At 38.6% G+C, this 106464-nt stretch overlaps 1 protein-coding gene across 10 annotated transcripts; it reads right to left on the bottom strand.

Moving 5' to 3' along the window:
- Nucleotides 1-1482: 1482 nt before the first annotated feature.
- On the bottom strand, nt 1483-97158 carry LOC118797302 (myomegalin-like). 10 transcript variants are annotated; one of them, XM_036556623.1, is made up of 49 exons: nt 97051-97158; nt 89055-89110; nt 87151-87218; nt 80143-80253; nt 67775-67851; nt 63180-63303; nt 62234-62385; nt 59659-59812; nt 56902-56955; nt 40315-40452; nt 39793-39912; nt 39446-39538; nt 38596-38817; nt 38061-38219; nt 37700-37804; nt 37083-37220; nt 36762-36941; nt 35855-36049; nt 34827-35027; nt 34683-34743; nt 34216-34301; nt 34037-34105; nt 33841-33947; nt 32922-33064; nt 26606-26736; nt 25506-25669; nt 23912-24266; nt 22243-22483; nt 21056-21172; nt 20405-20655; nt 20052-20263; nt 18923-19158; nt 18249-18303; nt 16684-16922; nt 15540-15617; nt 15275-15442; nt 14472-14693; nt 14025-14156; nt 13088-13204; nt 12485-12674; nt 12019-12143; nt 10434-10682; nt 8975-9076; nt 7929-8134; nt 6846-6989; nt 5723-5861; nt 4239-4285; nt 3987-4041; nt 1483-1762 (listed from the first exon to the last, which is right to left on the bottom strand). In XM_036556623.1, exons 1-49 carry the CDS (start codon nt 97098-97100, stop codon nt 1632-1634), a joined length of 6969 nt encoding a protein of 2322 aa, XP_036412516.1. In that variant the 5' UTR covers nt 97101-97158; the 3' UTR covers nt 1483-1631. The 10 variants fall into 10 exon arrangements, with proteins under 10 accessions (XP_036412516.1, XP_036412517.1, XP_036412507.1 ...); XM_036556624.1 differs by lacking the exons at nt 87151-87218; nt 89055-89110; nt 97051-97158 and adding an exon at nt 80471-80598; XM_036556614.1 differs by lacking the exons at nt 56902-56955; nt 59659-59812; nt 62234-62385; ... (4 more) ...; nt 89055-89110; nt 97051-97158 and adding an exon at nt 45012-47440.
- Nucleotides 97159-106464: the final 9306 nt, after the last annotated feature.

Here is a 106464-nt window from a genome sequence, read left to right as displayed (position 1 = left end):
TCTCTGAGACTTTCCTAAAATGTCATGGCTGCTTAAGAGTTCCAACCAAGATGTTTAAATGGCACTATTTGAGGATTCATGCTGACCATTTTAGACAAAAATCAGATCTCCTCAATCAATGGCACGGATAAGGTAAAACCGAAAAGGGAAACTAGGAGTTCAAACTTTGGCAAGTATTGGTGAACCTCACCTTACAACACAACACAAAAGGTGCTATTTTTCCTTTTCTTTACCTCCACCATGCAAAATACTGTCCGAGAATATCATCAGTAGTATTAAAGAATGATAATAGTAATTAATACTAGTCGTAATATTGCACTGACGGTCTTCTAGCTTTATAGAACACATACTCAGTTCCAGTGTGGGTGAAAGCTGGCGCAACTGCATTCAGTGACCAATGTCTTTATTGCACATGCTCGTGTGAAGCTCTCCAAAAGACGCTCCGGTCAACAACTGCTCCCGCTGGCACTCAGACAATACTAAGTCAATACTAAATTCAATAAACTGTAACACCTTTTCTCGTCCACCATGCTCTTTGTTAGTAAACTCGGAGCTAGCCGTGGCATGCTTTCGTCTATTGGCGTATCCGTGCTCCGCCCACAAATGCATTGTTTTGTAGCAACTTTTGCTAGACTGGACAGGAAAATCCCATTCAGCATAATGAAAACAGTTCAGTTTTGTCAAAATATGGACATTTCGAGAGCGTCAATGATGTTAATCAAGATCAGAGTATTTTTTGTTGTATAGTTTGACTAACTATACCATGGTGGCAAATTCATTGTTGTTTCCAACCTGCCTGGATGCTTAGCTATGACAGCACAGTCCACCTTGGTAGCACAACAAACACAACAGTATATAGCAAATCAAACTAAACTAAACTCTTTCAGCCGAGTGGCATTTCTGGTAATGTTCTGTAAAGCTTTTAAAGAACACATTTGTGGGCGGAGCACGGACACGTCAATTGATGATTGAGCTTTTAACGTAGGCATCGATTAGTTCAGTGCTTAAGGAGCCAGAAGGCTCTCAAATAAGGTGTGGCTTTGTAGTGTTTCTTTGCCTAAAATCCCTGAGTTTCTCAAGGGGATTCGCCGGCAGTATGTTCAGCTGCATAAATGAAATCTTCAACAGTAACAGCCACCTCCAATTTCTCTCCTCTGGCAGCAGTTGTTTTTTTTTTTTTTAAAGAAGACATCGGTTCTGTATGTGTCGTGTGTATTAGTAACATGTCTCACAAACGCTGAACTAACATGCAACTACACTTCTGAACCGCCCGCAGGCTGCCATGGCGAGGAACACATTCTATGGCAACCAGGACGCACACTGCAACATCCGTTCAGAGGCTTCTTCTGTTCCACAAGGCAAAAGTACAGTTTGATACGAGTCTTTTTTTTAATCAAAGGAAAGGAAAGCAGACGGAAGAGGAGGTAGGAGAAGAGAAGAGAAGAGAAGAGAAGAGAACAGAAGAGAAGAGAAGAGAGAGAACGGAAGAGGAAAAGTAAAGAGAGAAGATGAGAGGAAATGACAGGAGAAGAGAAGAAAGGAAAGGAAGAGAACAGTAGAGAGCAGAAAAGAATAAAGAGGATATTAGGATAAGGCAGGGTGTTGGAGAGGTGTTGTTTGTCTTGGCTGGTTCAGACCGCTTGCAGAAGGCACTCCCTGCCCCGCTTTTTAGGGAGCCGCGGACTGGCTGTTTCCATGGCGATCTCAGGGGTCACACCACCCCAATCAGAAGACCCTGGGTAGGCACCTTTGAGGACTTTACCTGGACAGGAAGCAACCAGAGAGAGAAAAGAAATGCTCAAACGACAGTGTTGAAGAAAGGCTAAAGTTCTAAGGTTAGCCCGGTAAAGACTGTCACCTGTTAAAAGAAACTGCATCATCTTTTGTTACGTTTTAAGTTTGTTAATACACATTAGATTTGATCTTCACACAGTCATAACATGGTGTGCGTTTGAGCTGATGAGCTACTATTTAGCTTTCATTTCTATGAAGAAATTAGTGTAGAATGTAATCACCCATCTGTTAGTCTGTTAACAGAAATGATCAGCTTTGTGTTTATGAATGCACCTGGCGTTAGAAATGAATGCAGTAGAAAGCAGCAATGAATGGGAGATGGACTATTTAAAATGGTTTTAGAAAACAATGCATTTCGAACGCATGTCAGATTTTTAGGGGTGAACGGTCTTGTATTGTTTGCAATGAGCAAGTGATATCTACAGTAATATGCAAAGGTTTGGGTGCCCCTGGTCAAATTACGAATTTTGTTGATTTGAAAATACGTACACATCCTCTGCAGAGAACACATTTCTGCACATTTTAATACACGATTACTGTTTATTTGCTCAATTTAACAGTAATGTTTTTAAAAAATACATGAAACATAAAATGTGGCATGTGCAAAGATTATGGCATATTTTTTTTTATTTTTACCCAATTTTCTCAGTTTAGTTGTTTCCAATTCCACCCGCTAGTTAGGACTCCCCCAGTTACATGATACTACCAACGCTACGCTAGGATACTACTAACACAGGCTTCCCCCGAGACCTGTGAAGCCAGCCACCGCTACTTTTCGAACTGCCGCTGACGCAACGTCACTGGACAGCTGAACGCACCAACCGCCAGATCTGTTATGTCAGCTAACAGACGCCTGTGCTGACAAGCATCGCGTTGTGTGATGGGGAGAAGGGGGGCCATCCTACCCACCCCGAGATCTCTCTTGCTCTCTTGGACTCCCAGCCACGGATGGCTGTAGCATCACCAGGGATCGAACTCACGATGTCCTGATGATAGGGTCAGCACTTAGACGGTTGCGTAAGATTTTTTTCGTTAAAATTACAAGAGGTAGCATTACTGAGCCCTTTAAAGCCTGAAATAATAATTTAAGAGTCCAAGGCATCAAGAAAGATTTTACTTTGGGTTTTTTGGACCACGACATACGCTGCATTAACATCACACACCCAGACTAAGAAAAAGAAGGCCAAGCTTGATGTTTCAGTTTCATGTGCAAAATTAACATCATACTGGTGAAGATACAATGACAATAGCAGATAATTCAGATAATTCACCAAGTTTTGCCTGAGTTCTCTTTTAATATTCTTTCAATGTGCTCATAAACACCAGATTCATCCACTTGAGGAAAGGGTCAGAAGCACAACCAACATTACAAAATATTCTTAGGCATGTTGCAAGCAATTACGAATTTCCACCACAGAGGAGGAAATCTCCAAATGTTACATAGTGCAGCTTTATGTTTGTTCTCTGTAGAAGATGTGTACACTTACTTTCTCTAAGAAAATCAACAAAACATGTAATTTGACCAGCTGTTTGCGTATGACTGCAAGTGCTACATTTTCCAGCATTCTAGGTTCATATTTCTTAGTGACGCCTGTATAGCACTACTTAGCACTAGAGGCCACATTATGCGCATCTTTAGGACCCTGCTCCTTCAGAGTGTTATGACACACATATGAATATTCATTTTTGTGGAGGCGACACAGCACAAGCAGTGAATCGAGTACAATAGCTTTTATGCTATAATTATATTTATGATATCACATAATGACATAAACTGAAGTGGTTTCCAAGCAAATACATCAATAAATAAATGTTTAAAAGCAAAATAAATTAAAGTTCTCCTTTCTGTATCAAAAAGGTACCATGATGCCAAACCCAAAATATGTAATATATCATGAAAACTGCGTATCATTACACTTCTGCTACTCCGGCTCTGTCCCAGGTTCATTTACATCATGAACTGTCCTCCCCTTTTCCTCAGTCATGTAATAAATGTTCATGTCATAACCTGACCAGGTTCTTTTTGACCATGGATCAGGCCAAACAGCCAGCTGACTTCAGTTACTTAATAGTATGAGACAGAGTTGACAGGAAGAGTAAGTGATGTCATGGGGAAGCAGTGAGGTCAAACAGAGCACGAGCACAGGCAGAAGGATGCACACGGCACAGCACGGCGCAGACCAGACCGTTACCATGGCAAAGGGAGGAAGAGGAGGAGCTTAAAGAGGAAATCCTGAGCTCGTTCTTCTGGTTTCATTCAGTGGAGAGAGAGGGAGAGAAAGAGAGAGAGCGCAACAAAGAAAGGAGGAGCAAGAGACACACAAAGTGAGGACAGGGACAAAGGACAGCAGGGCCTCTTTCATGCATACAGGGATCTAAACACGTAACACTGATACAGAACAGAAGTGAATCTATGGGCTGAATTAAATAGGTTACATCCTCACCTCCAGATTGGCTCTGGCTTTTTTCAGCACGTCTCGAGTTCTGGACACTGATGTGGGAAAAAAGGCATGATTAGTCACTGCACTGTGCACTCTAAGCAATATGTTTGTGTGCCAAAATAGTTTCAGTGGCGATTTTGCTCAGTAGGGGTGTAAAAGTCTATTTATTCAACTACGGATGCACAATAATTTGCCAGAATCATATCGGAATTGGCAAATAACTGCTTTAAAAAATATTGATATAAGACAGATGTTGAGATTTGACCAATATTTCAAACCAATATTTGACCACACTCTCAGAAATAAAGGTGGTAAACTGTCACTGGGGTAGTACCCCTCTTGTCACAGGGGTGGGACCCTCAAGGGTACATCTCAGTACCTTTGGTCAGGGAACATAATTGAACCATAATCCATTGAAATCATATTTCTAAGTTGTATTGACTCCACACAGCCTGTCTCGTCTCCAGGCTTTTTATTTTATTGTTCTGTTTTAAAACATTAGGTTATGAAAAGATACAAATATGTATTTTTCACCTGGGAAAACATATTTAAGGTACATAATTGGACCTTAAAACCACTGTTGTACCTTTGAGGGAACATTTACATTGTTTGTACCTTGATAAGCGAAAAATGTGCCTGAACAGAACCTTTATTTCTAACAGTGAACATATTCATTGTTCTCTAGGACTTGGTCGCACTTTTTTTGCATAAGTTTGTACTTATATTCGTGCATAAAGTCTTTATTAAGTCCACAGTCAACACTAGTTAGTCTTGGTTGCACCACAAATCCTTAACTCATGTCTTAACTAGCAACTAATATGTGTGTAATTTTTACATGACGATAAATCGCTCAGAAACAATTTATAAACCCACTGCAATGGAAAGTAACTTTTATGACTTTTTGCATTTTAAAAATCAGTATTAAAGAGAATGACTAACAAGTTTACAGGTTTGTTTTTACAACTGAACGGAATAGAGGTGAATAGGTATCGATTTTTTTAAACAAAGGTTTCTGACCAATTGACAGCACAACAGTAGCATCAGTTTATAAGTTTCCACAGCTGCTCAGTCTCACTGAACTGGAGCCATTGATAGTTTCATGTTAAAACCTGGGGAATGATTAGAGCTGTAAGATCCCAGCACAGAGCCTTAAGAGCTTTTAGACTCTTAAGAAATATCACGTCATGTTTATGATCTTCTTTGTGCTGTCTGTAGTTTCTGCTGCTTTCCGCAACACACCTACTTAGGGGGAGGTGTAAATATTTAGCAGATACTAAGCTCAACTGGTTTGTGTGATGCAACCCATTTAGATTTAGTAATGAGTAAACCTGAATTTAGTAAACGTGTAGTATAACTGAATTCAAACAAATTGTGATGGAATCTGAAATTTCATTATACATTTAATCTCCTAAAGAACAGTAACTGAATCAAATCGCTTTAAAGAGATTTACACCCCTGCTGCTGAGTGCGGTGCAGTGGTGACTGACGCTGGTTGACGATGAAAGTCTCCATGCTCTCTTTAGTGCGGCTGGTGCTCCTCAGCCTCTGAATGGTGTTCTGCAGAACCTCCTCCTGTTCCGCTATCCTCAATCGCAGAGACTGGATCTCCTCCTTCATAGTTTGCTCCTGCTCACACAAACGTGCACTGTCAGTCATAGGGGTTAAAAGTCTGCTTGTGTCTTTTATGTCTTAAGCCAGGGGTCAGCAACCCAAATGTTAAGAAGAGCCATTTTGTCCTTGAAACAAAAATAAAAAAACCTGGGAGCCACAACATTTTATGTCCATTTTACCATCTTGGCTGTAAATATGTCTAAGTATGTGCTAATGTACTAGTACAGGCTAAAAATGTACTATAAATGAAAGCGCAGACTTACTTTGCTCTGCTTTAAGCTTTAGCTCAGCTATAGCTGCTTTTCTTGCTTCTCCAGCAGGAAACTTTTCAGAAAACGTGGAACAGTTTCTTGTAAAATGCCTCTTAACATTTGATTTTTAACGAGGCTGAAGTCAGCTTCTCATTCGTCAGCTTCATGTTCAAATTTTCCTGTTCCACCTTAAATGGTGCCTGAGGCGCCAGGATGTAACTGCTGAAGCTGGCGAATGAGAAGCTGACTTCAGCTTCACAACTTTTTAGTGTTTGACAGTTTCTCATTGCAGATTAAACCAGCTGGAGTAATTATAAACACAAGTAAGTCTGTTTGCTTCCAAATTATCGATGTTCATCTTAAATCTTTCTCTTTGCCCTTTCGTTAGCTACTAGCTAGACTGTTGTCTGTGTTGCAGACCAGCAGTCTGCGCACCAATCTTCAGTGTTAAAGGGTGAACTAGCAGTTATACATTAACTCCAGCATTTAAGACCATTTATTGTTTAAACTGTGTTGAACGATCAGGAGAGCTTTATTTTACTGCAAAGGAGGATTATTTTATGTTCACGTAAAAATCTAATTCTGCTGCGGAGCCGCAACAGGGCAGTAAAAGAGTCACATGCGGCTTCAAAGCCACATGTTACTGACCCCTGTCTTAAGGAATACAACCATATAACCAATTCAGTTATCATATTCAGTAGACCAGGTTCTTCATCCACGTGCTGGAAGGCAGGAAAGAAGCACTGACCTTCTGGAGGAGGTGGGCAGGGCCATCAGTGCTGGGCAACGCTGCCCTCCAGAACATTTTCAGCAGAGAGGCTGCCTCCTCTAGAATCTGCCTCAGAGTCTTTGTGTTAGCTAACAGAGTCCTAACGCTGGCATAATCTAGGGCCTAGGAGCAGAGAGAGAGATGAAGGAGGAGAGAAGAAGTCTGTGATGAGTGAGCAGTGCAGTTAGACAAAATACTGCATAGTGCATAGTGTCTAGTGGTGCAACAATTAATTCATTTTCTTGCTGTATCAATTATAAAAGAGATCTCTTTGGCACACACACATCTTGTTTATATCGTAAGTATAGTCTGTGTCCAGGCTATTTAGCCTATTTAGAGCATGTTGATCAATGATCGATTGATCATTGTTACAATAAACATTCCGAGTAATTTGACTGATTTTGACAGTTTTTGTCTGAGAAATACTAGAAAATCATTCAGGGACTTTTAATGCATCATAATATTTCTTAAAGCAGCTTGAGAACCAAATCAGATTCAAATTTTGAGTCGATTCAAAAATAAATGAATCATGAATCAAACTGATTCGCTGTCAGCTCACAGATTCACACTTGAGCAACAAGTGTCCAACAAAAAGTGGAAGCTTAAACAACACCAGTTAGCAAACTACACGCTTAAATCATCACATTTGCCTTGAAAGACATTTGACAAAGTAAAACAGTTTGTAAATAAACAGTATAAAAGTATACATAATAAACTGCGTCCATGTAAAACTTAAATAAATGTACAAATCAAACTACAACTACCCTACAATTGCTTCTTTAACCTGTAGCTGTAGCAAACCCTAAAAGTCACATCTCCTACCTCAGTCTGTTAACGTGGAGCGATACTAAACATGCTAAGAGGAAAAAAACCTTGATTGACTGACTACGGCTCGTTAAGGCATAAGAGGAAAACTGTGTATATCTGAACTCCTGCCTTCTTAAGTGAAATATTGTAAGAAGCTTCCACAACATCTGATTTGAACTTGTGTTGAGTTTTAGAAAATGGTAACAATGACTAGTGGTCCCTGAGGACAGGATAGGCAATCCCTGCCAAGTTGACCTTTCCAGCGTTGACCTCCAGTAGTGCACTGTTGAGGCAGGTTTGCAGTGTGGCCTCCATCCTCTGCACCAGACCCCTGCCCTCCAAAACCTGCTGCTGCAGAGCACTGAAGTCATCCACATGACCGATCGCATGACGACCGTTACGGTTAGCAAACGAGCCGTCCGGAGCCTCACCCTCCAGCTCTGCATGAGGCTCCAGAGAGTCTGAACGAGAGAGCGTGAGAGAGAGAGAGAGAGAGAGAGAGAGAGAGAGAGAGAGAATCATTATTTACAATGAAAAAACTAATTACATAATGTCCACATGACTAGAATCTATTACACCAACACATTTTACTCACTTGTGGCAATAACTGTAGATGTCATATATTTTATTATTGTACTACTGTAAGTAAGAAGTAAATTCAAAGCATTTAATGCAATACTTTTTTAACGGAGAGAGATGCAGCCTATTATACTATATCATATGCAAATGCTGAGGACATTTCTAAAGAGTATACAGTATACAGTAATGTGCAAAAGTTTGGACATCCTGGTCAAATGTTTTGTTGATTTTCTGAGTGAGAATAAGTTACACATTCTCTACAGAGAGCACACTTCTGCACATTTAAATACATAATTACTGATTATGTGCAAATTTTCATAAAGTGCATAATGGTTGGCAGGTCTGAAACATAAAATGTGGCCTTTGAAGAAGTTGGAATATTTAATATTTTATGTTTTATTTTTTTCCAAGGTGCAAATATTTTTCCAAAAGGCAAAAAATATTTTCCAATTTATTCCAATTGTGCACTACAATGTGCCATATTTAAGCTTGTTTTCTGCAGAGGACGCACTAGCTTATTTTCACATGTAACTTGACTAGGGTGTTCAAACTTTTGCATATAACCTTATTTTGTAGGAAATTTAAGTATGTTTTATAAATGAGACCTCAGTAGTACACAAACAGTTCTTACAAAACATCATTGTGCTTAGCTCGTGCATTCAGAGTCACTTCTGATCACTAAGAGAAGCTGAATGCTGTTAGCAGTTAGCATGCACACACACCGTTGGCTGTGAGAGAGCTCTCCTCAAGCTCGGAGTAAGGAGAGTACGGGGGGCCGGCGGGGAACGGACCAACATCCCTCACTGGAGGAGAGGGAGAAGGGTCTGCAGAGCACACACACCGCACGCAGGTTAACACACCATGCAAACTGACACACACTGACTGCAGCCCCGCTATCACACACGTGTACTGTGTGTAGACACTCACAGTGTCACGCTGTAAGAGATGCTGTAGGAGAGAGAAGCTGCTGTGTGCAGCATACAGTCAGCACAATATTCATATTAACCCCTTAAAATCTCAGGCTTATTACATACTAAGGCTTATTATTCAGCAACTACAGGGACTTCAATGCAAACTAAGTGAGCTTTTCTTAGGTTACAGAAGTGTGTAACAGAACTTTCTTGGTAAGGGGTTAAACTGCACTCACTCAAACATCCACTACACACAACACAAATCACACATGCTGTTATTGTACAGTTCATTTCAAACCATCACAATCTATGAAGATTAACTGTAAACACTGTACACTGTACTTGCCAGTGATAGCAAAAGCATGGTGTAACTGCATAATACATAATACATAAGAGAAATTCTCTTGAAAGTGAAAATTCTAGACTTTCAATCGATCATACATTTGTGTTTGAAAGTAGAAGAAAGGAGGTTTTATCATGATCGGAATGAAGCATGATGAAAACGTTTTGTTTCGTAGACGGAAAAAACATATTTCATTTCTTGGCACTGAATCAAAAGGAAAAAAGCCAGAAGTACCGACCTAAAGCTGGAGATACAAAATGTAATTTGAGTACAAATGTAAGTTTTTATGTAACTAGCTTTGTAATAGGGCTGGGTACTTTTTCGATACTGATCATATATCAACACTGATACTGACTTAAAAAAAAAAAAAGTGTATATATATATATATATATATATATATGAAATAAGTAACACATCATCTACAGAGAAATACAATTACAATGTTTATGTACAATGAAATGTACAATTACTGTTTATTTGCTGAATTTAACATACTGGGGAAAAGTAAAACAACATGTGCCTGTGCAAAAGTTATGGCTCATTTCACATTTTGTGTTTTTTCCCCCATTATGTTAAACTCAGCAATAAATAGAACTTGCGCACTCAAATTTGCAGAAAATGGCATATTTAAGTGTGTTCTCTGTAGAGGCTGTGGTAACTCAATTAGAAAAGAGAAAGAGAAAATTATACGACACATACAGTAACTTGAGAGGGAAAGCCTCTCACGTTACAAATTATTTTTAATACATCTTTTATACACTAACAAATTATTAATAATGATCAAATGATCAGGTTAGTTGATTGGTTACTGAGCAACGTGTAATGTTTTGATATTACGTTATATACTGTAGTGCAGCAAAATGACAGTAATAACCCGGCTCTTCAATGGATTAAATTAGTTATCCTGAACGTCTGAGAGTGTCTCACCATGCAGTAGCTGCCGTCTGTAGAAAGCATCCCGTAGTGGGCTGGCCGGGATGAGGGATGAAGGCCTGGTCTCCAGAGTGGCTGAGGACAGCTGCTGCTCCAGCTGTTTCTGCAGCTGTGCTCTCAGTGCACTGTTCTCCTGCACACTGCGCTCCATCTGCCCCCTTAGAGCCCGCACCTCCACCAACAACTCTGCCAACTCCCCCCCAGCAGGAGCAGAGGGGTACGACATCTCAGAGAGATAACCTGCTGAGAGAAATGGGACCAAAGAGAGGCCGAGAAAAAAAGAGAGGCAGAGATAAAAGAGAAGCAAGGTGAGATTGCAGAGGGCAGATTATTCTTTAAGAACATAAATGTAAATATACAGCAAAATGCAGAAACTACTACCACTATTTATCAAAATCTAATACAAATTTTTACTCAATTTATACTTATTTATATTATTTAGAAATGCATTCATTAAAACTGAAACAAACGTTTTTCATCCTTTTCAGACTAAAAAAAGTCTAATTACTATGACGTTTCAACAGACTTTCAGGGTAGTAAAAAATATCTGGAACAATGTGGACTTTTCTAGTTCTAGAATCAAGTATAAGCTGTTTAACCCCTTAAACAGGCTTATTACATCCGAACAAACGTTCTACCATAACTACATGGAAAACGTGCAAACAAGTTACATTACTCTTAAGTTATAGTAGTTTTTAATAGAAGTTTGAAACCCCTGGCAGGTACTGACTATTTATTTTACTGTTGTAATCTGGTTTGAGTTTGACAAAAGTATGAGTTTTTCATAACTGATGAAATAAAACAGCTGTCGGTGGCAGACTCATACATTCAGACAATTGTGAATCAATCGAAAGTAGGGAGGCACCAAAATTTTGGCCACAGAAATATTTCACGCATGTTAAATATTTTCAAAAATGGTCAAAAGCTTTTTTGTTTTTAGCCAAATATAGCGAAACAAAGAGTGAAAATTTTTTGCTGAAGACAACAAAGATTCAACAGGACAACAATGAAGTGTCAAAATAAATAAAGAATACAAGCTACAGTGATTCAAAACACTGTTTTTTCCTTCTCTCTCCTACATGCGGCAGCACAGACGCATTCAAACAGTTTGAGTGGCTACAGATCAACAGTGGGTTGCAAAATACAGCAAAAAAGAAGCAAAAAGGCAAGTTTTTGACAGCACAACGTATCTGTACCTGTAGGTTTTTAAACAACATTCACAAAAGCAATATTTTGCAAAAGTGCAAAATATGACTAAAAATTAATGGAACAACAGAATACATTGCTTTGGATGACCAGCTGTTCTATGTTGTTGAGGATGCTTGATTTCATGGCACATTCAACACTGTAATCATTTTAGTAAGCTAATTTTATGCAAACTGTTTTATTTATCATCAGATCAGTATTGTTATCCTGAAATGTTTATGTTAAGAATGTTTAATCAAGAACATAAATAAACTAGCAAGTTAAAAAAAAACAGTTTTGGTTTATAACCAGGAATTTTTATTTCAGTGCATCACTAAGCAAGAGTGATAATTTCTGCATCTATACTTGTTCACATTTGTAAAATGTGCCTCACCTGCTGGGCTGCTCTTGTTCCCAGCACACACTCGATCATACAGCTGGAGCTCACACTGCAGTGAGTGCAACAGCTGCCTGCTCTCTGACAGCTGCTGCTGGAGAAGACTCACCTCATGTTGCAACCTGCGCAGAGACACACACTAATTACACACATATAAACATACATGCATGCACACACAAAAGTCAAAATTGACCTTTTTTTACCTTTTTAGTTCAGATCCCTGATCATATTAAATAAAATTCATCACAACATACCATTCAAGAGACAAAATTCTTGATTCAATTCTTTGATTGAACTGTAATGACTTGCCAGCCTTCTGAGTCTCGATTATGTCACTGTGCTCCAGTAGGAGGAGAAAAAGCAGCATGTTTCACTTCCCCCTCCCACCACCCCTGCTGACCATCATGCGAATCACTTAGCTAGCTTGGTTCATTAATGTATAAGCTAATAACAGCAGTGTTACCTGTTGCTGTGCTCTTGGTTGGTTTGTCTCTCCTGCCGAAGTTGTTGAATCTGCTGACTCTGCTCACAGCCGTGTGCCTGCAGCCTCCTCAGCTCCTCCTTCCACTGTTCCGCCTCTAATTCCGCCTGCTTCAGTCGGGCACGCCCAGACAGCACCGCCTCCCGCAACTGCTCCACCTCCTCGCTGCTGTCTGCAGGTCAAGCAGAGTGCATTACATTAATAATGCAAGAGCAATATTATTATATATTACAGTAACATTAACCCTTAGAAATTGCAGTTATCTCAGGCGATATCAAAGCATGAATTCATTTAAATGAATTATTTCTCACTTCAACCTTACTGAAATGAGCGAACAAACTCTGTTGAAATTATGGAATCGAAACATTTCAATTGATACCCCATTTGTGTTTGTAAGCAGAAGACAATTAAGATTATAAGATTATATTAATTAAGTTATAATTATTGAATTTACAGTTTCTTGCTAGCTATCTAAAACTATCAAGGGGCCAGTAGACAGAAGCATCATAAGTGGCCTAATTTGTGACCAGCAAATTGATTAAAAAAGGCCCCATGTATGGGGAGAGACTCAGCCAGTGGACTCACCTCTGCTGGCCTGCAGTCTGGACTGCAGACTCATATTTTCCTCCTTTAACACTCGAATCTCATTGGACAGCTGTGTGACTGTGTCCAGGCCTTGGATGTAGATGTTAGTGGGTGCTACTGTGGGACACAAAATCATATTCATGTAATATCTTCAGTAAACCCACATTTTAACAGAGCTGCTACATTTGTGGAGCAACATCATATGTGGTAGAATCAAAGCATAGTGGCTCCAAGCATAGAGGTTCCCATAGTAGATGACTAAGCAACATCATTTACTCGATTCAAACACAGTTTGATATGGTTAATAATTTATATAGGTGTTGATTTTGATCTCCAGTTTCATGACAGACTTGTTTTCTTGGTGAATGTACAGTGTAAATAATGTTTGTAATAATAATGTTTGCAGACACCTGCTTGTCCAACACTTCTTCTGAAATCAATGGTATTAATGCACAGTTTGTCCTCTTTTGCTGCAGTAAAAGCCTCTACTCTTCGGTGAAGACTTACATTAGATGTTGGAACATTGCTATGAGGATTTGACCGCATTTAGCCAAATCAGGGCGTTACTGAGGTCAGGTACTGATGTTGGGTGATTAGTTCTCCACTGAATCTCCAGATTTACCCTACAGCACTAGGCATGGTGACCTTCGGTTCATGTGCAGCTGCTCTAGAGCATCCCATTCTACTGACAATGCTTTTCTATGGAGATTATACAAGCTGAATGTGCACAATTGACCACCTGTCAATTATGGGTGCACCTTAAAGTAGCTGAATTCTGTGGGTTGAGACTATCTGTCTTTCTGACATACAATAAAAGGAATAAAAAAAAAATCCTGTCCTGCTATCAGGTTGACATTTCTTGCTGGAAGGCCCAGATGTTTCATAGTGTCCTTTGCTTCTGCAGCCACTGCACTGCGTGAGTGGTGTGTGATCTCACCTGTATCTCTGGCGGTTGTGGCCAGACGGCCCTCCAGCTGCTGTCTCAGCCTTTCGTTGGTCCTGATTGAGTCCTCTAGACGCTGACGCAGAGTGCGGATCTCGCACAGGTGCTCCTCTATCAGGTCCACACCTGACAACACAAACAAAGCTTCAATTCATGCAGACAAATCTAAAGATTATACTGGTTTTACTGGATTAATATCTCAAACTGTAGGCTTGTTATTCAGATATTAAAAGTAAGTACGTATTATTCTAACCATTCCGACTTATACAGTAACTAATAAGAAACTAAATTACATAGTTATGAAAGTGACAAATTGAAGTGTGGATTAACATACAGGTCCCTGAAAGTTTAATAATACTTTTCATCAGTTAAACTTGTGTGGGGTCATGTATTGATCAAGTTAGTGTGCACGTTAGGCAATTCTAAAAGAAACTTACGTACCTGATTGACTGCTTCCTGAAGGGTAGCCAGGGACTCCAGGGAAGCCTCTGATTGGCTGAACCATGTTTTCCGTGCCCCACAGTGCACTGCTTCCCACTAGGCTGCTGTCGGTTTTCTGAGGCTGGTGAAGGGAATGATGAGATAGCTGGGTGTAGCTGGAGGAATCAAGTGCTGTGGGGCCCATCAGCGGGTAGCTGCTCAGTGAATGAGGTAAACTAAAACCTGTTCAAACCACAGAGAGAGAAAAAAAACAGGTTTCAGAATATACAAATATTGACATTTACTGATTTGCCTTGCAATACAGTATTAGGTCTTTTAGGTCTGTTAGCTCCTTAGCTTATCCGAAAAGGCAGCTTTCATTACTCATCCAATGTGCTAACTTTGGTTGGTTATCTTTTAATAAAAAAAAAATTCTGCATGCTGCTATATTTTTTGTGCAAAAAAACAGTGCTGTTACCATTTTTTGGGGGTGTTGTGTTTCCTTAACTGCAGTTAACTATACATCTGTTAATAAACTCTTATGGATACTTAAATATTAAAATTTGTTGGAATGCACATCCCCAAACAGTACCGGGCCGATATCATTAGAAAATGCTGGATTCGATATCAGAGGGAAAATAAAGAATCAATCTGATGTATTCCTGTAACAAATCTGTCCTGAAATAGCACTCACCCACACTGTGAGATGTTATCAGCTGTGTATTTCTTCTTGTGGGGTTAGCAGAGTGTTTAAGTAGTTTCAGCATGACTATTATATTAAACACAGTACAAAACACACACACATGCACAAGCTGTGTGCTCACTTCGGACTGGGGGCCTGTGCAGGCCCTGCTGATGCCGTGCCTGGGACATCAGCCTGGGGTCAGAGCCAGGGAAGGGCAGTGGGTCAAAAGCTAAGTTATTTGAGGAGTTGGACCAGTGGTGGGTCTGAGTCAGGGGCAACGAGCTGGACAAAGGTCCAGAATAAACACCTAGGGATGAGTGGAGGAGAGTGAGATGTGTAGTTCTTAAACAGGATGCTATTGCTGAATGCATACAGGCATGACACTGAATGCTAAGTGACCCTACCTGTCTTACTCTCCTCATGCCTGTAGGAGGCAAAAGGGGACTGAATACAACGAGGGGAAGTGATGAATGAAGGGCAGGCTGCAAGAAAATGCAAGGAATTTATACATGGACCTAATGCGGGTTGTGGTGGATCTCAGCGTGCATGTGCATGTACACAGTCATACATAAATCCATAATCATGTGAATACAGTAACATCTTATACAGTGTAGATGTAAATGATAAACTAGACACCAAAAAGTATTTTTAGATAATGTATTAAAACAAAGAATTACAGAAAGTTATTAAATGATAAATTATGTTCTGTAATTATCTATGCACAATAACTTCTGAATAACTTATGAAATATAGGGCATTCTGGGTGTTAATTTTATTATAACTTCATTCTTGATGATATTCAGCTTTCTTTGTCATTTTATAGTCATCTACAGCTCCATTCATCATTCTGGATTCATTTAAAATGTGTTTTTTTGTTTTTAAAGCTTCCTACTAATTATTTGATGTCTGTGAAGTTGTACGGGACTATTTTTATGATGTACAGTATTGTGCAAAAGTCAGAGACAACCCTTTATTTATTTAATTTTTAATTCAAAGAGGCCTTTAAGTACAAGTTATTCATTCAAAGTACGAAACACATATTAAACAGAAATTGGTACAGAAGCAACTAAATCTACACTTTTTTTTCAGTATTCAGTGTGTCCACCCTGTGCCTTTATCACAGCTTTCATTCTTTTCAGGAGATTTACTTTCAGTTTTTCAAAGAAATCAGAAGAAACATTTTTCCACACCTCTAATATTACATAATAATATTCCCAAACTGAGATGTTGAGGTCTGGCAAGTCCATTGTTCTAAGAACATCAGTTTTGGTGGTCTACAGGGTCTTGCTTGGTTGCCAGGATTCACATTTTCTCTGTATCTTTTAATCTCTTTCTCTTTGTCATTTATTTTTCTTTGACCCTCCCCTTCCTTATACTTTTTATGTCTAATCTCCTCTGAAATATCTGCTGAAAAATGAACAACTTGTACTTGGCCATTGGTTTCATTTTATTGAAAACACTGGTTCCAAACTGTTGTATAGTGCTGTATATGCATGTTCATGTGTGAAGGTTCATGTGTATTCTATATGTTTATTGCACTGTACATGCCTGCATCGTTAGATGTGGGAGCTGTTTCCTGGGCATATTCGCTGACAGCATCCACATCAGAACATAGCTCCAGATCCTCATTGGTCGAGCCCCTCTCATCTGACACAAAGGACGTGCGGTCCGATTGGTCTGTTGTCTCTGAGGGGGCATGGCTGCTGGAGGGTGTTTCAGGGCGCTGCTGCAGTTTTGTGTGGAGAGACTCGATGATCTTGTCTTTCTGCTGGAGCTCCTTACTTAACCTATTCACACATAACCACAAACAAAAATGATGCAACTATTTGCCATGTTCACTGATGTTTTAAATTAAATCCGCATTTAATCCCATAGGTAATGACCTCCAAAGGATTTCACGAGTTATAAACTGTAGCTTCTTCCCACAGTGATAATCTCAGAATTTGAAACAAGTCAAAGCATGTTTTTTTGATTTTCAAAGTGAAACACCCTCTACAGAAAACACACTTCTGTACAATTTAATGCACAATTACTGTTTATTTGCTGAACATAATGGGGGAAAAACATATTAATCATTACTTATTAAAAAGTTATCATACATTCTTTATTTTTTCTGTTTTATTTTTTCCCAGTATGTTAAACTCTGCAAATAAATAGATATTTTGCACTTGGAGAAATTTGCAGAAATATGCCATGTTTAAGTCTGTTCCTTGTAGAGGATGTGTTAACTTATTTTCACTTAGTCAACAAAGTGTAATTTTGAGGCGTGTTCAAACTTTTGCATATGTCTGTGTGTCTCTTAACAAAATGAAGCATTCTGATAATCTGGCCTTGCGTCAATTAAATTAGCCACAAAGGAGATCTGAAACAACAGTTTAACCCTCCAACAATCAATGTTCACAATCTGCTGCTGTACCACTTGCTCTAATTTATGCTTACATTATAGCATTACATTCTAGTTTCTGTACCCATCAGAAGCTGTTTTGAGCAGACTGAGTCTCTAACACACTCGCAAGTTGTCAAGTATTTGTTGTTTAAATCGAACCACAAATTCTTATAAAATAAGAAAATAATCCTTAACCACCACAAACACCACTACTAAAAAAATACAAAAAAATATTATTTTGAATAAGTCACATATTTTCCAAGTTCATTTTTTATTTGTTGTGCTTTTGTGTTTTTTTTCAATCAGGTGGGCCAATTTAGCAATTTAGTTTTGGGAAATCCACATATGAGAGAAAGTTTGATACTTCAGAGCCTCCACAACACAACATTTGTAAGCTCACACTAAGCGGCATGTCTGAAGTGGAGCTTTCTTTTTTTTTTTTAAATAACTTTTGTGGGATTTCTTAGACCTTTCCCTGCCCCATCGACCTGGTGGATCCATCACTATGCAGTGTTCCGGGACCTCATCATGTACAAATTAAGCCCTGAGTAGATCACATGGATATTAAATCACAGAAACTCTTGTCAAAGCCATACTAAAGCCTGGTGCTTTAGTACAATGCATAACCATGTTATGTTTAAAGTGTTTAAAGTTTTAGATTGAGACATCAGAACACAACTGAAAAATGGACTTCGCAGAAACATAACAACTGGAAAAAGAAAATCACCTTAAAGCTAACAGCTCATGGCCCATTTTGTCATCCTGCAGCTCTGACCGATCTCCTGCAAATTAAAACAAAGGTAGAGACACTGGTCAAGTAATGAAACATGTTAGTACTGAAATCTGGCGTCCAGTAATACCTAGAAACATTAGATGTAATGAAAGAATAAGAAAATTTAAGGGCAATCACTGAAAATATATATATATATATATATATATATATATATATATATATATATATATATATATATATATACACACTGTCTTTGCATTTGAAAACAAAAAGAAAATGATCTAATAAAGTCAAGAACTACCATTTTGATCAATGCCTAGGAATATACAGTATATACACATGCTTTACTTTAACGAACATAAGGCCCTTTGTGTTATAATCATTGGCTGTGGTGGTTTAATAATACAGAGAGTTTCTGTCAAATTGTAGACACCGGCGTCTACATCTCTATGGGGCATCCATAAATGGGGTACAGTAATATTTTACCTGTGTTGTCTTGTACCAAATTCAAATTGAGAGTAAAGAAGATTGGTTGGGACTAAGCTCAACCTTTAACTTTGCATCCATCCTATAACAAGCATTTATAGTTAAGATGTGCATATTTGTATGTGTGTGTGTGTGTGTGTGTGTGTGTGTGTGTGTGTATGTGTGTGTGTGTGTGTACTCACGGCCGCTGATCTTAATGCTGATCCTCTGTGCGAGAGAGGAGTTCTGAGAGAGCTGTTCTCTGAAACTCTGTCCCATGTAATAATCAATGTCATTGGCACGAAGCAGCTCCTCGAAGGCTTTGGTGGTGTCACCCAGGTGCTGCGTGAGGATGTGGCAGATGCCCCGACCCTCACGCATCCTCTGCCGCAGATGAGACAGCTCCCGAGCCTGAGCCTGGATCAGTGTGTTGTACTTCCTGGGTAGACAAGAAAAAGAGGAGTCAATTGTAGAGCTTAAGTGATTCACATGAAAAGTGCTCAAAGAAAACAGACAATACAAAAACAATGCATTGACTGGGCAGACTGATATAAATTGACAGATATTCCATTTTTATTTCATGTCCAGATGTTTTTCATATTACTTTTCAACCAGATTTATGTGTATAACTGTTAGAACAATCATTTATTGGAGCACAGAACCTGTAAATCTTCTTAAGCACCACGTTACTCTCCAAACACCACGACTCCTGCTCTAAACATTTCTGTTCCTCTGTTCTCAGTTGAGCTGGCTGCTGATCATGCTGCCATAATTACACTTAAAAGAACTCGGCGTATGTCTGTCTAACACTCAGCACTACTAAAGTCTTGTTTAGAGTCCAATCACAGTCAGGGGGAGGTCTCAGAACAAATCACACAGTGATTAGGACCATTCACAGTTAAGGGAAGGTCTCAGTGCAGTAAATAGGGGGAGGTCTCAGAAAAAACTGATAATGTGATCAGTATTCCTGTTTAGTAGCTGGTGTTCATCTTGAAGTGCTTCTATTAAAAACAAATTAATTTGGAGAGTAGTAGTTTTTAAAGAAAAAATACTGGATTGCTATCAGACTTTCTTAATACTGGTATCGGTATTAAAAAAAATCTTGTTATTCATCTGAAGATCAGTTTGACACTAAATGTGCAGTTAAATGAAGCTGAGCCTGTTTCTAAACCAATATTGTTTTATTTATAAGTGCAAAGTTGAAACGTGAGTGGAAAAGTTTGGACCCCATGCATTTAGACCAGTTAAAGATCAGACAGGTATCAGACATGAAAATCTGAGCATCCAATTTGACTGCATCATTCTCCAAAATAAACAATTTTCTTTCATCACCCAGGCCACGTGGCATTCTTTCCATCCTCTGCTCCTCCTTTCCCCTCCAGACTGCTGCTGCGGATTTGGTTCTCTAGCGAGGCCACGCGTGACACCAACTCCTGTAGCTCCTTTCTTGACCGCAAAGGGCCCATCACCGGCCCATCCGACTGCCAGCCTTCATCCTCCTCCACCGCACTGTGAGCTGGGGATGCCTGGAACGCCCAGTTCACCTAACAAAAAATAAATAGAAATCCCTTGTATTTGCCTTTACAGGATTACCAGTGATGTTACGATATGAGTATGCCTATGTTTGGATTACTGGTGTTTTTAAAGGAAATGCTGGTCACAGCCCTAGTGTGATGGGTCAGTACCTTGCGTGGCGTGCGTTCGAGGCTGGAAGCGTAGTCAGAAGTTGCAGAGAGCGAGCGGACGCGCAGCTGCAGTCCACGGATCACTTTGTGGCAGCGAGACAGCTGCGCACGCAAGTCCTGCACCAGACAGTGCAGAGAAGATGGGTCATCCAACTGGGGACCACTGCTGTCACCATGCCAACCCCATGACTTCCCGCCACTGCCGTAGGGCTGCCGGGAGAGGGAGGTGCACATCTCCAGATCATCAAACTCTGAAGGGGAGACACACAAGACACAAATGGCTTGATATGACATGTAAAACAGGTAACAGTTGTCAAGTCATATGATTTGGTAACTGAGATATTTTCTTCAATAAATAAAGTTTATAATTTTATTGTACATAATTCTAAATAAAATGATAAAGCCTTGAGGTGCACAACAAATTATGCAGATAAGCATTTCAGATACATTATCTGGAAGCATGGCTGAAAAGATGTAGTTTGGAAAGTGTAGTTTGGTACTGGAAAAAATTGGACCTCATTTGAATAGTGTAGTTTGGAAAGTGTAGTTAGAAAAGTGAAAATATTTGGACTCTGTTTGGAAGGTGTAGTTTATAAAGTGTAGTTTGGAAATGGAAATGTAAGAGTTTGGACCTCATGCATTTAGACGTACCAGGGCTGCTAGTGTCCTCTCTCTCAGCTTCGTTTTCACTGCGTCCACTGGTCTCATAGCCCAGATCCTGCAGATCCACCTGCACCTGCTTACTGTCCTGCTGCACAGCACTCTCAGCTGAGGCCAAGGCATAAAGAAAAGACATATGAATATACTGTATTAATCCCTACTGGGTAATTTAAGTGTTACAAAAGCACCATACATACAATACAAGATGACATAAGCACAGAATACAAAAAAATATATAAAAAAAAAAAACAGTAGCATTGAGACAACTTTGTAAAGAGAGCTGAGTTTGAGGTACATTTCACACAAGTGAAAAATTCCTTGATAAATTCACAACCCAAATGAATCATTTCTCACTTACCACACAAGATGAATTCTTTGAAATTGTAAAGCACTTGTGTAAAAATAATGTCTGCTTTGTTACAATATGATTACGATATGATCTGATTTTTGCACCAAAGAGTAAATATAATATATGATACATATAATGATAAAGATAATGACAATAATAGCTTTTATTTTAAGAATAAATTGATAGTCCTAAAGAGATTTGGGCATGTGTATTCATTTATTTATGTCTGAAAAATGTTTCTAAAAGTAAAAATTTGATCGGGACAGTATAAATTCTGTTTGGGACAGTAAACCTTCAGTCCACTTTGGGGAATTAGTAAATGCTGCATGTGTAATGGCCTGAGGATTCTGCACCCTAAGTCATGTTTTTCAGTTTTTATATTTTTACACTATTTGACAATAAGCTTGTCAGAGGCCACAAGCTTGTGTTTGATGGTGAATATACCAATAAAAATGATCCAAAATTACAACCAAAAAAAACATTCTCCAATTCTTCTATAAAGTTTCCACTTCAGAGATACAATGTTATGTTACAACACTTGCAATATCTTGTTGTAAACATATATACCAATATTGAAACAGGTGAGGATGACAAATAACTGTTATTGGTACTGTTTTGCTATTATTAGCCGTGTATATTTATTCCATAACTGTTTATGCATTCTGTAACTGTTACCATGCTGTACTTGCTATGTGAGTAATCTGAGAAAATCTAAACTGCAATTGAACTGATTGTGTGTGCAAAACGCCCAAGAGAAGTTCATGCATATATACAGCAGACTTATACACGCTATGACTCTTCAGTCGGTTCTTTGTTGATGTGCACTCACTCAGTAGTTCCCTGTAGTCCTTCAGTTGTTCAGCCTGTGCGTGTACAGTAGCCTCAGACACCATCAGTCTCTCCCGTAGCTCTCTGCTCTCCTGTCGGCTGAGCGCCAGGTCGCTACGGAGACGCTCTGCCTGCTCACGAAGTCCCGCTTCCACATGCTGCCAGAACCCTGCAGAACCTCCACCGCCTGCGGAACTGGAACCTCCACTCTCCCCCTCTACCTCCCGCTCCATGGCTGGGTCCTGGGACACCAAACAAGCATGCACAAATACGTGATTATTGTACAGCTCTACTCTAATGTTTTCACAGTAAAACACAGAAACAAATTAAAATCTAAAGTTGCTTTGCCCCTTGTTCTTCGGATACATATGACAACATAATTTATTTTGAATGTCAGTCCGGCAAAACATTGTATTAATATTGGACAAACTGCATAGCTATATCGTCCTGTGACAGTTCCTTATTAAAATGGACAAAGATGGACAAATTTCAGGCTTCAAGATGGCTGCATTACTGTTTTTAGCAATAGACCTCTAAAGTCGCGCATCATTCTCTAGTCAGTATCATGTCCATATTAGGAACTCTGAGTCTGAGCTGTTTTCTTCTATGGGAAAAACAAATGGAATTCTGCAAAATCTGCACTATTGCGCCCTGTAAAAAACAAAAATGTTCAAAAGCGGATACATTTTGTGCTGTGTACAGTTTTTCCCTGAGTGTCACTGGTTCCTCTGAACTATGAGGTCATTAAGTAGTTGGAATATGAACCCTAGCTGCAAGCTAGTACTCCTGAGGACTGAAATGACATTTCATAAAACTAAGTATCCTATTAAACTTCAACTGTGTTGTACAACAACATCAACTACTCAGACTGCGCTCTACTATTGCCAAAGCAACTTAGCTATCACATATTCTAAAGCTTGCTGGTTTGCGTGGGGAATTCTGGTGAGGTTGCCAGTCTTATGGTGTTCAGTTCAAAGCGCAATAGTGTTAGCTTGCATGTAGCAACATTTGTATTTTGACTTATTAATGGCTTCGTAATTCAGAGGTTCAATCGAAATTTGGAGGAAACGTTTCAGGTTTGGAACATTTTTGTTTACCACAGAGTACGATATAGGAGATTTTAAAATCAAATTTGTTTTTCTCATAGACAAAACCAGCTTAGACCAGGAGTTCCTTATATGTTCAGGATGGCAACTACAGAATGAGGACATGTCAGAGGTCCACATGGCATGCTCTTGTCCAGTTTTAAAATAACAGTATGTCGTATAGTGTTAGAAACCACAGGAGCAAGACTATTTGTGATGACTTAACAGCTTAACACAGTTTGAGATGTGTGCTGATTTAGGTATGCAGTTTGTATAATGTTAACAGATGGCATAAAGCCTCCATTACTTGTTACATTGGTCTTGTAGCTCCAATGCAAATCTAAAGAAGCAAATTTTGATCACCAAACATGTTTTGAATCATTGACAAAGTTTACACTGAGGAAAAAAGTGTTTAAATGTGTTTTTTTGTCAAACTAGTGCTTTAACATTGGGGATTTTTAATTTAAATCCCAAATTCAGTCTATTCAGATGTCTCATGCTGGACCTATTTTGTTTGATAGACACAGGCTATTCAATACAGAGATGGTCCCTGACCTGTGTAATGGCCTGCAGAGAAGTAGTCACCTGTGGTCTATTGTGGGCTAGCAGTGCTCCGAGGTCCAGAGAGTGCGGTCTCGTACACTTCCTTTTCCTCAGTCCTTCTCTCAGGGTCACAGCCGGGGGTCCACGCTTTCTCTGAGGGGCCCGCACATCCTCTTCGTTTCCCTCATCATCCTCATCCTCGTACTCATACTCATCCTCCTCTTCCTCTCCAAGTGTGTGGGCCTGGCCGTGAAGTTTCAGTCTGTCTGTGTCACTTTGCTCCCACCTTCTGCACCTCCTGCATTCCTCTCTCTCAGTTCTCAGACCGGATCCGGATTCCAGTCCGGATCCTGATCCAATCCCACTCTGCTGTAGCTCACCGATTGTCTCCTGCAGGCTAGACAGAGCACTCGTGTATATATTTCATGATAAAATCATAAACAGAAACAGTAAAACAACATCAACAGCCGGCTGTTAAACTGCAGTGCCAATGGTAATTTGTCATTAAAAACGCATTTTAGTCCAGACTTATTCCTAATCTGGGTCTAGGAAACCGGCTTTAAACGTTTTAGTTTTGATGATAATTATTGATCATTATTATACTCCTGATAACTATTAGTTAACTCATCTTTCAAGTGTATATATGGTAAAAAAAGTGTCAGTAAGAGTAGCTTGTGATGTTAAGTGATGAGTGGTGGTGTTTTTTTTTACTACTATTTTGCTACTTTCTATGTCTGCTTTTGCTTGTTTTTATACTGCCCATCAAAACTATGGGTTCAAAACTTAGTGTCCTTCTAAAATTCTAAAGGTAATATTTGATTTCCAACTATATTTTAATTTAGATAAGAAAACCTGTAGATCATTAGTTAACATAATACAGATATTTGTTAATACTTCAGGTATTTTAGCTTTGAGTCTATTAAAGTGTCTTCCTCTGTATGAAGAGTTGGTTTAGTCTAAATAATGATTTGAATGCTTTCTTTTCCAATTTATTGTTAAACACTGAACTGAATATCCTTTTGGGCCCAAAGGTGGTTTAAACAGGTGAAATGTTTGAGTGCTGATGAGTGCTGACATCACAACAATGAGTTAAATGTGTTGGGTTTATTCCCCAAGTTGCACTTCTGGCAGTTGCTCCATTTTGCAAAGAAAAATGTAAATTGCTTTCTATTTAAAGCTTTACTTTGTAAGCTGTTTCTGTTAAAATTGACAGAAGTAGCATTACTCCAGAGTCCAGAGGGAAAAACAGGCTAAAATACGGTGTCTGTGCACTGCTGTGAGTCACCCTGTAAAGCTTAAAATAATCATTTTAAAGTCAGAGGCGCCAAGTCAGTTATACTGGGCTATATTATATTCATTTGTCTTGAGGTGTTTAAGTCTCAAATATGAAAAATCAACAACACACCTTGGCAACGTTAAGGCACTCATGTTTCTGAGGTTTATTTTAATTTATATATACTTCCTTGCAAATATGAGCAAACTCTACGCATTTTACAGTCTTGCTAAAAAATAAAACTGCAGTTTCAGAGAACTGCTGGCCTGTATAGTATTCGAATACTGGCACCTTGAAGGTTAAACAAGCACTTGAGTACTCATGCACATCCCTAGCTTCTATGTGTGCATGTATGTGTGGTACCTGTTCTGACAGAGTGTGGTGGAGCCAGCCTGGCTGAGCTGGCTTTTCCCCTTTCCCATCTCTCTGTCTCCTTTCTTCTTTGGTTCCATCTCATTCTCCCATCCTCCGACCATGGCCCCCTGGGACAGACCCCTGCTCACTGGACTTCCAGACATCGCAGCATTCTAAAAGGACGAGGTGGAGACATTATATGTCCAAAGACACCCTTTCTCATTAGTGAACTCAGCTACTTTAAAGTATTAAACTGCGCATACACAGCTTGTATGAAGCACTGCCAATAGAATGGGGCGCACTGGAGCAGGTGCACATGGGCCTAAAGTCACCATGCGCCAATGCCATGTGTCAGTTAAAGGGGTATAAAGCCCCCCAGCATTGCACTGTGGAGCAGTGGAACTATGTTCACTGGAGTGGTGGAGCTCCATCAGAAACATCTGAGATGAGCTGGGATGGAGTTTGTGATCCAGAACTGATCATTCAACATCAGTAACTGATGTCACTAATGCTCTTGTGGCTGAATGCAATCAAATTCTCATAATAATGTTCCAACATCAAGTGTAAAGAGTTGAGGCTGTTACTGCAGCAAAGAGGGACAAGCTCCCTTTTAATGCTCTTGATTTCAGAACAAACATTGGATGAGCAGGTGTCCACAAACTTTTGGACATATAGTTTAGCTTTCAAATATTTACAAGTATATAAAATCAATCTAGTTGCACATACATGTTAAAGATCATTCCAAAATGCTAGTCCTGTGCTTCTTAACAGGTTCTATTCATTTGTAGCTTGTCAAAAGTGGTCTTAAAGTAGGTAATTTGACAAAAATATATGGTATACAGATAATTACAGTATATTTATCATATCATTTAACTTTAATATCTTGTTTTCTGACTACTTTAAATGTTAAATAAAACATTTAAAAATAACCTTTGGTGTCTACTTTATATTATTTGAATCTAAACTGCATTATTATTGTACACATTGTAAAAGCACTGACATCACAAGTAAGCGCAGTCTTCTCGATGATCATTTATGCGTAATCCACTACAGAGAGTATATTCTCTGAATCTTTTGTGAAGTTGTTGGAGCAGCAGGGGTCAGTTTACCTGTGTTTTAGCCAGACTCTGAGCAGTCAGTTTCACATCGTCGTCCTCTATGCTGTCTGTGAATTCCTCACTGCTACTGCCAGCGTCTTCATCATCGTCATCGTCGTCCTCAGTCTCATCCGTGGTGTAGTCTAGAAGGAAAAACACAGTGTGGAGTTGAAGAAACTCATTTTCTGTCTTCTTTCCACATCTCCTTGTCTTTCTCTTTTTTACTGGCCCTCAGCGTTCCTGCTTTTATGTAATTCCTTCACCATCTTGTTGATTTTAATGTGTTTTCCATTCTTTCTCGACTTCTCCTGACAGCGGGCACATATCCAGGCTCAGTCATGGGATTAAAGTGGAAAAGTTTGTCAGAAGCCTCTGAGCCAGCTCTGCTAAAGTGAAGCCCTGCCCATGCTTTCCTCTCTCTCTCTCTCTCTCTCTCTCTCTCTCTTCCTCCCTCCCTTTTCCTCTCTCTCACACAAAAACACATACATACAAGGCAAACAAAAGCTCGCAGACTCTTTAGCTCTTATTAAGTACAACTCTCCCTAATTTATTTCCAATGACTGTAACAAGAACATGTTTTCATAAAAACCTATAAAACAATTTGGGAAAAATATGTATGTATTATTAAAATTCTATATATAGAAACAAAACTATAGCTTTATATAGAGAAATTTCCAAATACGAGTCACAGAAGTCGCTGTTGAGTGTCTCATTCCACAAGCGCACATGGTGAGTATAAAACTCCTGGACAGTGAAGTGCTCTAAAAAGGTTACATAAGCTGAGATACCATAACAGGCCTGAAGATTTGGCAGAGAGAGAGCGAGAGCGAGAGAGAGCACGAAAGAGAGAGAGAGAGAAGGCTGAGAGAGATAAAGTGGAGGGGGGGAAAAGACAGAGAGAGAGAGAGAGAGAGAGAGAGAGAGAGAGAGAGAGAGAGGCTGAGAAGGAAAGGAAAAACATAAGAGAAAGAGGGAGAAAAAGAAACAACGCGGAAGGAAGAATAAGAAAAAGACATGGTGGAAAAATGAGACATAAAGACAGAAGCAACATAAAGAGAGTGGAAAGAGAGATAGAGAGGAAGAGTAAGAAAAGAGTGAGAGAAAGAATGAAAGAGAAAAAAAAATATATATATATATATATATATAGAGAGAGAGAGAGAGAGAGACAGAGAAAGTGAAAGAAAGAAAGAAAAAAAATAAGGAGAAAGAGTATGAGAGAAAATAAGAGAGTGAGCAGAGAAGGAAGAAAGAGAGAAAATGAGAGTGAGAAAAAGAAAGGAAAGAATGAGGGAGAAAGAGAAAAAGCGAGAACATGAAAGAGAGAGCAGGCTGAGAGAGATACAGCGGGAGGGAAAGAAACAGAGAGGGGGGTTGAGAAGGAAAGAGACAGCAAGAAGAAAGAGACAGGAGAGAAAGAATAAGAAAAGCACAGAGAGAGAAAATGAGAGAGAGAAGCAACAGAGAGTGGAAGAGAGATAGAGGGGGAGAAAAAGAAAAGAGAGAAAGAATGAAAGGAGAGTGAGAGAGAGAGAGAGACAGAGAGTGAGAGCGATCAGGCCTAATGTGGCTCAGCCTCACAGATCATCAGTATTGTGCTTCACTTCAAAACAAGCCCCAAACCAGCCCTGTGTCCATTCTCTGAGCTCTGAGCTGTGGGCTCATGTAGTAGCTAACAGACAGGTGATATCTAATGGGCTAATGGATCTGGTGGAAGTGGCTTATTCTCACACATCTCGGTGCTTCTACTTGTTTAGTGCAGTAGTACACTGAAGAAATGATGCGCTGAATTTACCTTATTTAAGAAGCATCTGCCCCCTTTTTCACATTAATAAAATCTATTACATCAAAGCAGTTGTCTTTCAGTTTACTCACTTGTGTAAATGATGTTTGCATTTGAACCACGTATGTTCAGCGCATTATTTTTTTCACTGTAAGAACATTAGGAGGATTAGTGAGTACAAACTGATGTAAGAATGGGGCATTATGCTCATTCTTGACAGTAACAGCTGTCTGGCACAATGTGGTCCTTTGGACAGAGCACTAAATGCTCAAACATGATGATTAGACTGGAGTTCTGCAGTTTCTGCAGTTTATGCTAACTAGTTTTAGGGTCAATGATGTTACACAGTCATTTTATACATTCGCATATACGAGAGTATCAAGCTGTAAAAAGCTGTATCACTTAAATAAAATGTGTAAATAAACTGTGGTCCCAGTTAGTTGATCATTACTAGGCCTTCATATTATACTAGGCCTTAGATATTGCAGACAAAGAGGTTAATTATTAGAGGCAAGTGTCTAATGTTTAAATAGTGGAAACAGATTTGTTATGATTTACCTCATTTGAGTAAACAGACCAAAAAAGGATAAACGACCGATATTCTAGCGCGATACAAGACACCACACAGTTCATTAAGTGAAAATCAGACTTAATATAAATGGCCCATACCATGGAAAAGCAGAATTTTCGTCACATATTGTGAAATGAAGGGGTTAAAAGTAATGTATGTAAACACTGTTCATGCTATGTACCTATCACTCCTCAGTCCATACAGTCTACATACATATATATAATTCAAAACAGGCTAGTTTTGCATCTTAGTTCTACATATAGCTTAGTTATATATATATATATATATATCCATTTTTGTCATTTTTCAGTTTCGACATAATTTAAAAATACCTTCATTTCATGGTGAACGGACCAGAAGAAGCGACCAAAAATGACTTGGGAAAAAAGTCTGGTTGAACTGACTTACATTAAAAGTAAAGTATGTTTTTTCCTTCTCCTATGAAGTTATCATTTTGGAGAGGTGCTCTGACAACAGCGACATATATATATATATACACACACACACAGACACAGATATATATATGTGTGTGTGTGTGTGTGTATATATTTAGTCTACAGCAATTTACTGCTGCCCATTCTCCCATACTTAAGTTATAGGGAGTGTTTTGGCTCTGAGTGCTTTTTGAATGAGGCTCAATACCACATAATCAGAAGAGAGGTCATTCATCTTAAATGAGTCTTAAAGGCACAAACAAAAACAGCCTGTTTAATTCTAAGCAATAAAGAGAGAGTAGGAAACTGTCATGTACAAACCAACTATGACTGGTTTTGGTACATAAAACCACATAAATGTTCTGAGTGGACCTCAAGGGAATAAAATGGGTCCATTAAAACCCATTGAGATCATTGAGATATGTTGGGAAATGTGTGGAAAAGAAACCACTGCAACAGATCTGTGGACAGCAGTGAAGGATTTGTGGGAAATCCTTTAATTTAGAAAAGTATGATAAAGTAGTGTGAGGTTGTCTTCAAGACCAAATGAGCTACACATGCTGATACACACTTTGAACTGTTAGCGTTTATTTCCTATTTTGCTTCTATTTTTTGGTGTGTCATCACAATTATCATTACAAAAAAGACTTTACCTGAACTCTGCTACATAACACTGACATAAATACGCCCGTAAACATGTGATAGCAGATGCCATATGCTGTCATGAGTTGTTATGGCAGATTTTGTTACACACAATGTCATAATGGATGATTCAGACCAAAGTCTGCTGAGCATACTCTAGCTGACTGTCATATCATCAAACATAATGACATTTATTATGACAATTACCGATAATGGTAACATGACACCATAATATTACCGGACATAATCTGTTACGACAGCACATGACAGCATATGACATCTTCCATGACATGTTTATGGCATGGTTATGTCACTATTATGTAGCGGAGTTCAAGAAAAGTGTTACTAAACAACCTTTGAGCTCCTCTAGTCTTGAAGGTAACATCACATTTCTTGATCATATTTCTTTTTTAATAATAAAGGAACCGCTCCCCTCCAGTTATTCACTACTCATCAACAGTGGTTAAATTTATCTTTTCCACACATTTCCCGACATTGAGATCTCAATACCTTGACATTGAGATCTCGATACGTTTTCGTGCATTAAACCGTGTGGCATCTTGTATTGTCTTGTTGGAATGTTTGACATTTGTTGTGTTTTTGTGAATAAGCAGGATTTGCTAAACCTGAATGTGTGAAATATGTGCTTGTGAGCAATTCGTTTCACTGACAGTACATACTGCTACAGGTCAATGATATGTGTGTGAGACTTAGGGTGGTATCTCAGTGGAACATTTGCCATGATACAACATTGACCATGACGGTCGTAAATGTTTAAACACCCCCGGTTAAATTACACGCTTTATAGATTTCCTAATTAAAAATAAGTTGACACATTCTCTACACAGAACAAACCTAAATATGGCATTTCTATGCAAACTTTAGTGCACAATTCATATTTATTTGAAGAGTTTTACATATTAAAACAAAAATAAAACACAAAATATAAAATGCAATGTTTTATTTTTTCCCCCAACATGATAAATTCAGCAAATAAATAGTAATTGTGCGCTAAAACGAGCAGAAGTGTGTTCTAAACAGAGGATGTGTTAACTTAGTTTTACTTAAAAAATGTAAAAAACATGTACTTTGGCATACATACTTTGGCCAAACTTTTGCATATGACTGTATATATACTGAGCATAGAAGCATAAAAAGCATGCAATGCCCTCTAGGAAATGCATGCAATGTGCTAAATGTGTTTTGCCTATTTATTTGTCAGCGGTATAGCGGATTATGTTTATGTCACTTAGTCCACTGCGGGAAAAACTCATCAAAAGGAGCGAATGGAATCTTTTAGTATTACAGTGAATGAACATCCATGGAAGCTTTAGAACAAATGTCATGGTTTTCCAGAACTATGAATATCTGTATCACCCCACCATGATGTAGAAGGCATGCAAACACAGAGTGCATGCACAGCTAGCATGCATGTGTCCACTGAACAGGATTTACAGCTCAGCTCAGCATATATTAAATACACTACCAAATCAAACTCATGTTTATGGACCTTTTCAATGACTGAGGGCAAATGAATTACCTTAAATAATAAATACTGATAATGGAACACATATGAGGAAATGTGTTTCATGTAGTACGATACGTTTTTTATTTACTTACCTTGTGCGCGTTTGATATTAAATCAGTGTTTTATGCTCCAAAAGAGAAATGTGTGTTCCTGATCACGTCTGGTATATTAAGGTGACCATACATCCTTTATTTTAGGATGATTATAATAGGACATGTCCTATTTTAGGGACTTAAAAAATGTGTCAAGCTGGAATTTCTAAATTGCCTAAAATGTCCAAGATTTGGCTTTTGCTTTCATATTGACATTTGCATTCTACAGTCCCCAGTGTCCTCTTTTTTGAAAACCAAAATACAGCCACCCTACGGAAATAAAAGAGCTTATATCATAGACAAGTTTAATCATGTGGCTGTCAAAATTACAATTTTGACCGGTGTACTACATAAAAAAAAGAAGAAAATGCAAAAAAACAGTTCTGACCATGAAAGCTGGTGTAAATTTATTTCGGTTCGTTTTGAAGTACATAAAAATGACCAGCGTTTTTCTTCTGTGAAATATCGGTGGAGAAACCTGACTTTTGCAAAAACTGCTTTACAAAAGTCCAAAAGCTCATTTGGCACTGTGTTTCTGACCATCCAGTACAGAGATTTGAAAGAGTAGGGATGACAAAGGCTTCTTAACTTTGCAGATAAAGGAAAATATAGCTATTGTACCATGCACAGCATGCAGAATGTCATAACTAACAGCTAATCTAAGCCACTAACTAAACACCAGCTACTGCATCTGACATTTGCATATATTATTTAGAAATACTGCAGGGAGAAAGTTGGAAAAAGCACACTATTACTAAAGCTTTAAACTAGCTCTGACCCGTTTTCGGATAATAAGCAAGAGTGATTTAGCAAATAAAGCCTAAGGCGATGCTTCCATATAAGTGAAATATAATGTTAGGCATATTTGGGCTTTTATGTGTGTAAACGACAATGGTTCAACTGAAAGAAAATGAATGAGTCAGACCATACAAATACCAGCACTTTACAGAGAAATGCTGTAACGAGCAACACAAGAAACACAATACACTGAAATGGCAAAACAGACAAGAACACTTGCACCTCCCAAAAAAGCATAAACACACAGAATAAATACACAAAATAAATTAAAACGTCATATTTGTTTGCTTTGCCACTTCATGAGTCTACAATAAAATCACTCACACCTTCAAGTTGTTAGTACACTTGTTTGTTCTGTTAGTTGAAGTGCTTTGCTGAAGGACTCGTATCACACACTCATTTATGCAGCATTAGGAATAGCACCCCCTGCTTGCATGGCGGCCTTTTTTTATAACGTGCAGCCCAAACTCTGCTGTGGCCCACCTCCATACTCGGCTTGGGCCTTAGCTGCCCTGTCCAGTGCCAGAGCTGTGTCTCGGGTCCTGCTCAGGACCTCTTCCAGCTGACCTCGAAGAGCTTGTACCGTGTCCAGTTCCGTGTGTAAGGCCCGTGTCTTGTCTGCGCTGCTGGAGCAACGACACAATACCACTTACATGGTAAGATCACTCTTCAATAACTACACTACTATTCAAAAGTTTGGAATCATATGTCATATGAATAATTTTTGCTGTTCTATATAAAATAACTTGTACAGTGCAGATTAAAAAATATACTTGATATCTAAAGTTATTATTAGATGTTCTATTCAAATTAAATTTGCAATATAAATTTGGTCACGTTATCTGCCTTCGGATATGATCACCATGTCTGAAATATGAGGCTTTCTATTAATTTAATTAAAACTTTATTCTTTTGTTTTTACAGATTCCTACTAATTTGAAACCTGTGAATTTGCACAAGATTGAAAACATGGATTCCAGACTTTTGAATGTTCATGTACATCAGCTTAGTGTTTCTCAAATTGGACACCAATGCTCTAGGGGCTGTTTTTTGCATCTAAGTCACACTGAGTCTAGTCTATTTGTAGAGGTCTGAGTTTAGAAATTAGGACAGTGAAAGCCCAAGATAGCTGCTGGTGCTTGTTGCTCAAGATGTGGTTATTTTTTTTACCATTGTTTACACATTTTCATGCTATCTGGCTGAACTGAGATGAATTACTTCTTAAGAAGATTCAGAGAAGCACTAGAAGGCAAGTATATATGATCAAATAAGTCTACTGTAGTATAGTGTTTGCTAGATGAACATTCATCTTCTCTGAATAAGAATGTTTATCAACAGGTTATGAACAGGCATAATCTGTTCCAAGATATGTTATAACTATAGGTCCTGCTTGGTTTCTGACCTGTCTCCTCTAGACTGGATTTGGCTCAGGTTCTGGTACACTTTCTTCTCAGCTCTCAGAGCCTGGTTCAGCTGCTGGTACTCCAAAACCAGCTGCTCCAGAGCATTCTGTAGGGAAAGAGCCACGTTACTGACACAGAGCTGACTTACACTTGATTTGGATTGAAGATCATTGCTTTACAAGTTTTAGAGGATACCTCATGGTCCAAGCTAGTGCGGTCTTCATGATGTTTGGCCAGAGCAGACCTCAACTCTGAAAGCTCCCGCTGTCATTGAAGAGATGAAGTGAGAGAACAGAGTAAAATATAAACAAAAATTAAGGAAAACTGGTCATGTTTGAGAGGAATTGTGTGTAGGAGAATGTGTGTGTTTGTACCTCTGCATCTCTCTGCTTCCTCAGAGCAATCTGAAGCTCCTCTGTAAGAGCTTGTATCTCCAACTCTGAGCTGCTATCACCCACTCCTGCTCACAATACATACACACATATGATCACTGATCTTTAAGCAGGGTCCAATGCATCTTGGAAATACATGGTGATACAATAACTTAACCTCTTTCTGCAGGCCCCCCAGTGGCTGTTCCCTCAGCAGAATTAAAAAACTGACTCTAGTATTTTTATTAGCTATAGTCAAATTATATAACTTAACATCAGTTAATATCAGATTAACTAGGACACTGCAGGCTCTCTGCATGTGAAATACTAAGACGATGTGTGGAGCTGCTAGCAAGCTATGAGGGGTGAAAGGCGGAAGGGTAAGAACCCCCTGCTTTGAGGTTTCTTGAAGATCAGTATCCGAGATATCTGGTCAGTGCATTCACATGTATTCTGAGGGTTGAACATACCCTGCACAGCCCCCGCTGGTCCAGAGGTCGCCATAGCCTCTTCCTGACCTTGCATCAGATCCTAGAATACAAGTGCATCATATTAATCTTGATATTCATATGAACTGTGGAACATTTCTTCTTGGTATATATGCGTGCATGTACCTGTATAAGACTCTCTTTCTCTCTCAGTAAACTCTGCAGTCTCTCCATCTCTGTGGCCAGTGGTGCTCCCCTCTCTCTCTCCCTCTCCCTCTCTCGTGATAGCTCACTCAGTTCTCGTTCTTGCGAGGACAGCTGCCTGCGCAACTCCTGCAGCTGACAGGTCCGCTCAGCTATCACCTGCCTCAACCTCTCACCACTCTCCTAAGAAAGAGAGAGCAGAAGAGAGAGAGAGAGAGAGCGAGAGAGAGGGAGAGAGAGAGAGAGAGAGAGAGAGAGAGATAAAGCTTGAATTCACTTTAATCATACATTATTTATTATTCATTCATTATAAATGTCACACAGAGAAAAATCTGCAAAATAAATTGCACAATTTGTGCCTTGAAGTTAATCAGTCAAGACTCATGTTTTTTTTTGTTTTTTTTTGTGCAAATGTGCAATGGAGCTACGAGGCTAATGCAGCTAAAAAGAAATGGAAACTTACACCACTCCAAAAATGGATTTACAAAAATGGACAAAGCTATTTAAAAAATGGACAAATCTATAAAGATAGACCAAACTACAGATAAAATTCAGGCTCCAAGATGGCTGCTTCTATTATTTTTAGCTGTGCCACATACTTTTGTCCATCAAATGTGTCTCAGTTATCAACTACATTTTGAAGAAGGTGGAGAAATGCATAAAATTGACCTCTTACTGTCATTTTAAATCACATACAGTCACAACATAGAGGAAAACACAGGGCTACAGAGAGAAAAAACAGAATGTGAGAGGGAGGGAGAAAGGTGAGATAAATTCAAAAGGGACAATTACAATGTTTGAGACATTGAGGAGAAGACTCACGTGGAAAGTGAAAGTGGTTAGACTCGGTAGTGGGTAGAGTGATAGAAAAGGACAGGATGTATAGAGAAACAATGAGAGACAGAAACAGGAAAGACAAGTAAAACTGCAACTGTAACGTCGTATTCGGTGCAGAGCCGCCTTGTGGCCACTGTGTTGAAGTGCAAGTGTGGGTCAGTGTTTAATTTTACCTTGATGTACTGGTCTCTGGAGCTGATGGTGTTTAGCAGGCCCTGCACCTGTGTGTGGTGCTCCTGTGTCTGCCTGCTACGGTCAGACAGCAGCTCCTGGAACAGCCGTTCCTTCAAAGCCAGACGTGACCTCAGCTCCTCCACCACTTCATTAGGACCCGGGAAGACTTTAGCCATCAATGCTGCAGTCAGGTCCTTTAATTAAACAACAAGCCAATATTCAACATGAGATATATAATAAGTAATGTACATTTTATATCCTCTCCCTGCAACCTATTTACATAGGTCTGAAATCAAGGGTATTAACAAGGAGTTTACTTCCTTTGTTGCAGTAACAGCCTCTACTCTTCTGGAGAGGCTTTATACTAGATGTTGCTGTGGGGATTTGATTGCATACAGCCACAAGAGCATTAGATAGATCAGGTACTGATGTTGGATGACTCATCTCAAAGGTACTGGATGGTGCTCCATCACTCCAGAGCACTACTCTATGGAGCTGTACTGTATATGTGCAATTGAATACCTTAAAGCAGAGTTTACTCATCAGAAGAGGTTTCTGGACATTTTTGGACATGTAGTGTATCTTAATCCCTGCTTGAGCTGGATTAGTTTTACTTGAGGAGATCCAGTAATGTAACTGATGTCAATGTCAGGGTTATGACGTTTCAATCTGGGTTAGCTGGGGTAATTTGGGAAGATTACACAGATACTTCATCCTGTATGAACTGGAAAGTCAAACCCCTTACAAATTACATTATTCAACCTCCTCTGGTAAAACTAATCCAGCTCGAATAAGTTTCTGGTTAGGCAGAACGACAGCAGTAACTCAGGTTTTTCAGGTCTAACTGGAAAATAGACCACTTTCAGAATGACATGATGAAAAAGCCAGGTGTGTGTGGGTGTTTACCTCTGTCTCTTTGCTGCGCGTGTGAAGCGTACTGTGTAGCTGTGTGATGATGTTGTCTCTCTCACGGAGAGCGGCTGTGTGTTTTTCGTCACACTGCTGTTTGAGCCACTGCAGCTTCCGACACGCCTCCTGAGTCTGCTCCAGCTCCAGCTCCTTACCACGTACCAAGGCATCCAGACTCTACTCACAACACAACACAAATACATGCAAACTACTTACTAAAAACACCAACGTCTCAAACAAAAAAGTGCTTATTGTTCTGTAGATTGTGATTTAATTCTGAACAACAAACTTCATACCGACACACACACAAATCCATACCGTTAGAGTCTCTTCGTTGTTCGACAGAATGCAGCGCAGTCTCTCCAGGTCCCTCTCTTTCTCCCGAAGTGCTAACTGCAGTCTGCGCACCTCACTCTCTTTTTCTTCCAGACAGTGGAACTTCTCATCTATAGCACGCTGATAAAATGCAAAATACACATTTACACACAACACTTATGATATTAGTACTACAGTGTACTGAGAAGTGGGAACTGGGTTTTACATTTCCGTTGCATTATGTGTAGTCTGTGTGGCAGAGACAGGTTTATAATGTTGTGTGATTTAAGTCAATTTTATAGTTTTGTACTTTTGCCATACAGCGTGTGAGTATTTGCAGTACTCTGAATTTTTTAATATTTGAATAGCCATTAAACATTAAAAAACATCAATTAACCGTAGACAGACTACTGCAGCTGGCTATGGTATCAAGTTCATTTTACACTTTACACTTTATAGATTAAATGTTTAGCATTTGTCTATTTATCTTAAAGGACTTTAGAATGATGCCTTTTTGGGAGCAATTTATTCAAATATTTATTCAAATATTTGCTTTATAAAGCCTTATAAATTCAAATATCAAATTTGACTGAAATGCCGAGTAGTGTAGTGGGCAGTACCTCCAAAGCTTTGTCCCGGTCGCGTATGCGGCGCTTTAGTTTGTCCAGCAGGACATCCTGGGGTCGGCTAGTATCAGCTGGCTGATCCAGCAGCTCAGAATACTCCTGACACACATACATGCATACAAGAGATGAATCAGGCAGAGCGACTATCAAGATTAAACATTAAACCTTCAAATTTCTAGGACATGGGTTAATCTAGCCTTGGTCTATACTACAATGCCAGCTGTCTTTCAGTATTAAAACTTTAATTTAGTCTAGGCTTAGGATTGATCTGGGTCTGTGAAACCAGCTGCAAGAGTCGATTAGTTGATTACCTGAACTGAACGTGTATGTGAGTGTGCATGTGTTTGTGTCTTACCTGCAGTAGTTTCTCCTTCTCTCTCAGTGAAAGCTGGAGTTGTGAGATGGTTTTATCGCGAGCTGCAACCTCAGAGTGCTTATCGCACTCACTTTCCTTCAGTTGAGCCTCCTTCACCTGCAGCTCTGAACGCAACTGCTGCACTGTGCTACGCAGATCCTGTATCGCAAGAACACAGTGCTTCTTTCACAAACTTTGGATAAGTGTCATCAGCCAGGGGTCTACATTTTTAGAGACGAATGTGATGCAAGTGACGTAAAAGATGATATGCTGCTTATATGCTGGTTGATGTATAGCTCAACTGGAACTCAAACCCAGTCCTAGTGTTAATACTTACCTCACACTCTCTTTCCCTTTTCCCAAATCTAGTCGATCAGCTAAGAGACCTGATAGCACTGTACAAACTGCATGCTACATCATCACACTGTGTCAAGGTGTCCAGCAATCTCAACTTGCTTATATGCCTTCTGGCACTGTATGAGAGTACTGTGATCCACAAAAATAGACAGAAGAACATATAATTTGTCTGTTGTACCTGGTTGTGTTTTTCAGTGGTCTCTCTGTGCTGCAGCGCTGCCTCCAGGTCACTGCACAGGCGGTGGCGGGCGTGTTCCAAGTCCTCTGCCACTCTCTGGCTCTGCCTATGAGCACGTTGGCTGGCCTCTAGCTGCAGCTGAGAGCAGAACAGAGAACTCTGCAGCCCCACTATATCCCCTTGCAGCTGGGCTACAGAGCCTGCTTCAGCCCCATCTATGGTCTACAGAAACGGAGAAAGAAGAACACAAACACAAGTGTACTAAACTTTAAGGATGCAGCAAAATTTCACTGAAAATTTCTGTCCAAAAAAGGTCAAAAATAGTATACCCAGCTTTTGTTCGAAAGACAAAAATGGCTGAAAATCCCCACAATTTTAAAAAAATAATTTTAATGATAACTAAAATGGAAACATTAAAACACTGTTTGAACTGTTTTTCTTTGGTCTCCTAGGTGGTATCCTAAGTGCAGATGTGTTCAAACATTTTGAGAAGCAGCAGATCAACAGTGAAAATATCAGCCATGTGGAACTATTTCATGGTTTCTATGAGGGATATTAAATTAAAAGATTTATAATCTCTGTTCATGTCAAACATCAAGAGGAGGTGTGAAACCCAAGAACATACAGCATGACAAAACATGACATGTAGAATACAGCAAAACAACAGAACCAGATACACTATTTTTGGTTTTCCATTTTGTTTCTTTTTTGTGGCCCAGTGTGTCTTGAATTTTGACCAAGGATTTTCATTTCGTTGCATCACTACTATACCTCAGTAATTTTAGCTGTGGCTTATGTGTAAAATACAAAGAAAAAAGAGAGAAAGAGACAGAGAGAGAGACAGACTCACCTGTGTGTGCTGGAGCTGATTGCGATGGGCCATCTCTCTGAGCTTACACATAGTGGTGTTCTGTCCTTCTATAACTTGATATAGCTCTTGCGCCTGCACACACACATACACATAGCATATATGATTTATAGACAATATTTTGCCTGTACATGCCTACTGATTCGAACCCTGAAGGCACTAATCACATCTGCTCTAACAAGCTTGGTTTGACCTTGATTAATGTAATATACTCTCAAATGGCTTTGCAGTATATTAAAGAAAATAAAATAAACTCAAAACATTCTTGTCTTGGTGTATATGTATGTATTTGTATGCATGTAGAAATCTGTCTCAGTGTATGTGTGTACCTCTGTCTCTTTAGTAGTGAGGCTTTCAGTGAGGCTCTGGATGGCCCTCTCCTGACTCTGAGCTGCTTGTCTGATGGAACGCAGCTCAGTCTCCATTTCACTCAGCCTCTCCTGCAGCTTCTGAAACACCCACACAAAGACACAGAAATCAATAACAGCTCTGCATGTGTATTTGTTTAAATAAACAAAGAAAACCTGTTTGGAAAATTAATCATTCATCACAGGACCCATTGTGTTTAGAGCCATTTGTTTATGGTATTTTTTCCACAGAATTGGCTAATTTTTTATTATTGCATATTCAGAGTGAGCTGTAATGTGAATGTGGCATATTGCTTTGTCCTGAATGACTGAGCTGCTTTTGAGCACTTGGCAGCGTCACAAAGCTCCTGGTTTGAAACATACTAGGAATCACACCAGAGGTAGTTTTAATTACTCAGGTTCTCCATTTAAATGTGCAATTTCCACTGAGGAATATTCAAATTTTACACTGAAGTAAAACAATGTAATCAGTAGTTCTGGTACCTTGTTGCTGGCTTCGCTCTCCTGGATCTTATTCTGGAGAGACTGCACCTGCAGCTGAGCCTTTTGCAGTTCACTCACACACTGTCCTGCAGCAGATTCATACTGATTCAGCTGGGACTGCTGCTCTTCTATCAGACTCTGCAATACAGCGGGAGAGACATATACACGTCAGAAATACAAGCACGCATATACGAATCCCCTGCAGCACATGCATACTGGTTTAACTAAGACTGCTGCTTCCCTCTAAGAGAGATGTAGACACATTACACTCACACCGAGCCCCGCCCTTCTATACAATAGTCTGGTTTAATCCCACTAATAACAGGTAACGCTACACTCCTCCATGCAAAATACTCTCTGGTAGTTCTCTTAATACTGGGTAGAGATGTGAGAGTTACTGTGCTACACCACACACTATACTTTGTGCTGTCACTTTAGGGGACATAATATGGCAGTAATATAACACTGTGATACCTGAAAGCATTTTCACAATACATGCTTTTCTGAGACTTGTGAACAAGCTGTAATGGACAAAATGCACTGGCAAAACAGCGGCACCACATCTAAAAGGCCATAAAAACATCACAAGAACCAAAGAATTTTAGGGCTGGTCTGAGCAGTAGTTACAGGATTCGAATATTCATTGATGTTTCCCAACAAGTACTAGAAGATGTATTCTCAAGACTACCCTTAAAACAGCAATATTTACAGGTCATAATTTACCGTATTTTAAATATATTTCTTTTTCAGTCAAAATATTGAAGTTTCCAGTTACATTCGTATATCCATTATGATGGACACCAAGAGACAGATGTGTCAGACAAGGAGACAGATGAGTCTGACTGGATTTTTGCTTATCTAGATAGCAGTGACGATATCTAGATACCCGAGACCTAAGATCAAGACAAAAAACTAAAAAATCTTGTGTTTTCATAGTCAGTTTAGCTGGTTACTGGATGGTTATTCCGCTGACAAGTTAGTGGTCCAAGTTCAATTCCACCTTAGGTAAAATAACTTCAATAAAACCTAAATCTCCTACCGAATTAAGCACTCCGCAAGTTATTTCAATGTTCTATGCTAAATTTGTATACATGTACACACACTCATAACCTTTAGGGATCAGCTGGCCTGCTATCTAGCTTCTTCACCTGAATGCCATTCAATAGTCAAAACCATATCCTACAAATGAATGTGTATTTGGCTGCTGCTCTTTGTTTAATGCCTTTCACTAACTTATCTTGCTTCAGGCTTTCACAAAGAAAAGGGGTGACACTGTGATATTGTTGGAGAGGAGTGTGTCTGTGTTCAGATTACTAAGTATGACTTCATTTGTTACAGACTAATATCATGTCCATCATCATTTAATTGCCATTTTCTCCTGGTTTTATGCTTCTAATTCTGCATCCAGGAAAATGCTCTGGAATTCTGTTGGGGTCTAAAGCATTAACAAAAGATGAAGTTTCCAAAAACTAGTTGCTGTTTACAGGCTCTTCATTTCAATTGGTCTAAATTTGTTTATTATATGATACATGCAGATGTTCCACGTTACTTGAAGTCTAGATAATGTCCACAAAAAGAGCAGTGTGATGAGATTTATCATCATGATGATAATATTTCATTGTATTGCCTAGCCCTACTATCACAACGGCCTGCGCTAAAATGCCTTTACTCCCTTAATACTCCCTTTATAATGCCCTTAAGTACAGCCCCGGTTCTGTCTGTTACTGTAACAAGCATGTGCGTTTGTTATGTGTGTGTGTGCGTCTGAGTAAGCGTGTGTGTGTTTCGCCTCCAGCAGTCTGTGAGACAACTAGGCCAGCAGTGGTGCCACTTTCTCCACATTAACCTACTTAAATGAGAGAGGCTGTATCCTCGGCTTTGGGTTGACATGGCAGGACAGGGACAAACTCAACAGAGTAAGAATGGGGGATGAGCGAGAGAGAGTTAGAGAGAGAACAGAGAGATAGGAAATAAGAGCAATTACTGGGGAAAGAGTGATAGAAAGATCCCAAAAGCCACAGACAGCACAGAAAGACCATTATGTATTATGTAAGTGTTTATAGTTTGGTGTGGACTACGCTAAAATCATTTGGGGGAAAAAATCTTTTTGCAATGTTTCTGGCTGTTATTACGACAAATGCTATTTCCATTAATTATGCTCCAAGCCTGTATTCTTTTGAAGAATAAGAATAAGAGTACATCCACTTTTTCTGGCTTGAGGCTTGACTGCTGAATGTACTGTGCCAAACTGCCAGTTCACAAGCTCAGTATTATTAGGTTAAATTTCCCCAAAAATAAGATGACACTGAATACAAATACGATATTATTAGCTCAAATTCAATTTCAACTTGTAACTAGTAATTTAAAAAGTAATCTCTATTGCTGTCTACAGTACACACACACACACACACACACACATCATCTAAACTGTTTATCCTTCTGGGCTGCGGGTGGTGCTGGAGCCTATCCCAGCTGTCATTGGGCAGAAGGCTGATGACATATTTTGATTGTCTAAGTGAAAATAAGTTAATACACCCTCCACAGAGATCACACCTCTGCAGTTTAATGCACATTTACTGTGCTAAATTTAACATACTGGAAAAAATGAAATGTAAAATCAGGTCTGTACAAAAGTTATGGCACATTTTAGAGGTTTTATTTTTTCCAATATGTTAAACTCAGCAAATAAACAGAAATTGTGCCCTAAAAATTGCAGAAAATGCCATATTTACATTTGTTTCCCGTAGGGGATATGTTAACATATTTTCACTCTTAGAAAAAATATACTTTTCTTAGGAAAGGCTACTGTATAAAATGTCCAATTAATAAGTCTGTAAGCCTGGAAATTCTGACCAGTTTACATAATTCAAACAGTTTGCTAATGTCAACCCTCAGACGTCTAGAGTTACTGATGTTTCACTATGCTGAGAATAAAATTACACAATGATTAACATAGTTATGTTTTTTTGCATTTTTCTGAGTCTATACTGACTTCTTCCACTGTTTCAATGTCAAACAATGACCCAAATATGGAATAAATGTAAAGGATGTTCTTTCTTGCTGCAAAAACTCAAACCATTACAATACCTCCTACTTATTAACAAAAACGTTGTATCCATTGAAATAATCTGCATTTGTGACAGTTTTTCTTTTTGTTTAAATTAACTCAGAATGAGAAATTACATGTAAAATTACATGCTTTCATCACTTACAGTATCTATTTCTAAAGATTAAACACTGGGATATTAGACTGTACACACAGAGTAAATCTATTAAACTACCAAAGCTGACCATAAAACTGATCAGCGCCTAGAACTGTAACTTCAATGCCCTGCACAATTTTCTCATTTCCTTGCTCTTAATACACTGAACTCATCATCAGCTTTCGAAGAAGGCAAATGGGTCCCTAAAACTGCAGTCATTAGCCACTATCTTAAAATGATAGTCCATAAAAAGGCCCTTCTTTCTCTCTGCAGTCCCTCCTTCCTTTGTACAATGAGCAGCAGCTCTAATGGGCAGGTAGCTCTACACTCATGGCAGTCTGATTGATGGAAGTATTGACGCACGCATCCCTCAGGGGAGCAAAAGGCTGCTCTTAATGACAGGCAAATGGATCTAAACACTGCTCACGCAACACACACACTCTTTAACTTCCCTGTACCGGACGCATCCTACTGTCCTTAGGCCCAACAAACAGGCAGCCAGTGTTAAAAAGGAAATTAATGACAGCTTGATAGCTGTCTCTTGGCTTGAGAATAGAGATGCTCTTTAGATCTTTTTTGTAAGTAAAGGATACTGTAAAATGGGTTAGAGAAGATATTTTGAGAAAATACTCTTCACTAAAGGTCTTCACAATTCATTAAATAAGGTTTCAACTACATGAAGGAAAGCTAAACATACTGTAATGTGTATTTACTTTTTCCACATTAATCAAACACATTACATCAACACAATTTTGTCTTTCAACTTACTTATTTCTGGCAATAATTGTGTTAATGTAATACACAACAAAAGGTTGAACATCCCTAGTCAAATGACGTTTTATTGATTTTCTAAAATCAGTTCATACATCATCTACAGTGAACCAACATAAATATGGCATTTTAATGCACAATTTTAATGCACAATTTCTAACACTCTGTAAAAAAAATAAAACATAAAATACAAAATGTGTCATAACTTTAGCACAGGCAACATTTTAAGTTTTATTTTTGTTACATTCAGCAAATAAACAGTAACTGTGCATTAAAATGTGCAGAAGCATGTTCTCTGCAGAGAATGTGTAACTTACTCAACAAAACATACTTTGACCAGGGGCGCCAAAACTTTTGCATACGAATGTATATTATTAACATGGAAATGCAGTACACAGTTGAATCAAGTGTATTCAGTGCATTATCTTTCTCAGTACACAGTCAGGACCAAATTATTCTACACACAATATGACTTTGGCTGCCAAATCAACACCAAACGCAATAAACCTTTAAAGGATGAAGACCAGTAGATCTGTATATAGCAAACTGAAGCCATATATGGCCTAAAACATCATCTACCCTAAATTATTACATGATCTCCCTCTAAATTACACTTATTATTTCAGACCATTGGTCAAGTTCTCTGTGGCTGGCTCCAGCTCAAGTTGTTATAGCTGAACACCCAGACAGAGGACCATCTCATGTTTTGAGCTGCCACTTCACCTCCTTTGGAACCTTCTGGAGGCGGAAGGGCATGTACTCCACATACGCGTCGTCCCACAACTCCTCCAGCTCGGCCAGCTCCAGCCCCGGGTCCAGCTGGATCCTTGGGAGCTCTGGTGCTTCTAGCTCACAGTATGCTCCATCAAAGGTGTTCCTCAGGGCCTGCTCTGGGCTGGCCAGCTTAGCTCCTGCATCCAGAGACCCAGGCCTGACCAGAACAGGAAGTTTACTGCCATGAGGAATTTGTACTGGTTTGTAAGTGAAGTTCTGAACCAAGCAGAGCGCTAGAGCTAGTTTACCAGCAGGGCCTGTGGTGCCAGGGTGAGGGCCAGAGCGTTCCTCTGAAAGAGTGTCCGAATTCTGCTCTTCTTTGCCATCTTTCTCCATTTCTCCAGCTGCATCCAGGGTCATGGTTAGAGACTCAACTGAATTGCTGGAGCTTGCCTTCCCTCCTACCGTCCTGTCGCTGTCCGAAGAAGCCCTGGGCTGACTGTCCGGCACTAGGGTGGCTGATGTGGTGGTCGTTGTGGCAACGGTAGTAGTTGTGGTTTGCTCCTCTCCACACACACTGCCACCTACACTAGCCGAATAGCGAGTGGATGGGCCACAGGAAATGCTCCTTGCCAACTTTCTAGGCACCTTGCACACAGCCTCGTAGTCTGAATCGGCCACTCGCAGCGCACTGCAGCCCCTGCACCTTCTCCTGGCCTCTAAACCCTGGCACTGGGGGCTGTGGCCGCACTCTAGTGTCTGCTCTTCATCCTCTGCCCATGACTCGTACATCGAATACATCAGGTCTTCCTGGAGTAGGGCACAGTATTTGGCATAATGAAGGCCTGACATGTCCACTGTACAGTCTTTCTCCAGTCCCGCAGAAGCCGCCTCTTCATTGTGCTTCCGGTACATTCCGCCAATGCACTGCCGCAGCCGCTCTTTCTCCAGCAGCAGCCTCTGCAGGCGCTCCACGGACAGGGCCTCCACACGGGCGATGACTGTGTCGAAGCGGTACATGCGCTCCAGCATGAAGGCGCACTTGCCGCAGGCGAACTCGCCGCGCCCGTCCCGCTGCAGCTCCCGCCCCAATGCATGGGACAGCAGCACCTGCAGCTTGGTGGCCGGGTGGAAGAGCCAGCGGCGCTGGTTGCCGCACAGCTCGCGGCTGCAGATCCGACACAGGTCCTTCATCCTGGGATTGTTCCGAAGTTAATGATGACTTAAACTCAGACCAGGCCTACGGACATACTGTGTCTCTGTTAAAAGCTCCTTATGAGGAAAAACAAAACTTTGCTTATGTGCTCATTTTCACCACCAAAGCCCACCTGTTGGTCGTAAAATGTAACAAAATAAGAACTATTACCAAAGCAGAATGATGAATGGCAAATTCAAACCAGGCCTATGACCACATCCAGTATTGCTCAGTCTCTGTTAAAGCCTTCTCCTAAGTAAAAAAATACTTTGCTTCCTTGTTCATTTTCTCCATCAAAGATTCATTGCTGCTCATCAAATAACTGTGATAAAAAAGTCAGTATCCTTGGACCAGGCTTTAGAAGCTCCAAAGCTGAATGAAGAATGGTGTATTCAGACCAGGCCTAAGCAGCAGCCTGTGGCCATTTATCCATTGGTTCTCAGTTTCTGTCAAAATGCTATTAAAAATACTTAGCTTCTGGGTTCATTTTCACCATCAGCACTTAATCGTCTCTCATCAGATGGAATAAGCTTAGAATTAAACATTTATGATAGAAAAATAATTCAGTATACATAAATAGAATATATATGCTAAATATAGCTATGTATTGCTTTCTCTTCATGGACGGTGACATCTCCACAGAGAACGACTTTGGGGGGCGAGCTGAGGGTAGCAGCAGGCGGAGGGGGGAGTTTTCTATGAGAAATAAATCCCCCTTGTATTAGCCAGACAGACACAGGCACCACGAAGAGTCTTCAGCCTTTACCATGCAGAAAATGAAGAAAAGAAAGGCTGCCTCAGTCAGACGGCACAGTTTCGTAAGGCAGCAAGCGAGAGGCTTCGTGGCGGAAAAGCGTGAAGAGGCTGTTTCGGTTTCCTAATGAAAATCCTGATGCGAGCTGAATGAAAATGAAGTCGTTTTGGTCGCTCCGGTTCCCGTTTTCGTGCTAAAAACCCCCGTCTTTTCCGCCTCCTCACCTCCATGCAAGGTTGCTTCATCCTCCGACATGCGATAGACGGACTGCCCTGTCAGGTTCATGGCAGGTACTAACGTTAGTCCTTCGGCTGAACGGAGGAGAAAAGGACACGGTTTACACTCCCAGAGCTCGGCTTTCTCTTCCGTTGACCCCTCCACACCATACAAAGCGATTTAAAAGCAGCCGCCAGGGTTTCGCGTCAGTTTTAAGCACTAACGCCAAATAAAGACCCACATTGCTGTATGATAGCAATGATGTTGCCCGTGGTCGTCGAAGCTGCCAACGAGGGGAAAGTACCACTTCAGAAAAGTGGGGGGCGCCGTCTAACAAAAAGCGCTCTTGTTGCACCGTTTGCATTCGAGACTTGAGTCCATTGAGAAATTACAACTACTCTACTTGTACTGTTTCTTAGAAAAGCTTCTTAGATATGTTAGATAATGCTTGGAAAGCGGAGGCAAACGTGTATGCAGACAGACCGAGCGGCTCCCCCCTGTGGTTTCGTTTGGAATCTTCCACACAGCCTGTTCTAAGCCTCGCTGTGTTCAGTTCAGCGAGCAGGTGAAATGTGGCTGCATTAGGAACAGCAGCATCGCATCGTTCTGCCGGTGGACTAAGACTGCAGTGTAAAACGACCATTAACTATCAGCACGGATGAGGATTTGAGGATGAAACGTACTCATACCATCTCAACTGACAGACCGCACAAGTGGCTTAATGCATTAATAAGCTTATATATCATGGGCTGGGTTCAGGTATTGTGGGGCATTAATAAGAGACTTTAAGAAACTCTTGTTTATTTATTAAACCATATGATACCATTTTAAACTATTATACCATATCCTAAAGTTTTGTTGCATTCAGTCATAATTCATTTGTACGTTACCATTTTCCAACCTGGCTTTGTCCTCCACAATTAAACAGGCTGTTTTTGCTACTGTGCCTTTAAGACTGAAGTATGTAAATGAGCTCTGTTCCTATTGGCCGCCCTGCACTTTGCCTCATGCAAAAAGCAGCCTGGGCTGAAGCACTGGTTATAACTTCAGCAAGAATGGTCGGTGCTACACGGCTAAGCAGATGTAAGCATATGTAAATGTGTTGGTTTTTGTGACATCACATTTACAATGAATTCAAAACAGGATCGTTTTTTTGCAGGATAGTTTCCACATACGGACTGTTTGGACTGAGGAGTGAACTGTTTGTTCTGAAACTTTAACAATGTTTATATACTACATTAAACTATTTACAAATGTAGTTTTCCATGGTATGGGCCCTTTAAGCTGAATCTTGCTATTATTCTTTCTAAATGAGATAAAGGAAATGATGTCAATATGCTCATTAAATAAAAAAAAAAGTAATTTTATCAGAAAATTAATGTCCCATAATGTCTGAATCCATATTCTTTAAACAACTATAAACGTTTTTGGAACAGGCATCTAATATAATTAAATGAAAAATCCAATGCACTATTACATATAATCATAATTACACATAATTATACTTAATTGTATGCAACAAATCAATGCAAACTGCAGTATAACCAACAAGTACAGGACCAGCATGCTGATTCCCTGTTGGTAGTGTCTTAGGTTTAAAAACTAAGGCAATAAAAAAATGGGCTGATGTCTAATCAACTTCTTGTAGCTATGCAGCTCATGCAGTTACTACTCTGGTGGTTTTTGTTTAGGCTTCCCTGTAACTGACCATACAAAATAATGACTGATGCTTCTCAGCCAATCACAACCTACCCTCTGAGCACTACTTCCTCCATTATGCAAAAGAATATCTCAGACAAAACTCTTCAGAACAAACCTGCAGTGAGAACGACGGTGGCAGTAAATCAGATTTATTAGGCTAAGAAATTGATAGAACATGTTACTCGGGAGTGTATGATTCAAACGCACCCTATCCTGATCATCTGGAGGGTGGTGCTGTTTTTAAAAATCACGCTCAAAATGTTTTGGATTAAACTATACAACACTCACAGCTCAATGTCGCTAGAACAAGCAGTTCACAGATAAGCTAAACTTCATCTAGGTTACTGTATTTGCATTACAGACCATGACTACGTGGCACGCCCCCTGCTGGTACATGAGCATGTTTACCTTTTTGCTAACTAGTTTATTGGTAGTGAGCTGTTTTAACATCTCCTTAATCTAGCTTTTTGGTTATACTTATTTTCACATATCCATTATTTTATCGCTCTGTAGACATTAGCTGGCATTATAAGACAGATACAAAGAAATTCTTCCAAAAATAATTTACATGCTTTATTCAGCTTGGACTCCTACATTGTTGTGTGTTTGGTGTTCTCAAACAATTATGGACACATCCTCAAATTTCACGTGTTAGGGATCTCCGTTTCTTGCAAATAGGGCCTATTAGTCTAAAGGCCTTTAGATGTGCTGTGTTGCGCAGCATATAAAAATTGAAAATCATTGTTTTTCATGAAGGTATGCACACCGGCGCTGACATACAGCATAGATGCGTTCAACTCATCATTTTGCTATTACTTTGTCAAGCTAAAGCCACATTGAGACCACAGAAAACCACAGCAGACAATATACAGCTTGAAATTTACACAGAGAAAGGCAGTCATTCTTTTAGATGAACAGAGAGATAATGATGTGAAGTTACCTCAGGTAACCTTACTAGCCTCATCTTTTTTTACCTTGAGTTTGTGAAGAGGCCAAGAGGCCAAGCATGATAAATGATGTTCAAAGTTTTATTTCATTAAATTTATATGAGTAGAGTCTAAAAATGAACTGGAGTTTGACATTTATCGGTGCTCTCACATTCTATGTAGCACGGCAGCGCTTTGTACAGTATCTACAATGTGATGCTACAGGTCTCACCAGTGTGCGGCGGCCTTAAATCTGTTGTTTTACTGACAAATGCAGTTATTCAGGGTACTAGATGTACTGATGATACTCATGATTTACTTAGAAAAGCACACTGTGATGCTATTTACCACAATGATGACATCATTGCACTGCCCACCCTTACCTCAGACTAAACAGTACAGGCTAGATAAATCCTTTTCACAGGACAAAGCAATGAAGTGCATTCTTGAGCAGTGCACGGTCAGACGGCTTCCAGTGGGTTCTGAAGGCCTGAGGGCTTGAACTAATTTCCGCTTGACAGGGCTGGATATGTGACCTTGCTCTTGCATTCTCTGCTGTTGCTGTTTATGCAAACAACGTCCGTGCTCAAAAATAGACTGTTTTGTTCTGTAGTCAACCGCATCATATGACAAATTCACAGGCATGCACATACACACCTCCTTCTAGCCTGCTTCTTTCCTCTGCTCAACTATGGATCTATTTCTTAGACAGCACTAAATATGAACTTTCACATATACAAGCATGAGAGTTGATGTCTCATGAAATCTGAATGTGGTTATGTAAAGGCGGTGATGGCACCCAGCAGTAAAAGCTCTCTCCACTGAGTTGTGTAATTAACACTGTATCAGCAGGTCTGATTCTTATCTCTCTCATGCTGGTGAACACAGGAGAGTCATCTGTCTCCTGAAAGGTCATGTGTATTGCTGAGGGAAATGACCAGTGTATGTAGATCACAAACAAACAATCAAGCTCCTGTATAAAACTCTGAACAAGCCTCAGGCCAAACATACATTTAGAACAGAAAAGACTGAAAAGAACAGTGGTGATAGGAACCAGAGGTCACAATGACAGCCATGCAAATGTAGCCATTGTATTTACTATTCAAAACAAGGAAACCTACACGCGTCTTGAGAACTTGTATTTGTAATGCTGATAATAGTAACTATTTTGCCTTATAACATCCACCTCTGTCATTAACAGATTTTTACAAATACATTTTAGGCCAAAATCGTATCTCAAAACTATCATAAAACAACATTTTAGGTGCAATTCAGTGCATTCATAACCATTTCATGTAATAACTTTCTGTGATGTAGCTTTAAACTCTTCAGGCATCTGATCACCACCACTGTGAACAACTCAGACTCTGCAGGTTTTCTAAGTTTCTCTAGAACCATTTATGCATTTTATATCAAAAACTCTGAATGACTTTTATTTACATCTTAATGTCTAAATTTAGCAAAAGAAATTTAAATCAGTGGAAGGACACAGAATGTAGTGTACAGTGTAAGAATTGCTATTATTATAAATTATAATACAAAATTACAAAAATGTAAATATTTAAAGTTCCAGCTTTAGGCATCATAAGTTATTAAAATCACCTTATCTGACATCTTAGTGGGACATGAAAACATATTTGTATCTTTATAAGGTCACTGATCTCTAATCAAAGTTTGCAGTCCAACTAAGGGCACTGTTTTCATATTAGCACAAATGCATTTATTCCCATTTGCTGTGTTGGTGGTCAGAAATGATGTAGGATAGTGGGGTAACAGCAGGTGTAACATTCAAAATCTTCAGAATCTGCCTGTGCAAAGCTGTTTTCAAACCCATTTTGGTCCCAAAAACACATTTGCACTACCACCTCCTCAGACTTACTCTTGCTGAATACACACATGCAAAACTGTATTTTCCCCAATCCAACTACAGATGTAAAGACATACCGGCACAATTATTTTGAAAGAATACCATTTATACAATCCACTTAAATACAAATGACTTTTATTCAGTATTTCACACACTGCACTGCACGAAATCCAGCTAAACAGACCTAAATATGCTCTCGTAAGTGTTTAGTGTTCTAGAAGTACTGACAATATCCATGAGCTTAATGTTTATCACGCATTCTATGTGGTGTAGCTGCACTTTGTACTATCTGCTATGTGATACTATGCAGCACGTCTGGTACGTGGTGGCCTTTAGAATATGTATCTCTTACACAGGAAGAACACTGGTGTTCATGTGATTAAGCTTTCACCAACAGAACTGAACATGATGGTGTGTTGATGTCAGAATGACTGTGTGCTTGTACACTTTGGCCCTTTGGCACTTCAGCTCACAAGACTAAAAAAAGAACACAGGAACAGACGCCGCCAGTGAGAATAAGATTTCTAGCCCATTCTACAAGACTGTGCAAATCTGATGAAGACACAGGCATGAATTAGGCTGGGGGCCTAAATCTCTTCTAAAAGAGAGAACAACTAAAAATCTGTCTAAAACAGAGAAGTGTTGGTCATTCCACACTGTTATAATGACGTGATAAAATTACCACCTACAACAGGGCTGTCATTAAAAACCTGATTCTCACTGATTATTTAAGCTTTCTACTTTTTACCCAACCTTCTCACAGCAGTTTTCAAAACAAAGATACGCCCACTAATGAAGACCTTGCATGCAAGCTGATTATTATTATTAATAATAACATTAAGTGCCGTCAAGTCATTTCTGACTCCAAGCGACCATATGGATAGTGTTTCTTCAGAATATCCTGTCTTCTGTTTGGATCTTCAGGCTTCTAAATGGCCGGTTCATTTGATTGCATCCATCCATCTTGTAGCTGGTTGTCCTCTTTCAACCCTTCGAGTCATAATGGTCTTTTCCAAAGAACTGTTTCTTCTCAGAATACTTCCAAAGTAAAATAGCTTCAGATTGGTCATCTGGGCTTGAAGTGAGAGGTGAGGCTTCACTTGGTCTACGATCCATTCATTTGGGGTTTTTTTTTGCCATCCAAGGACCTCTTAAAAGTCTTCACCAACACCAAAGTTTAAAGGCATCTGTATTTTTTCTGTTACGCTTGTTTACTATCCAGCTCTCACATCCATAAAGAGCCAAAGAGAAAACCATAGCCTGGACAATTCTGATCTTTTCAAGCTCCTTCATCCTTGTTCTGCCGAGCGCTAATCTGTGTCTAATTTCTTGATTCTTCTTGTTGTTAATAATTGACCCAAGTAGGCCAAAGCTGTCCACCCTTTCCACATCTTCTCCATCAGTGGTAAAGTTAGCGGTCTATCCTGTCATCATAACACCCAGTCTTTATATTGAGTTGAAGCACCACCTTTTCATTTGTTCTTTAACCTTCCTTATCAAGGCCTTCAGGTCTTCCAGATCTTTCGCTATGAGTGTTATATCATCCACCTTCTTAAAGGTTATTGATGTTTCTTCCACCAGTCCTGAATCTCTGGTTGTCTTCCTCCAGTCCTGCTTCACTCAATACAATGTCTGCATACAGGTTGAACAGGTACGGTGACAGTATGCAGCCTTGTCCAACTCCTCTGCCAATGTGGAGCCATTCTGTTTGTCCATCTTCTATCCTGACTGTGGCTGGCTGATCAGTGTACAGATTGGAATAATGAGATGCTCTGGTGTTCCCATTTTCCTGAGGACATTCCATAATGTAAGGTGGTCAACACAGTAGCGGTAGTCAATGAAACACATGCTGACTTCCTCCTCAAAGATGATACATCCCCAGTAATATCTCTTGTTCCTCATGCAAGCTGAAGAATCACATTTTAACTTAAAGTTTTCAATATTGTTACACAACAATACAGTGTTGCATCTATTTCCTCATAGATCTATTATCCAAAGGCCTGATCTTAAAATATGACAGAGTGAGAGAAAACCTTTAACTGAGTGAGTATGTGTATGTGAATGAGTGAGTTACTGAGTGTGTATGAATGGTTGAGCATGAATGAGTGTAAATGAATGTGAGTGAGTGAGTCAGTGAGTGAGTGTATGTAAGTGAATGTGAGTGAGTGGAGCAGCTGCTAGCAATCGAAGCTGGTTAATTCTTGCCAGCTGAAGCCTTTGCATATTCCCACATGCTGATTTACAAGTTAAACTGTGCTGGAGGCTGGGTGTGCTCATGCCTTCTCAGAAACACATTTGAACTCTCTCCTATATACACTGTACAGTATTCACCTGCACAGCTCCAGCAGCCCAAAGGCAAATATTACTGCAGCTGTACAGTCCTGAGCCAACTTCCCAAACACACATCTTAAAGTGACGGAGTGGAAATCACCTAAAACTCTCTGTAATAGCTAGATTATACAAGAAACATTGAACCCTGATTGTTCTCAATACCATCAAGTCGCTTCAATCTCAAAAAATTCGTACCCAAAAAACTCACTATGACGTACATCTCGCTATGACAATGTGAAACCTTAGACCAGGGGTTACCAATCTCTTCCACAGGAGCTGGTGTGGCTGCACGTTTTCAACTCAATCCAGCAGAAGCACACTAGATTCCACTTATTTACTCGGTTGGACTTCAAACAATTGGTTAGTTATATGAGGTGCACTACAGCTTGGTTGGAAGAAAAACCTGCAGCCATACCAGCTTATACTGGCTAGTGGTTATCAGAATTTTTAGCCCCTTCAACTCAGCATCTTTATTTTAGTCTTACAACTTGGTTATGTTTTCTGTTTATTTTTCATTTGTGTTCATCTCACAATCAAAGTAAACAAAAACATTCAGTTATGTTGAGGTCTGGACTCTGGGGAGGTCATACCATTCTTCTGAGAACACCAGCAGCTTCTTTGTTTGATTTTTGTCTTTTTTTGTCTATTTCCTTTTCTTAATGAGAGCTTCTTGACAGCTACACATCCTTTCAGGCTCATAGCGCAGAGTTGTCTTCTCACAGTGGAAGGATGGACAGAAAAACCTGTGGATTTTTTTTAAATCTAAAGCAAGAGTGGAGTATGATTTTCTCGAAGATGAAAGTTTTAAGTTCTATTTATCTCATACTGACAGGTTTGGTGGTCATTGACAGGCTTTGATGGTCTACCATGGTTGTTAGGCCTTGCACAGTTCTTAGGATGGCCAATTTTTCTGTATCTTTTAATCATTTTTTGAACTCCAGATTTGGAAACTCTTTTGTTTTCCTTATTCAAGTGAATTATCTTATATCCAATCTTCTCAGAAAAATCTACTGAAAAATGATTAGCTTGTACTTAATGGTTGACTGGAAATCAAATACATGAAAAGAGGTCTCTGACTTTTGCACAGTGCTGTACATCAGTGTGATTGTGTGTTTTTGGTGTCTGTTGCGTTCAATAAACCTCTCTTCACCTCATCTCTGTTTTCCAGGCTATAATGAAGCGGTCTCCACCCAGCAAAAACCATAACAACACCTGCTGCAGAGTTTATATAAACACACTGGATGGGGGGTGGGTGGGGTGGGTGTCGTGGGTGTGGCTCAAGACTGTCTGACCGCTAGCGCACCAGCTGTTAGGTATGTTCCAGTAAGAGTATATTTGATAATGTGATATGCTATGTGTATAAGAAAATCAGAGGTACTCATCTTTGTCTCTCTCTCTCTCTCATTTTTTTTTGTTACTCTCTAAAGGTGACCTCCACTCTCCTCCAGTAGAGGGCATACTTTGATCATAAATATACCCTAAACATTGTGTAGGGGTGTGACAGGAACAAACAAACATTCTCACATCCACAAATAAACCTTCAACAAACACGACACGAAGGCCAAGAAGGGACCTGCAAAGCCTCAGCCATTAATGATTTTTAAAGTGACATAATCTGATCATGAATTTTTATGGCTGATTTTGATTCCGACTTTTTTATAGCCAAGTTGGCCGATGGCCAATTTTTATTACCCTTTTTTTTTTAAACCGAAGCTCACAGTCACTTGAAACACACCAGTACATTTACAGTCCTTTCTATTAGCAAAAGATACAATATAAATAACATTATTTGCTCTTTAATGAGCCAAACTGCTTTTTTAAATTCTTATATGTAAAATCAGTGGCCTATTTAAAGCCACACTATTTAAAGGGTAATTCCATTTCAGCGTTATTTAGTGCTTGAGAGGTAAACAAAGTCATTCAGAGTGGTTTGGTGTGAAATGGTACAGAAACTTACTAAGATTTATTTACAGTGGTGGTGATAGGAACCAGGTGTCACAATGTCTACAATGCAAATATTGCCATTTTATTTACCATCCAAAACCACCATGTGTAGTTTCACTGAGTTTTTATATGAGATGTTGATGATGGTAAAACAGTCATAAATCTGAAACAATAAAGTGTTCTTTGGGGACCATTTTGCCATCACGAATGGATTTAAATAAATTAATTAAATTATGTTTTAGGCCAAAACTGTATCATAAAACTGTCATAAAACAATGGCAGCAGCATTTAAGTCCAGTGTGAGTACACTTACCTGACTCACATGATTTACAACATAAAATTGCAAAACAGATCAGCCAAAATCAAAATAATAAATTGCTTGATTGCTGATTGCATGAGAAAAAACTGTCAATTCTGTTCATGTATCTCTAGTAAAAAGCTTTTACATGTGTAAATATCTGACCTTACAGCAATTCAATTTAACTATGATTCTTTAGAAAACGATTGAATGCATCATAAAATCAATTCAATCTGATTATTTTGGCATGATTCAAAAATACACTGTATACACAAATAAGTCCACTGTTTGTTGAGTATTATTCCAATCAATTACAATTAATTTTAATTTCCAAAATTAGTGTAATGGAATCCCCCCACCGTCAGATCACATCATATTTTTAAACTCCAAATGCCAACCTACTCAACATGCATACATCAGTGAAACGGATGAAAGAACTATGAAAAACTAAACTCAGATCAGCTCCTGGACAAAAATGACCACACTAGAATCTGTCTGGAGCAAATAAATTCACCATGATGCTGCTGCTGTTAGATTTGAGAAACAAAAAGAAAACGCCATGTCTCCAGCAACTTCAGCTTAGAAAACCAAAGAAGCTCCCATCATCATGGGGGATTTCTCACACAAATTGATGTTTAATCACTCAAACTGAGACAGGGACCCCTACCTGCATCTCCTGTTGCACACGCAGCCTCTCACGACCCAGCTCCTCTTGATAAAACTGAAGAGATGAAGAAAGAAAATCACTTTGGTAAATGTTGTATTCAGTGCTTGTTTAATCAGTATGATTTGCTCATTGCTCTATTTTATAGGAAAATAACTATATTTTTCAAATATTCTATATAGTTCAATCATTGAGACGCAATTAAATCAATCAGAATGCTTTGATGTGAAATATGCCATTCTAGAGAAACATACATGTACAGGCCCTGTAATGTTGAGGATGGTAAAATAGTGTTAAATTTGAAAAAAGTCTTTTCTGGGACTATTTTGCCTTAGATTATCCTGCATGTACCTCACCACCAAAAATATATATGTTTGAGGCCAAAACATTCTAACAAAACTATCCTAAAACAAACTATCAGGCATCAAACAACTAACTGATGCAATAACTATCTGTGATTTAGTTTCTATGGGAAACTCTTCAGATGTCTGGTTCCTATCACCACCAATGTGAACAATTCTGAATTTCTCTAGAATGGTGTATTTCACACCAAACCTGACTTGCGCAGAAATGCAGAAAAATTGGTGGAATTCCCATTTAACATCAACAACAGTATTTTACTGGATTGCAATCTGAATAAAGGGTTTTAGTTTTATGAGCTTCATATTCAGAATCAGTAAGACAGTTGGCAGAGTACCGACAGAATTTAGGTTATCGTTATTGATCCTGAGGTCAAACTATGTTTATTTACATGCATTAAAATAAAATAATTTTATATTTTTTTTACTTAAGGTTCCTGAAGTATAGTGTTACTTTGTATGGAGTACCGTTTTATCAGCACTTTTTTATAACTAATTGTTGTAGTTGTAGTCAATCTAAATCAGTTGTTTCCAACTTGTGGTTCACGGCCCCCCAGTGGGCCATGGTGGTACTCCTAGGGGGACGTTTGCCATTAGGTCTTAGCACAAAATTTTGTTACTATAGACATTTATCCAAATATAATATTAAACATGGCAAATGTTCTTCTTGTATTCTTATACATAATTCATCCATCATGTGCATCATTGATTATGTTGCTTAATTACACAGTCAAGTGGGATTTAATGATGATTACTGTGTTATATTTGCTTGCATTTGAAATGATCTGGGCTGGGTTTCCCGAAAGCATCTTATCTTAAAGATTATTCTTAAAGGATAGAGCGAGCATCACAGTAAACACTCTCTCTACCAGTTAGGATGATCTTAACACTAAGATGCGGTAAGGAAACTGGGCCAGGCTGAATAAATCTTTTTTGTGGGCCGCTGAAGCCTTTAAGGATGAAACTCAGCTTTTAGCTGAGCGTTACTAAGCGAAAAGGAGGAAACAAAAGACAGAAAAAGGGTGAGAGTTACAGTGAGTGGGCGACGGTAAGAGAAAGCAAGACAGTGAGAGAGTGAGAGAGAGAGAAAGAGAGAGAGAGAGAGAGAGAGAGAGAGAGAGAAAGTTTCACTTCAGCAGTAAGTAACTCAGCAGCTGTTGATGTGCCAGCAGAAATATCAGTGCTCATTTTTCATCTCATACAGCATAAATCACATGGCTGAAAATATGATCCCTGCCCTAGTCACACTTACTTGGACAATTCTAAACAGACTGAACAGAAATAAAGTTCCAACACGTTTTGTTATTGTACAGTCCATTCTGTTACTGTGCATACCTCATACAGTAGTGCTAATCATGTCCCACAAGGGTAAAATCAGCTACATGCCTTTTTAAGCTATCTACTTTAATGTTAGCTTTTTCACCTGAGACGAATGGACAGAGACTATAGAAATGCTAAAGCATCAGATCATGAAGACACATTTAAATCTTTCACGGCCATTTTTAGGCCACTTTGGCAAACTGCATAATGGCTGACTTCTGCCAACTCCGTAATCACTCAAAATACTCCCACTCTCTGATTTAATGGGAAATTCTACTGTTTTTTCCCCAAAATTTCTGCATAATTCAACTGTTAAAATGTAAACAGTCATTTATAGTGGTTTGATGCAAAATGTCAGATGCTGACTCTGAATTATTCACAGTGGTGGTGATAGGAACCAGATGACTGAAGGTTCTGATGCCTCTAAAAGCTTCCTCATCGAGTTACTGCTTGAGATGCTTACATGTACGCTGCTTGATGCCCGAGACATTCGTTGTTTTACGATAGTTTTTAGACAACATTGAGGCCTAAAACTAAATTTTTCGAAATCCATTCATGGCGGAGAGGTAAATGCAAGGCATTGGAAGGAAAAATAGTCCTCAGTGAAAACCCAGTGCCAGTGCAGATTTACTATTATCACACTACATTTGGCATTTACGTGGCTAAATTTGCATTTCAGTTTCCCAGATTCCTTTCACCACCACTGTAAAGAAAACCAAGTTGGTAAGTTTTTTTTTGTACAATGCACTATTTATCACTCAATGGCTTTGTTTACATCTCAGTGATTGAATTATTAAATTATTATTTGTAAAAATTGGTTGAACTGCCCTTTAAAGCAATTTAGGTGGCTGTAAAGCTGAGATGGCTGTTCTGTAGGCTAACTAAGGTGTGTTGTGCACACTTATGCACTTACTTGAGAAAGAATTCTACAGGACATTTTTACAATTACATGTTTTTAACTGTGGTTACTAGTGAAACTGGTTAATCTCCACATCCCTACCATCACAGATGGTACACAAACTTCATTTCGGTAAGTATTGGCCACTTGGCTTCCTGGAATCCTGCACACACACACACTCACCTCTGCGTCTCTCTCTTTCTGCAGGAGGGAGGTGGAGAGGGCTTGGAGTTGTTCTTCCATCTCTGTCAGTCTCTCTCTCAGAGCGCTCCTCTCCTCCGTTAACTCCCTAATCACTCGCTCCTTACAGCGCACCGCTACCGTCAACTCCTCAATCCTGCATACAACCAACACATATCAGCTCTCAGAAAAAGGTGTTTAACAATAACTTCTTGTCACTGTGGTGGTTCTCAAAGATACACTCTGTCTTGATGCCAGGCTTTTTATTTCTATGTACAAATATGGATGTACTTACAAACATGAATGTCGCATGTCATTAAAACTCTCTTAAGTAACAATTAGACCTTGAAGGTCCCATTTTTGTCATATCTTTAAGGGGAAAATTAACATTGTTTGTACATTGTACCTGTACAATACAGTTTTCTGACAATATACCAACCTGTGTATGAGTGTTAGCATGTGTGCGAGAGATAGTGTGTGCTTCTTTTTTCTACATTTTATTGGACAACTGGAGAAAAACAGAGCTAACCTACAATTTCAGGACCAAATCAAATCAAATCAAATCAAATGACCAAATGACAAAAGTCCTGACTTGGTTAAGTGTTTTTTACAAAAGCTCCATGTTTCATTGTTAAAAACTGCTAGAACAAAACTATCTTCTACATCACTCTTTTTGCCTTTACTACAGATTCTGTTCTTTTCAGGAGACTCACTTTCAGTTTTTCAAAGAAAGCTACAGGGCTATTTTTCCAAACCTCCAAAGTTCAGTCTTAGAAGTTGGTTACATATCCTGGGGTGGTCAGTCCATTGTTTTGAGAATACCAGCAGCTTCTGTGATTGATTTGTAAATGTTTTTCTTTTTAGTCTATTTTTTTTCTCAGCTTTTGACAGCTACACAGACCTACAGCACACAGTGTCCATCTTTCTAACAGTGGAAAGATGGACAGAAATACCTGCGGATTTTTTCAGATCTGAAGCTATAGTGGAGCTTGATTTTCTCCTCTCTCCCAAAGATGAAAGCTTTAAGTACTGTTTATCAGGTGCTGACAGTTTTGATGTCGACCAGGACTTGCTCAGTTGTTAGGAGTCCCACTTTCTCTAAATATTGTAATCATTTTCTTTGCCTTTCCTCTTCCTTGTGCAAGTGGATTATCTTATATCTGTTCTCCTCAGAAATATCTTGTTTGAGGCTCCCAAGTGGCACAACCGTCTAAGTGTTGGCCCTGTCATCCGGAGATCGCGAGTTTGATCCCTGGTGATGCTACAGCCATCCGTAGCCGGGAGTCCAAGAGAGCACAACTGGCCTCGCTCTCTCTGGGTGGGTAGGATGGCCCCCCCTTCTCCCCCCATCACTTAACGCGATGCTAGTCAGCGCAGGCGTCTGTTAGCTGACGTAGCAGATCTGACGGTTGGCGCTTTTCTTTTTCTTCCGAGCGAGTTCAGCTGTCCAATGACGTTGCATGAGCAGCAGTTCGAAAAGATGCGGTGGCTGGTTTCACAGGTCTGGGAGGAAGCCTATGTTAGCCTTCACCCTCCTAGCGTTGATAGCGTCGTGTGACTGGGGAAGTCCTAACTAGCGAGTGGAATTGGACATGACTAAAATGGGGAGAATATGGGGAAAAAAAAAAGAAAAAAAAAAAAGAAATATTTCCTGAAATGGTCCTTAGATATGTATACATAATACATAAGGGACATATGTATGACCACACATTGCATAAAAACAGACCTATATAAAATAAACATATACCAGTACTAGATTACAGAGAACTACACTAATATTGTTTTGAAGGGCCAGTACATGTGGTTAAGTGGTTAAAGAGGACATAAACAGGGTCAAGGGGACAAGAACAGGTTTATAAGCACTGGTTTCCTTCTTACTGCCATGTGGATAAGGCTGGAGGTCAAAGTGTAGGAAAAGCGTGACCAACTGAACAAACACACACAGCTGTGTGTGGACAGTGTGTGTGTAAGTTAGGTGAATAGTGAGGCGGTCTGTATTTGATGAGTGATGTTAGAGGAAAAGAGTGTGCTTTGACAGTGTTAGGTGAGGTGTGGCTGTTTACACTGGACTGTGTTTTGGTGTGAGATAATGTGAAAATATGCATTGTATGCAGACATTTGAACTGGTTTTAAATTCCATGTTGATTTTCTAAACGAAAACAAGTTAACGCATCTGCTACAGAGAACCCATTTAAACGTGACATTTTTCTGTAATTTTTAGTTTATAATTTACTTGCTGAGTTTAACATATTGGAGTAAAGAACATACAAATATAAAATGTAAAACTTTTGCACAGACCACATTTTAGGTTTTATTCTTTTTCTAATATGTTAAATTCAGCAAAGAAACAGTAATTGTGTATTAAAATGTGCAGAACTGTGTTCTCTGTAGAGGATGTGTTAACTTATTTTCTCTTGAATTGCCTTCTCTTTATTTTCTCATAATTTGACCTGGGGTGCCCAAACTTTTGCATGGTATTTTGAGTGACGACTGTTGCAAAAAGCTGGTGCCACATCTGACTGGCTTTGTGTATAGAGAATATCTAGACTCTCCCTCTCTCTGTCTCTCACCCTCTCACCTTTCTCTGTCTCTTTGGTCGTCAGACTGCAGGTTGGAAGGCTGCAAGCTCTTGGCAACAGACATCTCCTCGGTGATGGTCTCCATGGTGATAGAGGGATGCTGGGCCAGAGTGGCCATTCGCTCAGCCTCACTCCGCGCTAACTGAGCCTCCTGCCAGAGAAGGCAGCCTTATCATCATCATCATTATCATTACAATCATCACTAAAGCTACAGTTTGGCGAACATCTATTTACATTGTTTCCTTACTCCAAAATGCAGCCAAACACATTTTTCGTGTATAAAGTTTGCTTCTTTAGTTCTGCAGTCCAGCTACGAGCCTAATGTAGCTAACTTAAGTTTGCAGACCAATTAGCATTTGGATGACATACTGTAAAAATGAAAAAAAATAAACATATATAAAAACAAACAAAAGTACAGACAAAATTGAGGCTTTAGGATGGATGCTACTACTGTTTGCAGCTAGGGGTGGGCAAAATGGAAAAATATAACAGTATTTCAATACACTTTCTAAATACACAACATGCACTGCATTATTTAGTCTTCCTGAAGTTTCATAAATTGAATCAGTGGTGGTCATTTATCAAAATGCTATCAAAACTATGAATACTATTCTCTTTATTCAATGTTTCACCCTGTATTAAATCCAAATAAACAGGGCTAATTATGCTCTCTTTGTAATGAAACATGCAGTTGGTCAGTGTTCTTTAGGTAGAAACAATGTCCATGATGTGCTCAGAAAAGCATAACGCGACGTAACATGACATAATTTATTACAACAGCGATAAATACTGTCATATCGCTCACCTCTATATTTAACTATTCAGTTTACTTCAGTCCAATTTTTATAGACAGGAGTATGTCATACAGTCTCAGAAACCACAAAGGCAACTTACAGATTTAAGCCAATGAGCTGACACAGAGCATGTGTGAGAATGTGTGTGTACCTCCTGCAGGAGCTGTATCTTGGTCTGCAGGACCTGCTGCATGTGATCGATCTCCTCCTGTCTCTCCTCACAGCGACGCTGCAGCTCTGCCTCATTGTGGTTGGTCAGGCTCTCTGCTGTTGTCCTATTAAAGCACAGAAGAGGCACGTTAGCACCACTAACTTCCACATGCTGCTTTGCGTTCGAACATGTCTAGAACATGTGTCACTCCCACACCCACTACTATGTATATATAAACCTCCAGACAGAGCAAATGGCTTTTGAAGTGTCACTTTTTATACATCTGCAAGTGCAGGCCTGTAGAATGAGGTCATTTAGTTTTGTGAATGGATAAAACAGATGAAACAGACATTCCCAAAGAGCGTGACTGGCTAAAATTTGGATGAATAGGACTAATCTGTAAGAAGGAAGAGCCCCAGAAGCAGGGTCAGACACCCTTGAACCAAAGGCCTGTGGGACGTCCTACATACCGCTAGTAAAGCAATAGCTTAGCAAAAAATCTAATTCATACAACTGTCCCCTTAACCAAGAGGTCAGCAATCCAAATGTTAAGAAGACCCATTTTGTCCTTTCAACAAAAATTAATTAGTCTTCGGAGCCACAATATTTGATGTCCATTTTATTGAAGTAACGTTTTACCATCTTGGCTGCAAATATGTCTCAGTATGTGCTAATGTACTAGTATAGGCTAGAAGTATAATATAAATGAAAACACAGACTAACTTTGCTCTGATTTAAGTTTTAGTTCAGTTATAGCTACTTTTCTTAAATATCTGGCAGTGTTAGAACGATCAGCAGAGCTTTAATTACTGCAAAGGAGGATTATTTTATTTTTAAATAAAAATCTAATTCTGCTGTGGAACCGCAACAGGACAGTAAAAGAGCCCATGGCGCTCCAGAGTTGAATGTTGCCATCTGCTGCCTTAGCCCAACAAAAGCTGATCAGCCAAGACACATCTGGCATCTGATGTTTGTTTCTTTTTTGCACTCTAGCTATGATGCTACTGTAGCCAACAAGCAACGGACATTTATACGTCATTAATTCACACTGTGCAAACTGTATATGTAAATCGTCACTCCCTCCCCTAAAACCACATCGAGTTGTTAAGTAATCTCAAATAGACTTGCCTCAAAATAAAAGCTTATACTGCTTTTAGCTATGCAACATATTTTTGTCCATTTTCATAGCAAAAAGATTACATACATTATATGTACATTACATGGTGTCAGCAGATACATAATCAAGCCTATTTGAGATTACTTAACAACTTGACATGATTTGAAGAAAGTAAGTGATGATTTAGGTCTGTGGTTTGCTCAGTGCTAGTTGGTTCCATTCCATTAGGCTTTCTGCTCCAGATCAAAAATGAACAAGTAAACTTCTGACCAAACATGACTTTTTTTTCCTTTATTTTTTCTTTCCAAAGCATCATTTCAACTTTTAGTCAAGCCACTGGCATTAACATTTAAAAAAGTCTAGAACCAGCTATGAAGGCTGTGATGCATCACTAAAACCTGAGTTCATTTCCCACAGTCAGGAGACCATGAGGCAGGTAATATTGCTTAGGTCCTCTCCTGGCACTAGATGGCATTTAAAGGTTTCCATATTCAACAAGCTGCATCTGTCACCTATAATAGCAATGACTAGTGTACACAAAATGCGATGGGCTCATTTTTGCCGAGACGGGACTCCCAGAATGGCCCACGCCGCTGTGTCTGTGACTGTGTACACGAGTGTGCTTGTTTTTAAACTGGGATGAGCTCACATAACCAGTTTAATTTAAACTCTGAGTCCAAATGCTGCGTTACTTTAGGCTCTGCAATGTCTGCCAGTCATTTTGGGGATAGTTGTGGAGAGAGTTTCCTCTTTCTCCTTCTCATTTCTTTTTTTTCTCTTTCTTTTCCATGATTTTCTTTTATTCTCTATCACATCAATATGGACTCTAACTGTCCAATTCCAGTTATGCATCTATATCAAACAAAGTCAGAGACCATCCTTAATTTTTTTTAAAATTTATTTTCCAGTTAAGACAGCCACTGAGTACAAGTTATTCATGTTTAAGGAGACATTTCTGAGGAGAGTAGATATACGATAACCCACTTGCATAAGGAAATGGAAAGTGAAAGAAAAATAAAGAGTTTCCAAAACAAAAGTTCAGAAAATTATTAAAAGTTATAGAGAAAATGGGACTCCTAACAACTGTGCAGGACCTGGTAGACCACCAAAACTGTGGTGGTCTACCGAACACTTAAAGCTTCATCTTTGAGAAAAACAAGAAATTCAAGCCTCTCTCCTGCTTCAGATCTGACAAAAATCCACAGGTGTTTCTGTCCATCCTTTCACTGTGAGAAGACACCTGAAAGTGGTCTGGAAGGAAGTGTCGCTGTCAAGAAGCGAAAAAGAAATAGAGAAAAAAGAAGATTTGCAAATCAGACAAAGAAGCTGATGGTGTTCTCAGAAGAACTGACTGACCACCCGAGAGTCCAGACCTCAACATCATTAAATGTAGTTGGGTTTACATGAATAATGAGGAGCAGAAAATCTTCTAAGATCTCTAAAACTTCTAAGACTGAACTTAGGAAGTGTGGAAGAAAGTCCCTGCAGATTTCTTCGGAAAACTGAATGAATAGAAGCTGTAATAAATCAAAAGGGTGGACAAACAAAAATATTGGTGGAAAAACTGAAAAATTGTTGTGGCTTCTGTGTAATTTGCTGTTAAATATGTGCTTTCTCCTTTTTTCCTGATGCCAAACATCTTCATGGCTGTTTTGGCTAGAAATTAAAAACATTACACATATATATATATACATTTATATATATTTATATATATATATATACATATATATATATATATATATATATATATATATATATCGCTGCTATCTGGACAAAACCTCTCCATTTTTCAGCTTTTGACATAATTTGAAAATGCCTGTCTGTCACGTGCAGAGAAGATCTCCACTGACTCGTCCCACCCCAAACACCACCTGTTCCAGCTCCTTCCCTCAGGCCGGCGCTTCAGCCAGATGAGGATCAGGACATCCAGGCTACAAAGGAGCTTCTTCCCACAAGCCATCACTCTCTTGAACAGTTAGAATATTACACATTAAAATATTCCAGCTTCTAAACTGCATTTCTAAAATACTGGTATATAGTATCAAACTCAACTCCATCCTCTGGAACTACCATCTCAGACCAGTGTTTATTCTAGCATCTTACTTACCTGCCATATTACCCCACTTATCTGACTGTCACCTCATTGATCCCTTTCTTTGCCACTATACACCCTTTAACTGCTGCTGCACTCAGCACTTTAACTTTAGACTCATACTTTGCACAATGTAAAGGTTACAGGTATGACTGTGTGTGTGTGTGTGTGTATATGAGTGAGTGATGGTAGGAATGCATGTTTTATTTTATTTTTTTGTATTGTATTTTACTTTTTTTTGTATTTTATTCTATTCTATTCTATTTTATTTTATATTTATTTTATTTTATTCACTACATGCAAATGTATGTCTGATACTGTGTGATGATGAATGACTTGGAAAAAAGTCTGGTTCCATTGACTTACATTAAAAGTAAAGAAGGTTTTTTTCCTTCTCCTGTAAAGTTACCATTTTGGAGATATATACACACATATACACACACAGATTATTTATTAAGTTATTTATTTCTCTGTATGTCAAATAAAGTGTTGTGCAGAAGTATTTTCTCTGATTTCTCCTACTTTTGCATATTTGTCACAATTAATTGTTTCAGATCTTCAAAGAAACTTCAATATAAAACCATGAAAAACTTATTAAATACAAAATACAGTTTTTAAATGATCTTTTTCACCATATTATATAGTCCCCTCTCTCTTCTTCTCTCTATCTCTTCTCTGTTGCACTCTTAGAGCTGGTGAGGTGCATTCCATCACGCTGTATCAGTGATGCCCTTTAGTTTCCGCCAAGAACATCCCATAAGGGTGAGCGGTTCACGTGTGAGTGAAGTGCAAACTGTGTGTGCTGCATGTCCCAGCTGCTGTCTGAAATTCGAGTCTAGGTGTGTGTGTGTTTGCCTGCTCTTCTCAGACTAATCAGTATTGACCAGGAGTGTGTTTATGCAGCCTTAACAAGCTATGGGTTCTTTATCTCACTATAGGTTCTCAGATCCAGACAAACAGCATCTGTCTGAAGTCTCCATACTATCAGAGCAGATTTACATCTCTAAATCTCCCTGCTTATCATTCTGAGTACAGTCTTAAGAAAGTGTGAACACCTATATAAAAGGAAGTTTAATTGGTTTATCACTGTCTGGCAAAGACAGAGCTACTCCAAGGGCAAGCAAACAGCAGGAGTGGAGCAATGATAAACATGCCACTTAGTAGGACGTTACACAATTTATAAAAGACTTAGTAAGTCTGATCATAAATTACCACTTGTCTTGTTAGTAGACAAATTTCAGACGTCCACAGCTGTCATCCAGTTGTAGACAGACCTTTTAAAGTGTTGTCTGGGACTCAGACAGCACTTTAATGCTCTTTGTGACCCAAGAGATATGTATAAAGATAGACACAAACAGAGAGAGAGAGAGAGAGAGAGAGACTTACAGAGCTTTATCGAGGAGCTGCTGTTTCTCCTGTAACTCCTGCTTCAAGCTCTCCACCTCCACCTTCAGCTCAATGTTCTGAAATCAACACAAATCAGACATCAATCCATCAGTACCCGCCATCAGTTTCAAACACAAGGCCAGACATCATGATAGAGTTGTATACAAAAGTTTGAACACCCTTGGTCAAGTGAAAATAAGTTAATTCATCCTCCACAGAACAAATTTAAACATGGATTTTTTTTCTGCACATTTTCGTGTGCAAATTCTATTTATTTGCTGAGTTCAATGTCACATTTTATGTTTTATTTTTCCCAATATGTTGGACATGTTCAGCAAATAAATAGTAAAATGAGCAGAAGTGCGTTCTCTATAGAAGTGTACATATTTTCAACAAAACGTGTAAGTTTACAGAAGTCCAGAGAGGCCATGAGCTGTTGCTATAATTTTCTAAATTGTTAACTTGAGATAATGAGTTAATTATCAAATCAAATCAAATCACATTTATTGTCACATCACATTTACACAGGTGCGAAGGTGAGTGAAAATCTTAGGTGCGCAGCCCCCTTGTAGAACTTAAATACAGAAAATATAAGAAAAAAATATATATACATACACACATTAGAAATATATACACATATACACAATATACACATTAATATACATCACTATTGCACTGTTTCAAATGTACAGTTTTGCACAGTAATATAAGTTATGAAATAAAAGCTATGATATGTACAGTTTTACACATTACCATATATGCAATCTGTGAGTCTGAGGTAGATATATGAGCTGCACGGTACACAGGGGATAAAACAGGGGATAGAATACTGATATATATATATTGATATATATATATATTCCAGATTCCAGAGTGAGTCTGTTATTATCTTAACAGACTCAACTGACTCAAAAGACGTAACTTAATTATCTTGTGATTTCAAGATAACAATGTTGTTATCTAGAGATCACAAGATAATTAACTTGTTATTTCAAGAAAACAACTTTGTTAATAATGTTATCTCAAGCTAACAATACAGAAAATTATAACTACCCCATGGCCTCTCTGGACTTCCGTATAATTTGACCAGGGGTGCCCAAATTTTTGTATACAACTGTACATGAAGCATAAACAAAACTGAAATTAGAATATCTAAACAGAAATTAATAAAATCGGTAGAACTCCATAATTAATAATCTAACAATGACCTGTAAATTATTAATTTCGTCAGTGATACATGGCATTTAAAATGCATCAAAATATCAAATAAAGCCTTATTGAACACATCAAATATTATGACCGTCAGCCTTAAATGAAATCTTTTGTTTCTGATTTCATGGACACATCTTTGCCTGTCATTTTGCAACACATTTTAAACCATCGATCTACATTCTAACTATTAAACAGTGCAGAAAGATGCTGGCGCTGGCTCAGCTAACACACCACAGGACACAACTGATTCCAGCTAATTGATCATCCACTGCCAGATGGATCTGACACAGTCAAGTGACTGGTGGTGTAGTGCAAGTTATGAGATATGAAAAATGTGAAAGTAAAATATGAATTTTCTGCCTTATATGGCATTGACGCAGCCTATTCCCTCTAGCCATTAGGGGCAACAGTGCGATCTCTGTCAACCTTACAATGTTCAAGTTTGGTGGAGAATGTTAGGTTGGTGTTTGTTCTTGGTTTTAATGGAAACCCTGAAGCATTCTGCATACATGGTATATAGCAGCTACATCATCATATGATATGTTCATTTATTTACCAAATGTAAGTACGTTCAACTATGATTTTATGTAATATCCCTCCAATCATAACACCAATCATAACCATTGCTGTTATAACACCACTCAATTTTTCTTCAGATTTGGGTCTAAATATGTGTGAAACTTTTTCTCAACCAGCACTGAGCAAACTTTGTAGTAGTGAGTGAAAATCTCCTTCAGACTGAAGAACTTTCTCTCAGCTGGCATCGAGCTAACCTTCGTAGTGCCAAGTGAAAATCTTCTCTCCAAGCTAACTCTGAAGCCTCCTCTCTATCAGACTAAGAAACTTTCTCTCAGCCAGAAACAAGCTAACTCTGTAGCCTCCTCTCTTTTACACTGAGAAACTTTCTCTTAGCTAGAAACAAGCTAACTCTGTACCAATGATTGAAAATCTCCTACCAACTGAAGAACTTTCCATAGCAGCAAATAAAAATCTCCCTTGAGGAACTTATTAATGCCAGCAGAGGAACTGGTATATGTAGGTGTTTTTTATCTACTGTCTAATTTTATTCTTGTATGTCTATAAATGAAATTATAAAGTGACCACAGGTTTTAGTATACAATTATTTGACCCCACTAAATTAATTTGCCCCTGAGAGATCTTTGAGACAATTAGCCATAAGACAATTAGCAAGATGTGACATTTAGGGAAATGTGTGAGATTTGAAGAGATGAGAGCCATTTGGCAAGATGTGTGACAGTCTGCAAGATAGGAAGGTCAGGGTTATTTGGCGAGAAGCCCGAGTGATGGCTATAGAGACGACAGAGGGTTAGCTGCTCACATCGCAAGAGATTTACACACTCCGCATGAGAAAGAGGAAGCCTGCTGAGCAAACTCTTCTTCTGATTTAATGAAGCCTGCATCTGTGCCGAGTCTCAGAGAGGACCACACGCACGGCCGAAAGGACAGGAGATATATGAGCAGAGAGATTCGAGGGGAGTGTGCTTCTACCCATATGTAATGAAACCTCAGCAGGTGCATCATGTGTGCATGAGTACCAGTATCAGTCAACAGTTTGGACACACCTATTTTTTTCATTTTTTCTTTATTTTTACTGTTATCCTATTTTAGAACAGCACTGCCATCAAAACTATGAAATAATACATACAGAATTAGGCAGTGACTAAATGAGTGAACAAATGAAAGCTGTCTTACACAGTTACAAGCAAAAGTTCTTCACGGAGGACAAAATGATGCACAATTTAATGCATAATTATGGTTTACTTGCTGCATTTAACATATTGTGAAAAAAACAAAATATAAAAAGTTATCCTGTTCAAAAGTTACGGCACATTTAAGTATTTCATATTTAAAAATAGAAATGGTGCTAAATTGATATTTAACATTAAAATAAAATAAAATTTTTCCATATTTATGTTCCCTGTGGGGAATGTGCTAAAGGGCCCACATCCTACATTTCTCTTGTATTTCTTGTCATTTTTGTCCCTGAGATCCACTTGTGAAGGTTGAGTGCTTTCATGCACTAAAACAGTTATAATAATTTTTTTTCATGATCATTTCCCAAATTTCTCTTTATCCATTAACAATTAAAACGCTGTTGCTGTGACTCACATATGTAAATGAACTCTGATTGGCTGTCCTGTATTGTGCCTCATTCAAAAAGCAGTCCAGACTGAATGTGAATTTGTTTGATTTTCATGACATCACAAAAACAATGAACTCAAAACAAGCTGTTTTTGCAATGTAGTTACCATGCATGACTTTGACAATGTTAATATATTGTATCAAATTATTTTTTATTTAAAAAAAAAAGTGAAGAAAAGTTTATTTTTCCATGATGCTGGCCTTTTAACTCGTTTTCACGTATCACTAAAACATGTAATTTGACTGTGGGTGCATATGTGCACTGTACTTTTCTCTGAATACATTTGCGAGTCATTGTGTGTGCTTGTTGTGTTCCTCTAAGGCTCTTGATTAAGCAGAGTGCAGTTAGCGTGGAGCTGGGGCATCTTTCATTACTGTCACACAGAGTATATTTAGCACAGAGGAATCTGGAGCTGAGAACTGGATTTCAGCAGCTGCTGTCTGCACGTCTGCTGTGAAACACGCACAGAGGCAGGCACATGGGTGATTCCATGTTTCGGTGCCATTTGTCTTTCACTGATATTACATATATAAATAATGTGTAAACTGAATGATGTTGCATACACATAATGCACATAGCATGATTTTACTATTTACATATAGTCTTCCTAGTAACATCATGCTATTTACACTTACATAATCAAACCCCAGTCTCAAATATGCAGTGCAGCCACTACGCTGTACAAACCAACATCATTCTGCTGTTCTAGGTAAAACTACTGAGTAGTAAATGGAACATCACAATCATTTGTTCTGTTTTTTTTTTTCCACGGAAAGTATAAAATGGCAGCAAAACCAGGCAGTTTGATAGCATAGTGGATAACACCACTGCCCTACATGTTTGAGACTAGTAAACCTGGAGGCTAGTTAACTACATTTTATGTTTTTGCTAATTCTATGAACTCAACACTGTTACTTTCAGCCTTGTAAAAATTGAGATACTGGTCTTGAGATATTTAACACATTTTATTGAACTATTAAATGCTTGTTTTCTTAGATTCAGTTTTGAAAAATTGGTCAAATGACATGTTTTGTTGGTTTTCTAAGTGAAAAAAGTTAGCACATCCTCTACAGAGAACAAACTTAAATAAGGCATTTAATCTGCAAATGTTTGTGCACAATTTCTATTTATTAGCTGAGTTTAACCTACTGTAAAAAATAAAACCTACAATCTAAAATATGGCACAACTTTTGCACAGGCCACATTGTTTCCAATGTTTATTGGCTGAATTTAACAGTAATTGTGCATAAAAATTAAATTTTTTATTTGATTTTTAATTTTCCTATTTTAATTTCTAATTTCTATTCTAAATCTATTGTTTTAATCATTTCTACTCTCCTTTACTTTTTAAATGACTCTTTACATGTATTTTCACATTTGTGACGCACACTGAATGACAGCAGTGTAGGAAAGGTGCTATATAAATAAATTTGCCTTGCCCTGCTTAAAATGTGTTCTCAGTAGAGGATGTGTTGAAGCCCCTGTCTACTCATTTTCACAATTTTCTCATTTTGGCAGTGAAAGAATCATGTTAGTCTTTTCTGATGAGACCTTTTTAAATCACTTTTTCTGCTGTTTTTTTCAGCTTGATTTGTGTGACATCAGATCTGCCAAAGCGCTAATCAGAGTTAACATGTATATATCAGCTACTCGCATTCCTCTTATGCTCGCATAAAGTGAACCAGACAAAACCAGCAAGGAGGTCATTTAAGCTTTTCTAACTTTGTTAACAGAGCTTGTTAAGAAGGTTTATTACACTGTTGTTTGTAGCGTAGACAGAAGCTGCTTCCTACCCACGTTAGCCACCTGTTGCAGGATCCTACTATAGGCTGTAACTTCATTTACGAGAGCTCGATAGCTAGCAGTTCACCTTAACTGTAGGAATAAAACGATACATTAGCTCAGTTTTACCTTAACTACCCCCTCAACATCAAGGCACACAGTGTTTACTCGTGATTGTATTTTACAGGTGTTGCACACAATAAGGCGTTCAAGAAATTTCTCCACCATGTCCACAAATATGACCAGGCCGACTCATAAAGGGAGCTTGTGTGACCTCTGTTTCAGAAGCACTGCCCAGCAGTTAGCTAGCTATAAGTTAGGGAGATAACGTTAGCACCAAGCGTTTAAATATCAGACACGATATGTCTGTGATCTAGCCGTCATAAGATGAGTTCTCAAATATTAGATACAAAATGTAATACATAGTGAATAGATCTCTAAAATGACTATTAGAGAGCTTGTTCTCTGTTCACTGTAACTAAATCAGGAAAACATATAATATGACCAGGGCCACCCAAACTGTTGCGTATGATTGAACATATAGAGGATGTTTATGCTGCAAATGCATCACATGTAGTTAATACTGTTCTCTTACAGACATACAAGTAACACAAGTAACACATTTTTCAGTAACTGTAATGCTTTACACAACTCTGTTACAGGAAAAAGTAATAACATTACTGTAACATGTTACAGTGCTCTGTGTTTCCCCTAAACAACAGATGTTCTGCTTTATTCTGCCACAGACGCTAAAAAACTAAAATTCAACGACAGTCACTCCAAGTGAGCAGAAATGTGCCGAGAGGTCCTGAACTGAAGCTGAGCTGAAATTCTGAATGTTACAGTGGACAGGCTTACTGTAGGTAATATGAGAGATGTGTGTGTGTGGTGGGCAGCAGGGCAGAAGGCTGAGCTGGAGCTGTTTACAGCTGTTGACCTTCAGAAGAAAACTGGCACTGCCAGTGCTAAGCCCAGAATAGACAGACACACACGCACAGTCCAGCAACACTAACAGTCCACTTTAGTGATGCATCGTTCGCTCTTTCAGGTCAACAATGGAGGCCGACTCACACTGAAGAGCTGATATTTTTGTGAATTAAGACAAAACAAATGGGATATCTCTTATGATGATGTAGCTGAAAATCACATTTTAAATAAAAATTGTCATTAACTGTCAGCTAAAATTCCATGATCATGAAATATTCATATGCATACACACTCCTAGATACACATGTGTACAACTGTACTAGATCGCCCCTAATGATGTGCTCAAGTGTCTCTATTGTGCTGGAGATGTTCATACACATGTACATACATATATCCTGTTCATATGAGAAACTGAGCTGAGTGTGATCTCTCAGTTAAACTCTAAATTTTTTACACAAACTTAACCTGAAAACACACAACACTCTTTAGCAGCAGATCCATTTATAGCACACACAGCCTCACACACAGGCACCTGCTGCTGTTTATGTCCCACCGCCCCTGGAAACAGAGCTCAGTTTAAGCAGGCAGCTCTGGATGCAGTAATGAAACTCTGGGATTGGTCACTTGGGAAGAGGGGTCAGAAACGGTACCAAACGTATTCCATATCACACACACACACACACACACACACACACACACACACACACACACACAGAGGCAGCGCAAATAGAAAGCCGGAGACGCATAGATTTTCAACATGCACAAAAAATTGATTAATTTAAAAAACATTAAACAGCAATTAACTGTAAATATACTGTTATTTTATACATAATCATGTATAAGATTATGTATAATGAAGTATACATTAGTTTGAATTAGATTTTTGTTAATTTAAACATGACATTGTTTTAATTAATCAACTGATGTAAAAAAACGTACCAAACGTAAGAATTATAAAATTACTTTTAACCAATAATTAATATTTTCAAATATAACTGCACTAAGGGTCTTTTGACATTACAAGCCTTGTAGTTAACTAGTTGTAGAGCAAGAAAAGATAATGAAGTTGTCTACAAACGTTTTTATAGCACTTTTCAAATTGACTCCTTTTGACATTCATTTTTTATTTTATTTGTATTTATTTGTTCATTTTTTTGCCCAATTTTTCTCCACAATTTAGTCATGGCCAGTTCCCACCTGCTTGTTAAGTCTGCTCCCATGTCATACTCTCATTAGCTCTAGCCAATATTGCTCTCTTTTGGCCACCGCACACAGGGTGCCTCATGCCTCACAATGCCACGTAGTAGATACAGCACAAGGAGCAACTATACTACACAGAACATCATTTATGAATTTATGTTAGCTGAGGTTACAGATGATTATCTGTATCTGTGTTTATCTGTATCTTAAAGACTTCAGAATGATGTGTGTTCATCTTCATTATAAACAATGGTTTTGAGTTTTTGGAACTTTTTTGTGTGGTGCGGCCTTTAGACTCCCAGTCATGAATGTGGCATCACCAGGGATTGAACTTGACATGCCAAAGGGTTGCGCTTTTGGGGACAGCCTGCATTTGACATATTACATTGATAATATATAATGTACAGAATATCACATATATCACATAATATCATTATGTATGGCACTTGCTCTACAATGACCTGCAGTATGCAGCCAATGCTTCAGTTTTACTCTGCTGTAGAGTTAGGTCAAAAAACTTCACCTGGCTAAACAAACGTGGCCTGTATTTACAAAGCTTTATGTTTCTGATCTGATTTTTATCTTTCACATTCTAATGATCCCAATTAAATGTACAAAATAGACCTGATCTCATGTCAGGACTCTTACTATGGCCCACATGACATATATGAGTCCAGCTGAGTTAAGCTTTAAACAGCTGGTCTGCAGTGTAAGAATTAAAGATAATGGGTAAATTACATTAAAGGTTGATGATAAAGTCAACATATCATATATCAAGCAATCAAGCAGTAACCTACAGCAATCCTCTTAATGCTGTGTTGTAGTATAACGCATAGAACCATCGGTGGCATCAGAATCTCCATTCAGTTAGCAATTAGCAAAGGCGTCACCTGAAAAGACAGGCATGTTTCTATATGAGTGAGGCCATGTCATTTATGTGGGGTTAGATTATACCGAGGCTTATAGGAGATGTGCTGGGATTTGACCAGGCTCAGTGATACAGGTGATGTGAAGTGGAGACAATTCCTGTCATGTTGGCTTTGATTGTTAGCTGGCTCACACTAATCACTGATGTGCTGCTCAGAGATGGCCTTATATGTATATACTACACTACAGATACACACCCAGACAACAGCTGTTTGCTGGAGTCACCTTGATCTGACTGAGGCAGTATTACATTAAGTAGCCAACATCAGGGATGGTGCCAAAAGTTTGGATTATGATCTGATCAGTTACAGTAAACTGGCTTAACTCTGACTGATTAGACAGACAGACAGACAGACAGATACAGTAGATAGATAGATAGATAGATAGATAGATAGATAGATAGAAGGACGAATAGATAGATATTGATAGATAGATAGATAGATAGATAGATAGATAGATAGATAGAAGGATGAATAGCTAGATAGATAGATAGATAGATAGAGTCATTATTTCATTATCCCTTCATTATTTCAAGACCAGTTAAAGCTTTTTGAAAACTATGCACAGGCCGACCAAAGTGCTGCTAACTGACAGGCAGGAAGGTGATGAGGACGGAGGCTATATCAGTGAGGCTGGTTTAAATAGCCTCTGACCTCACACTGACATATCAGAGAGAGAGACATTTAAAAACAGCTTCATATAAAACACAAATACACTTACTGCAGTTCTGATTCAAGCAGGCAATGCTTGGTACGTACACAGTAAACGTATCAGTGTTAAAGGAGAACTCCACTGATTTTTTAAAAAATTCTGAATAGTTAAATCATTAAAATGTGAACAAAGTCATTCAGAGCGGTTTGGCGTGAAATGCTGAGTCACAGTACTAGCACAGCTAAAGTACTGCACACACAACAGTAACTTTCATCCAATTCTCCTCATCAACTTATGAACACTGCGTTAGACTGTAATGATTAGACTGTAATGATTTAAAGATTAGAATTCACACTTTCGACAGAACTTCTCATCTTTTTTAATGAGCAACAAGGAACATAATTAATATAAAATTACACATGTGCCTTTGTTACCACTGGCAATAACTGCAACTTCTACAGATTAATGTAAGATTTAGATCAGACGTCAATCCAAACTCAACTCCAATCAAATCAGATCATCACACGTCCTCAGCTAAGCCAGTTGCACAATGTAGAAATGGTGAACAACAATCACAAAACTTTTAAAATAGCACACAGTATTCTAACTGCGTTCCTGGAGGAATACCTGACACACCATTAACACATGGTCATTTCTGGAATGTGACTCAGAGCCTTGCTCACATGGACTGTCTAGTCCCACACTGACCAACACCAACACTTTAACTGGTGCCCGAAATAAGTCTCGGACACGGGCCAGAGTAATTATTTTGTTTTCATGCTCACAGATTGAGTTATCGCTGCTGATGATACCTGAATTAGTGATATATATTAGTTCTCAGATGCTCTCTATAATTATTCCAAATATTAATTCCCCCAGTATTGAACAACACTAATTCACGGCCAGGCCAGCACAGTTTGTTTGTTTGTTTGTTTGTTTGTTTGTTTTTTTGCTCTTGGGGTTTTACTCACTGATAGGCAGTTCAGGTCCAGAACGTAATAATCAGGATTTTGTTCCAACTGCCTGGCTTCACTAATTAGCTCGAAACAGCAGCAGAGGTGTTGTAGCAGTTGGAACAAAACCCTGGGGAGGATTTTTACTTTCTGTATCAGTATTACCCACCTCTGGCCTTGTTATATCAGTTTGTCTCTATAGAAACACTTTTCTTTTCATTTTTTCAGTTTATTTGAATTCTTCCAGGCTCACAACATTAGGCCTCAGAGACTACAGTTAAAAATGAGCCAGTTATGCTAACGCTGCTATATTTACTTTTTAATTCGTTGATTATAAGCATTGTCATTGATATATAAATAAAAAAAAGACCAAAGAATTCTCATAAAGCCATAAAACTCCATTTCAGCCTAATTGGAGGTCCCTTTGTTCTTGAATTTTGATGCTTTTAAATAAATTATAAATGTATAACATATTTTAATTACAACTACACCATGTATGATTTTTTGCTTAAAATTGAAAGACGTAACACTCAGTCATGAGAAAAAAAACACTAAACTATGGTGTGCTGCTGTGAGTCACCCCATAAAGCCTGATTATTTTAAATAATAATTTAAAATGTATGAAATGAAAGTTAAATTAATTTCAATTAAATGAATGTAATTAAAAAGTCAGATCTGTAGGGTTGGATTTTGAGTTTTTCAGAACACATCAGAACAAACATCTGTGTTGCCAATGGGAATTCTGTAAAGCTTGTCCAACCTCACAACAGCTGCTATGAAAGAGTGCATTGGTGACCAGAGCATGGACAGTGCAATTAGCAAGGGATGTATCACACAATTATTCTCAAATATGGCATTGGAAGCACAGCAGCACTGTTCCACTGTCACACCGCATGACCAATACTCTAATATTCTAGCAGTCTCAGTCTCTTGACATGATGCTGGAGAGCACGGTCTGACCTTGGCTGTGACTGAAATGGATCCCATTCACATTGCGCTATATAAGGGAGCACCGTTTAGTTTACTAATTATCGGTACAAGCACATGGATCAATAGACGGTTTCTAATCAGCAGCCTTCCTGGGCATTCGCCAGTCGCAAAAGCAAACCGAAATCCATTCGAAAGGAATTCTGTTGTTGATAATGAATGTCAGTCATTTCAGTTTGGAAGATTAAGCATATCTTACAACAACTCATCTTGTTTTTAGAGTATTACAGTTTGTTTACTTACATTTGTAAACAAGATTTGGTCAGGCTTGTCAGCTTCTTGTTCTTCTGTCTGTTGCTTAGTAACAATGCATTTTGTTACATATTCAACTGAGTGTGCATTGTAGAAAGCTGTACTGCCCACAAATCACTCAATGATTCCATTTTACAGCTCGGACGTTAAAGAGATAAACAGCCAGTGTATACGTAATAGTAATCTAAAACGCAGATAGGGATTAATTTCAGTCACACTCTGACTCCGTCACAACGGACAAGCACGAAACATCATGTACGAGCTCCAAATGCATCCACAGTTTTCACATATCTATGCAAAAGCTTAACCGTGTGGTTTGTGCAACGGGTCATTCTACAGAAACGTCCCCTTTTTATCTATCCACTGAAGTCAGTGCTGTTACTGATTATCACTGGTGTTATTGATCATCATTGGTGTTACACATAAGAAAGGTAACACCAGAGACAGTAACACCAGTGACATCTTTAATGAAAAATGCATTTTACAAAATGGCTGCTACAGAGCATCAAATCACACGTTGTCAATATTGGAATATCCACTAAAATATGTAATTTAATCCATTTGTATTCTATTTTTTCACAATTACCTAAGAATAAAGTAGGTCATACCAGTGACCTTAACTAAAAGCTTCATATGAAATCATGAGCTAAATGAGAAAATTTCTGATAACTGAAAAGACACAGTGGACATGTACTTTTCTTCACAGATCTTCAGAAAACAGGTAAAAAGAAGTCAAGTGATGTTATCAGTGATTTTTATTTCAAAACGAGAGATTTTGTGTTACGCAGTAACACCAGTGACACGACTCCTGGGGACAACAACTTTCATTATATATTTTATCATATTTATTTGCCATTTGTTTCCTTAGGTCATTTAAATCATAGTCATGTATAGATTATTGCGGTTAATATTGCAAAAAAACATGTTTTTTTACCTCAAAATATGGCCTCACGCTTCACACATGACTGTGAGGACAAGCACTTCTGTGGTGCTTGGAATTCTAGATAATTGATTTAAAAAACCATTACTGCTAAGTTGATGGCTCAAGAAGGTGTAATTGTTAAAGTAACTTGTTTTATTTGAAAATATGAAAAAATTGTAACCCTAACATGTTTTTTTAAGTGTAATATGTCTGTAAACGCTACGAACACAAAAACTGACGCTGCCATAGAATGACTCCAATATCAAAATCATATCAAAACACAGCCATATAGTCATTTAATGCATCCCAGGTCATCAATATCACAAATCACCACAGTACACAGATGACCACAAAGCAGCTTCACCTCCCACATCGCCCTGGGGTTACTCACCGTTCGGTAGACATCGTCGCTGTTGTTCTCATACTTCTGCTGGATCCTCTCCTCCAGGAAGTAGATGCGGAGCTTGAGGCTGAAGTTCTCCTTCTTGAGGTCGTTGAGGTGCTGCGAGAGAGTACGGTAACTGTTAGACATGTCCGGTGTGTGTGTTCACCTCGGGGGGCATCGTGCAACCCCCCACTTGTCCCTCTCAGCTCGACAACATTGCAGCAAATATTATAAAAATCTAAGAAATAATATAAAAATAAAAGAACTGGGTATGTACAAAAAAAAAACTACGGCACTGTTTGTATTTACAGCCCCATAGTGAACTGATATGCACTCAGATATACTTAAGAAAAAAAAACACCCAAAGACACAAAAACAAACAAGCGTTGCTAAAGGGCCAGGGTGTGGGCCCTGGGTCTCAGAGCTGTGTCCACTGTGAGGTCATGGTGTGCTCTGGGGCAGGGAGAAGAGGGCCGGAGCTTTTTTTACTCCGGGGGAGGTATCCCAGGAATCTGTAGCTGGCAGGAGATGGCCTACGCCATCACAGGCACCAGTGATATGTAAGCTGATCACCCACCAGAGAGCAGGAGAGAGAGATAGGCAGAGAGATAGAGAATGAAAGAGGGGTGGGAGGTGGGGGGTCAGGGAACATGTTGAAAGCCTATCAAATCGGAGAGTCCCAAAGCACCACACTCCTCTTGTTGACCTTCATTTCTTTTCAATGCTTCAGGAGAGATTCATGCTAAACTACTACATGCAGTGAACAAAATTGAAACTCTCACACAATGTTTTGCAATTATATTTCTCAGTACACAGTTACACAGTGCTAGCATCATGGCAAGTCTGCTAACCTATCACCTATTTTACTGTGCAGTCAGAAATGCTGCAATTTCAGACTAACTCTACTCAAACTATCAAGGCTATCACAAATAGGCCCACTAGTACTGACAACACTGTCAGTCAGCAGCTACTGCATTAAAAAACCTTACAGCTCCACCTTGCTTGTGTACAGTTACAGACTGTAGTCCATCTGTTGCCTTGTACAATTTGTGTTGGCCATCCTTTAGCCTTTTACCAAAGGTCAGTTTCTGACCACGGATCAGACAGTAACACTGATGTGTATCAAAACCCAAGGCATTTATACTGACGTACACCTGTATCATTACCATATCACTGCTGCTTATAAAAATGGGCAAAAGTACAGAAAAAATTCAGTCTTTAGCTTATTTTTTCACCTCCAAATTAGCCACGTCCTGTTAGCTCAGTCTCCCATCACAGAATGATACCAAGCTGGGAAGATAAAGCCAAGCATGTGCTTCCTCCTAGACATGTGAAGCACCACTGCATCTTTTCAAACTGCAGTGTCATTGAGCAGATCAAGACACTTGGAGGGGAATGCTAACTGCTTATTCTGCCACATTGGGTAGCACTGCACTGAATGATAAATTGGCTGGGAGTCGATCCCAGAAAGAATCAATTCCTCGATTCCAGGCACTCAGGAATAGAGAGTTGACTGCAAAGCTTTGGACTCAATTCCGCACAATGACGTTCAAGTTTGCACACATCCACATTGCACACAAAGTAAGAAATATGCTTCTGTTAGCGTCTTGACAGTCTGTTTGAACATCCTCACACATCAATAGTCCCACTTACTAAAGTAAAATGTAAATTTGTAACATAAAATTGGTTTACAGTCAAAAACACTGCCAGTGCCAAAACATGTACCCACCTGAAGAAGTAGGCAGAGGAGAATGTTAAGCTATTTTAGCTAGGGTTAACTCTCTACATTTCCTTGCTAAGGTCAGATAATTAACATTGTATTTATTAACCTTTTGGTTTTTGGAATCTAGATTATTGTGCAGAATTGACTCTGGAAGAAAACAGCCCTATTGATGGTGTTACAAGGTCAATTACGCTCTCTTGGACTCCGGCTCACAGATGGCTGTGGCATCATCGTTACATTAGATTTGCAATTTCTCAAACATAGAGCCAACGTCTAGACAGTTGTGCCCATCAGGAGCCCCATTTTTAGTGTTTTACTGTTTTACTGCTTTGTCCATAGATAACAGAATGTCATACAGTGCCAGAAACCACATGAGCAAGTCTATTAGCAATTAATTAACAACTTGACTTTACTTTGTGGTACGTGAGTGATGATGAAGGCATGCGGTTTGCATGATGATTATTAGCAGGAATAAGCTAATAATCTTTTTCAATGACTTAATTTAAGCACAGACACTTCTTACATCTTGTGAATGAATGAAAAAAAATCATAATATCCTGGTGGATCAATCCACAACACCTTGTCTCGTCATTGATGATGGGATACTGTGGAGTATTGTGAGTGTGTGTGTGTGTGTGGAATCTAACATGCTTTGAGAGACTAATGGAGCTTCAATCTCAGACAGCATCAGTACTGCAGCCTGATACTCCCCAAGCGTAACTTACTCCATCTCCAGACTGAGGTAAAAGCCTCTCCCAGCACCTGGGGCCTTAGCAATCAAACCCCAACCAAACAGGTCAATAGACACATTGCACTCAGTTTCCATTCTTTGTCCTAAAGGGACAGTCTGATGAAAAATTCTTCTTCAGTTTTGCACTGGAGCTAAGAGACCAACGTAGAGTTGTAATGTAAGTTTAGAACTGTCAATTAGCATTGTACAAACTGCTCGTCTAAATCATCAAACACCTAATTCTATCCACACTGAGACGTTAAGTAATCTCAAATAGACTTGCTTATGTGGTTTCTGACACTGTATGACATGCTGTTATCGATAAACATGGACAAAAGTACCCAGCATTGCTATGTAGCAGTAGCAGCTATCTTGAAAGATGAATTTTGTCCATACTTGTCCATATCAGTAGACAATAGTATGTCACACAGTGCCAGAAACCACATAAGCAGGTCTATTTAAGATTTCTTAAAGGGGAATTCCACCAATTTTCTGCACAGTTAAATCATTAAGATATAAACAAAGTCATTCAGAGTGGTTTGGTGTGAAATGCTCCATTCTAGAGAAACGTAAAGATTAAAGATTTGTTTACAGTGGTGATGATAGGAACCAGGCGTCCGAAGCGTTAATGCCTCTTAAAGCTACCTCACATGAAATGCTTGCAAATACACTGCCTGATGCCTGAGACGTTGTTTTACAATACTTTTGAGATAAGATTTTGGCTTAAAATGTATTTTTAAAATCCATTCATGGAGGAGAGATACATGCAGGGCGTTGTAAAGCAAAACAGTCCTCAAAGAAAACCTTTTCAGATTAACCACTATTTTACCATCGTCAACTTTACATATAAAAACTCAGAAGATGTGTAGGCTCATTGGTCATTTTGGCCAGTAAATATAATGGCTATACTTGCATTGTAGTTATTGTGACCCCTGGTTCCTATCACCACCACTGTAAAGAAATCCAAGTCTGTACGTTTCTCTACAATAAACCATTTGACATTAAACCACTCTGAATGAATTTGTTTACAACTCAACCACTGAATTTATGAAATTTTTAAAAATCAGTCGACGTAGTTTGAGGCCACTGTGTGATAATTTAGTTTAGTGTTAACTGGTGAGGCGTAAGCCTTCATTAACTGTTAGCTACATTAGCCTCGTAGCTCAAATTTGAAACTAAAGAAGCAAACCTGAGACACTAAATATATCTTGGCTGACTGGCAGCAATGAGGGGGAAATTGTGTAAATTTGATTTCATCAGACTAGTCCTTCAATCTCTTTTTTAATATGTAGGCTTTTATAAAAAACGGTGCTTCATTTAGAGGAAGAGATAAATACATAGCAGATATAACTTTTGATCAATCTACATGTTCTTTTGCTCAGAAAATGTATTGATTTAAAAAAAACACTGTCAGGTTGTTTTATGATCCACATTACTGAGTGGCTACTCTTGCAGTGAAAACTATGGGTAATTGGACATATTAAGCTTTATAAATTGGTATAAATTGCAAAATGTTATTTACATTATACTTAAAAAGCAGTACAATATAAGAAAGTTAGTGTGATGTGCTTCCAAGAAGCACAGTGGAGTGAAATTACGTCCCTAGAAGGAACACGGTGCAACATGGAACAAAACAGACAGTACAAACAGATATGCCTGATGAAGATCTAAAAGGGTCAAAATTGCCTGATGACCTAAAAATGTTGAAATTAAAGCGTTCAACTGCATCTATTACAGAATTTTAGTACATTTTGAAAATAATTATGCATTGTGCCAAAACAATGGAACCATATCAGATAGTGGTGAAATGTGAAATTTTATGATGCACTGAATCAGTTCCTGAAGACTCATCAAATCAGATCACTGTAAGATCAGAGATTTGCACCCATGTTTCTTAAGCATCAGAATCAGTGTGTGGACACTATTCTTTTCTCTCTTCTTTCTTCTTTAGAAAAAAACAGTCCATTTAGGCTTTTTTCTGACATCATCCATTCTGCACTTATGTTCCAGGGTCTAAATAATTGATCACAGCCAGGCTTTCTCTCGCCCACTGCCACTGGGAGCATTACATCATTCTTTCTGCCCTGAGGGAACATTCAGCACACATCCGCTGACATGACAACGTGCACTTCATCCACCAACAAGACCCCTGAAACCTATCTTACAAAATGAAGGGAGCCGAGCACCACCTGGCAGACAGAAACAGGTTCTAAAAGAGGCCTTTAAAAAGTTCATTACAGCTGTACAATACATTGATTAGTAATCGTTATAGCAATATTGCAAATGAGCACATTGGTTTTATGATGTGCTGTGAGTATCCTAACCAATCACAATTCCAGATGAGTGTTCTATAGGTGTTTTGGTGAACCTAAGTATTCATGTATTTAGGGCTGAAACTATTATTTGAGAATATCAATAATGATGACAATGAAAAATCGTGGACAAATATTTCCGTTGCCGATTTTTCATTTACATTTTCAAAGTGATGCCCAGCCTATAGCGAGTTAACTACTTAACCTGAAGAGAGCAGCAGTTCGCTTATACTTTCATTATCTGCTTACTTTCATATTTATGTGAGCAGATAGCGAAAGAAAAAGAACAATTATGGCTGAAAGCCCAAAAAGAAGTAGATTCTGGGTGCATTTTCTTAAAACAAAAGATGAAGAGTCACATACAAAATACACAAGTCTGACTTTACACAGAAGCACAGCGTTCGTAACCTTCAACCACCAGAAAGGAAAACACACTGGCATTGATACTGAAGCACCAGAACGGTCAGTAAACGGTAGCTTTCCCTCCATGATGGTGTTCTGATAAACTGAGCTACCTCCTGAGGATGCATAGATTTGTCAGAATGAGCTTTTACTTTTAATGTTACTCTTACAAACATCACGAAAGCTCATGGTACATTACTAATGTTAGCCACTGAAATATTCTAAGCTGTACTAGTTTATGTTAATTAGAAGACTTTGGCAGCTCCCTTCAAAAAATTGTTAAACATTCGTCAGCTCGTCCTGTCACAGCACTACATACATTAACTAGCTAACAATGTACAACTGCTTAATTAGCTTAAAATATAACTAATTTTGTAAACATAGTTTTCACACAAAAAAATTCCATCCGTTCATCCTGGAGACGTCTTCACACAGCTCAACTGGTGAACTAGCACATAAAAAGTTAAACCGGTTAAATGATGCTGCAACCTGATTAGCTATATCATTAATATTTATTATAGTGTAATATTTATTATTATACTGCATATTTTAGCTATTGTTGTTACTTATTTGTAGCTCAAAATTATTGGCTTCAATAAAGCACCACATTTTTGTGTTTTTTTCTGTGGTGATGATTTAGCTCTTGGTGGACAGTACCCCAGCTTGTCAGAACATTTTACTGTCACAGTTCTTTACATTTACAGGCCACATTTAAGCTGATTCATCAATTATTAGATGATTAATTCATATGAATAACTAACTAATTCAAATTTTGCAGTGCTACTTGTAATCCAACATCTAATATGGGTTACCTTTTAAAAATGTCACACTATGAATTCACTAATATTTTTTCAATTGCAAGGTATAATGAAATCACCATACACAGCAATATAATCATAATACTAGTTTTTTTGTCTATATCAGGCAGTCCTATTGTTCATGATCCTTTAGCTGCATAACGCCTGAAAATGCTAGAAACACATAAACATGAAATTAGTTTCTCTTGGAAGATTTTCAGTCATTCAGTACTTGCAGTAGGAAATCAAAGAAACCTGACTGATATAATCATAACATGCCAATTCTTTACAATACTAGGCCGTGAAAAAATACCAACTTAATTATTTTCCAATAGTTTGTTCATGATAAATAGTTATATAATTCATCCATAAGCATTGATAAATTCTACTACTCGAGTTATTCACCACTTACATAATTACATAATTCAAGTGGTTGTGTCTATTAATTAACACTGTGTTTACACTGTTTACTCAAGTACTACCTCAGTAACTTCTGTGTTTATGTATGTTATCTGACTGCGTAAACTCAACTTATTCCACTACCTCATGTCCACAAATGAGTGCTGTGTCGGTGCTGCACTGTCCTGTCTGTTTACTGTGTCTAATGTCTGTTTAATTTATCGTATTTATTGTATTGTTTCTAGTTTCATTTTTTGTCTGCACGTTTGCACTTTGTACTCTTTGTTTCATGTTGCACCTTGTTCCTGGAAAAATGTAATTTCACTCCACTGTGTACATGGATGGAATGACAATAAAAGCCTCTTGACTTAACTTGACTTGACTAATGTTTCTGTATTTGTAGATAGTGATTACGTTGCTATTTATTATGACCTGCTATTATTAGTGTTATCAGTGCAATATATAAAATGTAGATGTTGGTCAGTCTTTGGAAATGTCTGTGCCCATTTTAGTTTATCAGCTCTACTGAAAGCCCGATGATACATTCTATTGCACTCTTAGACCAGAGTCATTAAAGTACTTTGTCTTACGAACGTCCACAGGGTGGCGACAAAGAACACAAGTCTGAAAAGACAGATCTGAGAAGCTCACCTGTTCAAATTCTCTCAGCGTGTGAGCTTGAAGTGGTGGTGCTTTATCTGCATCATCGCTCAAATAATCTGAAGAAGAAAAAATACATTACATATATTTCAAATATAGGAATTAAGAAGCGCTGCAATTTTTAATAATACAAATATGAAATAATCCCATTCCTACTACTATAACTTACAACATATGGATCATTTTTCCTGAATTTTTGACTTTTAACTGACTTGGACTTCAGACTAACCTTTTGCTCTGAGTGATCCTACACCTTAATTGTATATGTTTATTTTATGACAATTCTAGATTTTTTAGGGTTTTTTAAGGTTTTTTAGGTTTTAACATAATAATACAAGAACACAAAAATAATAACATAATAACATCCTTGTAATTATCTAAGGTCTGAATATTTCTTCGCTGTTTTGGGACCACAGTTTGAAATAAGAATGGCAGAATGGTCAACAACGTTATTCTGCTCTCTGCTAATAACTCCAAGCTTATCTTAATTAGGCTATTTTTCCACCACAGCATTAGAAATCCTGCTGACAGAACACCGATAATCTCTTTAAGCAGGGCTGTACATAAAAAGTTTGAGCATGTAGAGCTGGTGCTATAAAAAGTTACATACAAAAGTGTTGTAGCACAACTTATTAGCAGAGATTAATACTACATAGATTGCTTCTAAGAAGTATAAATCTCAATAAGTGTGACAAACTGTCAATTTACCTGTGAAAACATAGAAGCAGTGTGTAAAATGTTTGTATTTTAATGTTCATTTACTTCAAATTTCCCACAGGTGGGTGCAATAAGTAGTGCTGTTAATTAATACGTAATTTTGAATTTAATCCACTTATTATTATTAAAACAGGCTACAGATAGCAAATGCAGTAGACACAGTAGGGGGTGCTTCAGCTCCTGAATCCAGGGAGGTCTTTTGGGATGCCTTTTTTCTTAGCAGGTAAAAGGTAAAATCCCCAAATAACTGCTGGATAATAATTACATATGATATTACAGCCCCAAAATAAACAACTTTTGGGCAGATTTGTACATTGTGAGGCCCTTTGTTTACTAACATCTGGATTTGTTCTCTTGCATTCGTATTACCTGACAGATTACCATAAAACTTAACCTGCGTCGCAGATAACTGAGCAATGCTGAGTCTGTGGGGAAACGTGTGATAGTGCACACACAATATAGTTAGAACAGCTCTGGAATAACTGATTAGATACAACTTCCATGACAGACTCGACAAAATATGACAATGGAGAAGCACAAGGTCTATCCTCTATAACAGCAATAACAGATGTTCTCCATATTATGTAGAACTACTCCTCAAAATATTGGCCTTATTTCCCCGTCTGAAAACACTCTTTCCATTTTTAGAGTAATAATTGGTTGAATTTAAGAACAGTTTATCTGGAAATTGAAAGATATTGAAAGAAGCAGCATTACTCAAGAGAAAAATACACATTAAAATATGGTGTTCGTGCGCTGCTGTGAGTCGCCCTGTAAAGCTTGGAAAAATGATTTTAAAGTCAGAGGTGTCAGGGAGTTTTTTGGACTATGTCATACGTCTTCGTGTATTAACATCACACACACAGGCTCAAAAAGAAGCCTTTGCACAGCTAATGTTACAAAATGCAGTTGCGCTTTTCCAACAGAGGGGTCTCCAAATCCCCAAAACTTACACAATGTAGCTTTATTCAACACTTTTACATATTTGGTTGTTAAATAGATTTAACATTTTTAAACACATTTTTAAGGTCATTAGCACACACATGTGACTAGTGACCATGCAGTTTAAACCACTCTGGTGGACTGTAACATAACCAACAACAGCAAAAGCTTTATTGCTGGTATAAATCCTGTTAACAGCTCCTCTTTAATTGTGTTTGCATGAACAAATGTCTTACCTGTCACATGACCTGTATTTCTGCACACATTGCCCTCTTGGTCAACAGAACATGTCCTGCAAATACATAACAACAAGTCATCCCACACGCACACACAAGCTGTTTCGCAGATTTTTTTACGTTTTTGCAAATTTGTATCATTATAATGTAAAGCCATTCAGAGCGGCTTTGATGTGAAATACTCTGTTCTAGAGAATCTTACAGAGACAGAACAGTTCACAGCAGTGGTGATAGGTACCAGATGTCTGAAGAGTTTAATGTCTCTAAAAGTTCCCTCACAGAAAAACTTCACATGAATATGCTGTCAATAGTTTTGAAAAGGTTTTGGCATAAAATGTAGTTTTTTTAAATACATTCATGGAGGTATATGCAAGGCAAAAAAGAAAAAGAAAGAAAACTTACAAACCATCATAATTACGTATAAAAACTCAGATGAGGTGCAGATTCACTGGTCAAGTTGGACAGCAAATAAAATGGCTATAGTTGTGTTGAAAGACATCACCCCGGTTTCACCACCACTGTAACAGATGTTTCTCTATAATGCACTATTTCGTATCAAACCACTCTGAATGACTTTGTTAACATCTCAACAATAGAACTACACTAATGCTTTGAGATCTTGGTGGAATTCCCCTTTAAGTGAAATGAATATGCAAATCTGCAATAGTGCACATTGAGATCAGCAAATCATATTTCAAATGTATAACAAAGGAAATGTACGATTTTTATAGATTAAACAGACACTGCAATAGTGCATGAATCAATTCAGAACAGAGCCCATGTACCGCGGTCGTGTTGTGGTTTAGTTGAACAATAGATGGCTCATATAGACAATTTTAATAATGTTAGCAGTACTCTAAATGGTCATGTGATGAACAATGACACTGAGCTTGTTTACTTGATGTTTGTTTTGGCTGTTTATCAGTAGACAGATAAATAAGAAAAGATTTATTAAAACATAACACAAGGATACAAGTAAATCTAACATGCAGTAACACCTTTAACCACCAGGAATCAATGAGGGATATATATATATATATATATATATATATATACACATATATATATATATATATATATTTATATATAAACCATATGAACAACTGATGCCTCTTGAGTTCTTTTAAGATTAACATAGCTTATTAGTAAAAGCACCTTTTATTCTTTTAACTTATATTATTATTTAACTTTTTATTAAATTTTAGTGCAATATCACATTCTCTTAAATTATTTTATGTGATTTTACATTTCTTAACTTGTTTTTCTGTCTTGGTTAGGAATAACACTCTTAATTTCATTGTATATTTTGTACAATGACAACAAAGGCATTCTATTCTATTCTAAAAAAACGTATATTACTACTAATAAATAATAATGATATATAATAATAATAAATAATAATGCTAATAATAATAATAATAATAATAATAATAATAATGAAGGCTAGATTTCTGCCTCCATCAGCTAAACATTCATTAAGTCTATACAACCAAAAACTGCCCGCTAATAAAAAGGCAAAAAGGTGTCAACGCTGTTGTACATTTGCTTCTACAAACGTCTGACAGCTTAGAGCTTTAAAGGGCACATAGCATTTCAAAAAATCATGCTATGAAGTTTGAATTAAAAGTAGGCCTTGGTAAGCGTCCAAAAAAATAGGTCAGTGTCTGCAAGCAGAATAATGTGCTTTACAGACAGAACAAGGCTGTACATTTCATCAACATCTAACATTTTGGGTCCTACAGCTCTAGAAATGTAATACTCAAGAAGAAACACAGAGACAACTATTACCCCTGATGCTAAGGCATGACCCACTCATTTGGTAATATCTGGCATGGGTAACAAACCTAGACTAACCTAACTAAGAAAAACAGCAGTTCACATAATTAGCAGTTTAAGATGAAGGGCCATTTTAAGTTGTCCCTGTGATGAACACCAGTTTTTTGGTCACCCTCCATGGCCACTTTAGAAAGCACAGAAACAGTTTTGAGAGTTGATTCCCAACTTTAGGGGCTCCAAAATCAGTAGGTTGCTATTTAATATCAATAGCACTGTAAAAGCCTGTATAAAAGAACCACTGAGAAAGTGTGTGAAAAAAGATTATGAGCCTAACCTTTGCATTTGAGACATACTTAACTCTTTTCTCCAAGTGTGACAAACCCTCAGTGCCCCAGCTGTTGCATCTTTGGTGGAAACTCCAGAAACATTTAATATTTAATAATAAAGCCTGGAACACTGATTGATTGATTGATTATATGATATATAATAATATATAATAATTTAAAAAACTGATAAATCATGGCAAAATTCCATATGTATATATGTATGCATGTTTGTCACACTTCAATGTTTCAGATCACCAAACAAATTTAAATATTAAAATATAAATTAACTGTGTTTTATCACATCTTTGGAAAGCTGAGTTCAATTTCCCTAGCCACACCCAGGCCTGATTACTGCCATACCTGTTCTCAATCAAGAAATCACTCAAATAGGGACCTGCCTGACAAAGTGAAGTAGACCAAAAGATCCTCAAAAGCTAGACATCATGCTGTGATCCAAAGAAATTCAGGAACAAATGAGAAACAAAGTAATTGAGATCTATCAGTCTGGAAAAGGTTATAAAGCCATTTCTAAAGCTTTGGGACCACAGTGAGAGCCATTATCCACAAATGGCGAAAATGTGGAACAGTGGTGAACCTTCCCAGGAGTGGCCGGCCGACCAAAATTACCCCAAGAGAGCAATGACGACACATCTAAGAGATCACAAAAGACCCCACAACAACATCCAATGAACCGCAGGCCTCACTTGCCTCAGTTAAGGTCAGTGTTCATGACTCCACCATAAGAAAGAGACTGGGCAAAAATGGCCTGCATGGCAGAGTTCCAAGACAAAAACCACGGCTGAGCAGAAAAGAACATAAAGGCTCGTCTCAGTTTTGACAGAAAACATCTTGATGATCCCCAAGACTTTTGGGAGAATACTCTGTGGACTGACGAGACAAAAGTTGAACTTTTTGGATGGTGTATGTCCCATTACATCTGGCGTAGAAGTAACACAGCATTTCAGAAAAGGAACATCACACCAACAGTAAAATATGGTGGTGGTAGTGTGATGGTCTGGGGCTGTTTTGCTGCTTCAGAACTTGGAAGACTTGCTGTGGTAAATGGAACCATGAATTCTGCTGTCTACCAAAAAATCCTGAAGGAGAATGTCTAGCCATCTGTTTGTGACCTCAAGCTGAAGCGCACTTGGGTTCTGCAGCAGGACAATGATCCAAAACACACCAGCAAGTCCACCTCTGAATGGCTTAAGAAAAACAAAATTAAGACTTTGGAGTGGCCTAGTCAAAGTCCTGACCTGAATCCGACTGAGATGCTGTGGCATGACCTTAAAAAGGCAGTTCAAGCTCGGAAACCCTCCAATGTGGCTAAATTACAACAATTCTGCAAAGATGAGTGGGCCAAAATTCCTCCACAGCGCTGTAAAAGACTCATTGCCAGTTATCGCAAACGCTTGATTGCAGTAGTTGCTGCTAAGGATGGCCGAACCAGTTATTAGGTTTAGGGGGCAATCACTTTTTCAGACAGGTTTGGATTTCTTTTTCCCTTAGTAATAAAGATCTTCATTTACAAATTACATTTTGTGTTTACTTGTGTTATCTTTGTCTAATATTTACATTTGTTTGGTGATCTGAAACATTTAAGTGTGACAAACATGCAAAAGAATAAGAAATCAGGAAGGGGGCAAACGCTTTTTCACACCACTGTGTGTGTATATGTGTGTATATATATATATATATATATATATATATATATACACACACCGATCATAACATTATGACCACCTCCTTGTTTCTATGCTCATTGTCCATTTTATCAGCTACACTTACTATATACGAGTGGATCAGACACAGCAGTGCTGCTGGAGTTTTTAAACACTGTGTCCACTCACTGTCCACTCTATTAGACACTCCTACCTTGTCAGTCCATCTTGTAGATGTAAAGTCAGAGATGATAGCTCATCTGCTGCTGCACAGTTTGTGTTGGTCATCCTCTAGTCCTTCAGCAGTGGTCACAGGACGCTGCCCACAGGACGCTGCTGGCTGGATATTTTTGGTTGGTGGACTATTCTTAGTCCAGCAGTGACACTGAGGTGTTTAAAAACTCCAGCAGCACTGCTGTGTCTGATCCACTCAGACCAGCGCAACACACACTAACACACCACCACCACATCAGTGTTACTGCAGTGCTGAGAATGATCCACCACCCAAATAGTACCTGCTCTGTGAGGGTCCATGGTGGTCCTGACCACTGAAGAACAGGGTAAAAGGGCGCTAACAAAGTATGCAGAGAAACAGATGGACTACAGGCTGTAATTGTAGAACTACAAAGTGCACCTATATAGTAAGTGGAGCTGATAAAATGGACAATGAGAGTAGAAATAAGGAGGTGGTCATAATGCTATGTCTGATCGGTGTATATATAGATAGATAGATAATTAGCTCATTTTTAAAAATTGTTCAAAGCACTATCAACCATTATCTGCATACATTAAATGGTTACGAATACATTGCATAATTTCCAAGACATTGTATTATGATAAGTTTGTGAAAAGATTTTGGCGTAAATTATATAATTTTTTTAATAAATCGTGGTGGGTTTTGTAAGACAAAATAGTACCCACAGAAATTCTGATATACTATTATTTTACCAACTTTAGAATTATTAATAAAAACATACAGGTTCACTGGTCATTTTTGATAGCAATAAGCTAATAAACGGCTATATTTGTGTTGTAGATGTCACAACCCCTGGGTCCTATTATCACCACTGTAAAGAAAAAAGTCATGAAGTTTATCTACAATTAACTATTTCACATGAAACCACGCTGAATCACTATGTTTACATCTCAACCATTGAAATACGCAGAAATTTTGAAAATCAGTTTAACACCATCTATTACTTCAGCTGACGGAACAGAATTAGCAGTTAGAGTTCTCCAAGTGCGTTCAGCTGTCCAATGATGTAGCAATGGCGGCAGTTCAAAGCATGATTCAGAGGTGTGCTAGCCTTCACCTTCAGCTATTGAGTGGAACTGGACAGGACCAGTAGGAGAGACAACTGAGAAAAAATGGCAAACAAGAATACCTCCGTACAAGTTCGGAATTTGTTCTAGCTTCTCTGACTCCACTAAAGATTTCTGAATGAACATTTGGTTCACTGTCATTCAGCAAGACAACAGATTGAGCCCACGAGCTCATGAGTCCACAACCAACTGTGTGTGATCTAATGAGATTCTCCACCTATGCCAAATAGCAATAACAACGACACTGGTCCATTCAGAGCTTGTTTTGGGAGTCTGAATGGAAGACAATGGCCTACATTTCATCAAACTTGCTAGGATGTATACTGTTCCGGAGTCCTGACTGGAGATCCTTACTCATGGGATCATGTTGTAGATCAGCGATCTTTGTTTGAGATGCATAACAGAAATGTTCCAGAGTCATCCCTGAGTGAAATAAGAGCACTTACTTTCTAAATGTACTTGTAAGGGATTTCACCTAAGTAAAGAGCACTGTGGGGGTTCTATGTGGGAAGCTCCCTGCCTCTCCTCACACACCCAGCCATGTTTAAACAGCTGCATGCTAACAGCTGTTGAAACAAGTGGCTGCATTTGTCAGTTCTCCTCAAAAACGACACACCCTTACAATAAGACTTAAAACTTCAGTGAGATGTCAACCAAAGACTACTTAAATTAGTCAAAAGTGAACAATATTTGTTACCTGAACCACAAAAAGATAGCAAAGTTAGCCAGCATTCACCACTAGGGATGCACCAATATGGGAATTGCAGGCTGACACTGATATTTTCATGTACATACAGGTTTTCTAAATGAAAATACGTTATCCCATCCTCTACAGGCAACAACCTTAAATATGACATTTTTTGCTACTTTAGTGCACTCTCTATTTACAATCTAAAAACAGTTGTGTTAAAACACATTCAGTCTCTAACTAGACAGATCAGTGTATCACGAGTTACTTCCAGAAATTTAGGAGTCAACTCTGATTCCACATGACAGGAATCAATAGAGTCGATTGCAAGAGACAATTCCACACAATAATCTCAAATCCAAGAAAACATTTAGAAGAAAGTCTGGCAAAAATGAAAAGTACAACACTGACTGGATTTGACCTTAGTATTGAAATTTGGAGAGCTAATGCTAGCTACATTAATGTTCGATGATTAGCAGGGCCAACTTACCGGATTCTCCTCTGTCAGCTCCTTCAGCTGGGTAGATGTTTGATTATAAGCCAATTTTTCATTATAAACTGTATATTATACTTTGCATTTCACTTTATCTAAAGTAAAATGCATCTGGTGTTTCATTCAGTCTCTTTGCCACAGGTGCATAAAATCAAGCACCTAGCCATGCAGTCTGCCTTTACACACCTTTGTGAAAGAATGGGTCGTTCTAAAGAGCTCACTGAATTCGAGCATGATTCTGTAGTAAAATGCCACCATTGCAACAAGTCAGTTTACAAAATTTCTTCCCTCTTAGATATTCCACGATCAACTGTGATTGGTATTATTGAAAAGTGGAAGCGTTTAGGAACCACAGTAACTGAGCTAGGAAGCGACAGACCAATTAAAGTTACGCACAGTGCATAAAGGTCGCCAACACTCTGCTGTCTCTATAACTGCAAAGTTCCAAACCTCCTCTGGCATTAACATCAGCACAAAAACTGTGTATGCAAGCCTTACATCACCAAGTACAATGCCAAGCGTTGGGTGGAGTGGTGTAAAGCACACCACCACTGGACTCTGGACGCTGGACATATTCTGTGGAGTGACGAATCACGCTTCTCTGTCTGACAGTCTGACGGATGAGTCTGGGTTTGGCGAATGCCAGGAGAACATTACCTGCCTGACTGCATTGTGCCAACTGTAAAGTTTGGTGGAGGAAGGATAATGCTATGGGGTTGTTTTTCAGTAGTTGGCCTATAGGCCCTTTAGTTCCAGTGAAGGAAGTCAAAGCAGCAGTCAAAGACATTTTGGACAACTGTATTCTTCCAACTTTGTGGGAAGGCTCTTTTCTGCTCCAGCATGACTGAGCCCCAGTGCACAAAGCAAGGTCCACTCAGGCATGGCTGGGTGACTTTGGTGTGGAAGAACTTGACTGGCCCTCACAGAGCCCTGACCTCGACCCCATCAAACACCTTTGGGATAAACTAGAACGGAGACTGCGAGTCAGGCCCTCTCGTCCAACATCAGCGCGTGGCCTTACAAATGCTCTTCTGGATGAATGTGCAAAAATTCCCACAGACACTCCAAAATCTTGTAGAGAGCTTCCCGGAAGAGTGGAAGCTGTTATAGCCGTAAAGGGGGGACCAACTCCATATTAATGCCTATGGATTTAGAATGGGATGTCATAAAAGCTCCTGTGTAAGTGTCCCTTTACTTTTGTCCATATAGTGTATCTCACGCAGAATCGAGTCCAAAGCTTTCGACTCTCGATTCTCGACGCCTGGAATCGATTCGCTAGGGATATTTTACACAGCTGCTCTTTCGACCAATCACGTTAATCTATCAATCAATCACGCAGGCTATTGGCCTATATTAGATTAGTAAATGGTGCGAGGGAAACAAAGGCGATAAATAGGACAGATAGGCCTGTGTCTTTACCATGACTGCTTATTAGTAGAATAGGATAAAAGCCAGTAATGCAGAGAGGCCTGCTTTATCGGTCTAACGCCTGAGGTATGATGATGATGGAGAAAATGAGAGCTAAAGCAAAACGTGGATTAAACCTAGTCTTAGGCTAAACTGTGACACGAGTGGTGATTCTCCATTGAAAAATGCTTTAGGTCTAGGCTTATAGGTGTATTCTTGGTCTGGTAAACCAGCCCTTTGTCTGTCACCTTCCTTATCCTGAACACTGAGAGTTAACGTTATGCTAATGCTGAGAAACCCCCCCTTTTAGCTCCAAGCCCACCTCTCTGTTTCCAGCCAGCTGGGTTCGCCCGAATCGTCCGTCCACTCCATTCTGTGCAGGCGGCGGGGTGGTCCGGCCCCGCTCGGCTACATCCTCGCTTCGTGTAAAAGCGCCCGCTTATCCCCTCAGAAAAACGAAGACGACGCGGTTCGTGTCTCTCTTCATCTCCGCCTCGCTGACGGAGCTCGAGGGATGCCGCTACAGAGTGGGAGTGCGCGCGGATGATGCTGCGCCCTGCTCGCGCCCCCTCTGGTTCTGAGGCGCTTTGCTTTGTGCATTTGGGTTACACATGACCTGATTAGGTGGGCTTTTAGAGCAAATATGAAGCGTGGATACCGGTGCTCGTGCAAGAGGCCCAAAGGAGTGGTCCACTAGAGTAACAAGAGCAGCTCTTAACATCAGTTTTCAACAAATAATACGTTGTTATGAGGCATCAGCTGATCACTGCTGTATCCTTTCACACTGAGAAAAAGGGAAAGCTGTGAATAGGTCTTTTAAATAAAACATCTTAATGGGATTTTAATGCGTGTCTCCTATCGTATCACATTGTCCTATATTAAAGGGGAATTCTGTCAAATTTTCAAAATGTCTGCATAATTAAACGGTTAGGATGAAAACAAAGATATTCAGAGTGGTCTGGTGTGAAATGCTTTGTTCTAGAGAAACTTACTGAGTCAGAATTGTTTACAGTGGTGGTGATAGGAACCAGACGCCCACCTCGAAAAGCTCCTTCACAGCAGGTTATTGCATGAAATGGTTACTAATATGGTGCCTGTTGTCTACATTGTTTTACAAGAGTTTTGAGAAGATTTTGGCACATTTTTCAAACACTTTTCTGGCAGAGAGCTACATATAGGGTGTTGTTAGGAAAATAGTACCTTAAGAATGTGTATGTTTTACTATTTTACCATTATCAATATGTAAAATCACAGAAGGCACGTGAAGATTCACTGCTATTTCGGATAGTAAATAAAATGACTATATTTGCATTGTTGTCAGTGCATTTTTCTACAATGCTCTGTTCACATCAGACCACTCTAAAGGATTGTGAATTCAAATGACTGAATTATACAGTCCCCGTTTTGGTTGCCTGTCCCTGGAAAACAGGGACATCTGGTCACCCTAACTTAGACCGTTTGCTCTGTTCTGACTCCCTTGGCCTAGAGCCTGTCTTAAGCCTTTTTGACATTTTCTGACCTTGTCAACTACTTTAGGGTCATTATGTTCGACTCTAGATTTGAATAAACTGTGATGCTTGATTTGAGCTGGTGGATGTGAGCCATTGTTCTGTGTCTGACGCATAGGATGAAGCTATTAATGGTGGGAAACAGCTGAAGCAACAAAATTGATCATTGGTCCTTTGAAGAGAGTGGCATCAGTTTATCTCTGTTTGTTCAGTCACTTACATTCAGAAGAAGGACACACAAGCCATTGCTTCATTTGTTTATTTGGGCTTTGACCAGAAATGACAGATGCACAGATTTTTATTTTTTTTTATTGTGCTGAGATACAAACCTTTTCGGACACTCAAATTCAGGTGCACCAATTGCTGATGCAGGTATTCATTTGCGCAGACACAGCTTGTATAATCTCCATAGGAAAGCATTGTTAATAGAACGGGATGCTCTGGAGCAGCTGCACACGAGCCTAAGGTCATCATGTCCAATGTCAAGCACTGGCTAGAGGGGTGTAAAGCCCCTCAGCACTGGGCTGTGGAGTAGTGGAACTGCAGAGTGATGGAGCTCCATCCAACACCTTTGGGATGAGCTGTAGAGGAGTTTGTGATCCAGAACTAATCATCCAACATCAGTGCCAGACATCACTAATGCTCTTGTGGCCGCAATCAAAGCCTCACAGCCTTCCCAGAGGAGTAGAAGCTGTTACTGCAGTAAAGGGACCCAAACTCCCTTGATTTCAGAAGAAACACTGGATAAGCAGGTGTCTGCAAACCTATGGATATTTGTTGTATAGTGGATTATAGAGCAGTAGTTTGTGTGTAATATCCTTAAAGTATGATTAAGTTCTATGCCAGTGTGTAATGATAATGATTAAGCAGATAAATTTACTAATTATTTTTATTGTTAATTTTAATAGTTTTCGTCCCAGTTGGCAGTAGATGATATTGTGTCCTGCATAGTGCAGTACTCCTCAATGACCAGTAGATGGTGATAAAGATCATAAGCACTGCTAGACACAGATAGTAGGCTATGCTACTGAAAAATGTAATGCACTGAATGTGCTTGAAATGTGTGCATAATGTCCACATTAATAAATATAATACATCAGCAAAATTATTGCCAAAAGCAGCAAATGGAAATACAAAGTTGTAATATAATTTATCCATGCGGAAATGATGAACACATTTGAATCAAGTAAATTCAATGTATAACTTTTTCAGTGCAGCTGTGAAAGGTGCAGTCGAGTTCTCACAGGGAGCCCAAACCCAAATTATTTATTAATATGATGTGAATATGAAGCAATTTTTTACTGTGTTTTAACAGTAAAACCCATGAAATCTGATTTTCAGTCAGATACAGCACACGTTTAGATCTGGTTTCAAATGCAATTCAAATCACACTTCTGGAGATGTGTTTCAATCTGAATGCCCAGGTCAGATTTCAGTTGTTTTTCTTTTTACATTGAATTTGACGTCATAAATCACTGTGGTAGGCACACCTACATCATTACTATAGAAAATGTTGATATACTTCAACATATTCTATAGTAAGGATGAACATACTAAAGAAGCATATTAAGTATATAGTGTACATATTAAGTGTGTATCACTTAATCCAGGCAAGTTATTAGTACTGTCTGGTTGAAAAGTCAAGTGAAAAACAAACTTAAAATTAAACAATAAGAGAGTATGGGGCGGAGTCACCCAGAATTCCCAGCGGGTTAGTTGATTTCTGCTTGTTAGCTCTTATTTTTCCTTCAGATGTTGTTTTCAAACAGACAACATATTCACATTATGGAGTATGGAGTTATGAAATAACTGAGGTTTGGGAGGAGGAACATGCCTGAGACCCCCCTCTTTCCAATCCAATGCTCTATAAATTTCCATCCCTATCTTCTGTTTCCCATGACAAAGTTTTCACAGTGTCATTGTCGTGAAAATGAATTTATTAAATAATGATATAGTGACTTGAACTTAAAAGCTAAGCTTAAAGGTTCGAGTGTATTCAACCCTGTGTATAATTGCAGATAACTTAAAAAACTGAGTTTTAAAACTTGAGTTACCTCAATAAGTTTGAGTAAACTTAACTGAGTTTACAGTGCAGTGCAACCCCTGTAGTAACTCCACTGCGTAGAATAGTGGCTCACTGCTTGCTGGCCATTCTTGGGATAGGAGCCTTTATTACTGCCTTGGCCCATGTACAAAAATAACCTTAAGGACCACCACGACCATTCTTACTCTTTATTGAATAGCTGAAAAAACTTGATTTGTCTCAACTTTAAATAATGTATAATGTATTTTTATTAAAGCATCACATTGTATCTGTAAGTGCACTGGCAGGCTCACAAAAACATGGAATGATCATTATCATGGCTAGAACTGACTTATCGTCGATGTCTGAACAAAACCTCATCACAAAAACTAACTTTACAGGAGAAGGAAAGACCTTTCTTACCTTTCAGTGCAAGTCTATGGAAAGAGATTGTTTTCCATGTCCGTTTAGACTATTTCTACTGCCCTATTCTTCGTAAAAGTTGGAAACAGTGTAAACAGTAGCTAATATTTTCAAATTATGTTAAAGATAAAAACCAATAAAAATGGAGATACAAGGTTTTGTTCCAAAAGAGCAACATTTTTCAACTTGTGTCATTTACCTTCAACAAAATATCCATTTAGAACATAAATGAGAACGTGCAGAACTTTATAATATTTATTTAAAAGACTTCAAAAAGTTATATAGTGCCCTACAAGTTCTAAACATTATTTGTAAGTACTATACAGAATGTAGAGGAACACTGTACACTCAGAAAAATGAGTTGTTATGAACTTGTTATGAAAATTCTATTATGCCTCACATTTCCATTTAATCAAACTAGTAGATTCAGTATGCATAGATGTTGTTACCTTAGCATGAATTTCAATTGTTGATGGAACAAAAATAATAATAAAAAAAAAAAATTTTGTGCAATTTATTTGGGTTTCATTTTTAATTGAGTTCTCTTTGGACCAGCATGAACAATTTTCATTTATTGAAATGTATTTTCATTCATTTTTGTCAGTTTTACTGACACAATTAATTTATTTCATGTTGACATTTTTTCAGTTTTTTAAGTAAAAACTCTGTTGGTTCATTTTTGAGTGTATTTTAAAGGAGACAGGAGCTGTTTATGTGTTTTTGCCGAATACCACGCGTGGTCCAGTGCGGGGAGGCCGTGGTTCGTCAGAGATGACCCAGACAGCCGGGCCGCGGGCATTGCCCTCCATGTTCACTTTGATCTCTTCAGCTCGGGCCAGTGCCTCCAGCTCTGGGCTGGTCTCCGGGCACCAGTCCGCCATGAACTTATCCCTCGCCTCCAGAAAGTTTACCTGCACCTCCTCCGGCTGCTCTCCAAACAGCCAGTCTAGAAAAGGAGGAAGGGGGCTGGTTACTGAGACAGCTGCACTGCAGGTCTGAGTTATTTGCTCTTTTCTGCTGTTCTGATTTAACATTTTGCTGCTGAAAATAATTGTGTTTGTTTTCATTGTTTCACTGGGCAGTTAGAAAGTGCAATCTGTTCTTGACAGATTGCCTTATTATGCAGTGCTGTGCAAAAACAGTGTGAAAACACTGAGTCACCACTTGCAAAGGTATATAAACAGAGAACAGGCCTACAAACCTACAATTACGCATTAAAGCAATAGAAAAATCAGATTTATACAATTTCCTCTCTTACCTCAAACGTAGTCGATCATCCAAAATGTCCATCTAGTTGATCATCCAGTCAAGCATTCAGTCATTGCTTTTGTAATTTTGCACTACTGAAAGGCTAATGTAGCTAACAAGTAATGAATGATAATATTTCACCAATAAGCTTTGCACAAACTCTATGGCTAAATCATTACAACAGACAAACCATGTTAAGTCATCGCTAATAGACTCGATTATGTAGTTTCTGGCACTGTATGACATTCTGTTATTTATTAAAAAAGAAGCTAGAAACACTATTAGCAGCCAGCCTGAAGCCTGAATCATGTCAGTTGTCCAAGGCTTCAAGATGGCTGCTTTTTCACCTATGCAATGTAAGTATGATGTAACCAAGGCAGACACTAAATACATAAACATACATATTTTTATATCTTTTAAATACATTATTTAATTCCAGAATGTATTTCAAGTATTAATCACACTAAGCATGAATACATGTTTTAGCCATCTCCATGCATTTTCAAATATATTTTATAAATACACATTTTGTCCCCCAATATGAAATATCATTTAGCCAAACTGTTCCTTTAACATTAATTCTAAAGCAGCCTAGCTTGTCATTACCTGCTAAGTCATGGATGAGGTCTTTGATCAGGTGACCAATGATGGCGTAGAGGGTCATGATGATGACGATGGTAGCAAGGAGCATATAGAAGACGTGTATAGGCATGTGGATGGCATCTCGAGCAGGTGGGATGTAGCTCTTAAAGAACACCTCGTCATCACCTGGAGGCTTCAGGACTGAGGGCTCACGAGGACCTGCCATGGTGACGAGGAGAGGGGTGGAGGGCCAGGCGACCTTCTACTGACCTGGACAGTGTGCTCCTTTACAGCATTGCAGTATTCTGCCAAAGATAAGAACACTAAAAACAGATTGGCAACAGCAAATGTCACGTTTCACAGTAAGAATCAAGTTTTAGGACAGTGTTTTTGTAACTAATGTCCTTTTTTTCTAGGACATGTTCTCTTTTGGGGGCCTGTAAAATACATCTGGACAGTATTTCTAAGTTCTATAAAATGTCCTTGGTTTGGCTTTGCTTTCATGTTGACATTTGCTTTCTGCAGCCTGCCCTGTGGTGCCCTCCTGCCCCCAGTATCCTCTTTTTTGAGAAATAAAATATGGTCACCCTATTAATAACTATTCTTTTAGCAACAATGTCTATGGAATGTATCGCTCTCCATCTAATTTATTGGTATACCCACTATATATTTGCCTGTTTGTTGTCAGCCCCCCTTGACTTAATTCATCACTGGTCCGTTTCTGACCACAGGGCTGCTGTTGACCAGGTAGTGGTGGGTCATTCTCAGCACAGCAGTCACACTGACATGGTAGTGTGTGTGGTGCCGCTACAAGTGTATCAGTGGTCCTGCTGGAGTTTTTGCTCATGTTAGTGTGACTGCTAGGTTGAGAGTGGACCGCCACCCAAAAATGTCCAGCCATCAGCAGATCTGTGGTCAGAAACTGACCTCTGATGAAGGTCTAGAGGATGACTAACACAAATTGTGCAATAATGGGCTACGTTCTGAAATTGTACACCAACAAATAGACCGGTGTAGTTTAAAAGGTAGAGGCTTCTAATAAAGTGACCAGTGAGTGTATAGTAAACACACTGTTGAGTACCAAACCATGACCATGACCACCAACTTACAGTGCAGTACATACCTTAAGCATGTAATAAAGAATCCAATAATGATGCATCAACCATCCTTCTGGGAAAAGCAGCATGATAGGACGTCTTCATCAGGTTTCTACTCCTCTATTAGTTTCATTTCGTTTCCATTTTTATGTAAATTAATGAGACTGTTATCGTCTAGTGCTCCATGCTTACTGCTTATACAGTTGCAGTTGGATCAAGTGTTGTGATTGGCTGAGAACCTCAAGGTCAAAGAGCTTAGCTACAGATATTATCCTTTAGCAGGTGGGGCTTAGCACCCAGGACTGCTAGGTTATCATCTGAAACACCTAGCAAACAAAGCCAGTGCACCATTGTAAGAACGTGACATAAGTTTATGTTGTTCATAAGTTCTTTAGGTTTTCCAGAAACTGGTTTTGATTGGTATAAAGTCCTCAGTATCTGATGCCGGGTTGTAGTTGTGCTCAACAATGATCTGAGTCCTAAAACTCTGGATTGCAGTAAGAATGATATTGGAAAGTCTTGTAATGTTATGAAAGTGAGTTTGCCAAGTGAGTTTGAGTTTTTTCTCATGATTTTACATCTTTAAATAAGATTCACAAGTTATTAAATGAGATATGGTCAGTCTAATTTGAAGTGTTCTCATGTTCAGAAGTCATTTTTTTGTCCATAGTTTTAATGACATATAGCTTTTACCAAAAGCAGATTTTCCCCCTTCAGTAACCATATTTATTTATTTATTTATTTTGTGTCAGATAAGTCTGAGAAGTACAATCCCATCATACTGAGCTTGTGACAGAGCACTATGACTATGGCAAGATGGATTATTTCAGACTAAACTGTTATGAAGGTTAAACCTTCTAATGTCAGTTTTTAATGGGTCATTACACAGCTTTTCTGTGAATATTGCAAATAAATTGTGTAAAATTTCGGTCTCAGTTTCGTGTGATGGGGTGGTCATGTTTGATGGATCCTGTTAAAAATGGAGAACAAAACAAATTATCGATACTGAATAAAAACAGCAGTTTTTGAACTTTGGCTCCTCTGAAGACATGAATGATGTCATCTACTCTTCATCGTGTGACAGTACAGTGTTTTTATGGCTAAATTAGTTGATGGGGGAAGCAAACATCAAGGACAGAGATGAGGAAAGATATGGCAAAAATTAAAAAAAAAATATGAGAAATGCATTGTAATGTATCTACAGTCACATCTAAACACATTACTTACATTCTTAGTATTTTCTTAAATACAGGTGGAAATGTATGTTATGTAAAAAATTTATTATGACATATTAAAGAGAAGATTTAATTTACAGTAGAGTTCAATAGATTAAAAAACAGAACGGTACAGGAAACATTTCATCCATCCAGCTCTTCTCATTGTAATAACTAACTACAATAAATAGTGCAGTTCCTTACAATTAGCAGTGTGCAAATAAAAGAATACATTTACTTCAAATAATCTGTTGTGCTGTCCTGGATTCATTACTCTTAAAATACATTTTTACAAAATATATTTGTCTTTAACATATCTGTGTGTTCTTTGTGTTAACTCATTTTCACTTAGGAAATCACCAAAATATAACTTGGCCAGGGACACCCAAACTTTTGCATAAGACTACTTATAGACATACACATTTAGACATACAGTACTGTACAGAAGTTTTAAACTCAGAGAGCACTAATAATAGAATAAATAAAATTACATTAATACAATAAGTAGTGATTTTACACATTTCAATGTGTTTATTAATTTCCAGACTTCTCCTCAAAGAAGCCCAGTATTATTTGTAGTTATAATCCAATATCTGGTTTGGTTAATCAATATTCCATTAAATCAACTCAAGTGTGCTGGTGATGGAACTGAACAGATCTCTAGCAATCTAGAACCAAACCTTGTTCTTCATGCTACCTCATTTGCCTTACTTTTCTGGAAACAATTCTTGTTACTTTTTACTGTGTTTGTGTTTATTAACATCTATCCTGATGATATATGGCATTTTTACAATCATAAACACTTCTTGCCAAGATAAATGGTTTTAAATAATGTGCTTAGGAGCCTAGAAGACTTTTGCACTGTACTGTGTGTTTAAGCAACATATATTTATTGGGAAAATTTCAAATATTTGCCCACATTTTAAATATAAATTTTGGATTTATATATTTTAAATATATTGTTATATAGGAATTTATTATCATTTACTTTATTAATGTTTTAAAATGAATGTTAATGTTGTAAAATTAATGTTTTCATGTTTTATTTTAAATTGATCAATGTAGTGTGGAAATGGAAACATCTGTTTCAGAAATCTGATGTAAAATGTAGAACAAGAGATGAAACATTGATGACGTAAAAATGCTTGTATAAAAATAGGAACAAACCTTTTACACTTCCAATAAAATTGTTCATACACCATGTTAATGATAAACTTGAATTAATATATTAGTTCCTGAAAAACTGGAATGGAATAACTGACTTAGAATGATTAGCATGTTGGATTAGATGATGCGATTTCATAAGATCTTGTACAACCATGAAATCCATGCTACTTATGAAACCTCAATTACCTCTGTCCAGTTAACCTGGCCCTGACCCTGACCCTAAGCTTTCTGTACTGTTCCAGGCATTAGTAGTGGATAAAGAGATGATTCACACACAAGACGAGTCAGTGTATTTCTTTATTGAGAAGCTTAACCAACCACCTGTTACACAGAACTGTCACACAGGACAAGAAGTTCGTTACATCGAATATATTAGTAGAGATTTTTTGGTCCATGAAGAGCTAGAACTCTGACCCAAGAAATTCTAGAACTCTGTTCCATAGAACCAACATACAGAATTACATTCGTAAACAA

Source organism: Colossoma macropomum, unplaced genomic scaffold, assembly GCF_904425465.1.
Source record: "Colossoma macropomum unplaced genomic scaffold, Colossoma_macropomum, whole genome shotgun sequence".
Classification (NCBI taxonomy): Eukaryota; Metazoa; Chordata; class Actinopteri; order Characiformes; family Serrasalmidae; genus Colossoma; species Colossoma macropomum.
This window is presented reverse-complemented; position numbering and strand designations above follow the sequence as displayed.

Excerpts from the sequence above, each read along its gene's own strand:
- LOC118797302 (XM_036556614.1), bottom strand. The coding sequence starts at position 46,196 with ATGAAGGACCTGTGTCGGATCTGCAGCCGCGAGCTGTGCGGCAACCAG. Across the intron at positions 21,173-22,242 it reads GGACTACAGGGAACTACTGA|CTGAGAGTGCTGTGCAGCAG; the intron begins GTGAGTGCACAT and ends CCTTGGCCTCAG. Across the intron at positions 1,763-3,986 it reads CTCTTCCTCCCTTTGCCATG|GTAAAGTCCTCAAAGGTGCC; the intron begins GTAACGGTCTGG and ends CTTCCTGTCCAG.